Here is a 120,941-nt window from a genome sequence, read left to right on the forward strand (position 1 = left end):
TGGAGGAGGCCCATCCTCCCCCCAAGCCTCAGTTTCCCCATCTGTAAGATGGAGTGAGGCAGTCATGACTACTGTCCCAGAGGCCCGGTACTTGGCGTGAGACCCTCTACCATTCCCAGAAATGGTATCTTTGGTGCAGCATCCGCGCCCCCAGACGCTACACAAGCGCCCCGAAACCCGCAGAAGGAGAAAACTACAATCCCCACAGTGCCGCTGACCGCGCCTGCGCACGGCCGCCCGCCTGCGCCGCCGCGGGCGCCCTCTGGCGGCAAATCGCTGCAGCGCTCCCGGAGGGGAGGCGGGCAGCGGCGCAGGCAGTCGGAGCGCGCGGCTGCGGCGGCGGAGCCAGAGCCGGGAGCGGGAGCCGCGGCCGGATCGCAGCCCGCGGGGCCCGCCGCAGCCATGGGTAACCGTGGCATGGAAGATCTCATCCCGCTGGTCAACCGGCTGCAGGACGCCTTCTCCGCCATCGGCCAGAACGCTGACCTCGACCTGCCGCAGATCGCCGTGGTGGGCGGCCAGAGCGCGGGCAAGAGCTCGGTGCTGGAGAATTTCGTGGGCAGGTAGGAGCGGCGCGCCTCGGAGCGCGGACTCAGACACCTGAGTCCCCTGGACTTGCGCCCCCGTCCCTGACGGCGCCACGACCTCGAAGCCCCTGGCGCTGCACCCGCGGACCGCGCGCCCCCCACCTCCAGCCAGAGGGAGGCGGCCCTCACCCTCCGCGGGGGTCCCTCAGGGGAGGCAGCGCCCCCAGCTTGTCCGACCCGGCGTCAGCCCATCGCCGCGGTATCACGCCCCCTCCTCCGCCCATCCTTTAGGGAGGACCGCGCTCCGCCAGGAGACCCTTGCACAGGGCTGCCCCCCGCCTCCCATGGGCACTGAGGGGCCTGCATTACTCAGCGCCTCGCTTCCACTCCGGGAGTCCCTTGGAGGGGCAGTGCCCCCCACCCCTAGGCTCCATGGAGGACAGCTCCCTCCCACCATGGGGACTCCTGGGCTGGGGCAGGGGACACCCGTCACAGCCCCCTGGAGAGGACATAGCCCCGTGGGCATCGCGGACCAGGCACAGCCTCCCTCACACACACACACACACACACACACACACACACACACACACACACACACACACCTCTGCGGCTCCGGCCTCCATCCGTGCGCAGCATTGGTGGCGGCGGGGGGAGCGCGGGCTGCAGGAGGAGGAAGGGAAGGGGGTGGGGGGAAACCGCTTCTGATTCTTTCCTGACCAGCAGGGCCCTTGCTCACCGCCACCCCTGGGTGGAGGGCGCCGGTCAGTGTCGTTCTCCCCTTGGCCCGGCAGGGATGGTAATGGAGGGAGAAGGCGGAGGACAGAGATGACTAAGACAGGGAAGCAGGGTGCCGGGGAGGGGGGAGCCATTTGCAGAACCTAATCCCGCTCCTGCCTCTGATCCCAGGAGGCGCTGGGAGGGCCAGGTGGCTGGGAGTCCGGGGCCACCGCAAAGACAGAAGGTCCTGGGTTTGGAGGGGCGCAGGGTCATGACCCTAGACTCCCCCAAGAAGGAGGAGGCAGAGAGGGCTTTTGGGGGTGCTGAGAAGGAAAGAGAGAGGGTGACGCTCTCCCCAGTGCTGAAGAGCTGGATGTGGGGCTGGGCTCCCTGAGGGAGAAGGCACGAGAATCGATCTTGACCTCCCTCCCTCCCTCCCTCCCTCCCCTTCAGAAACCCAAGCTTCCTTCCAATGACCTTCATGGCCAAGGAAGAGATGGCCTGTGGGAGAGGGAGGCAGAGGCCCCTCCCTCCATCTGGGGAGAGACATCTTGGGTCCAAGCCAGGTTCTGCTGTGAAACCTCAGGCCAGTCACTTGCCCTCTCTGCGCCGGCCTCAGTTTTCCATCCCTAACGTGGCCAGTTGGACTGGATGTGGTTCCTTCCTCTCCTGTGAGTGACCTGGGAAGCGCAGTGCCCACTGTGAGGGACAGGGAGAAGGGCCCTGACCAGCGCAGTGTATCTGTGGGATGCTGGAGAGCCACCGTGGGGGTGGCTGGGCCCATCTGGTCAGCAGAGGGGGCGGCCGTCTGTCTCTTGGGGATCAGCTTCCCAAGAACCCTCCTCCTGCTCACGTGACCCTAAGAGCTGCAGAGACACAGGCAGGGGACACACAGATGGGCCTCTGCCCATGGCCAAGCAGTCAGAGTGGGGGGCCAGGGGAACCCTGAGACAATCAAGCCCTGAAGCCCTCCTGCACGAAATGGCACTCACGGATACCCAGCCCGTTGCAGTGTTCAAGCCGCATCCCTGCCTTCCATCCACTCAATGTTTGCCCTGCGCCTGCTCTGTGCCAGGCTGTGGGCTCTGGGCAGGGGCTATGGAGGGGAAGGGCTCAGCTCCCACCTACTCGCCCTTCCCATGTGCCCACCCCTGCTGCACAGGATGGCTCACACAGCCCCACGCGGCAGGTGCCATGGTGCCCGTTCTGCAGATGAAGAAACGGAGACCCTGAGGCTAGGTGCCTTGCCCAAGGTCACACCGCAGGAAGGACAGTGACCATTAGACTACAGAGCCCAGTTTCTAGTGTTGGCCCTGCACAGCCTCAGAGAGCCAAGCCCTGCACTGGGCACAGGCTGGGCAAGTGTGGGCCTCCGTTTTCCCCATCTGTAGGATGGGGACACTGACAGCTGCTCTGCCACCCACCTTCCTGAGATGGTGGCTGCGGGGCAGCAGTGAGTCCATGTGTGTAAAGGCCCTTTTGTAAACACATCAGAGTGGGGTGTTGATCCTCAGGTAGGTTTGGGTGCCTGTGTGCCAGGGCAGACCCATCTGCCACCCTCTCAGAGTTCACCGTCCAGCAGAGAGAGGTGCCAGCATTTGGCAGCACGCAGGCCAGCCTGGCTACCGCGGTTTACTGGTGCAGCGGGGGCCCCCTCGCTGCCCTCCGCGCCCCAGTGCCCTTTGAACGCGGTCCTGCCGGAGGATGCACAGGTGTTCAGATGCGGGCCCAGGTAGAGCAGATGGAAAACCGAGGTTCCGTGGAGCCCCCAGTCAGCCCGGCCTGCTCCCTCATGGGCTCCCTGCCTTTCCAGGGCTGGGTCCCCAGACCCGTCAGCATGGTAACAGCGGCTCTGCCTCCTGGGGCTCCCCAGGGGTCAACCCCCCACGGAGAGGAAGTGGAAAGCACATCAGAGGAAGCAGAGGCTCCTGGCAGGCGGAGGACCCTGCTGTCAGCTCTGTAATGGAGGTGGCCCGGCAGCCGCCCGGGACCCTGCTCGGACTTGTCTGGGTGTTTCTGTGCTATTTCTTCATCCCTTTTTACCGAAGGGAAAACTGAGGCTGATTTGCTCCGTCATGCAGCCGACATTCATGGAGTGTCCACACGGCTCCCTGCTGGGATCCTATGGCAGAAAAGACAAAAGTCTGCACTCCAGACAGGAAGCTGAAGTCGTGAGCACGGAAGCATGTCCGTGACAACTGGAGAATGTGGTCAACGCTGGGGGGGGAGGCAGGGCCGCTGTCCCCGGGGAATCGGACAAGGTCTCCAGGAGGGGATGGCATCTGGAATGTGCCCTGAGGGACGAGAAGCATGTGGCTAACCCCGGAGAAGCATTCTATGCTGAGGGAGCAGCACATGCAAAGGCCCTGAGCAGGAATACATGTGGTGTGTCTGAAGCACAGGAAGGAGCCAGGCTGGTGTTTGGTGAGCGCAGAGGACGGCCTCAGAGAGGAGGCGGGGGCTAGATTTCCGAGGCCCTTAGGCTGTGGCGAGGAGTTGGGTTTGTTTCCATTATTACCAGAAGCTTTTAAGTGGAGTAACTTGAGCTGATTCCAGCAAGTGTGTGACTTGGGGAGTGGGCAGCAGAGGGGCGGGAGACAGATGAGAAGGCTGCTGCAGTGGCAAGAGGTGCCGGGGCCTGGACCAGGCTTTGGCAGTGGAGAGGGGGAAGGTGGGGTTCAGGACATATCCTGATTATGGGTGGGATGTGGAGGGTGAGGAAAAGGGATCAAAGACGACTTCGGCGGCGTTGGCCCCGGGTGGGTGTTGGTGCCATGAACGGAGTACAGGGGGGGCAGGTTTGGGAGCGGGGTAAGAGCAGGAGTCTGGTTTTGAACATGTTGAGTCTGAGGTGTGGGGTAGGCAGTGTGGGAATGCAAGTCGGAGCTCGGGGGGGAGGGGGCTGGGAATATAAATTTGGAAGTCATTCTTGTCGAGTAGATGAGCTCATCTTGAGGATATTCAGACGGAGGAGTGTGCGTGGGCCCCCAGACACCCCAGCATTTCATGAACAGATGCCCGTGCAGCGCCAAGAGTGGGGTGTCCTGGACAGACTTCCAGGCTACAGCGCCCAGGTCTCTCTCACTCTGGTGCCCAGGCAGGTCGACAAATGGGTAGGACCCACCCTCCCTGCCCGCTTGGCCCCTGGGGAGACCAAGACCGTGGGAATGTGGCAGAAGGACCGGGGGCTCAGGCTCTGGAATCAGACCGGGGTTTGCAGCTCAGCTCTCCACTTGCAAGCTGAGCCCACTCAGCCGCTATGTTCTCATCTGTAAAATGGGGACAGTCTAGCAGCTCCCCCACGGGATTGTGGGGAGTGTTGGGATAGGGCCCAGGAAGTGCTCCAGGGAAGACCTGGCTGAGAGGAGGTGCCAGTTCTGTTCCTGCCTGGGCATAGGTGCAGGCAGAGGGGGGCCAGAGTGGGGGTGGGGATCTCCATCCAGGGTGTGTGGCAGGGGGCCTGGGGAGGGAGCCTCTGCCTGGAGCCCAAGCGGCAGCCTGGGAGGCAAGGTTTTGGGCTTCTGGTGACTCTGCCGGCCCTGCTCAGGTGCCGCCTCCTACCAATGCCCTTGCCCCTTCCTCCACATCTTCATCCCATTACAGCCCAGCACAGTCTCTGGCTTCTGAGAGCCCCTGTCTTGGTTAGCCCAGCCCTTCCCACTGGGGACAGCCCATCCTCACTACTTTGAAATAGACCTTAGTGGTCCCATTTCTCAGATTTGGAGACCGAGGCCAAAGAGAAATGGGGAGATAACTGAAACATTATAGGTAGATAGTCACTGACGGTAGGGGGCAGAGGGAACTGACGTCTCCTTGGCACTTGCAGCATGCCAGGCCCTCAGGGCACAGCTCTGAGCAAGCCCAACCATCCCTGCCCTCGGGGGCTCACAGCCAAGCAGGACAGACAAACCCTAAAGCACACGCGAGGAGCCTGGTATTGAGGGAGGGGAGTCATCAGGGGGCCAATGAAGGCATCTGACATTGAAGTCTGGGCCTCAGCAAAAATTAGGCCTTGGTTAGGAAAAGGAGTGACCACACCTGGGCAAAGGCCCCGGGAGCAGGCACCAGGAAGCCCCAGGGAGCCCCTGCTGCTGCCTGCGGGGCAGCCACGCTCGGCTCAGGCCTCTCCGTGCTCAGAGCATGCACCTGCCACATGCCGAGCCACGCCTAGAGCTGGACTCCTGTGCCAGCCCGGCCAGAGGACATCTCCCCCCTCCACCCCCACCCCAGTGGAGCTGGATGTGAAAGGTGACTCTGGCAGCCGCCATCAGCCTCTGCATCTGTTCCTGGCGCCAGGAGAATTCCCAGGCCTTGGCCAGGGTCAGAGGGTCAGAGCCTCAGGGGAGAGGACGCAGGCGAGCCGATGGGGACAGAGGGACAGGGCAGGAGTGGAGGAAGCGTCATGGACACGGTGTCGTCAGGAGTGGAACAAGAGCCGAAGCAGAGGCCCGCGGGCCACAGGTCTAAACATCCCAGTTATCAACCAAACTGTGCAGAACAATGCATTCCGCCCTCCAGCCTTGACCCGAACGCCTTCATCACAACCCACAGGCTGGTCTGAATTTAGAATTTAGACCCTCGGCGTTCCGGGACGGGCGATGGCGGCTGCTCCTGTCTCTTCCCCCTCCATCCTGTCCCACAAGGGGCCTCCTGGGCCCCGGGTGGACACCCAGCCCTCATATCCCAGCTCCATCCGTGGCCCCAGAGAGGATCCCCGCTTGGCCTCGGGACTGCCTCCCGGCAGTGAGGACAGCATACGGGCAGATGCTGCCATGGCCTGAGACTGCGAGAGAGGGGATGCCAGGGCTCTCGTGTGGCCTAGGAGGGGTGCAGGGGGTCCCCCTGGGGTCTCTTGCTCGGTGCCCTGTGCCCATTTCACTGATGGGGAGACTGAGGTTTGGAGCGGGGAAATATTTTAGTGGTGGAGCTAATGATAAGAAAACCCAGATGGAGCTCTGGGTTGAATGACGGGAAATGTCGTGATGGCTGCTACCTAAGTGTGGAGAGGAGCCCAGTGTGGGGGGGGCGGGTGAGGGGCCCCTGACTTTGTCTCTCTGAGCCTCAGTTTCTCCCCACTGAAGGCAGGGACCCTGGTTACACCAGCCTCTCACAGCCCTGCCAGCATCAGTCAAGAGGGTGCAGATTTCTTAAACAGCTTTACTGAGGTCGAACTCACATGCCAGGAAATTCACCCGTTTTAGTGCACAACTCAAGGGCTTTGAGTATCTTTACAGAGTTGTGCAACCATCATCACAATCTAATTTTAGACACTTCCATCACCCCAGGAAAAAACCTCGTGAGGATGTGGATTTGAAAGCCCCCGGCAGCATCCCTGGCCGGCAGTCAGCCACCCATCGGCGTTTGCCATGGCTGCTATCCGCAGTGATAACCTGCTTACAGTGGTGGCTCCGGGTGTGGGGGTGATGGTTGCTTAGTCATTTTGAAACATTTTTATATATTTTGTGAATATTTTTATTGACTTGATTGGGTGACATTGGCTAATAAGATGATATAGGTTCCAGGCACACAATCTATAACACATCATCTGTGTATTGTAGTGTGTGCTCACCACCCCAAGTCAAGTCTCCTCCCATCACCATTTATCTCCACTTCTGAGTATTTTTTTTAAAAATATCTTTTTATTGACTTCAGAGAGGAAGGGAGAGGGAGAGAGATAGAAACATCAATGATGAGAGACAATCATGGATCGGCTGCCTCCTGCACGCCCTACACTGAGCCCACAACCTGGGCATGTGCCCTGACCGGGAATCAAACCCTGACCTCCTGGTTCATAGGTTGACGCTCAACCGCTGAGCCACGCCGGCCGGCTGAGTATTTTTTAAAGGGAGAACATAAGATTTTTAAAAGGAGGGGCAAAAGAGAAATCTACTTCCATTTTGAAAATATAAAGTCATCAATACTTTGAAGGAAGGAAGGAAGGAAAGAAAGGCAATGAAGAAAGGCAGGAAGGATAGAAAGATAGAGTGGAAGGAAAGATCACAGATTTTCTTTAATAGAGAAAATGGTTGTTGCGGAGACAGCTCCGAACTTGGAGTCCAGAGCCCTGGGTCCCAGTCCTACCCTCTCACCACTTGCACTATGATCCTGGGCAACACTTTTCCCCCAGTTTTTTTTTTTAGTTTCAAGAAAAACGATTTTAAATATAATATAATAACGTTACATGCAATAAACCTTAATATTTCAAGAAAAACGATCTTAATATAATGTTACATGCAATAAACATTAATATCTCAAGAAAAATGACTTTAAATATGATAATGTTACATTCAAAAAACACCAATTATTCAAGAAAAATTATCTTACATATAATAATATTACAGGCAGTAAACATTAATATTTCCATTCTTTCCTTTCTGTGCCTCAGTTTCCACATCGTACAATGAGGGCGATGGTGGGAAAACTGGAGGAGCTCATCTTCAAATCATTCTTTCAGCCAACAGGGGTGCTGGGAGTGCCCGGGATATGCCAGGCTCCGTGCCGGGTGCTGGGGATATGTTGGCAGACAGGACCAGCCCCATCCCTGCTCTCAGGACAGCAGAACATCAGGGAACGCCAGAGCCAGGACTGCCCTGAAATGCTCAAGCCTCCGCTAGAAACCCAGGGCTGTGTGGTGTGGGCGCGCCCGCCCCGGAGCAGCAGGAACAGAGAGGGACTTGTTGCCCCCGAGGCAGCCCCACCTCCTCCCAACTGTATTTCTTGGCCCACCTCCACCCTGGCCTCCACCCTAGCTCCCTGCTTTAGAGGGCACCTCAGAGCCTGCTGGACCCCTTGTCTCCCACTCCCTGGGGCCAATTTGGCTGGAAATATCCGGGCCCACTCTTCCAGCCAGCCCCCAGGAGCCCCGCCTGCCAGCTCCCTCCGCCGCTCCATTTGGTGACCTGGTGGTGGGGTCCCAGCCTGTGTTCTCAGCAAGTTCTCATACTTTATAGTCCTAACAGCTCCCATTTATCAGGCATTATCTTACATAAGCCTCACAGCAACCCATTTTACTGATGCGGAAACCGAGGCTCAGAGAGGTATGGTCATTTAAACCACACAGCTCCTCAGTGGCAGCTCTGACATTCAATGCCAGGCCTGTCTGACATCAGAGCCCGGGAAACAGGAGACTTTCAGAATGACCGCCACTGGGTCCACGCCAGGCCAACCATGGTGCTCTCTGGCACAGTTTGCATTCAGCAGGATCTGAGAACCAGGGTCCCTGAGCTCTGGGCCCAGATCTCAGGCACCGGAGTAGGGGTACCTTTCGCACGCTTTCTCCAGACCCCTCTTAGATGGCGGTGCCGATTTAGAGGGAGCATGTGGCGTCTGGGGGTCCTGGGAGGGTTTATTTCATCCTCCCTCCAGGTGCTTCAGGTTTGAAGGCGCCGCTGCAGATGGCAAGGCGAGGCCTCCCTGGGAAACCACCATCTGCCCAGAATGAGCAGGGAGAGCTGGCATGCCACCCTCCGTCCCGCCCACACGGCCACGAGGCTGGTGGGCCCACACACTTTTCTCTGGGCACCTGTTCTGTCCTCCCTCAGGCGAACCAGGAGTCGGGTGGGAGGTGCAGGGGCGGCACTGGCTGGAGGCTGGATCAGGCCTGAGTCCCCAGGCAGGAGGCGATATATATTTTTATTGATCTTAGAGAAAGATAGAAACATCAATGATGAGAGAGAATCATTGATCGCTTGCCTCTGCACACCCTCCCCCGCACTCCAGGAATTGAGCCTGCAACCTGGGCATGTGCCCTGACCGGGAATCGAACTTGTGACCTCCTGGTTCACAGGTCGATGCTCAATCACTGAGCCACACCGGCCGGGTGTGATGGAGGACTCTTAAGCAGAGAGCTCAGGGGCAGTGTGTCCAGGTGAAAGTCTGGAGCTGAGGAGCTGCTGGGCCTCAGCTGTGCTGCCTCCTTCGCGTGTTGCCAGAGCACCTACTATGTGCTGAGCCTGGGCCTAGCGAGGGAATCCGGCAGGGAGCAAGGCACTCAGTCTAGACATGGGAGCCAGCAGGTGCTCTCCACTGCCCGTCGAGGTGGGGCTGAGAAACAGGCTTCTGGGGTCCCATCTTAGCCACTCATCTTACCCCCGCAGCCACGGGGGGTAGTGCACGACACCCGGTTTAGATAATACTGGTTCACAGCTGAGGACTTGAGATCCAGAGAGTGAAGCAACTTGCCCAGGCTCACCAGGCTCGGGAATGGCCAAGCGGAATTTAAACCCAGAGCTTCTGCCCGGCACTGGCCCCTAACCACTAAGCAAGCGATCCTTAACCTTGGAAGGGAGCATGAAAATCACATGGAGATTGTGTTTATTTGTGGGGGGGACCGTGTTTAAAATCCAGATTCTCTCCTCCCCTCCCCTGCACCCCGCCCCAGAAGATGCTAACCCAGCATGTCTAAGAAATGTGCATTTTAACAAGCTGCCCAGGGAATCCTGATACAGGCCTGGAGAGGGCCTCGCTTAGAGAGCCTGGCCCATGGCAGAGCTGGGGCCCTTCCGCACCCAGGCACCCCCATCCCCACCCGGCCCTGGAGATGCTGGTCAGAGGGGCTCAGCTCCCACACGCGGCCCTGCCCTCTAATCTCTCCCATAAGCTGCTTGTCCTCTAAGCAGCCCTGGGGAGCCAGTGACTTGGGCAGCCTGGCCCAGACCCCTGACCACCCCCTTCAGCCTAGCCCGGGGCTCCCTGCACCCTCTCTGTGGCTCTTCTCAGGCCCCCTACCCCTCAGGCCTGCCAGGGCTTACTGGGCCCATCTGTGTAGGGTGAGGCCTCTCAGGGAAGAGCTCCAGGGAAATTCCATGTCTCTGGGTGGGGGGTTCTCTGTGGGGAGTCCCATCCTTTCCAGCCCCTCCTGAAGTTTCCATGGCAACTACTGTTGCCATGGTATTGCTGGGTGCAGAGCTGGTGCAGAAGATGGTGGACCCCAGGCCCGCTACCTACCCTAAGCTCTGTAAAAATAGATGTCCTATCTTCACGACCCTGGGAGATCCCAAATACTAGGGGGTCACCCTCCCACAGGAGTCAGTAAGGGGAGGGAAAGATAGAGACAGGAAGCCCCCGCCCCCCCCCCCCACCCCAGTTAATCACCCCTTCTCTGTGCTGCCTGGCGCACCTTCGCTCCAGCACATATCACACTGCATTGCATTATCTGTTTACTCGTCTGTCTCTCCCACCACAGTGCGCGCTCCTTGGAGGAGGAACTGTCTGACTCATCATCTCCCATCCCCAGGGCCCAGCACAGGGCCTGGCACAGAGCAGCTGCTCTCAAATATGTCCGAGATGGAACCGAATTGAATTACATAAAAAGCCAAGCCTGGCTCCTCGAGTTCAGTGAGCAACCGGGTTTGAGAGGGAAGCTCCCAGGCTCTGGGGTCCAACAGACACTTGGGTTTGAATCCTAGCTCCGCCATCCCTACCTGGGTAACCTGGGACGAGTCACTCCACCTCTCTGAGCCTCAGTTGTTTCATCTGCAAAATGATAATTTCCTGCCCAGCCAGTGTGGCTCAGTGGTTGAGCGTTGACCTATGAACCTGGAAGTCGCCGTTAGGTTACCTGTCAGGGCACATGCCTGGGATGCAGGCTCCATCCCCAGTAGGGGGCGTGCAGGAGGCAACCGATTGATGATTCTCTCATCATTGATGTTTCTATCTCTCCCTCTCCCTTTCTCTATGAAATCAATAAAAAAATATTTTTTTAAATGATAATTTCCATATCAGAGCACTGTTTTGGGGACTTGCAGTTTCAGTCAATATGAAGAGCCTCCTTGTGCTAAGCCTGTCCTGGGCACTGGGGTACAGTGTGCAACGAAGCGTGCAAGCCCTGCCCTCTGAAGCTCAGGTTTGCAAAAGTGAAAAGTACTTGCCTGGCACCTAGAAATGATGAATAAGTGCAGGATTTCTCATCCTTCTTCTTCCTCATTAAAGTGGCTGATTCCTCCCCAGTAGCTTTTAATCTCCCCAGAGGAGGGGCAGGGTGAGGACAGGCCCTCCCCAGGGCTCCAAGAAGAGGCCTTGAACCCAGGAGCCTGGGCCTACTTTGTTTTCCCCAGAACTCTCTGCCCCAACCCTGGGGTGCAGGAAGCTGGGTGAATCTAGGTCAGGCTCTGGGTTGGGGGGGCAGGATACTGGGGTTCTTTCTCTGGCTCTGCCCCAGCCCTGTATGACCTTGAGTGTGTCTTTTCCCCTTCCTGGGCCTCTATGTGCCTCTCCATGAATGTGGGGGCTGAACATAGTCCCTCAGGTTCCAGGCTGTTACCCCCTTTTGGGGGCCCTGGGGGTGCCATGACTATGGGTTCCAACAGCCTGATCCCTGAGAGGCCTCCACCCTCATGCTTGTGCCAGCCTGGGTGGGGCCATGGGGTGGAGAGGGCAGGGATGAGAAGAGCTGACCGGACAGAGTGAATTTGCACCCATGAGACTAAGCGGAAAGGACTGTGGAGATTGACATGCGCACAGGCAGGTGCCTGTGGTACAGACATCCGGTCTGGGGGCAGGGGGTGATTTGGGGTCCCCTCAGTCCAGTTCTTCTCGGGAGCTGGGTCTTCCTGGGACTGAAGGGCAGGGAGCTTCCACTGCAGACCTGGGTCCAGGGTCTGCTCTGTTAGATACGAGCTGTGCGACCTGAACATCTCTGAGCCTCAGTTTCCTCATCTGAAAATGGGAATAATAAGAACACCAAACTCACAGGGCTATTGTGTGGAGTCCATGAGAGATTGCCCACAAAAAGCCTGGCATGCAGTAGGCATTAAGAAGCATGAGTTCTCCTTGCCTCCTACTTCCTCCCATCCCCCTCGCCCTCAGCCCAGCCAGATAGGGCCCGGGAAGGGGAAGTGAGACGCTGCCCATCCCCACGGCGGAAGGGAAGGGAGAAGGTGTGGCTCCGTTTCCTTGGGATCCACTCTGTGGCCGCTGGGCACTTATGCACGCGGGCATCCTGTGCCTCCGTTTCTCTGGCTTGAATGGCAGTAGCTGGGTGGGGCTGACCTGCGACAGGCCTGGGGACTTGTTGGTCTTGTCTCCTGGCAGCTCAGATGCATAAATTCTGTGGCCCGGGGAACTTGGGGAGCTCTGTTTGTCCCAAATAGCTTCTATTTCTTATATATTTAAGGCCCGTCACCTATGTCGAGGTGCGGGGGGTTCCCATATAGGTGCTGCTCCTAAGTGGGACGTGCACAGGTGATCTGGACCATCCGCTTGAGGCTTGCGCCAGTACCTTCTGGTCAGACACGTTCACAGAGACAGCACCGAGATCTGAGCCGAGCCGGAGCAATTACACACAGACGAACAGGTTAGATGCAAGCACACAGGGCTTTATTTACCAGTTCCTGATGGACCTCAGACGCTGGGAAGGATCCACCCGGCGATGCTCGCTGACACACACACAGGGGTAGACGGCGCCGTTGGCTGCTGGCTCTTTCCTCGATCGACAGTTAATTGGGCAGAGTTTCGTGCTGGAAACCGAGACGTGAGCACTCACAGGCCCTCACGCTCTGGTGACAGGAGAGCTATGTGCTGGGTCCATCAGACTGTCTGGTGATAAACCCCTCTGTAGGCGTGGTCTTTGTTGGTGTGTGTGTTATCAGCGGCTGCCATGTGTGGCTCCACCTGGGGTCTGCTAGTCTATGGGTGTGTACAGGCTTTGGGCGTTCCCATCAGAGAGGTTGTTTACCAGGACTAGTGGGGTTACCAGGGTGCATTCTTGGTCTCACACAGTACTCCTATACCTAACATTAATTACTGTAACAGTCCACGCAGGGTTACATGCTTTAAGCCTTACATTCTAAGGTCCTAATATTAAGTACCATAATGATTACTATAACGCGGTTCCACCTTCCTCAGCTGCCATCTGCCCTTAGCGACCTGAGGCCCTTGGGCTAAGGTGCGGTAGGGAGCGCTAGGGGATGTCTGGAGCTCCGAGGGGCAGGACAGGTGACCCTCCTCTCACCTCTAATTCACTGCAGAGACTTCCTGCCCCGAGGATCTGGCATTGTCACCAGACGCCCGCTGGTCCTGCAGCTGGTCAATGCCTCCACAGGTAGGTGCCCTCCTCAGCCAGGCTGGCCTCTCCAGCCCCCACCCCCTCCCCAAGGAGAGGCCCAGCATCACCACTGGACTAGCTTGCCCGGGGACTGTGGGCAGGGCCCCCCTCTTGGAGCCTCAGTTCCCCATCTGGACAGTGGGGTTGACCATGCATAATGGGCAGGAGGCGTTGTTATGCGGAGGGAGGAGCAGGCCGTGTTTGGGTTGGGGTTCTATTCCAGGTGGGAGGTGGGACCCGGGTGGGTTCCGAGCTATGATGCTCAATCCCGCTCCCTCTCCAACACCTCCACCCCCTGCCTTTGGAGCAGAATATGCCGAGTTCCTGCACTGCAAGGGGAAGAAATTCACCGACTTCGAGGAGGTGCGCCTGGAGATCGAGGCTGAGACCGACCGGGTCACCGGCACCAACAAAGGCATCTCGCCGGTGCCCATTAACCTCCGAGTCTACTCGCCGCATGGTGAGAAGGCCTGCGGGTCGGCCTCTGGGGTTCCCTGGCTCAGCCTCGCCCCTGAGGACCATTTCTTGGCCCCACCCCTTTGCTGGCTACGCCCCTCCGCAGACTCCGCCCCCACAGCTGGCCTCTGAGCAGCCTACCCCAAGCCCCGCCCAGCCGTGGCCCCGCCCACCCGGCCACACCTTCCCGGACCCGCGCTTCCGCCCAGCACCTTCCCTAACCCCGCCCACCCCGGCCACGCGCCCCTGGGGGTCCTCTCCGGCCTGGCCCTGTTCCTGCATCGGCCCCCCAACGGCCCAGCCACTCGCCCTGAGCCCGCGCTCTAACCGCCCTGTCCAGTGCTGAACCTGACCCTGGTGGACCTGCCCGGAATGACCAAGGTCCCGGTGGGGGACCAACCTGCAGACATCGAGTTCCAGATCCGGGACATGCTCATGCAGTTCGTCACCAAGGAGAACTGCCTCATCCTGGCCGTGTCCCCGGCCAACTCTGACCTGGCCAACTCAGATGCCCTCAAGATCGCCAAGGAGGTGGACCCCCAGGGTAGGTGCCCACCCACAGCCAGCGCAGGCGCAAGGCCTGGGCGGGGGTGGGGGGTGGGGCTCTGAATTACCCCTTTAAACATTATGTTGGCCACTCTGTGGAGAATAAATGGGGCAGGCAGTGGGCGATGGAGGGAGTGGGGTCATGGAGGGCAAGTGCCGGTGCAGACAACCCTCTCATCGCTGCCCTCCAGGTCAGCGCACCATCGGGGTCATCACCAAGCTGGACCTGATGGACGAGGGCACAGACGCCCGCGATGTGCTGGAGAACAAGCTGCTCCCGCTGCGCAGAGGTAGTCCGCCCACACCCCTGCTCATCTCACCGCCCTCCCCCGTCGCCCCCCACCCCCCACCCCCGCCTGCCCTATAAGGCTGGTTGGCCCTGACCGTGGCCCCACCCACAGGCTACATTGGGGTGGTGAACCGGAGCCAGAAGGACATTGATGGCAAGAAGGACATCACGGCTGCCTTGGCCGCCGAACGCAAGTTCTTCCTCTCCCACCCATCCTACCGCCACTTGGCTGACCGCATGGGCACGCCCTACCTGCAGAAAGTCCTCAACCAGGTAGGGGCTCAGGCCAGAATGAGACGGGGAAAGCAGCCTGAGAACAGAGTCATTTAAGTGTGCTTGCCGAGGGTGACAGCAGAGGCTAGCATCCCCATTATGCAGAGAAACACACTGAGACCCAGAAAGCAAAGGAGCCTGCCCACAGTCTCACAGTGAGGTGGCAACAGAGCTTTACTGACCTTTCCCTGTCTGGGGCCTGGGAGGGGAGCCCTGGAACCCCCAGGATGGAGAGAAGACCAAGATCTTGTGTGGAGGGTGGCACTGGCCAGGGCTTGGGTTGGGAGCCAGGATTGGCATGGACTCGAGCTGAAGAGCTTGGTTTTTTCTGAAACGGGGAGAGGCTGGTCTGGAGATGGGGGTGGCGATCCCAGGGGCTCCTAGGATGTTTCGCCATCTGGACTGGGACTTCAGGAGCTGAAGCGTGTGTGTGTGTTGACAGGAGGAAGGCAGTGGGGAATGCAGGGTGGCCTGGGGCAGGATTTGGGAGTCTGGAGGCCACAGACCTGGGTTCCAATCCCAGCTTTGTCACCCATCCACCGAGACTCTGTCCAGCTCTCTGAGCCCCTATCCTGCATCTGTACATGGTGTCATGGTGATCAGACCCTGTCTCACCGCGTCACTGTGCAGGCTCAGGGAGGTGTGTGTGTGAGGACCTAGCCAGAGCAAGCCCCAGGCCTTGAGAAGGGGCAGCCTGCCAGTCATCCCTGCCCCTGCTGCATTTTTCAAAAATCCTCACCTGAGGATATGCTTTCATTGATTTTTTTAAAATATGTTTTTATTGATTTTTAGAGAGAGAGAGGGAGAGGGATAATAGAAACATCACTGATCAGCTGCCTCCTGCACACTCCCTACTTGGGATGGAGCCCACAACCTTGACATGTGCCCCGACCGGGAATCAAACCAGTGACCTCTTGGTTCATGGGTTGATACTCAACCACTGAGCCACACAGGCCAGTTGTTTTCATTGATTTGAGAGAGGGAGAGGGAGAGGGAGAAAGAGAGAGAAAAAACCTGGATGTGAGAGAAAAACACCGATCGCTTGCCCCATGTAACCACCCCGACTAGGGATTGAACCCAAGACCCTTCTGTGTGCTGAGCTGGCACGGCCATGAGCAAACCTGAGAGGGGGCGGTGACGGATGGAGATGACAGACAGGAGAATAAAGCTGGGGCTGGGTGGGACGTTGCCCTCTGATGGAGAGGCAGCGCCACGGCCTGCAAGCCCAGTCTTTATTTTTATAGCGAGATTCCACAGGCAAAGTAAGGGCGTGATCAAGATGTTTACATCCTTCTTGTGGGTTTCCAATCTACTCAGTTACATGCACCTGATCAAGCTTTGTTTACTTGCTGCACCTCCCCACGTGGGACCACAGGTTCGGACCATAAGGTCAAGCTTACAACTCAGCCTCTGCCTATAATTGTGCTGGGACTTGCACGTGGCTTTGCCACGAGAGGATCGTGCCCTCTCATTAGTCCCAGGCTTGAACCTGTCCAAACGCCGTAGCCGCTCTCCACACTCCTGTATATGAGGCAATGCTCCAGTCAACGGAGCCACCCAGCCAGGGCGCCCCTAATACATTTTATGTGGCCCTTGTGGTATCTAAAAATATTAAATTAGTCAAGCCTGGTTGTTGTGGCTCAGCAGTTGGGTGTTGACCTATGAACCAGGAGGTTGAGGTTCGATTCCCAATCAGGACACATGCCTGGGTTGCGGGCTCAATAGATCCTTAGTGGATGATTCAATAAAAATATTTTTTTAAATAAAAATATTAAATTAGTCAAAAAGCAGGTACTCTCAAATAAAAATCTAGATTTCTGCTTCTTTGAAAATTGAGTCACTCACTCATTAATTCAATGAACACACCTCTGTGAGGACTGCTGTGTGCCAGGCCCTGCCCTCGGACAGCCTTTGTTCTGCTGGGCAGGGCCATGGCCCCTCGTGAGCCCTCCACCTCACCACATCTACAGCCCCCCTTGGCATTCCGGCGCCTGCCTGGCCCTGTGGATATTTGGGGTTTGTGACTTGGGACCTTGGCCTTAACCCTTGTCTCATCCCCTCCCCCAGCAACTGACGAACCACATCCGAGACACGCTGCCCGGGCTGCGCAACAAGCTGCAGAGCCAGCTGCTGTCCATCGAGAAGGAGGTGGACGAGTACAAGAACTTCCGTCCTGACGACCCAGCGCGCAAGACCAAGGCCCTGCTGCAGTGAGGGTCTCCCCAGCTCTCGACTCCCCATCCCTGAGTGCGCCTCCCCCCAGCCTCTCCTCTCCTGGGGCTCCCTCCACTGCACCCCCTCAGGCCACACCACTCTCCCCCCAGGATGGTCCAGCAGTTCGCCGTGGACTTTGAGAAGCGTATTGAGGGCTCAGGGGACCAGATCGACACCTATGAGCTGTCGGGGGGAGCTCGCATCAACCGCATCTTCCACGAGCGCTTCCCCTTTGAGCTGGTCAAGGTAGGACGGGCTCCCCGGGGGAAGGGTGGGGGGCTCAGGCCTCTCCCATGGATACCTGGGTCCTGGTGCCCAGCCCTGGGAGTGGGGCGGGCCCCATCTTGACCTCCCAGGTGTTGGGACAGGCCCTGACGGGCCATCTCTCAATCTCCTACACAGATGGAGTTTGACGAGAAGGAACTCCGAAGGGAGATCAGCTATGCCATCAAGAATATCCATGGCATTAGGCACGTATTGGGACCAGGGAGGGGGGCCGAACCCCAGAAGGCAGGGGGTCTAGTGCAGAGGCACTGGGAGTGATGAATGAGCCTCCCTCAGGAAAGACCAAGAGCCCGGGTCCCCTCTCCCCTCAACCTCGACTTTCTGGCTCCCAGTTCTGACAGGCTCTGGGCGGGGGAGGTGGATGGGAGGCCTGGGCCACCTGCTCCCTGCAGCCTGCTGCCCTCCTTTGCTGTCCCTGGGAGCAGGGCCTGGAGGCTGGACGAGCTGGGCGGAGCACCCTCTGGGCCTGGGCTCCCTGCCCATCGCTAGGGTGAGGCAGCACCCCAGTTCTCTCCAGGCGGCTGCACAAAGCTGCCCAGCAGTGGGTAGGCCCTGGGGCGGAGCATCCCGGTACTGGCCCGTGTCCTTTTAGGAGGGAAGGGGGCCTCTCACCCTCCAGTTCCTCCATAGTCCTCGGATCCCCACGTGGGTCCCATTCTACCCCACTTCTCACCTTCTCGCCTTCTAGCGAACCCCAAGGCCTGTGGAGCCGGAAGGGGGCCTGGGAAATAGACTTCCTTTAAGGCTTAGACCCCCTTCGGGGACCCAGATCTACACAAGGTCACTGGAAGCACCTGCTATGTGCCAGGCAGTGAGAGGCCAAGATGCCCCTGCTTTCAAGCAGGTTCAATTCCAGGTTTGGCAGGTGATGCACAGACTGACACTAGTAACTGCACTGGCCGGGGCACAGAAAAAAGAAATCTCTCCTAGTCCCAAAATAAAACGCCCTATTCCTGGAAAGGCTCTTTAAGAGAACTCAGTTCAGCAGTTTCCAAACGGCTCCCGGCCACAGAACCTGTGTATGAACTGATTCTTAAGAGGAAGCAAGGCACGAAGGCAGATACGGCAGACCTTGTCTTGTCCCAGAGAGCATCGGTTGCAAGTCCCTCCTTAGCATCCCTCCTGCCCATTTTGCAGATGGGGACACTGAGGCCCAGAGAGGGGTCGGGGGACCCGAGGGCAGAGCTCAGGGGTGTGGGGCCCTCCTGGCAGGAGCTGGCCTGTGACACTGCCCTTCTCCCGCTCCGGGCGCTCAGAACGGGGCTCTTTACCCCAGACATGGCCTTTGAGACCATTGTGAAAAAGCAGGTGAAGAAGATCCGAGAACCGTGTCTCAAGTGTGTGGACATGGTTATCTCGGAGCTAATCAACACCGTTAGACAGTGCACCAAGAAGGTAACCAGCAGCCCGCCAGCCCCGCCTCTGCCCCGTCCTGCACTGCTGACAGGCGCCCCTCCCCACGCCCCCACCGCCTCCTTGGTAGCATGTCCAGACCTCGGCGGGGGGAGAAAGGCAGGCCACCAGAGACCAGGACGCGGGGGGGGGGCTTTCTGAGGGGGCCTCACCCACCCTCCTGGCCCCCGGGCCCAGGACACCAAGGGATTAGACGCTGTGAGATGACAGTGATCGTGGCTATTGACCCTGAGAGCCACCAAGAGCTCCCAGCTCAGGAGAATAGGGCTTGAGGGGACCCTGAGCCCCCTCTGCCCTCAGAGGTGGGCCATCTTTGGGGGCTCCAGGGAGGGTCTTGGGGAAGCCTGGGCCCTGGAGACAGTTGAGGGACAGGACCTTCCTGGGTGCTGCTCTAGGGGCCTGGTCAGCCAGAGAGGTGCGGTGGACCTGGGTCTAGCCGGTACCCCGACTCCCACTGTCCTTCAGCCTCCCCTCCCTCCCCGCCCTCACGCAGGACCCCACTCAGGACCTTTGCCTTCCCCTCCATCACATCTCCTTCCAGAGACAGCGCCCCCTTCCATCTGCTATGCCATCTGAGCCTCGAAGAACCACCCAAGGAGGGCAGGGCAGGGAGGACGGCACCCATTTCACAACAGGAAAACTGAGGCTCAGGAGATCCAGGCCATGTTAGCTAGGAGGTGGCAGAGCTATTACTGTAAGCCAGGGCTTTGGACCCCAAGTCCAGTGCTCATTCGATTCCACCCCCCAACCTCCCTTCCCTTCCTCCCCCCACTGCCGCCCTGGCCCCTCTCTATCACCACCTCCACTCTTTCTGTCTTTCCTCTTCTCTTTCTGTTTCTCGGAGCTCCCCAGGCCCTTTGGAGGAAAGGCAAAGGGTGCCCCTGGAGGAGAAAGGGGAGGGCTGGAGCAGAGCAGGGAGCTGAGCGTGGAGGTCAGGCAGCTACACTGCAACTCCAGGGGGCACCGTCTGCACCTTGGCCATGGCCATGCACGTGGAGCCCCCTGGAGTTGTGCAGGGCACAGCCTGGGCAGCCGGCTGCAGCACCCCTGGTGGAAGTAGAGGGTCGTGCTGGGCTCTGGAGTCAAGGTGGAGTGAATGCAGGAGGTGCTGGGAAACCTGGAATTGAACAGAATGGGTGGGCATGTTCTCGCCTTGGTCAGCCCCTTAGGAGGACCCTAGGCTGTGACCAAGACGGCACTGAAAAGAGAGAGGGGGCAGGCTCAGGGCAGCTGAGGAGCGAGGGACCCAGGGGCCTTGTACAGAGCAGGGGGGTTGGTCCTTCAGAAGCACCCCCCCCTCCTGAGCCTGGGGGATGCTGGCAGCACTTGGGAGGCGCCAACCGGGTGGCGGTAGGGAGGGCCGGGTCCCACGCTCACATTGTCTTCTGTTCTCTCTCTCTCTCTCTGTGTCGGTGTCTCTCTCTCTTCCCCATGCCTGTGCCATCCTCCACCCTGACCCTGGTCCTGCTTGGCTTTCACGCCCCTCCTTCTCCCTTCCCCCCACCCCCGCCCACCTGTGGCTGCTCCTCCCCTTCCCCCCTCCTCCTCCCTGGGTGCAGGACGGGCCTCTTCACACCTGACCTCGCTTTTGAAGCCACAGTGAAAAAGCAGGTGCAGAAGCTCAAAGAGCCCAGTATCAAGTGTGTGGACATGGTAGTCAGTGAGCTCACGTCCACCATCAGAAAGTGTAGTGAAAAGGTACGCGGCCACCTGGGCGGGGCGGGGCCTGGCCCCCCTTCCTCACCGCTACGGCCTCCCGTGGGCAGAACCATCTGCTGGGCAGGCCTGGCTGCCTCTCAGCCGCCCACGTGGATGCCCACGCTGGCCAGGTGATTCTGGCCTGGGGACCCGTGCCAGTTTATAACCCTGGGTCTACGTGCGCTCACAATCCCTTCAGGCCTCCATCTCGCCCAGAAGACTTCGCTCCAACCCAAGCATCCCCAGTGCAGTGGCCTCTCCCACCAATAAGAGTAACAGTAACGTTGATGATAAGGAACAGGCTGCTATTTATTGAGCAATTGCTATGTGCCAAGCACGAGGCTAAGAGCTTGCCTGTTACCTGACTTAATCCTCTCAGCAACCCTAAGATGTGGTAGTGTTCTCCCCACTTTACAGATGGTGACACTGAGTCTCCGTAAGGAAAAGCAGAGGGGGGTTCAGATTTGGGAGGCGGAGGGAAGAGATCTGGGATCAGGGCATCCTGGGGTAAGGGAGCTGTCCCGGTCCCTCAAAACCAATTTGCCTTAAAGCCTATCGGATGACTCATTGTACGTTCACCCATACGCATCTGGCAGGGTCAGCCTCTTTGGAGTCCCCTGTGACCTTTTAGATGCCTTTTTCCCATTTGTCTGCTTTTAAGCCTTTTGAGGACTTTTAGCCAGAGTGTCTGAAGCAGTGCTTCCCAGGGGAGTGCCTGGGCATCCGCTGTCCGGGGGGGCCTTTCTAGAACACACATGCTGCCCCCTCCAAGCAGGCTGGGCCGGAATCCCTGCCGAAGAGCCCAGCTTGGCCTGTATTTGAAAAACTCCCTACGCTGGGGAGGTGGGGCCATCTGCCTTAACTTCCCTTTTCAAATAGGCATCACAGTTTTCGTGGCTTACACGCAATTAGTCACGTGCACTCCTTTCACAAACCCCGTCTCCTTTTAGCCCGCTTTTGAGTCAAATAGGGATAGACTAAGCAAATTAGCATCTTTTCAGTGCCCGGTGCAGGTGGAACAAAAGCTGGACTGGGCTCTGCCATTCCGTAATATTGTGACATCTAGGTCACAAGCCCAGAGCATCGCGAGTCCCAGGCAACACCATCTTTTGTCAAACGTTGAAAACGCTGCCTCAAATCCCTTTACACAAGAAGTCAAGACATAACTAAAGTTTTTAAAATAATTTTTATTTTTCAATTACAGCTGACGTACCGTATTATTTTAGTTTCAGGTGTACACCCTAGTGATTCGACATGTATGTAACTTATGAAGCGATCACCCCGATAAATCTAGTACCCATCGGACACCAAACATAGTCATCCCAATATTACTGACTGTGTTCCCTGCGCTGTACAGTACATCCCCGTGATGGTTCTGTAACTACCACTTTGTACTTATTAATCCCCAATATGTTTTTTTAAAGTTGATTGCTTTTAGAGAAAGAGAGAGAGGGAGGGAGGGAGGGAGAGAGAGAGAGAGAGAGAGAGAGAGAGAGAGAATCATCAATTTGTTGTTCCAATGCATTCATTGGTCGATTCTTGTATGTGCCCTGTCCGGGGATGGAACCCATAACCTTGGTGTATCAGGATGATGCTCTACCCGACTGAGCTGCCTGGCCAGGGCCTACATAAACATTTTTAATGACAGTATCATATTCCATTGAATAGATTTAGCACCGTTTGCTTAACCATTTTCCGATTGGTGAACATTTAAATTGCCTCCAGTTTTTCAGTATTATAAAATAACCTGGCAAGGAACATCTTTGTTATAAAGAATTTTATGTTTTTCTCTAGAATTATTTCCTTAGGATAGATTCCTAGAAGACCGATTGCTGGATATAAACATTTAAAAACCAGGGCACTCTTTGCTGAATTGAATTCCAAAAGAGAAAGTAATTACTGTAAATGCTAACATTTTGGAAACAACCCAAAAGTCCATCCAGGGGAGACTGACTGCATAAAGCATCACACAGACAAAGACGATACAGTCCTACCTTGGAGATGCTGGGAGTTTGGTTCCAGACCTCTGCCAGTAAAGGAAATACCGCAATAAAGCGAGTCACGCGCCTTTTTTTGGTTTCCCGGTGCATATAACAGTTCTGTTTACACTATACTGTAGTCTGTTAAGTATGCAATAGCATTCTGTCAAAAAAAGCAATGTACATACCTTAACATTATTGCCCTAGCTGGTTTGGCTCAGTGGATAGAGCATCGGCCTGCAGACTGAGGGGTCCCAGGTTTGATTCTGGTCAAGGGCACATGCCAGGGTTGCAGGCTCTATCCCCAGTAGGGGGCGTGCAGGAGGCAGTTGATCAATGATTCTCTCATCATTGATGTTTCTCTCTCTCCCTCTCTGAAATTAAAAATTTTTTTTAAAAAAATACTTAATTGCTAAAAAATGCTAATCATCATCTAGCCATCAGAGAGCCATAATCTTTTTGCTGGTGGAGGGTTTTACTTTCAATTTGTAAAAAATGCAGCATCTGCAAAGTGCAATAGAACAAGGTATGCCTACAGCTGCTTAAAGGGCAATGCATACTTATTTCCTTTCACATGTTCCCTCCACAACTACTGTGGGGAGGAGGGGGGAGAAGTTTCAGAAAAGAATGTATAGTATTTAGGGGAGCAATATATATGAATGACAAAGTTCCAAAGATATATCCACCAAATTGCTAGCTATCACTTTAAGAGAGGGCAAGAACGTAGGAATTTTTCCATTTTCACTGCACACATTTTAATCACTTTCAAATTTCTTACAGTGAGTCTATGATTTTTGTGAGCAGAAAGAAATGATCAACAAATTTACAAAGGAAAGCTTTTGTATTACTTTAAAAAAGAGTTTTCCCTTTTGGTTTATTTCACGGATAATAATTCTTTTTTCTCTACGTGGCAAAATTCACCCTTTTTTTTTCTTTCTGCCCTCCCCAAATGTCCCAGCGTCCAAACTCCTGGCAGAGACTTGAAAAATAGTCAACTGTCATTATCCCCAGCCCTGCGGGGATCAGCTCTCCTCCCCGGATGAAATCTAGAGTGAGTGTGAGGCATGCAGGCCAAAACCCTCACAAATTAGAAAAAAAATTTAAGGGAAGGCGCCATCTCCCACCCTTCACCCAGCAGACATAGAGGCTGTCTGCCGAGGAGTGCCAGCAGGGCAGGGGCTGGCTTTGAACCCAGAGCCGTGTAGCTCCCGGGCCTGTGCCCCTCACCACCCACGGGTGGGCTCCAGCTGACCACCCTGCTCAGCCAGGGTCTGAGAGAGAAAAGCTCCGTTTTTAAAAACTGGCTAAAAGTTCGGGGAAGGCGCAGAGGCAGGGGAACGGAAAAAGATGCTCAAAGGGAAGAGAGAACTCCAGGGGCTGAGGCTGCCCCGCCGTGTGTGACACGTGGAAAACTTGACGCACGTAACATCCAGGCGGTTAGAGGGAGGACTGGTCATGCTCTTTGGCAAATTGCTCCCTCCTCCTCCCTCCTCGCCCACCCTCCCCCACTCCCCCGCACCCCACCCGGGAAGGGAGCCCTGGGGACCACCTCAGAGGAGGCCTGCGGGTGTGGTGACTCAGTCCCCAATCCCTGCTCCAACTTGGAGAAGGAGTGGGAACCACCCCTGGAGCCTCTCAGGGCAGCAGGGTCCAATGGCCTCTCCAGGAGTTTGTTTTTAAGCCCCTGGTTTACGGCTGCCCCTCCCCCACGTCCCCTGGGCTTGGCCACATCAGTCACACCCTTGGCACAGCCCCTGGACAGTGGGGTGGGGGTGAGGGTGGGAGGATGTGACAGCTCACATCTGCCTCCCTGGGCTGGCATCCAGGGCGCTGCTTCCTTCCCCATCCTCCTGCCTCTCCAATGCCGCACCCCCCTCCCCCCCCCCACCCCACCCCCGCCATCTCCTTGACCTCCATCTCGCCCTCAGAGTCACCACCCGGGACCTAGTCATGCTAACGTCCAGCTCTCTTCCCACATAGGGGGCCCCACCTGAGTGCCCTGACCCAGGGACAACAAGTGGCTCTAGCTCTGCCTACTTGGCCCATGTGGCCCTGAGTGGGGAGGGCCACTGAGCAGAACTGGAGGTCCCTGTGGGTGAGCCCCCACCGTCAGCAGCTCAGAGAGTCTCCCTCCCCGAGGCGGCGCAGGGTCAGAGTCAGAGGGCAGAGGAGCCGTGTCCCTGCGCCTTGGCAAGGAGGGCAGCAGTCCATCCTTCCTTCATCCCCTCATTCCTTCATGTGCCCTCTCCCAGCGCTGGAGGTGCGCCTGCCCGCCCCCGCCTTCAGGGCGGTTAGAATACTGTTTGACGAGGAGAGATGACAGGGAGACCCCCAATCCAGCTCGGGGTGGCCGGGCAGGCTTTTGATGGAGGGGACATCCAACAGTGTCCTGAGGAGAGTGAGTCACCCTGGGCTTGGTCCAGAGCCCAGCTAAGCTGAGGGCAGAGTTCACGGGCAGAGGGGCAGGCTTGGAGCAACTTTCCCTTCAGCCTCCGTTGATAAAAACTGGGAGGAAGTGGTGCTGCTGAGCTCCTAACCCCAAAGGGGAGGGTAGAGACAGGTTGTCCGGCCAGCTCGGAGCCAGACAGACGTGGCTGGGGATGTCGGTGCCAGTCGGGAGCATGCAGAGAGGGGCACACCGGGTGGGTTCTACCAGGAGGGCCAGGGGCCCAGCCAGGCCCCCGCGGGGTACTGCTCATGCTGCTGCCCCCCTCCGCATGCCCCCCACGTCCTCGCATGTCCGTGCCTGTGGCTCCCGCATGTGTGACCGCTGGTTCCCCGCCTCCCGGCTCTGACAAGGCGCATGGCCCGTCCCCAGCCTGACTCCGGAGGCACCGTGGGCCCTGTCCTCCCCAGCTCCTTCCTGGATAGCGCTTCCCTGCCTGGTACCCCTCCTCGCTGTCCCTCCACACCTTCGAGAGAGGGGCAGCCCCGAGGGCCAGTGAAAGCTCTGGGAGCTCACAGTCCCCCAGGCAAAGGCCCCAGCGGCCCATGTCTGTTTCCAAGATGGGGCCAGGGAGCGAGCTGACTCCCACGGCATTTCCGCCCCTGGAAAGGCCCTCCCATCCGAGGGCCTCGGTAGGACAGGGGTGAAGGCCTGGAGCCAGGGAGACCCTGGAATTGCCACTTGGAACCCGCACCCGGAGGAAAGGGGTGGCCGTGGCTTGGTGCCATGGGCTGCCTGGGCCCCAGGTCTCTCCCCACCCCTCCCCCCCACGCCCGGGCCCCTGGACTCTGGTGGGCTGGGGTGTTTCCTGCCGTGCCCCCTGTGTACCGGCTCTCTCCCCCCGCCCTCCCCCAGCTCCAGCAGTACCCCCGGCTGCGCGAGGAGATGGAGCGCATCGTGACCACCCATATCCGTGAGCGCGAGGGGCGCACCAAGGAGCAGGTGAGCCACAGCGCCTCTTCCCTCGCCTTTCACCCTGGCCCTCGGCTGTCTCTTCTGTGTCAGCCTTCCGCCTGCTTCCTGTCCTCAGACCAAACCTCTGCCTCTTATTGCGGGAATGTCTATATGAATTTACTACTTCAGTGTGCAGTTCTGTGGGATGCAATCCATTCACGTTGCTGTGCAAGCATCACCATCATCCATTCCCAGAACTTTTCATCTTCCCCAAATGAAACTCTGTCCCCACAAATACTAGCTCCCATCCCTCTCCCCTTCCCCTCAGCCCCTGGCACCCACCACTCTACTTCCTGTTTCTAGGAATTTGACAACTCGAGGGTCCTCGCATAAGTGAGGGCGTACGACATTTGTCCTTTTGTGTCTGGCTGATGTCACTTAGCATAATGTTTTCAGGTTTACCCATGTTGTCGTAGCACGCGTCAGCATTGCCTTTCGGAGGCTGAATGACGTGCCATTGTGGGTATGCACCGCATTTGGCTCATCCGTTTGGGTAAACCAAGCTGGGTTGTTTCCAGCTTTGGGCCATTGCAAGTAGTTCTTCTAGGAACATAGGTGTACACGTATCTCTTGGAGACACTGCTTTCAATTCTTATGGGCAGATACCTGGAAATGGAATTGCTGGATCAGATGGTAATTCTGTATAATTCTATGTATGATCATTTTTTGAGGAACCACCATACTGATTCCCAAAGCAGCTGTACCATTTTACATCCCCCTCCAGCTCACACACACACACCCCAACACCTGCTTCGCAACTTCCTGGCAGTCTGTCCTCTGGCCGTCTCTCTCTGGGCCCCTCTCTCCATTTGCGGTTTCTCTGGGTCACCCATACCTGTCCCAGCCACCTCTCCTCCTCTCATGTGGTCATTAATCAAACATTCATTCAACCATTTACTCACACACGTGTTACTGAATGCGTCGCTGAGCAGAGAGGAGCAGGCCCTCCTCGGGGCCCTCAGGAACCTCCCAGGCGAGCCCTCTCTCCTTGTCCCTCTCGCATCCTCCTGCCCAAGCCCGCCTCTGCCTCCCGTTTCCCAGCCTCTATCCTCGCACCTCCCTTTTCCTGTCCTCACCCCCTCCCATTTTTGTTTTTGATGTCGTTTATGAATTCTTATTGGTCTCTTTAATTACAAGAGTGATAAACACTCAAGGAAAAATAGATGTGATTAGTTACAAGTAAGTGTCCCTCCATCACTCTTCCCTGCTCCCAGCTTCTCCCACAGAATAACCACTATTTTTTAAAATATATTTTATTGATTTTTTACAGAGAGGAAGGGAGAGGGATAGAGAGTCAAAAACATCGATGAGAGAGAAACATCGATCAGCTGCCTCCTGCACACCCCCTACTGGGGATGTGCCCGAAACCAAGGTACATGCCCTTGACCGGAATCGAACCTGGGACCCTTGAGTCCGCAGGCTGACGCTCCATCCACTGAGCCAAACCGGTCAGGGCAGAATAACCACTATCACCAGCGTGGTGTGTCCCCTCCCAGCATTCTTCCTTGGCACACTCAGATTCCGGGTTCCATCCGACTCTAAGAGAACCACAGTCGGTTGAACACCTACTACATGTCAGACATGTCACCGGCCTCATCTCATGGCGTCTTCCCCGCTCCTACGAAGCGGAAACAATTCCTTTGTGGAACTTGAGGCTCGGCGAGGACAGGCTCCAGGCTCGCAGGAGGCAGCAGGTGCATCAGCAATGACACTCTCATCGCGACCCAGCTGGGAATCCATCAGTCTCCGTCATTTACAAAGAGGATCTTCCGAAGCCGGAGCCTAGACACTGTCCTCATCCTTTGAACAGCTTTATTGTTTAGAGGGTACCATCATCTATTTCACCTTTTTTTTTAATACAGAGAGGAACGTAGAGAGAGAAACATCAAAGATAAGAGAGTATCATTGATCGGCTGTCTCCTGCACGCCCCCTACTGGGATGGAGCCCTCAACCTGGGCACCTCCTGGTCGATGATCAACCACTGAGCCACACTGGCCAGGCTATTTCACCTTCTGATGGCCATTGGCCTGTTCCCAATTTTTTTCTACTGCAAACCACACCACACTGAACACCCTGGTGCATGTATCTTTGCCCACTTGATGAGTTTATCTATGAGATGTAGTTCTAGAAGTGAATCTGTACATTTTAGTGTTAAATATTACCCGATTGCCCTCCAAGAATTCGATCCTAATTTACACTTCCACCAATAGTTGATGGGAGAATCTATCTTTTCACAATTATGCCCACACTGGTCATTATCAATATTTAGCACTAAACTGATAGGCTTAAAGGGGCCTCGTGGTTTTAGCTTGCATTTCTTTATTACTGGGGGTATCCTTATTGGCTATCTGTATTTCTTCTCTGAGTTACCCATTCCCATTCTTGACCATTTTGATTTGTGCTTCTTGTGTAGGAACGCTTCATTTATTACGGGTGCTGTTATGTGTGTATGTATTCACTCGTTATAGACTGTGGATGTATTTATTGTGGACCCTGTAGTGCTGTGAGGATGTCATGCATTTTAACACTTTGTGGTGTCTTTCCCACCTGCCTCCTGCCCGGTGTGTCCTGGAAGGTCATGCTCCTCATCGACATTGAGCTGGCTTACATGAACACCAACCATGAGGACTTCATCGGCTTTGCCAAGTGAGTGCTCCCTGGGCAGAGAAGGTGACTCTGTGTGTGTGTGTGTGTGCGTGTGTGTGTGTGTGTGTGTGTGTGTGTGTGTGTGTGTGTGTGAGAGAGAGAGAGAGAGAGAGAGAGAGAGAGAGAGAGAGAGAGAGAGAGAGAGACATCCAGGCCTTCTGGGTTAACGCTCTGTGTTTGGCGCCCACTGAGCAGTGGCAGTGGAGCTGGGCCTCTTGGAAGGAGAAGTTCAGAGATGAGACTCTTCCCTCTCTCCCCTTCAGTGCTCAGCAGAGGAGCAGCCAGATGAACAAGAAGAAGGCTTCAGGGAACCAGGTGAGTGAGCCCCAGGGCCCCAGCCCGAGGGATGGAGGGTGCCGGATGGACGCCAAGCTCTGAGAGTCCCCTCCCCCAGGGGAAGGGTCCCACGGGGCCAGGGAGCCTGTCAGCTGCCAGCCACAAGCCTCCCGCTCTGCCTCAGTAACCCTCTCTCCTCTCTCCCGATGCTTCTCACGGTTGATATGGTTACCTCTTTGCAGGATGAGATTCTGGTGAGTACCAGGACTGGGGCTCTTGGCTTGTGTGGCGAGGGGGAGGAAGGGGCCTACTGCAGTGGGGATGGGCGAGCGGGGACCCTTTGGCTTGAGCGGCTTGCACACACCAGCACAGTTGCCCACACATGCTCTCAGGCCAGAGGCCAGGCCTCGCCACACACAGGGTCCCAGCAACCTGTCCGTCAATGCACGTGAGCTAAGTGCTACTTCAGGCAGAGGCAGACCATGTGGGCTGGGGTGGGGGCAAATGCCTGGCAGGGGCCTGGCACTTAGTAGGTGCTGCTTAAATGTCTGTTGGATGGACGGACGGATGGGAAAGAAGCATGCTAGCCACCTCTACCAGGAAATAAAGCGATGAGTGACATGTCATGAGACACGTCCCTCCTCATCTGGTGTGTCCTTCAGATCTCGGTGGACACATCACTTCTCTACCCCAGTTGTACACACGAGCCAGAGTCCCGGGCTGCTCCAGAGGCTGGAGTTTCTTTGTAATAATCGAGGTGTTTATGTGATTATTTCCCTCCCAAACCCAGCAGGGGAAGGGCTGGGTCTGTCCTGTTCATCGGTAAATCCTCAGTGCCCAGCCCTGTGCCTGGCACACGATAGGTGCTCAGTAGAATAAGTAATTAATGAATGGGTTATCCCAGGGCAGTTCGGTTCAGCGAACACTCACTGGGGCCTACATTGTGCTGGCCCCTGGACAGGAGGCAGACCCTGGCCCTGCACCTCGGAGACCCGGCCTGCAGGCAGGGCCCCGGCAGGGTGGGAGTCGGGAGTATGGGCGGTCCTGGTGTGGGGGCTCTGGAGAGGGGTTTGGGTGAGCAGGGAGGAGGGCAGGGCTGGGGGTGGCGAGGGAGGACCAAGACTGCAAGCGAGGGCACGGAGCCAGGCGACAAAGCCTGCTGGTCAGATGCTGAGATCCACAATGCCAGGGTGTGGCATTTGGACTCAACTCCGAAGGCAGCGACAAGACACTGAGTGGATCTTCACTGGACGGGGACCGGGTGGGAGAGGAGTCACAGGGCACCTGGCTGCCATGTCCTTGTTAATGGCTCAGGCCGTTACTCAGCTGCTGATCCGCCATGTGACTTGGGTTCTCTTCGAGACTCTTGGGGAAGCCGGAGAGGGTAAGGAGGGCTTCGAGGGTCTCAGAAGTGGGCCTGCCCGAGGACTTTCCCACCGGCCCCAGGATCCTGGGAGCTTCTGTGGATGCTCAGAAGAGAAGCCAGGGAGGGAGAAGCAGCTCCCTGTCCTCTCAGTCTGGGCCTCCACCAGGGTCTGGGCCGTGGCTCTGCCCTTGGAGTCCAATCCAGGGGTCCCGGTCTGTGCCGATGGCTCAGGACTGCTGCCTCCTGCTGTGGAAGGAGACCTTTGCCTGCAACCCCGAGCTGCCCCCAGGGAGAAGGGGCCTGGGCATCTCATGCTCAGCCCCTTCCCCCTCCCCCACTCCCTACCACCCCAACCTGTGTCTGGGGACTGGGGCCAAAGACCCTTAGGGCCCTACTATTGTAGCACTCAGGCCACGTGTATTCATTCATCACTTATTGTCTGTTGAGCACTCTGCAAGGTGCTGGGATACAATGATCGAGAGAATTGACAGCTCAGCAAGAGAGGCTGACATCAACGGATACACACACACACACACACACACACACACACACGTTAATTCAAGGTCCCAGTTATTGTCATAGTAGAAGAGTTAAGAGAGTGATAAAAGATTATAATGGGGGTCCTGACTTTTACTGGGCGGGGGGGGATAGAGGGCCTGCCTGAGAATGAATGTGACTTCTGAGCCGATACACAGAGGGGGAGTAGGCATTTGCCAGGCACACAGGAGGGGAGGTGCTCTCTAGGTAGAGGCAAGAGCAGCACGTGCAAAGTCCCTGAGGTCGGAAACAAGCCTTAGAATAAATCGGATCTTAAGCTGAAAAGGCACTCAGCGTTGTCTTGCCCAGTCGGCCGCCTAAGCTCGGCTTGTGCACTGTCAGTGGTGGGGGCTCCTCTCCTCCCCGGCCAGCAGGGCCCGGCGCACGTGGCTCTGATGGTCAGAAGGCTCTTTACCCTGAGCTCGGCCTCCCTCTGTCCTCCAACCTGGTCACTGGGGGTTCAAACCAGGCCAGGTCTGGCCCCCACCCTCCCGGACCGGCCAGGCCTCCACGAGCTGGGGGAGGGGTGGGCTTTCGAGTGCCTCTCTTTGCCTGCCCCCACCTCCCCGGGGAAGCCTGGACTCTGCCCACTGACCTCCTGCCCCCTCACCCTGCAGGTCATCCGGAAGGGCTGGCTGACCATTAACAATATTGGCATCATGAAGGGGGGCTCCAAGGAGTATTGGTTTGTGCTGACGGCCGAGAATCTATCCTGGTACAAGGATGATGAGGTGAGCAACGGGGTTGGACTGGCGGCCAAAACAGGCTCAGAGCCTACCCCTGGCTTGGCCAGGACTGGACTGCCCAGCAGGGGGGTTTACAAATCCCATCAAAGACCCTTGGGTGGAGCTGGGCCTCAAGGATCAGGGGCAGGCAATCCTGGGGGCTCACTGGGGCTGGGCAGAGGTGGCGTGGCAGGACTGGGGAGCCTGGGCTGAGCACCCTAAAGAGGGTAGGTGAGGGTGTTAGGCACCCCCCTAACCCCAAGCCCCGGCCCTGCAGCCGTCCTGTTCTCCTGTTCCAGGGCGCGCCACCTCTTCTGTGGCCCCCACAGACCCATGACACACAGAGTCCAGCTGCCAGCCACCCTGTTAACCCCTGCATCCCAGTCCCCCAGGCCCCAGTGTCCAAGGGACATGCCCAGAGCGCCTCCAGGCTGAGGGGTCAGGAGTGATGGGGTCCCACAGAGGCGCCCCTCAAAACCCCTCCCTGCCCAGTGGGGCACACAGACCACCCCCACCAGCCACCGCCCTCCCCCGCTGCTGGTTTCCTTTAAGAATGAGCCTATTTGGCTTCCACATCTGGATTCCAGAGGTGACCAGAGAGAGCGGGGAGGGCTGGGGGGGGCTTGTGGTAATGAACTCCAGCTGGCTGCAGTGTGGGGGAGGGGACCCTCTTCTTCCTGAGGGGCCGTTGGAGAAGGGGGCGCCCTCCACTCTCAGTGGGGTAGCAGGGCTCAAAGGGGGTGATTTTGGTCTCCCAGTCCCCCCCCTTGCTCTCTGCCCCCTTCAAGTCGCCCTGGACAGGCCCCATCCCCACCTTGGGAGGGACCCTCTGTCGTCACTCGCAGGGGCGCCAAGCCATCTGGACCTCATTACCTCAAGCCTGGCCTCTCCCCGAGCACAGGGGCCAGGGAAGGGATGGAGTGTGAGGTGGCGTGGCAGGCGGGTGTGGGGGCGTTGCTTCCTGCTCTGTGGCCCAGGCCGGCTCCCATGGGCTGGGGGCGCCCACTGCAGGCCCCGCGCCTGACAATGTGACCTGGGGCTGACCGGCTGCATGCGGGTGAAGGGAGTGTACCGGGGGCCCTGTCCTCATACCTGCGTATAAAGGGGTCTTTCTTGGGCTCTGTGTGGACATTTGAGTTGAGCTGTGTGGGAGCGGGCCCTGCGTGTACATGGGGGGGAGGGGGAGAAGGGGGAGGGGGAGTGGTGGGAGGGGGAGGGGAGGCTGTGGCTGTTGTGTGCGGGCGTTTTGTGGGAGGGAGTTTGGGGTGTAAGCATCTATGTTTGGTATATGAGGGTCTCATGTGTATCTAGGGGCAGACTGTGTGTGCCTGAAGCATGACTCGGGAGTGTGTGCTGTGTTGTTTGTGTCAGTGTAAGTGTGTGTGTGGGGGGGGGCTTGAGGAGGGAGGGGGTGTGTGTGCAGTGTCTGAGAATATGTATGTGTTTGGGATGTAAGATGGGAGAGGACCAGTGTTCCGTTGGGTGTGTGTGTATGTGTGTGTGTGCCTCACCCGTGTGTGTGTGCGTGTGTGCGTGTGTGTGTGTGCCCTCACCCATGTGTGTGCGCTTGCAATGTGCTTGGGGCATGGATGTGTGATTTAAAGTGTGGGGGTGTGTGTGCCCTCACCTGTGTATGTGTGTGTCCTCACCTGTGTGTGTGTGTATGCGTGTGCCCTCACCCGTGTGTGTGTGCCCTCACCCGTGTGTGTGTGTGTGTGTGTGTGTGTGTGTGTGCTTGCACTGTGCTTGGGGCATGGATGTGTGATTTAAAGTGTGGGTGTGTGTGTGCCCTCACCTCTGTGTGTGTGTGTCCTCACCCGTGTGTGTGTGTATGCGTGTGTCCTCACCCGTGTGTGTGTGTGTGTGTGTGTGTGTGTGTGTGTGTGCTTGCACTGTGCTTGGGGCATGGATGTGTGATTTAAAGTGCGGGGGTGTGGGGGTGCCTGAGATGGGGGGTGCATGTGTTGGATGTGAGTGGAGTTTTGCACTAGAACATCTGGGGACATGGAGGTGGTCCCGCTGAGGGAAAGGGATCTGTCCCCCTTCTCCCCCAGCCGCCGGCCCTCGGGTCTTTGGGATTTGGGTGACCCTCAGGGCAGACAGCCACCCACATCCCCAGCCCTCCTCAACTCCCCCATCTTCTCAGACTCCCTTCACCCCCCCTCAGCACCCCCACCCCATCCCACAGCAGGATGGCACCCCCTCCCTCTGCGCCTCCCCCCAGCCCAGCCTCTGCCCCCCACGCCCCCGGCCCCAGCTCCAAGCCCGGCTCTGGGATGGCGGTCGGTCCAGGTCTCCAGCGGCGCCGAGGGTCTAACCCAGCCAGCCTAACCAATGTGCAGACTACTGTACAATTTGCGAGTCCTGAACAGATAGTCTAAACACTGGGTAGACGGAGTGGTCCATCCAGGCGGCGGCGGCTGTCGTCGGGTGGGAGCTTCGGCCCGGCTCCTGGAGATCCAAGACCCCCAGCCCCAGCCCAGCCAGCCCAGGTCCCCTCTCTGCTCTCGGCTCCCCTTCTGCCTCCTTTGACGTGGCAGGGGTGAGCAGGCGCTGTGGCTGGGGAGGAGGGGCCTGGGGAGGGGGCCGGCCAGCAGGAAGGGAGGGGTGGGGGGAGGCGGCCACTCCTGCCTAGTGTCCAACCCCAGAGCTCAGGGCTGTGGCGGCGGGGCCTCCCTCGAATGCTTCCAGATGTTCCCTGGCCTCATGTGCCACTTCCTCCTCTCCTCCCCCAGCCGCCCTCTGGGGCTCCCGGCCGCCGGGCCACTCGCCTGGCATAAAGAGGGCTTTATGTGGCTGGACAGGCCAGGCGGGTGCAGGGGCAGAGCGAGGTGGGCAGGATGAGGCCAGGACAGGGAGCAAGGTTCTCCTGAACCCAGCCCCCACCTGAGATCGTGGCTGAGGCCCCTGCCCAAGTCCTGAGTCCCCAAGACCCACGCAGACCTCCTCCCCCTCCCCAGCGTGGGTCCTGTGGCGGTGGGTGGGCAAGTGGGTTACACACGACAGAGACCGCTCCTCCCAGAGCCCATCCCCGAGTCCCCCCTCCAGAAATCTCTGGGCCCCTCCCCTTAATGCAGCATCCCCCAGACATGTCGGCCCCCACCAGACTCACACACGTGTGCATGTGGGCCTGGGACTCACATGCCCATCCACGGATACGTGTAACTCCTCCCAGACGACTACAGATAAACTAGGCACGTCCAGCCCACTACACAAGCTGTGTGCACAGGAACACATGAACGCACACCCGTGTCCTACAGTCACGTTCATGCCAACACATAGACACTGACACTTGCCACACACATCTATGTAAATGTGCACACATCCTCACGGGCACACACACATGCTCACATGGACACGCGGCTGTGCTGGGCACCTCCTCAGACACACAGCTCTGCAGCGCAGACTCGTGGGCACGCCCACGGTGGTGAGAGGAGATGTGTGTGCACACAGACTCGCCATCTCCAGCCCGCGCTGTGTGCTGATTGCTAACACATGGGCGTCTGCGGGGAGGGGGCTGAGCCAGCCCTTTGAAGCCGAGGGGCTGGTGGCCCCCCTTCCTGTCTCTACAGTCAGGAAATGAAGTCAGAGGCTTATCCAAAGCAGGCCCAGCAGCCAGGCCGGGGGCGAAAGAGGCTCCAGGGTGGGGGTGGAGGGTAGGGTGTGTGTGTGTGTGGGGGGGGTGTCCCTGGCTGGGGCTGGCCTGGCCTGCCTCCAGGGCTTTCTTGGGGAGGGATTTGGGAGCCACCCTCAGCCTTGCCACCCTGGGCGCTTGGGCTCTGGCAGGTATGCAGAGGTGGTGGGCATGGCTTGAATGCCATTAGGAGCAGGGCTGCCAGCAAGCCCAGGGCACTTGGGTCAGACAGCACCTGAGCAGTGTGAGGGGGCTGGAGGCAGAAGCCAGGGCACCCCCAGCGTAGAGCTGTCTCAGGGAGTGAGGCGTAGCAGAGAGGGTGCCAGCCTCACCCCTGGCTCTCCCCGCAGGAGAAAGAGAAGAAGTACATGCTGTCCGTGGACAACCTGAAGCTGCGGGACGTGGAGAAGGGCTTCATGTCGAGCAAGCATATCTTCGCCCTCTTCAACACGGAGCAGAGGTGCCTGCCTGCGCCCACCAGGGCTGCGGGGCCCCGGACCCGGCAAGCCCCAAACCACCCCCACTGAGGAGAAGCGGGGGCCACAGATACAAAAAGGAGAGGGACCTGCCCAAGCCCCACAGCAAGTCATTCATTTGACAGATATTTATGGAGCCCCTACTCTGTGCTGGGCATTTTGTCAAGATCTTCCCACCCGCCACCCCCTCCTCTCTCCCCTCCTCCCTTCCGCTCCCCCTCCTCCCCCTGTCCTCACACACTCACTCTGTCAGTGCCTGCTCTGCATGAGACACTCTGCTAGGCACTGGGACAAAAGGGAGCCCCAGTCATGCCTTCTCCTGTTGGTAAGTGTCCCGGCCTCTCACCTCCTAATGGGCTCTGTGCTACTCAGAGACAAGGGCTCAGTATAGCTGCCATCGGGGAGTCCCCGAGAGTCAGAGAGGGAGCCAGTGGGGCTGAGACCCACAGGAGGGGCTGCACTGTCACCGATGTCCTTAGGGAGGGCTCGGTCCCTTTCTAACTGAACATACCAGCGCTCATTTCACTGAAGCCTCGCGTTAACCCAGGAGGCAGGAATCTTTGTTCACCTGCCTTCCTGATGAGGAAACCGAGGCTTGGAGGGAAGAAGGGACTTGCCCAGGGTCACCCAGCTGGGAAACGAGGAAGCGGGACTGGGCCCCAGGCGTGAGGACCTCAGCCCATGCAAGCCACGAACCGCCGGGGCGAATGGGCCTCGCCCGTCCCCTCACCGCCCGCCCCGTCTTGCAGGAATGTCTACAAAGATTATCGGCAGCTGGAACTGGCCTGCGAGACACAGGAGGAGGTGGATAGCTGGAAGGCCTCCTTCCTGAGGGCTGGCGTGTACCCCGAGCGTGTTGGGGTGAGTGGCAGGGCAGGGCGGGGAGGGGCAAGCTGCTTATAATGGGGAGTCCGGGGCCCCATCCTCAGTGACGCCATGTTCCCGAGCCCTCGCTGAGCTAAAACATAACAGGCATCGCTCCGCTACCTGCCGCCCTCCTCCAATAGCGGGTTTGTGTGTCCCCTCCTCGGCCACAGTCCTGCAACCCCGTCACGTGGTAGTGGTTTCTTGTGATTGCCTTCCCTTCCCCCCTCTTTCACTGTGGCAGTGTCTCCAGTTGCCTTAGAGTTGGGGTACAGTGCCCTGGGCTCACTCAGTCCTTCCCCCTTTCCTCTGTGCGTCTGTCTCGGCTGTGCTCGCTGGCGGTGGCAATGCTGGTGTGGTGACCTCTATGGTTTTGGTGTGGGCCTCCCAGGACAAGGAGAAAGTGAGTGTGCCCCTCCCTCCCCTTCTGCCATGTGTCTCCCGCCTGGCATGACCTCTGGCCAGGTCTTTAGAATCACCAAAGGACCTTAGAGATGTCCTTTCCCAGTTTATGGACTGGGAAACGGAGGCAAATTCTAAGCTCTAGAGCAGGGGTGGGCAAACTTTTTGACTCAAGGGCCACAATGGGTTCTTAAACTGGACCGGAGGGCCGGAACAAAAGCATGGATGGAGTGTTTGTGTGAACTAATATAAATTCAAAGTAAACATCATTACATAAAAGGGTACGGTCTTTTTTTTTTTTTTTTAGTTTTATTCAAGGGCCGTAGTTTGCCCACGGCTGCTCTAGAGTCAGAGAGATAAGGTTAAACGAGGGTCTGGGGTCCTGAGGGGCTTTGGGATGGGCAGAGCCCAGGGACCCAGAGCATGTGGGGGAGCTAGTGTCCATGTGTCCAGGCCAATTGCTTCTCTCTGTGCCTCAGTGTTCCAGGTACCATTGGAGGGGAGGGGCTGAGACCTTGGGGAGCCTGGAACCTGGCTTTGAGGGTCCAGCCACCCTGATGCCCTCTGTTCCCAATGGTAGGCCAACGAGACGGAGGAGAATGGCTCAGACAACTTCATGCACTCCATGGACCCCCAGCTGGAGCGGCAGGTGGAGACCATCCGGAACCTGGTGGACTCGTACATGGCCATCGTCAACAAGACCGTGCGCGACCTTATGCCGAAGACCATCATGCACCTCATGATTAACAATGTGGGTGCACGCCCCCACCTGTGGGGGGCGGGTGCTCTTGTGAGACCAGGGAGGCTGGCAGCCAGGTTAGCCTGAGAAGGGAGGGTTAGGTCCACACCAGAACCATCTAGTGGAAAACCGTGTAATGTGATTCACATACCTAAGTTGTTCCAAACATGCTTGAAAGCTTTTCAGGAGGGGCTAGGAATCTGCATCTTTTGAGAACACCCAGACCATGTTTTAAAATACACACTCCATAGAACCACTACCACCTGTGGCTCGGTGAAAAAGCGTAGACCCTGGAGAATTAGAACTGTGTTTGAATCCTGCCACAGATTTGCTGTGTGACTTTGAGCAATTGAACTACCCTCTCTGAACCTGTTTCTTTATATGTAAAACTAGAGGCCCAGTGCATGAATTCGTGCATGGGTAGGGGCCGATCTGGCCCGGGTGTGGGAGTTTGGCCAGCCCCGCCCCCTGGTCGAACTGGTGGAACTCCCAGTGGAGGGGACAATTTGCATATTAGCTTTTTATTGTATAGAATATGGATAATAATAGAGTTGAGAAGTAAATTAATATAAAGTGCATAGCAACACAGTGCCTGGCATGTAGGAGCTGTTCAACATATATTTGAATAACAAGACACAGGCCTATGATGTAAAAAAACTCAGCATCTCTCCATGAATATCTCAGAGCCTAGGCCAGGTACCCTTTCCCTACACACCGGGACTCACCTCTCCCCCAGTCCAAACACATTTATACCTGTTACTCCAGGGCTCAGAAAATTTAAAACTATCTTCCTTATTTTGGTCCAGTGGAGCATGAAAGTCCTTGGAAAGGATTTAACCAGCACATTTTACAGATGAGGAAAGTGGGACTGAAAAGTGCTGTGAAAGGGTTTTCCTAGCTGCATGATGGTCCCTGAGTGTCCTCCCAGATCTGTGATCTTGAACAGGTCACTTTTCCTCTCTTGATCATCTGTGAAAAGGGCAAGGGACCAGGGCTGGGGGGAAGGGGGAACTGGGGAGATCTCAGAGTTTAGGCAGAGACCTCCACCCCAAAACCTCCAGTCCAGGGTACGGTCATAGCAGGGCCCCACGGGCAGAGAAGGCGTCAGGTCCCACCCCTCTCCTCTCTTCGCCTGCCTGCACACAGACCAAGGAATTCATCTTCTCGGAGCTGTTGGCCAACCTGTACTCATGCGGGGACCAGAACACACTGATGGAGGAGTCAGCCGAGCAAGCTCAGCGGCGGGATGAGATGCTGCGCATGTACCACGCACTGAAGGAGGCGCTCAGCATCATCGGCGACATCAACACGACCACTGTCAGCACGCCCATGCCGCCGCCCGTGGACGACTCCTGGCTGCAGGTGCAGAGTGTACCGGCTGGACGCAGGTACCAGGGCCGGCCCCCACGGCCCCAAAGCCCCCCAGCCCGGGGCCCGCGGGAGGAGGGCCGGGACCGGGCAGTGGCGCGCCCGCGTCACCGGGGCGGCTCCCACTGGAGCGAGGGGCGGGTCTTAGAGAGGGAGGGGCTTGTCGCGGGGCGGGGCTTGCCGTGGAGCGCTGGCTGCGGGGCGGGTCGGAGCTGGAACGTGGGAGCCCCTGGGGGCGGGGCTGACGCTCCAGCGACCACCGGGGGCGGGGCTTGCGTGCATGGGCGGGGCCTGCACGGGCTGGGGCGGGGCTTCGGGTGGGGCGGAGCCGCTCATCTCTCGCCTCTTGTCCTCGGCTCCCTTTCGCCCGCAGGTCACCCACGTCCAGCCCCACGCCACAGCGCCGAGCCCCCGCCGTGCCCCCAGCCCGGCCCGGGTCGCGGGGCCCTGCTCCTGGGCCTCCGCCTGCTGGGTCCGCCCTGGGGGCGGCGCCCCCCGTGCCCTCCAGGCCGGGGGCTTCCCCTGACCCCTTCGGTCCTCCCCCCCAGGTGCCCTCGCGCCCCAACCGTGCCCCGCCCGGGGTCCCCAGGTGAGTAGGGGTTGAAAGCCGCGGAAGAGACCGCCGGGCGGGCGTGGCCGGGAGGGAGATGTGGCTGGATTCTGCAGCGTCCGCCCTGGCCGCCAGAGCCCGCCCTCGAGGGTGCCAGAGCCCGGAGGTGTGGCCCGGCCGAGGGCTGGCGGAGCCTGCCCCCTAGGGAGCGCTGAGTCCCGGAGGTGGTCGTTTCTGGGGAGGGGGCGGTGGGGCTCCTCCCACCTGCCCCCTTCTTTCCAGCACTTGCATGGCGCTTCCCTCCTTTTCCACTCTATCTGTCACATATTGCATTCCTCCTTCCTCCCCTTCTCCATTTGTCCTCCACTTCTCTCACCCAGTCCCTAGTGAGCCTGCCTCAGGTCTGAGGATCTGAACCCAGGACGTCCTGGAATGTGTTGATGTTGTTCACTTACACGCAGGGCTACCCTGATGTCCCCACCTCCCAGTCCTGACTCTTTTGAGCTGTCCCAGGAGGGTGTCCCGCCTCTGACTCACAGGAGAGAGGCCAGGCTGTGACTGTGACCAGCGAGGTGTGTGATGTTTGTGTGGGCGTGCACACGGGTGTGAGAGTGTGAGAATGGCACCCAGGCCAGGGGTAGGACATGGAGCAGCTGGGAAAGGGCCTGGGAGCCATGGGACAATCTGATGGCTTTCTTCCTTTCCCCTGCCTCTGGCCCTGCCTGTCCTGGGCCAACATGGTGAGTGTGGGACAGGAGTGGGTGAAGGCTGACCCTTTCCCAGAGGTTTTCAGGGAAAAGGATTCTACTTCATCCCTTGGCTTTGCTTCTCGATCCATGACCCTCTTTTAAGGAAGCTCACTCTGATAGCTAACCGTCTGCCCTGTTCCCACTGGACATGTCTGAGGAAGCACAAATCAGACCAACAGCGTCTATTTATGTTTCCAGATGGCTGGAGGGTAGGGTCATGGGTCCAGCCTTCCTGAGCCCGAAATGCTTGCTCTGTGGTGACCTGTGGTCAAAGCAGATGGGGCAAAGCAGGCAGCACGGTACCGATCAAGAGCAGTTCAGTTCACTCTGGCCTGTAGGCAAGTCGTTTTCCCTTCCCAGGCCTCAGTCTCCCTTCGACCAAGTGAGAATTAACATTCTGCCTTTTCCCCAGGGTTGGTGTGGGGCTCAAGGGAGACAGTGGCTAGAGGGATGCCTCCTTAACCACAAAGGTGGTTCTACGAGCACTTGGCTAACTTCCAACGTGAGTTCAGATTCTTCAGGGTATTTGACATGCCCAGGTCTGTGCTGAGGTCTGACATACGGGAACTTGAAGATTTGGTACCTGCTCTAACTCCCATTTTGCTAACACGCAGGAAACATTTGGCAGATCACGGTCCTGCCTCAGGGACGAGAGCAGTCTCAGGGCGTCTCAGGGCAGCTTGACCTCAGTGAGGTCACGGTGCTGACTGAGATAAGACTCGGGTCATCAGGGTTGGGAGGCATTTGGGTAGGGAGCGGCAGTGTGGGCAAAGGCTTGGTGTGGGGCGCATTGAGGAGAGCCGCTGGCCGGAGCAGAGTGCAGATAGAATGAGGAAGAATAAGCAAGGTTGCCCTGGGCACAACGGGGCAGCTTGAAGAACCCTCAGAGTCCACAGAAAAGTTGGACTTGTTAGGACTCAACACGGTGGGCAACAGGGAGCCATGGAAGGCTCTTGAGCAGAGAAATGACAACTGGATCCTCAGAAAGCAAAACCTGTTCCTATGGAGCATTGCAGACGGCCCTCTGAGCACGCCAGGCATGAGTGTGCAGGGAGCTGGTGCAAATGCCTCCTGTATGCGGGCGAGCTTCTGTGTTGTGACTCGGGCCACCGCGTGCTTCAGTGTGCCAAGTGGCTGCATGCCCTGGATCCATGCTGCACGTGCCAGCCAGCGCGGGTGCTGGGCAGTGGGAGGTGGGAGAGGTGGATGCGTGTTGTTTGTGGGCATGTGTGTCAGCGTGTGCATGCGGGGCTGTGGGGCCTCACAGCATTGTGTGCACGCCCGTGCGTGTGTGTGAGCGTGTCCGCCACCCCCAGGCCTGCCCTGTCCGTGCGTGTGAACTGCCATGTTGATTTCGTGCTGTCTTTCAGAATCACTATCAGTGACCCCTGAGGAGCGTCAGCCACGGTAGGTACATGCCTCTTGGCCTGCTGCATGAGTGGTGTGTCTGCCCCTGCTGCACCAGCTCCACACGGGGGGCACACCTAGGACTGCAGGGCCCGGCTCCCGCCCTCTCCCTTCTGCAGCTCCAGACTTATTCTTTCCTCCTTCTGTCCTCACTGCCAGCTGCTCTCTCACCTCCCTTCTCAGCGAGCCTCGGGACTCAGTGCCACTGGCCAGGATCTCCGTGGCTGAGCCTGGGGGGGCTCTTGGGACAGGCTCCGCACCCGAGCTGGCAGACATGGGTGTTCTCCAGCACGGCCAGAGGGCAGAGAGCTCGTGGCTTAGGGTGTAGGGGCAGGGAGCTTGGGCTCAGGCAGCCTTGGAACTTCACCCTGGGGGGCCATACTCGCTCCCCAGCTCCCCAGTCTGAGCCGTGCTCGGGCAGGACGGCCAGCTCGCAGCCGTGGAGCAACAGGACCCGAATCCACCAGAGGGCAGAGTCCCACCTCTACTGTGCAGTGATCTGGGGAGAAGGCTCTGGCTGGTGGATGATTTCTGAAAGCCTCGGGGTCCTCTCCACACCATCAGCCCAGAACACACCTCACAGGCGAGGCAGGCTCCCGCAGCCCCTTCCCCCGCCTCCTTGGTGTTGTCACGCCTGGGAGTGCACGACTGAAGGCAGCGTTCTCAGCCCCAGGGCTCACAGACCTGGGCCTGTTGCTCCTAGAGGCGGCCCACACCTTCCAGCCAGGGGGACGGCAGTGTCTGCTGACCTGGGCAGGCCAGCCTCTCTGAGTTCCATCCCGGCTGGGCCGCAGAACTCGCCCAGCGAACCCGCCTGCCACTCTGTCCCTGCCGCTGACTCTCATTCTTCTGCTTTTCCCCAGCAGGAAGGGCCCAGCCTCACCTACGCGACCTGCGGTCCCCCGACCACCTGAGGCTCCCCTCTTAGACTTATAAGCCTGTGGCCACTGGCATCCAGCTGCCTGTCCTCCACTCCCCAGGGTCCCTTCAGAGGACTCCTGAGCTTTCTGCCCACCCAGAGGCCTCCAGGGCTCCCTCCAGCCATCCTTTTAGCTTTGCCCTCCTGGTTGAAACAGTGTTCTTTCTCCTGTCTTTTCCATCAGGCCTGGTGGCTGTTGCCTGGGGCTCAGAGCCCCATCCTCCCTGAGGCTAGTGGTGGCCTGGGCCAGTGGGTTGAGGATAGGGAACCACAGAAGAAGGAAGCCAGAGGGGGCTGAGCATGTGTCTGGAGCTATGGGTGCACTGCCTGGTGGTGTGTGAGAGACCAGCGTGCGTGGCGGGGGAGGGCCACCCCAGCCTCCAGCCCAGACCCCACAAAGCTCTGGCCCCGCCCATCTCCAGCTCCTCCCTTCCACCTTCCCTTTCTTGTCTCTCCCCTCTCTTCCAGAATCCTTGCCCACACCTTCGCCTGCATCTTCTTCCCCTGCCCTCCCCTCACACGCCTGTGGGCTCAGCTGCCCTTGCCTTACCAGCTCTCTCCCTCCTCTCTCCTGTTCTGTTTCCTCTCCAACTGCCAGCCGATCGGGTCAGGCAAGTCCATCCCGTCCTGAGAGCCCCAGGCCCCCCTTCGACCTCTAACCAGATCCCTCTATTCCTCGGAGACTTCTCTTTCCAAGCCTTCCTGGACGGCTGTTCTGTGACTTGACAGTGGCTCCCCAGCCCCAAAGCCTCCCCCTTCATCTGTGACTTAGTCTGTTGTAGCGGTGAGCTGACACACCCAGCGTGACGTTGGTGAAACTTGTGCCCCTCTGTGGTATTTCTCCTGCTCCGTTCTATAAATAACTATAAATAACCATATATTATACATATATATATACATGCACACAGACATGGCTGCCACAGTCTCACCTCTAGTGCTGGGAACTACCGTGCTGTCCTTGAGGAGTCTTGTGACCCAACTATAAGGGAACACAGTCACCCTGACATCCTCCTCCAAAGCGTGCCACCTCCGATGAGCTTCCCTGTCATGCCCACCCAGCCTGTGACAGCCAGCCCCCTCTGCTGCCACCCCACCCCTCCCTCCTCCTGCGCAGGGGTGCTGTATTGGCAGCTGCGTGATTCTCTGACTGCTACCAGTCTTACTGTCTCTTGGCTGAGAATAAATAAAACCCATTTCTGGACAATGGGGAAAAGTGTGTCCTCTGCTGGCTTGTGTTTGTGGCACTGAAAGAGGTGAGGGTTTAACATTGGGGTGCAGGGGTGGGAAGGACCCAGCCATTGCTAGGGTGCTGTCAGGAATGCTAAAAACCAGGCCCCACGCCGAAACCGGTTTGGCTCAGTGGATAGAGCGTCAGCCTGCAGACTGAAAGGTCCCAGGTTTGATTCCGGTCAAGGGCATGTACCTGGGTTGCAGGCACATCCCCAGTAGGAGGTGTGCAGGAGGCAGCTGATCGATGTTTCTCTCTCATCAATGTTTCTAGCTCTCTATCTCTCTCCCTTCCTCTCTGTAAAAAATCAATAAAATATATTTTTCAAAAAACGAAAACAAAACCCAGGCCCCACACTTTCCACGGCTACTGGGAAAGCACCTGGATATTTGCAGGTCCTCATCCTGTGAATCCTGCTCTGACCACTAGGGGGCAGGAGCACCATCAGCCTGGAGGGAGGATGTGGGGTGTGGGCCGGCAGGGTGGAGGGACTGAACAAACAGGCCACGGGAGGGCAGGATCATGGATTGGAAAGCAGCTGGCCTGGAAGTCGGCTCTCTCGGGTGCTGGGATGCTGCTTTCCCTCCTCAGGGTTAGATCAGTCTTCGGAGTCTGGCAGCCATTCAGGCCCCTTAGAGCCCTGTGGCTGACCCCGGGGGTCCCCCAGGCTGTGACAGGTCCAGATCTCTAACATCCCCACTGGACATGCTCAGACACCCTGGGGCTCCACACAACGCAGAAGCCTGCCCTCTGCTAGCAGGCCCCACTTCCTGTTCGGTACCCAGGCACAGAACCAACCAGTGGCCGGAAACAGAAACACACAAGGCACCTGGCTGGCGTGGCTCAGTGATTGAGTGCTGACTTATGAACCAGGTCATGGTTCGATTCCTGGTCAGGCCCAGGTGTGGGCTCCGTGCCCAGTGTGGGGCATGCAGGAGGCAGTCAATCAGTGTTTTTCTCTCATTGATGTTTCTCTCTCCCTCTCCCTCCCTCTCTCTGAAATCAGTAAGAACATATTTTAAAAATAAACACACAAGGCAGTATGGCTAAATCCATTTATTCCGAAATAAAACAAATAGAGTCGAATCAACCCCATCCCCACCTCCTTCCTCTGTCATATGTTATCAATAAATAAGTTTATTCTTGCATTATAATAATAATAGGAGCAGCAGGGATGGGGTGCAGGGACTGGGTGGGCTCTCCCCACGCAGTCCCTGCACCCCATCCCTGCCGCCCCTATTATAATTCTCCGGGGGTAGTGTCAAGTTATCAGATCACCATGATCTTCACGCCAGCATCGCTATCGGCCCGGTAGAAGAAGGGGATGCAGGGATTCCTGCTCAAGCCTGGGTACTCCTGGGGGCTCTGCAGCTCACACAGCAGCTGCATGATCTGCTGTGCGGTGGAGTTCTCAAGTGCAGCGGGGCCCGGCTCCACACCGTCCGCGAGGCTCACCTCGTGAAGATCTTTTGAGAAGGGCAGGGTTCTGAGTGTTGTGAGAGCTCCCCCCCCCCCGCCCCCCCACCTGCCCACTCACCCTCTCCGAGAGCTCTACTCACCACCTTGGCTATGAGCAGCTCCAGTTGCCTGGGGGGCTGGGGGCGCTGTCGTGGGCTCCCCAGCAGGGTTCTGGGCAGCCCCCAGGAACCTGCCATACCACTCATTCCGCTCACCAACCAGGCGCACCACCAGCTCCTGCAGCTCCAGTAGCTTCACCTGGAGAGAGAGGCACTCAGCAGCCACACCGGCCCTGGCCCCGCCCACAGAGGTGGTCAGGGGCCTACCTTCATTTCCTCCTTGTCCTTAGCCAGCCGGCTTATGTACTCCTCCTTCTCCCGGTGGCGCTCCTTCAGCACTGCCCTCTGGTTCTGATACAGGGTGATGTAGTCTCCTGCGAAGAGCGGGGAGGGCTCAGCTGCTGGGGATCCCCGCCCGCCATACCGCGCTCCCTGCCCTGGGCCCTGGCCTTCCGCTCACCAATAGTATCTGTTTCTCCGGACAGTTGAATGCAGCGATGCTCCAGCTCCTCAACCCGCTCCTTCAGATCCACGTTCTCCTGCATGACCTCTGTAAAGCGGCTCTGCAACCACAAAGCAGGGTCAGGGCTCAGCAGCCGCCTGCCCTGCCCATCCCCACCCTCCCTGGCCCTGGCCAGGGGACACTCACTCACCTGCAGCTGGTCCATGGCCACCTGGAGGGCCTGGTGGGTGTCCGTAGGCACGCTGTCCCCCTCGGGGCTCGGGGCTGGGGTCTCCGCCTCTAGCTTGCGCTGGGATGGGGCTGCCAGCTGTGCCAGGTGCCGGCAGTGTAGCTTTTGCTTCTTCAGCTCCCTGCGCAGCTGTGCCCGTTCTTCCTCAGCACTGGCTAAGGCCGTGTTAAAAAATTCCACCTGCGGGCAAGAGGTGTGTGTGTGCTTTTGCGGGGGAATGCTCAGGACAAGCGGGAGGCACAAAGGCAGAGAGGACCGTCCCATCACAGGGCCTCTATGGACACACATCTGTGGTTCAGGGATGGGGTGGTGTCTGACCACTGGCTCCCAGGGGAGGTTGGGAATCAAGAGAAGTTAGAGGGTAGAAACCAAGAGGTGACGAGGGTGTCCGGGAGGGACCTCAGAGGGAAGCAGGAAGGTGGGACAGGAAAGGGCAGGGAGGTCAGCTCACCATGGCCTCTCGGCTACCTAGGTCCTCCGGGATGCTCAGCTTTGGCCGCGGAGCCTCCTCCTCCATCTCCTCTCCATCCAGTCCATCGCCTGTTGGGGGCAGCCAAAGGGGCCTCAGACAACCCCAAAGGGAGGTGGAGCAGCCCAAGAAGACAGCTTGGGACCCAGCTCTGCCCCGCTGTCCTAAAGGTCGCTTCTAACTCAGCTCTTTGCTGCTAAAAGTCCCCTCCCCCTCGGGCTCTGGCTTCTCCCTCTGGGCGGTTCCAATTACCTTCTCCAGGCAGAGCCATGAGGCTCAGCTGGGCCTGTAGCTGCTGGTTCTGTTGGCTGACAGCTTCCAGGAGCCCCTAAGGGGCCAGGAAAGAGCGTGAGAAGGGACACAAGTTGCAGGCCTTCCCACTCAGGGCTGAGGGGCCCAGCACTCCAACTCCCTCACCTGGGTCTCCTGCAACTCTTGGCGGGCCTTCTTGGCCTCCTCCTGGCCCTGAACTTCCTCTTGCTGCTGCTGCTCCATGAGCTGGGAGTGCACCAGGACCTGCTTCTGCAGGGCCTCCTTGTCCGTGGCCAGCTGCTGGTAGGCGGCCACGTACTGCTGCAGGTAGCTCAGGTACTGGTCCCGCTGCTGCTGCAGACCCTGGGCCTCTTGGCTCTTCAGCTCCACCTGCGGGAAGATCCTGGGTGTGAGGGCAAGTGGTGGCTTGCTTCTGAGATCGGCACAGACCTCCTGCCCAGGCCTCTGCCCAGGCCTCTGCCCAGGCCCCTGGCTTCCTCCCTCCAGGGCCTCAGTGACTGCCTCCCTTGTCCAGAGTCCCATGCCGCCTTCACCAGGCTCATACCTCATAACAACCTGCTTTCTATTTTCACTTTAGGCCACAGGCTCGTGGAAAAGCACAGAGCGCCAACCAGTATCTGCTAAGCTGCACACTACAGGCCTGATACTCTACATGCACGATTCTCATTTAATCCTCAGACCCCCATGAGGAAAGTGCTAATCTCCCTTTAAAGTTAAGGAAGCTGAGCTTAGAGATGGGACGTGAATAGGGACTGGGGGGCTGAGGTTAGAAGCCAGGGCTGACTGCAAAGAGCCACCCACCATATACCACGTCTCTTCCCCTCTAAGCGAGCTCCATGCCTCCACTGGAGATGATGACCTACAGCACAGGGCTACGCACCTGTACAGGTCAGAGGGCAGCGGGCAGGGGGCAATGCAGTCACAGGCTCTGAAGAACAGCTCATCCTTGCCCAATGCCTCCCGCCCCAGAGGCCAGTGCCCGACTCTGAGCCCTTCTCAGCTGGGCAGCGTTACCGTCTCCTTCAGCTCCCCCAGCTTCTCCTGCAGCTGGCCCAACTTCTTGGCCAGCTCCTTCTTGACATACTGCTCCGTCTGAAGCGTGCTGGTGATCTCCATATTCTCGTTGGTCTGGACAGAGAGAAGCAATCTGCGGCCACCCAATGCAGCTGGAGACACCAGAATTTGATGTCCACGCCCCCTCCCCACCCAGCTCAGAAGACGGTAGAAGCAGGGAGGGAATCCCCCAACTCCCCGCTTCCCCACATTCATCCACATGGGCTCCCCGGGTCACAGGATGCCTTCATAGGCTCCATTTCACGTAAGGACCACACCACCCCATTTTAAAGGTGGGACAACAAAGGCCCAGAGGGGTTGAGCGTCTTGCCCGGCAGGGGAGGGGGCAGGCTGGGCAAGCAGGGCTGCGCACCAGCCTGACGAAGCTGTCCTGCAGCTCAGCCAGCTGCTCCTTGAGCTCGCGGTTCTGGGAGAGCGCGCGGCTGATGGTGGTGCGGTCGCTCTGCATGTCCTCCAGGATCTGCTTGCGCATCTCCGCCTGCTCACCCCAGCGCTCGGCCTCCTGCTCCAGCTCCAGCAGCCGCTGCCCCTGCTCCTGATTCAGGTGACTCAGACTTTCATTGTCCTGAATCTGGGCCCGCAGCTGCCCTGTCAGGACCTCCAGTTCCTGCTGTAGCTGTTCCGCTTTGGCTTGTAGCCGCTGTTCTTCCTCCGAGGGCCCTGCCGGGGGCTCCTGGGGTGGGGGGGCAGCTGAGGAGGCAAGCAGACGATAAGGGCCTCTCGCCTCTTGGTCCACAGCTAATTCGGGTTCCTCACCCCAAATCTTGGCTTCCTGCTACTAATCCCCACTCCTATGATGTTCAATCTTTCAAGACACTTTGAGTAGAGTTCTCTACATTTTCATGCTCAAGACAACTCTGGGCTGACAGTGGGCACTCCACCCCTTTTTTCAGATGGAAACACTGAGGCTCAGAGAGATTGCAAGACTCGGCAGCTCCTGGTACACACCTCTTCCCCTTTGCACAATGTCCTTCCATCTGCCCCCCTCCTCGGGGGCATTCCAGCCAGCCTCTCCAGCTCCCCGACATGAGTCCTGCTCCCAGGTCACCAGCCTCAGCTTACCTATCTGATTCCTCAGTTCGGCCAAGCTGGTCTCCAGCTCCTGCACCTGACCCATGCTCTGCTCCTTCTCCTCCCTCAGCTTGCACACCTGCCCAAAGCACGGAGAGTATGGAGGGAGGGGATGGAGCCATGGCCACGCGACCATCTCCCTCTCTGCCCCCACCTACAAACACACACGCCCAGCCCTGGCTGGTGGCTCAGTTGGGCAGAGCATTGTCCCTATGAGACAAGGTTGTGGGTTCTATCCCCGGTCAGGGCACATATAAGAATCAACCAATGGTGCCTAAATAAGTGGAAATCAATGTTTCTCTCTCTCTCTCAAATTAATAAAATTTTTAAAAATTAAAAAAAGAACACGTTACACATCTCCCTGCACACACAGGTGGTATGATTCCCATTCCACAGATGCCCAGAAAGAGCAAGTGACCTCAGGTGGGGGCCGAGGTCACAGCTCACCTGCTCTGACATCTGCTGCATCTTCTGCTGCCAGATGGCATTCTCTTCTTTCAGATTCTCTGCATACTGGTCTCTCTCCATCTGCAGCTGCTTCAGCAACTCCTTCAGCTGGAAGAGCGGGCGCAGAGTCAGCCGGGTCACCTGGAGCCGTTCTCCTCACCCCTCCCTCTGCAAAGCCTCACCTGCTCCACGTGTGCCTCCAGCTGCGCCCGCTCTTCCAGCGCCTGCTGTAACTGCTCCTTCCTGTCGGGGGTTTCAGACTGACTGGAAAACTGGACGGTGGGAAATGAGGTTAGATCGGCGGAGCCCCGGCGGTTCCACAGAATGCTCCCCAAAGGGTCTGAACAACTCAGGGTCCGTAAAGGACTCTAGCCTCACTTTATTAGTACCACGTCCACAGGTTTATATTTACTCAATTCTCATTGTCAGCGATTCAGTGAGCGTTCCAAGTCCTCCCAACCTTCCCGCCAGATTCAGTCCTCCCAGTCTCGGGTGCCTGTTACAGCTGTGTTGTCTTGGGGTTCAGTCACATATGGTTCTGCAACTTATTTCACTTTGCTGCATACAAGATATATTTAATTGTGTAATGGCTGCACAGTAGTCGAATATATGAATACAGCATACATTCGTCGTACCCTTCCTGGGGGCCTTTCAGATGGCTGTAGCAAGTGAGATTACACACCGGTGCTGGCCTTCAAAATGGAGTGGTTGGGTGAAAAGTAGGAGCAGCCACCTGAACCAGAGCACCCTGAGGCTCTGACGTCTCCTATCCCCAGCCGGCCACTTGTCAGCTGCCTATCTCGGGAACGGCAGTCTGCTTGCTGCCCAGGCCGGACCAAATTTGGAGACTGGTGTTTCACTCTGGGGTCCCTGACAACCAGGTCACATCCAGGACACAGCAATCAGGAGGGTGTATAGCTCAGAAAAGATCTGAGGAAAGACGGGGATTCACACACACCCCCTTTCAAAGTGTCTGCAGGTCTGTCTTGGCAAAGAGTTGAGGCTTTTCCTGTGTTGCTCCGGAGGGCAGACAGACCCAGGGGAAGGACGTTAGCTCCATGAAGGCGGAGTATTGCTCAGTGTGGAGAAACTGAAGAGGAGGCGCTCTCTGACCGGGCACCCTGACTACCTGGTGGCTCGGTCCCCCAAGAGGGAGAAAACAGACTCGGGGCAGCCTGATCAATATCATCTATAAAACAATGGTTTTCAAACAGGATGCTTTTAAAACAAAAACGAAACATCCCTAAACCTTAGATTCTGATTCCACAGTTCAGGGCAGGGCCCCGAGTTGTAGATTGTTATCAAAATCTACAGGATTCTCTGGCAGGACCAGAGCAAGGATCCAAGTTTTCCAGCTCCCGGCTGGGGTCACCCACAAGGACCGCAGAGGCCCCAGCTGGAGGGGGCGGGGACTCCCTGGGCCCAGCCCCTCACTTGTTGCAGCAGCAGCTCTGACATCTCCAGCTTCTTTTGCAGCTCCTCCACCCTGAGCTGCGAGGCCTCTTTGTCGGTCACCAAGACCCGAAGCTTCTCCTGCAGTTCCGAGTTCTCCTGCTTCAGGTCTTCATTCGTTTTGCTGTGGCCAGAGGCAGTGGAGAAAGGCATGAATAAAGAACAGCAAGGGTCACTGTGGCAATCAACCCACCACCGCCCTCACCACAGGACCACAGACTAGTGGCATGGGAAGGGACCCCAGGATCCAAAGTCACAATGACCGGCCAGAGAGAAGGACATGAGCTGCATGAGGTTAAGCACTGAGTCAGCAAAGCAGGGACTAGAGCAGGCTGCCCGTGTCCAACCTGGACAGCCTCCTCGCGGTGCTGCGTGTCCCTCCCGCTTCCCAGCACACCACCCGGCCCAGGCCCCCGGCACGCCCCCAGCACCCCCCGCCCCGCGCCCCATCCTACTTGTTCTTGTATAACTCCAGCTTTAGGGCATCACGGTTTTTGGTGAGTTCTTTGTTGTGCTGCAAACAATAGAAAGGTGAGGTCAGGTGGGCTGGCAGACGAAGAGTAACAGCAACTTTCTCACATGGAGTCGCACTCCATTTCTCCAAAGCTCTTCCAAGCCCATGTTCTCATTTGCTTAGTGAGACCTTGGTGAGGGTGGAAGAGGCAGGCAGAGCGTCACAGCTGGCTGACAGGCCCGGAGAGCGGGTAGTGCTGCCAGTACTACTACCAGCCTCGCCACGCTGAACCCTCCTGAGCACTTTACCCAGCGCTGTGCTAAACTCTGAATCCTCACAATCACCATAGAAACAGTTACTATTATTGTTCACATTTTACAGGCGAGCAACACGGAGCATTAGAGGTTAATCCACTTGCCTAAAATCACTTAGAATGATGGCTGAACACTCAGGTCTGGGGTGGGGGCACATTATGGGGGGGGGGGTTAAATTTTTATTGTAATCTTTCATATTTTTAATGGATGATACTGACTCAGCCCCAAACTCAAAAGGCACAGAAGTGACATGTCTCCCAGCCACCCTGTACCTCTCCCCCTGGGATTGTATGAGTCCTTTCAGATATGACGTACATCACACACACACTTCTCCCCTTTCTACACACAGGATAACATATTAAAAATACTGTTCTGTGCCTAGGACTTGGCCAAGGCCCACTGCCAGTTAAGGGCAGGGCTGGCACGTAGGCTCTGGGCTCCAAATCCAGTGCTCGCTCTGGACAGTACACGCCCAACAACCACAGCAACCAACTCATCCACAGGCTGCTTCTAACAGCCCACACAACTTGAAAGCAGTGGGGAAACGACCCAGCTGCCTGCGGACAGCACCCTCCATGCTACAGAATGGGCCTTGGGCCCTCGCCAGTGTGGCTCAGTTGGCTGGAACGCAGTCCTGTGCACAGAGGGTTGCGGGCTTGATTCCTGGTCAGGACACATACCCAGGTTGCAGGTTTGATCCCTTAGTCGGGCACATACATAGAAGGCAACCAATCAATGTTCCTCTCCCTCTCCCTTCCTCTCTCTCTAAAATAAATTAGAAAACATATCCTTTGGTGAGGACTAAAAGAAAAGAAAAAAAAGAACATTTTTTTAAAAAAGGGAACTGGAGGCTCACTCCCACCCCGGAGAAGCTGCGCCCCCAGTGGCTGGGTGGGCGGCCGGGCTCACCCTGTCCGCCTGCTTCTGCTGCGTGGAGACGGCACACAGCGTCCGCTCCAGGTCTCCGACGCGCTGCTGGGAAGACTGCAGGAGACCAGCAAGATCCTCCGCCTCTCCTGGAAGGACAGACACCGAGTCCGAAGAAGGATGGCCCCTCGAGGCCTGCCCGTGTGCCGGGCTGAAGCAGGAAGCAGGGCAGGGCGAGGATTCCCACCTGTTTTTTGCCTGGCTGCCTGCTGAGTATGGGCCAGCGCGGTCTGTAATTCTGTCTTCTCGGACACTAGGATCCCTATGGTCTGGATGTGAACCTTTGGAAGAAAAGCCAAACCAGTGCTAAGAGGGACACACACACCTAGGGAGCATGGGGGACACGCTCCGCCTGGCTCACCTGCAGCTGCTCTCTCAGGGCCCCTTGTTCCTTCGCAAGCTTTTGCTTATATTCCTGCTTCTCCTGCGGTGAGAGAGGAAACACCTCTGACTGGGAGGAGGAGGAATGAAACAGCAGAGAACCTGCCCCAGGTGCCACCGATGGCCCAGGACAAGCCCACCAATGAGGCCAGGCTGGCAGGGGGCAGGAGTGGGGGAGGAAGGGGAGGGTCTGGGGCGGGAGGGGTGGGCCCTTTATTTTTCCAGGCTGAGTCCTCCTCCGAGCCCCTCAGCCGTGTAATGAGCAGACAAAGAAATCACATTACTTTTTCTAGTTGATCTGCAATTTCCTGGTTCTGCCGTTTCTGTGGAAAGAATCAAAGGAAGGTGACCAGGGTTGTCCCTTTTACTATGCTCCCCGGACCGAGGAGGGATGACAGGGACCAGGAATGGCTTTTAAAGGGAGACTTGGAGTCTAGGTGGTTTGCTCCCTGGGTCCCTGAGGACACTGACATAAAGCTCTAGCCACGGGCTTTGAGAGGGAAAGACCCCCTGCCAGCTCGTGGTGTGGCCGGGCACTCACTCACTCACGCACCGAATATTCCGGAGCACAGCCCACGGGACAGGCTCCGTCAATAGCAGATACAGGAATGACAAGCACCTTTCCATCTTGGGTGTTCTGAGCTAAAGGGGACTTTAGAAACCCTCTACTTCTACACCCTCAGGACACTGAAGTCCAGAGAGAAGTGACTTGTTCCAGGTCAAAGACAGAGCAAATTAGGGGCAGAGTCAGGGCCAGGACACAACAGCCAAGCTAGTTCTTTCCCTGAACAGTGTCCCCAGGGCAAGTGTGGAGAAGGCCTGACAAGCAGGGGTGTACGGAGGACAGAGAGCAGGCAAAGAGGGCAGCCACAGAGCGAGCCATGCCACATGCTCCGCACCCTGGGGTCCCTCCAGCTGAGGCCTAGGCCCCCCCGCACCCCATTCTCCTTGGCACTAGGGCTCCCGGCCCCTTTCTTCAGAGCCCCAGATTGGCAGCGTGGAATCAGGGGACCCCACTGGACTCTTACCAATTCCTCTATCTCGCTACTGAGTTGTTTGTTTGTTAGATTGCTGGAATCCAGGGCTAGAGATAGTTCTTGGTACCGGCTCTGAGGCGCATGCAGAGAGGAGGAGTTGGAGGAGGGTGGGGGGAGAGGTAGAGAGAGCAATCGTTAGGGCTGGGGGTGTCCGGGCGGTCTCAGCTGGCAGCAGGGCACCCGGCCCCCTCCGCTGGGGTCCGGAGGCTGGCCTGCAGGGTCACTGGGCCACAGTCCAGGGCCACTCACCTCTAGAGCCTTTATATTAGCAGAAGATGCTAGTCCCTCCCCATTGACGAAGGATGCAGACTAGGAGAGATGAAAGAGCTCACATAGAGATGCTCTCTGTCCCGCTCCACGCCTAAGCCTCCGACTTCCTGTCTTCCCCAGCAACTGGCAAAATTTTATTTTCTGCCTCCTAAGCTTGCCCCCTCCTCCCATAACCCCTTTGTGCCAACCTCTCCTGGTTCTTCTCTCCCCCTCAACCCACCCCTCCCAAGCAGCTCTCATCCTGTGCCTCCTGCAGCAGGATGAAAGGAGGTAACTGATCTCGTGGTCCAACTCCTTCATCTGCAGAGCTTCAAAGAAGAGGCCCAGCGAAGGAACGACTAGCTCAACCTCACCGGCCGAGTGCCTGCTCCCAGCATCTCCCCTCCCTCCTGGGAACCTCTGCCTCAATTTCTATCAGTTTCTCCTCCCCATCCAGATCCCTCTGGGCTCCCGGTTCTGGGGTACCTCACATACGAGACCGTTGAGCTGCTGGGAAAGCTGACGCAGGCTCTCGGTAGAAGAGAATCTGGGGGTGAACACAGGAGTCAGGGGTGCAGGAGGCTCGATGGGAAAGAAGGGGTCATGGGCAGTGGCCTGCCCCGACTCCCTCCGCCTAGCAACTGCTGCCCCCACAGGAGACACTCACGTGCTTTCAGACAGGACAAAAGGAACATTTTCAGGATCATAATTCTGTTCGGGAAGAAACGCATGAGGTGAGAACAAGCCAGGGGTGCGGTGAGCCAGCTCATTCTGACAACCTTCCAGCTCCCCAAACTGAGGGAAAACCTGGCCTTGGCCGCCCCCACCCTAGTCCTCAGGAAGGGCGCTTGGCTCCTGGAACGAAGCCGCCTGAAGAAAGGAGGGAATCCACGAGGGCCAGTCCTCTGGGAAGGAAAGGGGTGAAGGCAGAGGGGCAGCGGGCAGAGGGGGAAGGGGCACAAACCTGAGCAGATGAAGCAGCGCTGGGGGAAAGGACACCGCCAGGCGACACGGTGTCATCAGGAGGCAGGGCCGCAGGGGCCGGGTGGTCTTTGGGCGCCTATCACAGGAAAGAGCAGGGGGTTAGGGGGCATGCGGGAAAGGCTTCTCGCTGCCATGGATGCAGGGGTGCGGAGCAGGTAGGACAGGTGTAGCTGCAATGGAGTGACAGTCACACATGCTGGGAGCCACTCTGGGGTGTGGCCAGGGCTCCCCCAGGGCTCGGGCCACTCTGCAGCCTTCTGGCCGGCCAGAGCTCAAAGCAGGACTGCAAGACGTTCAAGAACACAGAGGCCTTGTTCCCCGGAGCGCAGCAAGACAGTACCAGGCTCCGACCTGTGGCAGCCACAGCAGGTGGAAGGAAGGCGTGCCCTTCAGGGAGGAGGGAAGGCTGCCTGTGCCTCAGTGACCCCCACCCTGGGTCCTTGCTGGGCAGAGGGCACAGTGATGGAGCAGCGGATCAACAGCTGGTCAACACCGCTTTCCTCTCACTCTCCTCCCCGCCCTCCCCTCCTCCCACCAGCCACTGGCTGCGTTCGCCCGACTCAGGTCTTTTCTGGGAATGAAGCTTTCCAGCTAGAGGCCTCTCCCTGTTCCTGGGGGTAGAAAGTAAACCCACCCCAACCTCCTAGCTCCAACACAACTACCCAACCAAGAAGCCACCTGAGAAAGCAGAGGAAAGATATCCACCCGCGGGCGGGCTTCCTGGACAGCAACCCTGGACTGACCAGGAGCCATGGAGAAGCCGCTCTCTCTCCCCAGCTGGCCCCACCTGCCTGGCCAGAGCCCCACCTGCCTCTCTCCGGGCTCAGGCCCGACACTTGGTCCAAGACTCTGGCTCTAGAGAGCTAAGAGGCCAGATGGGCAAAGAGACAGGAAGATGGGTGACAAGCTGAAGCTTGAGGAAGGACAGTGCTAGGGAGCCATGAGCTGTCCCGCCAAGCTGGGTCCCAGAGGAAGACGCTGCACCGCTTGGGGGCGGGGGGGGGGGGGGCGGGGGGAGCTGTGCCTGCTCTCTGGACACCTCAGCTCTGGCCTCTGAAAGTCCCAACCTGCCACCCTCCTTAGAGCAAGTGCTGCAGAACCTGGAGGAGCTGTGGTGGAGTCCAGTTATTTGCATTACTGTCCACTCTGTGACCTTTGGCCCTGGAACATGGTGTTGCCTTGCCAACCTATACAACTGACTCTAATATGTAAGAACAGGGGTTCTGAGCTGACCGGACAGAAGGCTTTGGGGGAGGTGGGCACCCTCCCAGCCATGGGCCCCAGCGAGGTCTAGGTCCCCCCTGGCATCTTGGATTCCCACTCACCCCTAGCATTAGACACAAAAAAGCTCAGAGGAGAAAAGGTACTTTTCTAAAGACTTAAATATATACAACTGGACTATTTGTGAGCCACCAAGTTATCTCACAATTTTAAGTCTTATAGCTAAGTATGGAGATATAAGTCCATATAAAGAATATGCTCAGTTGGTTGGGCATCGTCCCATGCACTGAAGGGTTGTGGGTTTGATTCCGGGTCAGGGCACATGCCCGGGTTTTGGGCTCGATCTCCAGTGTGGGGCATGCAGGAGGCAGCCGATGGGTATTTGGCTCTCACGTAGATGTTTTTCTCTCTCCCCCACCCTTCTTCTGTCTAAAATCAATTTTAAAAAAAGAAAACAAAACATTATCTACTCCCCTCAAACGTCCCATTCCATTAAAAACATTTTTTTTTAATTCTCCATTATTCCCCATTTCTGGAAATGCTGTATTTCTGCCCGGATACTGCAATCACAGGCCTGCATTACTGCAGTAGAAAACTTAAGTGGGAAACAGTAATTGATAAAGAGAGGATTTAAAAACAAGAAGCCCCAGCTGGTTTGGCTCAGTGGATAGAGCGTTGGCCTATGGACTGAAGAGATTCCGGTCAAGGGCACATGCCCGGGTTTCGGGCTCGATACCTATTAGGGGGCATGCAGGAGGCAGCTGATCAATGATTCTCTTTCATCATCGATGTTTCTATCTATCTTTCTCTCCCTTCCTTTCTGAAATCAATAAAAATATTTTAAAAAACACACACCAAAAAAAAGCAAGAAGGGACTATGGGAATCTGCATCCTCATTTCCAGAAGGACAGAAGGATGTGGGCACAGGTCATGTGAATCCCAGCTTCAGGATTCCTTTAGGCCTGTGTGCCCTCCCCATGCCACTCGAGCTGACAAGGTGAGTCACAGCACCTGGAGAGACCTGACCAACTGGGCGTGAGTAGTCCTGATGACTGAAATACTCTACCACCCGCCAGCAGGGCGAGTCCCAGCCCTCCACCCCATGCTCCCTCCAACAGGACCTGGCCCCATTTCAGCCCTGCTCCTCTGGCCTGGCAGAGTCCCCCAAGGAAGTCAATTAAGGAGGAAGTGCCAGCATCACACCCGGAGGACGTCACCTCCTGGCCCGGTACACACCAGGCTCCCCGCCTTTCTGGAATGTGCTCTGTGCGCTCATAATCCTGGCCGTTACCTGTACCACACCCTTGGCCGGGAACTTCCATTTCCCTTCTCCATATGGATGGATGTGACCCACCTCAGGATCTTCAAACCAGACCCAAATGCCACCCCCTCCAGCCTCAAGTCCATTTAAAACCAACTTCTTCTCAGCTGAGCATGTGGAATGTTGCCACATTCTCGCCTGCCCCTTTCAGCACAGCCTGCCTCCCTCAGCGGGCATTCTACCTGGTTCCTCCCCTCTCTTCCTCGGGGCCCACTGAATATGGTTGTGTCCATATTTGATTTTTACTCCCTTTCTCTTAACCCTAGATAGCTGACTCTCAAACCAAAATTAATCAACTTGAAAAATTACAAACTGCTCTGCCGTCTATTGCTCTTTTGGGAACAGAGGCCCACAGGGCAAGACCTGAAGGTTTGGTTTTATTTAACCTCTTAGTCTGAGAGCACCACTGGTCATTCAAAAACTTGGAAGGTCAAAAAACTCAAAACCCACACACCTGTTCTGGAAGCTATTCCCAAATTACCTTTAACCTTCAAGGTGCATCTCACCTGCTCCAAGGTGATAGAAGAGGTGGGGGAAGAAAACAAACCCAGTCAACCCAGCAGGTGGAAAAGCAGACACGGACAGGCCGAGGGTTAATGAGAGCAACAGAGAGTGAAGAACCCCCCAAACCAGAGAAGCCTCGGGCACATGCACAGCTGGGAGGGAACACGCCAGAGCGGGGCTCAGCACTGCCTCACCTTCCAATCGTCCAATGGGGAGAGCGCTACCCCATTGGAATGGTTAAGGTCGCACACCAACACCTTCAGAATATCCTGAATCTACAGGAAGCGAAAAGGCAAAAACAAGGGCGGGGGACAAAGAGAAAAGTGGCTTAGAGAGAGGCAAGAGAGTCAGGGAAGGAAGAAGAGATGGGTTCGGGGAAATTAAATGCTACAGAAAGAGAAGGGGATCAATACCATGGCCGGCGCCATCTTTCCAGACAGACACTTGCTGCCTTGCCACAGGCAGAAATCAACGCACATGAACAACAGCCCCCTGAGCGAGGCAGTCACATAGAGTGGAGTCACCCGACTAGTGCAGCTCTGAATACGCCCATCACACCCTCTCCTCAGGCCCAGGATGCCAGGGACGAATCTGGCAGGGCTCCAGACCCCCACCTCCACTTTAAAAACCAGGCTTCCGAGTAAAGGGTTGATTGAACAAAAGGGATTACAGCTAAAAATAAGTTTGAAAGACACTAATCTGATCCAATAATATCATCTCACAAATGAGGAAACTGAGGCCAGGTGGAGGAAGTGATTTTCCTGAGGCCGCCCAGAGATAGGCTCAAGACTCCGAATCCAGCGCCTGGGGCTCCTGACTGTACCCTGGGGCTCCTCACCGTACCCTGGGGCTCTCCTCACTGTACCCTGGGGCTCTCCTCACTGTACCCTGGGGCTCCTCACTGTACCCTGGGGCTCCTCACTGTACCCTGGGGCTCCTCACCGTACCCTGGGGCTCTCCTCACTGTACCCTGGGGCTCCTCACCGTACCCTGGGGCTCCTGACTGTACCCTGGGGCTCTCCTCACCGTACCCTGGGGCTCTCCTCACCGTACCCTGGGGCTCTCCTCACCGTACCCTGGGGCTCTCCTCACCGTACCCTGGGGCTCCTCACTGTACCCTGGGGCTCCTCACCGTATCCTGGGGCTCCTCACTGTACCCTGGGGCTCTCCTCACTGTACCCTGGGGCTCCTCACCGTACCCTGGGGCTCTCCTCACTGTACCCTGTGGCTCCTCACTGTACCCTGGGGCTCCTCACTGTACCCTGGGGCTCTCCTCACTGTACCCTGGGGCTCCTCACTGTACCCTGGGGCTCCTCACTGTACCCTGGGGCTCTCCTCACTGTACCCTGGGGCTCCTCACTGTACCCTGGGGCTCTCCTCACCGTACCCTGGGGCTCCTCACTGTACCCTGGGGCTCCTCACTGTACCCTGGGGCTCTTTTGCTGGCTGTTCTCACAGCCTGGCTTCCCCTGGAGACTGGGGATGAGAAAAACCACCAGATAAGCAGGACCAGTAGCAACTACCCTTTACTGGATCTTTACCCCACACCAGGCCCTATATTAAGGGATTAATATAAAAAAAACAATGTCATTTAAGCTTCATAAATGTAAGACAATATTACCCTGATTTTACTGATGTGGAAACACAGGCCCAAATAGCTTAAACAATTTGCCCCAAACCATATTCCTAGCAGAAGGAGGGGGAGAATTAAGAATTCAAGCCCGGCCATAGTGGCTCAGTTGGTTGAGCATCATCCTGTGCAATGGAAGCTTGCAAGTTCCATTCCTGGTCAGGACATATACCTGGGTTGCAGGTTCAATCCCTGATTGGGGCACATACAGAAGGCAACCAACAGATGTTTTTTTCTCTCTCTCCTTTCCTCGCTCTAAGCATGTCCTCGGGTGAAAATTTTTAAAAAGGGGGGACAAAGGGGAGAAAATGGGGGACATCTGTAATACCCTCAACAATAAAAATTAATTTAAAAATAAAAAGAATTCAAACTCAGAATTCTTAACCAGTACTAGATACTCCTTCCACAATCTTAAACCTCTACCCTCTACTGCCCTCTGAGCACCCTACCCCCGGAAGCCAAGACTCACATCCTCAGGCGAGTGACCATCAGCAGTGGTTGTCTCGGGGCTACTGCCATTTTTAACCTTCTTTTTCTTCTTAGCTCCTGACGGAGCACCAATGCCTCGCTGCTGCTGGAATTCTCTCAACTGCAAAAAGGAAAAGCGGTGAGACTCATGACAGCTACAAACCCCTGGATTTACATCTCACAGTTTAAAAAAATACTCATATCCACCATCTGATTTAATGCCACAACCACCCTACAAGGTGTTGCAATTCTTCCCTAATGACTGAAGAAATGGACTGATAATAAAGCTTTTTTTTTTTTTTTTTTAAAGGCAGTAATAGCATTTAAACTAAGTCTTCTGACTCTGAGTTCAGGGGGTTACGCCATAAATCAGTAGCTGCCAGGGGACAAAACCAGAGGTAGAAGGGGTTATCGTTTAAGTGATCAGACATAAGGGCCCTTCTTCATGCATCTGTTGGAGATGTGCACCACTGCTTCTCAAACTTTTGCACCAGTGTAGCTTAATGGCAGGAGGCAGTGAAGGCGCGCCCCTAGAGAATCTGGGATGGTAACAGAAATAAGACAACCCAAGCACCATTTCAGAGAAGTCTATTATAATCTTACAAATCTACGTAAATGTCATCCCTAAGTATTCTATATATATAAAAGCCAAAGCAACCGAACAAACCAGTCGACCAGTCACTGTGACGCACACTGACCACCAGGGGGAAGACACTTCATGCAGGAGCTGCCCCCTGGTAGTCAGTGGCTCCCACAGCCAACCTCCCACGGTCCCTCCCCCCACAGGCCGGCCAACCTCCCATAACCCCGATTGGCCCTGATTGGCGGCCAGACTGAGGGACCCCATGCGTGCACGAATTCGTGCACTGGGCTTCTAGTATTAAAAGGCTTTTCCTCTCTCAAGAGAATCCAGCAAAACTGGTGCTATTTCTCCTGCGGCACTCAGAGCACTCCATGTTGAGATGAGGCTTGGGAAAGATTCCCAGCTGGGAAGTGCAGGGCTCCACAGAGGATAAGCAGATCTCACTCCGAAGAGCACTGACTGCGGGCCAATCTGATTCCAGAATCATAGGGAATTAGAACATGAGTTACGAGAATTCAGATTAAAAATTTCAAAGTCTCTCTGGAGAGTTAGAAACCTGGGAGAAAACCAAACTAAACAAAAGACATTCTCCCCATCGACACCCAGAGATGTCAACGTTTCAAGCTCACCAGTGCAATGCAGGCTTTTCACGCTATCAGTGTCTACGGATGACGTACAGTCTGGAGTCAGGGAGCCTGAAACCTCTCTGACCTAATAAGTCCCATAGTCCCGAGTCCCCTTGAAGCTGGAAATTTGGGCCGTGACCAGAGAACCGGAAAGGGGATGAAAACACTAGGAGACTGGGTCGTCACATCAAACACGGGGCTTAGGGCGATAATGACAGTTTCCAGGGGGATTGTGACATAACTACATTCCACTCCTCCCAACCGACGCGCCCGAGTCGCCGCTCCGCGCTGGGGGAAGGGAGCGCCGGGCCCGGATCCGGGTCCCTGGAGATAGCAAGCCCTGGGAGCCCAGGGAGCCCAGGAGGTCCGGTTCTGGGCGGCAGGAGGCGAGGGCCGAGCCTGGAGCCGGGAACCTCGGGGGTCACCAGCCCAAAGTCACCCGGGGCGGACAAGCGAGGGCGGGAGCTGGGCTGCGGGGGTGGGGGGGCGGGGCTGGTGAGAAGACTTTCGGGGGGGACGCCTAGGGGCGCCCGGGGTCTGGCCCCGTGTGCCTCTAGAGGCAGCACAGACCCTGACCACGGTCCGGCCGTCAAGGGACCTTGGGCTAAGTCGGGGAGCCGCGACTCGGCGCCTTTTACCTTTTTCCTGGCCTCCGCCAATTTTTTCTGTCGGACTTCTTCCGACATCTCGGGAAGGGGAGGGAGACGGGGGGGCCACATCACCGCGATCCCGGAAACCACCTCGGAATTGCTTCCGGCAGCCACCGCGCATCTTGGCGATAGAAGCTGAAAAGGAGGGATCAGAGCGATTATAGGCAGCAGCTGCGTGGGCGTGGCCTTAGTGCTTCAATATCACTGGTCTATGAGAAAGATGAAAGCGAAGGGGGCGTGGCCAGGCCGCCTCCGGCCGGGAGGAACAGGCGGAGTCACAATGAAAGCTGTCTCCGCCCACCTCGGGGGGCGGGGCCCGACCTCGCCGGCTGCGCGCGCAGCTCGCTGTGTGGCGGTTCCGGGTCTCCATCGTAGGATTTTGCTTACCTGGCGGACCTGAGAGGCCGCTCTCCCGCCCCCGACCTGGACCCTCCTGCACTGCAGACCCCCCCGCAACGGGGGCCCCGGACCCCAGGACTCAGGAGGTGGGCTAGGAGCGGATAGCAGGGGATAAGCTCATCCCTTCACATCCCTTTCCCGACTCCCCACTTTCCAGAGACCCCCACCAGCCCCTCCGCACCCGCCATCCTCTCGGGATCTCCCCTTCCTCGGGGATCTCTCCTCTGACCCCGGGAGCATATCTGCCCCCTCCCCGACTGCCCCGTCGCTCCTCCCACACGCCACAGTACCCCTTCTTCCCGGAGCGCATCCTTGTTCCAATCAGCCATGTCTCCCTCGGATTCCTCTCCAGGACGCAGCCAGGACTTTCCAAAAGTTGCCGCGGGGCCTTCCGATCCCCTGTGAGTATGCCTGAGCCCCGTCCCCACACTCTCGCCCTCCGCCCGGTAAGGCCCTGCTCTCCCGGCCCCCTGGAAGGCCTCCCCCCAGCCCGCTGGTTCTGCGAAGAAACTCCAGGTCATCTCCCGGTCCTTCCCCTTTCCCTCGTGCCCTCCAAGCTGCAGACAAGAGGCATGTGCTGTCCTTGTCAGGGGCACCCAAGTGGGCTCTGTCTCTCCCCGCCCCTGACACAGCCGGATGGATGGGGGCTCCTTTTCCACACCACCGTCCCCTCCCCCACCCACACGTAAGCCACTCGGGTCCCTCACACGGGCGGGCTCTCCTGTCTCAGGGCATTTGGATGGCCTGTCCTCCGTCTGGGATGCTCTTCTTCCAGCTTTTTGCCAAGCTGATGCCTACACATCCTTGACAATTGAATTTCCCCAGAGCAGCCTCACCCCCCACTTCTGGCTCAATCCAGTGGCCCTGTTGGACATCCCCTTAGCACACTGTACTTCAGCTTCCACGCACTTTCCCACCTTGTGGTTAGTTGATTACTAATTTGTCATTCGCTCGTTCATTTGGCCAATGGTATGGCGTGCCTACTATGTGCCAGGTACAGTTGTTGTAGACGCAGTGCAGTCGGCAGTAAGCATAACCAAGTCCTTGCCCTCGTGGCGTTTACACTCCAGTGATGTAAGGCCAACAGTGAAAATAATCTATACACTAAAAGCCTAAGCGACTATTGCTGCGGAATGACCAGAACAACCGGTCGCTATGATGCGCACTGACCACCAGGGGGCAGACGCTCAGTGCAGGAGCTGCTCCCTGGTGGTCAGTGCACTCCCACAGGGGGTGCACCGCTCAGCCAGAAGCCGGGCCAAGGGCTGGTGAGCGCAGTGGTGGTGGCCGGAGCCTCTCTCCTGCCTCTGAGGCAGAGCTAAGGAGCAGCGAGCTGAGCAATAAGGAGCAGTGAGCAGGCGGACGGTAAGGAGAGAGAGCTCCCAGACAGCGAGAGGGCACAGGCTGGGCTGAGGGACCCTCCCTCCAGTGCACGAATTTTGTGTACCGGACCTCTAGTATTATCAATGAAAGGCATGACATGTCAGATGTCATAAAACATCAGGACAAAGGGATAGTGAGTGGTTGAGGAGAGGCCATTTATTTATTTATTTATTTATTTAAATATATTTTATTGATTTTTTACAGAGAGGAAGGGAGAGAAAGAGAGAGAGTTAGAAACATCGATGAGAGAGAAACATCGATCAGCCGCCTCCTGCACACCCCCCACTGGGGATGTGCCCGCAACCCAGGTATTTTTTTTTTAAATATATTTTATTGATTTTTTACAGAGAGGAAGGGAGAGGGATAGAGAATTAGAAACATCGATCAGCTGCCTCCTGCACACCTTCTACTGGGGATGTGCCTGCAAACAAGGTACATGCCCTTGACTGGAATCGAACCTGGGACCTTTCCGTCCACAGGCCGACGCTCTATCAACTGAGCCAAACCGGTTAGGGCTCGGCTATTTTATAAGATATATTTTTATTGATTTCAGAGAGGAAGAGAGAGATAGAAACATTAATGATGAGACAGAATCATTGATCAGTTGCCTCCGGCACACCCCCTCCTGGGGATCGAGCCTGCAACCCGGCCATGTGCCCTGACTGGGAATCGAACCGTGACCTCCTGGGTCATAAGTTGACGCTCAACCACTGAGCCACACCAGTCAGGCGAGGAGAGACCGTTGAAATGGGTGGTGAGAGAAGCCCTTTCTGATGAAGCGTGACCTGTGAGTAGGGCTTTGAGTGAAGATCTCTGGAGGAAGAGCTAATGGTTGGGAGTTTTCTGTTTGGGACAAGGCTATCCATTCCATGAAAGCAGAGGGTCAGACTTGCTGTCTTCTCCATCGCTGAACCCCGGGAGCTTTGCCAGTGCCTGGAAGATGGTGCCTACTCACTCTTTGGTGACTGCCCGTCCTAAGAATAGGAACCACATCTTCCTTGGTCTCTTTCTGCATCATGTGTAGACCATTGATCCAACACCCGTTTCCTGGAGATAAGCAGTGCACCAGGCACTGGCCTGTGCAGCCTTTGGAAGCAGAAAGGCAAAGATGCACTACAGCCACAGTCTGTAGACTCTGTTATCTAAGAGATTATAAACCCAGCGACTTCACCAACTGGAGAGAAGAATCCACATAGACCTGAGGCGGAATCTCTGGGTTCAGACTGGGGGCCAGGATAGGCCCTTTGGTTAGAATTGGGTTTGGCTGGGAGTGAAAGAAAACCCAAAATAGTGGTGGCTTAAACAGTCTTCAGGGACCCAGGCCTCTGTCTTATTCCACCACATCTTCAACGTGGCTTCTACCTCATCATCCAAGATGCTGTTCACGCCATGTTACTTCCACATTCAGCTGGCAGGAAGGAGGAAGGCCAGTTCCCAGGCGTAGCATACACCTTTTCTGATTAAGTTCCACTTACCAGACTAAGTTATAGGGCCACATCTACTTGCAAGGGAAGCTGGGAAATGTGGTCATCTTTGGGGTTGGGTCGTGGCTATTACCAAGCAGAAGCAGGGAGTGGCTGCTGGGGGACAACTTCTGGTGCTGAATGTGGAAACGGCCAGTCCAGCTAATGGCTATTTGTGCCACTCAGCGGCCATCTTCCAAGGGTGGCCAGGCTGATGGGGCCCGCGAGGATTCTCCGCACCTTGACATTCAGAAGCTGAAGGAGAAGAGGGACGTGCTGGACAAGGAGATCTCCCAGTTAATATCTGAGTAAGTCTAGTTGGGTTCCTCAGTGTACTGAACTTGCCCAGTGACTGCAGCCCAGTCATTCCTGCTCAGCATAAAGCCAGAACTGCACCGCTAGATTCAGGCTGTCTCAGCAGCCTCTCTCAGGGCCCACATTATCTGCCTCCTGCTTTCCTCCCTGCAAGCGGGGTTTTCAGCGCCCGGGGGAAGCTGGTTCTTCCGCAGCTCCTGGGTTTCCCAGCCCCTTGCTCCAGCCGCACGGCGCAGGCTGAGCAGCTGTTGAATGTGCGCTTCACACTGGAGGGGTTTCTGACTAGCACCCATGTGCCCATCGGTGAATCCCTCAGCCGTGGCCAGGGTCACACAGGACCAGTGTGGTTGGTACAGGGAGCCTTTGCCAGGGACGCATCCCGTTACTGTCAGCTTTAGTGGGCAGGGTCTATCCTGCCTTCTCTCTGTCGCAGTGCTGAGCACCTGGTAGGCCCTTTGTGAACATTTGTTAAATAGATGTTACTCCCTGAACCTTGGGTCCTCATCAGCTTTCTCTTTCTCCATCCCTCCCCCCAGAGGCTACAGTGTGGATGAGCTGGAGGACCACATCTCCCAGCTCCACGAGTATAACGACATCAAAGATGTGGGCCAGATGCTGCTGGGCAAACTAGGTGAGCGGCGGGACTCCAGGGAGCAAACAGGCTTAGAAGGAGTCCCTGCTCCCCATCGGTGGTTGGATTTTCCTCCTGGGCTACTGTTTGTTTGTTTTTTTCTTTTAAAATTTTTATTGATTGACTGATTGATTTGAGAGAGAGAAAGCGGGGGGAAGGGCGGGGAGGAGAAAAAAATAAATCGATTTGTTGTTCCATTTATTTACGTATTCATGGGTGATTCTTGTATGTTCCCTGAGCTGGGATCAAACCTGCAACCTTGGCGTTATCAGGGCAACACTTAACCAACTGAGCTACCTGGCCATTGCCATCTCCTGGGCATTCTAACTTGCCAACCCTCCCATCCTTCTCAGCTGCCCCACTCCCTGAATGCCCCTGCCCCAGGGAGGGCTTCTCTGTTTCAGTCAGGAATGGGTCCCAAACGAGGGGAAAGAGAAGACAGGATGAGGGAATTATCGATGGTGAAGAGGAGGATGAGCAGGGCAGGGAGAAAGCAATGCAAGGTGACTGTGCCTAGTGGTTAGGACATGTGCTTGCTAGATAGACCCCAGCTTGAGGCCTGTCCTTTAGGTCCCAGGAGCTCGAGCAGGTGTCCGCTGTCACTTGCTCAGTGAGTGTTTACTGAGCACCTGCCCTGTGCTGCTCTACAGGCATGGGGACACTTTGGAGAAGTGCACACGTGAAAGGCTCTGTTTTCACGTGACTTCCGTGTCCGTCCATGTTGGTGGGGAGGAGAATGGTCACTGACTAAGGAACACAAAGGAATTATAAAACGTGTTAGTGCCATGAAGGAATGAATCAAAGGGCAGAGATGGAGAGGCAGGAACAGGCGGCAAGTGGGGGCGAGGGGAGGTCAGGGGAGGCCTCTGAGGGTGAGCCCATCCCATGGGAGGAAAGAGGGCCTTTGAGGGAGCAGGAGGAATGTCACCAAATGGCCAGGGCAGGCAGCGGGGCCAGGCTAAGGAGGCCGGGTTTGCAGCAGGCGGGTTTGCAGCAGGCGCTGCATAGACGCAAATGTGCATTTCCATTCTCAGCAGATGGCTCCAGCTGCTCTGGGTGGAGAAAAGATTGGAGGGGAACTTTGTTTGGCTCCTCTGCAAAGTGGGGTAAGGGTTCAGTGAGCCTAGTTTGGGATGGCCAGGCAAGGGGTTATCTTGGCAACTGGGGGAGCAGGAAGAAGGTGCAGGAGTGGGGGCTGGGTGGTCAGGGATGTGGCCATTCTCCCACTGGACATTCATTCTTCCTTTCAGCCGTGATCCGAGGTGTTGCCACCAAAGAGTTGTATCCAGAATTTGGCCTGGACATGAGTGACTGAGCGCAGGCTCCCAGCGCCTTGTCCACGGCCACTGGGTCGGGCGATGTGGCCATGAGAAGTGTGAGAGCCCAAGCAGCGCACCTCCAGGCTTTCCAGCAAGCACGTGTCAGCAGCCCTTTTCCCGTGAGCCCGCCCGAGGCAGGAGGGAGCCCGGGGAAGCAGAAGGTGTGTTTCCAGCTCCAGGACTCCCGAGTGGCCCAGTGACACCTGTGCATGTATGTACGTTGTCCTCTTTGTAAATAAACATGTAGATAATCTTGATGTGAATCTGGATGCTGACCCCCTCCTCTGATAGCCCATCTCACCTGGGAGCCAGCCTGCCTTTGTTAGAACAATCTTATGTGAGCTGGGCACTGTGTAAGTGCTTTACATCCATTATCTCAAATGCTAAAACCCATCCTATGAGGATTTAGTTTTGCTGTCCCCACTTTTCAGATGAGGAAATTGAGGCAAAGTGACTTGCCCAAGGTCACACAGCCAGTGAGTAGCAGAACAGAGATTCGAGCCCAAGTCTAACTCTGAAGCTGTTGTTTTGCAATGCTGCCTTTCTGGGTTGGGGACAAGCAAGTAAGAGCTGAGAGTGAAATAGCAACATTGAGAAGATTTCTTACCTTGTAAGCTGATCTGCAGAATGAGGGTTCCGATCCCTAACTGTAACCTCTGCCAAGTGAGGGTGAGCTGTCACTTCCTCACTGGGTGTCGCTTACCGTGACCAGCTATCCCTGGCAGGGTGAAACTGGAGTGTCGCAAGTGCTCCGTGCAATCCAGAACGACAGGCTTTCACACCAGACCTGCTCAGAGTTCTGACTGTTCCAACTGCCGCTCTGGCCCTGTCCTCTGGACATTCACATAAGAGTTCAGATGTAACAGCAGCCCTTGGGGACAGGCTGGCATGAACTGAAGTAAGAATAGTTTCTAAAAACCAACCAATCAAGAAAAATATATTTAAAAAAAAAATTTCAAATCAGTACCAGGAGCAGGGAGCCACGGTCTCTCGTTCTCTGCTCACCTGCCAGCAAGAGGTCAGGGAACTAAGAAACAATGACATGTTTGATAAAAGGGGTTCCGGGAGCACATTTGAGTGGCACCCAACCTGGGACATGGAGAAACTTCCCGGGAGAAGAGACATCAATGCCTGCTGTTAGAAGGAGGCAGCCAGACAGGGATGCAGGAGGGCATTCCAGGGGGGACGTGGCATTTGCAAAGGCCCGGAAGCAGAGAACTTGGGTCCAGGGCACGAAAGGACTGAGTGCAGGGGGAGAGTGATTAGAAAAGGAGCCCAAACACAATCCAGCGCAGCTCTGCGTTGTGAGCAATAGGGAGTGGGTGCAGTTTCATTTCCTGCAACTCACATGCTGGATGATTTAACTCTTAGGATGTAGAAAGTCCAGTAAAGAGCCCGGGCAGGTAGCTCAGGTGGGTAGAGCATTGTCCCAACACGCCAAGGTTTGGGGTTCCATCCCCGGTCAGAGCACATACAGGAAGCAACCAATGATGCATAAATAAGTGAAACATCTTCTCTCTTTCCAAATCAATCAATAAATAAACATTTTAATCCAATAAAGACATGTAGGAAAAAGTAACGGAGGGAAATGCACCAAAATAGTAATCATGCTTATTTAAGTAGCAGGATTATTGACTTTTTTTCTTTTTCCCCCATATTTCCATGCAGCACTCAAAGTCACCATTCTGTTGGCAATACAGAAGCTGTGGGACCCACGTCTCCACACCCCCACCACAGCACCTCTTAACTCACTGAGTTCTCAGCCTAGCTTAATTAGTCCTGGCCTCCCTGTAACTGATGCTTTCTTTCTTTATTTCTTCCATCCCCTTTTTGGCATCAAACTTTACATCGATCTTTCTCTCTCTCTCTCTCTCTCTCTCTCTCTCTCTCTCTCTCTCTCTCTCTCCCTCTCTCTCCCCCCCCCCTTCCACTCTCTCTAAAAATCAATGGGAAAATATCCTCAAGTGAGGATTAACCAAATAAAAATAAAAACTTATAGCAAGATACCTCTCCTCCTGTCCCTTAACTCTATACCAGTTATTTTGCTTAACTCTAATCTTACCCTCAACCCTAATTCCACATGCTACTAGAAAGCAAGGGCACTTGTCACTTGTTCCCTAAGCCCCTCGCGTCTTTACAAATTAGATGAGCTGGAGTCCCCCTCTTGTTGCTGTGGCCTTGCTTTCCGGCAGTCGCCTGAGTTGCATTTCTTCTGGAAGGCAGCAAAGGCACTTGGGTAGATTCCAGCTTCTGAAGCGAGAACGAATACACTGCCAGTGCTCCAAAGACTTTTGCATTAGGAGCCAATTTTAATATTTTTTAAATATATTGTTATTGATTTCAGAGAGGAATGGAGAGGGAGAGATAGAAACATCAATGGTGAGAGAGAATCATTGATTGGCTGCCTCCTGCATACCCCACACTGGGGATCAAGCCCGCAACCCGGGAATATGCCCTTGACTGGAATCGAACCCAGGAGCCTTCAGTCCACAGACCGACACTCTATCTGCTGAGCCAAACCAGCCAGGTCAGGGTCCATTTTAAGGCACTGAATAGGACGCTTGGAAGGAAAGCATCATCTGGGACCATTTCCTTCTTTTGCGATTCCCTTCTCCCTGATGTCATGGTGAGAGGCTGCCCCAAGGGGGCAGTGTCCACTCAGAGATGAGCCCAGCGGCTAGGAGGCTACCCCTGGAGGGCCTCGCTGGGAAGTCAGAGGCCACAGAGTAGATTCTCCCAGCGCCCCTTAGAGAAGAGAGTGTTTTCTCTGGCAGCAATCCTCTCAGGAGTATGGAGTGAGACCCCTCCTCCCCCAAGTCAGTAAGAAGCCAGCTGGTTGTGAGATGTGGATACAGAGTGATATTTCTCAGGGCCTGCGGAAAGCAGGCCGCCCGGGGTAACTCTGACCTTGTAGTGTGCAGTCTGTTTGATCACATCCAGGGCCAAGTTCCCTGAAAATATTTATCACCTGGCAAGACACAAGTTCAAAACCGCCTGCATTCTCATCCCTGGGAACCGAAGGGGTCATTTCAGGGCAGCCTGACCTCACCGAGGGAGTGTCACCACTTGGCACCTCACATTATTTATTTATTTTTTTTAAAGGTGTTTTTACAGTAACATGAGGATATGTTTATTGCTTTTGAGAGAGAGAAGAGAGAGAGAGAGAGAGAAACATCAATCAGTTCCTTTTATACACACCCTAACTAGAGATGGAACCCACTACAGCCTGGCCAGCACCCCACTTTAGCTTTGCTCAGAAGAAGGGGACATGCCCTAACCAGTTTGGCCCAGTGGATAGAGCGTCGGCCTGCGGACTGAAGGGTCCCGGGTTCGATTCTGGTCAAGGGCATGTACCTTGGTTGCGGGCACATCCCCAGTGGGGGTGTGCAGGAGGCGGCTGATCGATGTTTCTCTCTCATCGATGTTTCTAACTCTCCCTCTCCCTTCCTCTCTGTAAAAAATCAATAAAATATATTTAAAAAAAAAAAAAGAAGAAGAAGGGGACACCTTGGGAAGGGAGAAAGAGGAGGAAGGCCAGGTAAGGGGCCCAGCTACGAGCAAAGGTTTCCCTGAGAAGGTTTGGGTGGTAGTACAACCAACATTAGGAAACACTGCGGGTCAGTGTGGCTAGGTGAGGTTCTCCCATGTATCCCAGTTCAGTGTCCCCAAACTGAAGCTCGGGGAGGAGCTTTCTGCTCAAGGTCACAGGTCTAAACCTCAGAGCCTGGCTGCCATGTGCTGTTCTACACGCCTGGCAGAGACTCATCCTCTCTTGAGTATCTTACCCAAGGTCATGCATTAATAAAAGGAGTCAGAACTTGAACCCAGAACTCTCTGAGTTAAGCCCAAGGTCTTAACCACAAATCTCTGCTGCGCTTCTTACAAGTTGTATCTGCACATGGCCCTGACCTAGCAGCCAGGCCAGCGTTCAGAAATGAACAGCCTCAGCTTTGACCTTGGGCTTGGCCTTGGCCCCTCTCTCCTAATTTCTCTGAGTAGGAGGCTTTGTTCTCTTCTCAGTGAGCCCCTCATTCCCAACATTGGGAACTCTGAACAGGAGCCGATCCTCTCCTGACCTCTGCCTCTCTCAGTTTCTTGTTCCATCCCAGAATCCCAAAGGATCTCAGCTGCAATGAAAATCCGGGCAGCTAACACGCTGAGCACGTGCTCTGTGCCAGGCCCCAAACCTAGTGCTCAGTGTGGTTATTGCATGTATGCCTAATGGTTATCCCCATTTTCCAGATGAAGCAAATAAAGCTCCGAGAGGTTAAATCACTTTCCCAAAGAAACACAGGTAAATAGTGGACTCAGAGATTGAGGGCTCCAAGGACATGCTCTTTTAAAGACCTGGGAATAATTTCTAAACCTCTGAGCATCACAAGTATCCGAGAGGGCTTTTTAAAATAAAATTTGGGCCTTGGTCAGTGGTTGGAAAGTCGTCCTGTGAACTGAAGGATCAAGAGTATGATTCCCAGTCAAGGGCCTGGGTTGCAGGTTCGATCCCCTGCCCCGGTTGGAGTGTGTACCAGAGGCAACCAATCGATCAATGTGTCTCCCTCACATCGATGTTCCCTTCTCTCCCCAGCCCCTTCTACTCTCTCTAAATGTCAATGAGAAAAAATGTCCTCAGGTGAGGATTAACAAAAAAATAATAAAATAAGTTAGTAACAATTCGAGGCCCTAGCCCCTCCCGAGGGATTCTGATTTTGCAGGCCTGAGGCAGACTTATATATTTTTTAATGAGCAACCCAGGTGTCTTGGTACCTGGCCTCTCCGGTGAGTGTTCCTTAACAATTGACAAATTGCTTTTAATAACTTTTAATAACAAGTAATAACGTCTGATCAAATCCTGCCTCCAAACCAGCTGTCTCTAAACCCACCTCCAGAGCCACGGGCCCCAGAGCCAGCTCTAGGCCAAACCCAGAGCCCCCCGAGACCCAGGCATTTGTCAGCTCTGTCCCTGGGCTGGAGTTTGCCTGCTGCTCCACCCTCCACCCTGGCACCAGCAGACCTGCCCGGCTGGTTTGCCAGGGAGGAGCCAGTCCTGCTTGCCTTCTTAGGGCTCTTCTAGGTCCTGGCTTACTAGGGGCTCAGATAGGACCTGGAGAGGTTGGGAGTGGGGACCACATGGAGAAGAGTTCTGGTCACGGAGTCACTTTGAGCACAGGCTTCTCTGCTGATCACAGGGGCTCTGGAAGCCCCAGGACAGCCCACCACTCCTCCAACCACACCTGAGCCGCCCGCCTGGTGCTTGTCTCTTAATCAACCTGCACCACCCCCAGCAGCATCCTGAGCCCAGGCTCACCCACGCAGGAACTTCTTTGTGTGACTAATATCAGTCCCTCCTGTTATCCAGCCCATCTCCAGATGAGTCCCACGTCTCCAGCGGAGGGAGGTGCTCAAAGGAGGGGCTGACGGGATATGCAGGGGAGATAATACGGTGGTGGATATGGCTTTTTGTCTGTTTTTTATCCTGTGGCCACACAGAGAAAGCTCAGCGTGGTGTGCCACGTATAGACAGATCCAGGAGGCTGGGCTCCTCCTCTCCAGGCCTCAGTTTCCACATCTATAAAGTAGGTAAAATAATACCCACTGTGGCCACTTCACAAGTGATCATAGATATAAAGGCTGGTTTAATGATCACAGAGACAAATGTCAGCTCATTATATGATGAGATGCTTGTGTGTTCTAAGCATATTTCTGGTCCCTGGTGAATGCAAGGTCCTTTTGGCTTAAAGTGGAGCCTTAATGAGCCAATCTTCTGGGTGCAGTGGTCTCTGGGGAGGGGTGGAGAGAGGAGGGCTGGGAAGGAATAAGAGAGAGGGCATGTAGAGGGGGGAGAGGGGAGTAGGCTGGGAGTGTATGAAGAGAAAACTTTTGCCTTGAAAGCTGTAGTATTTGGGCATGGATGCTCATTCATTTATTCGGGCATTCATTCATTCATCCAACAAGTATTTTTCCAGGCACTGCTCTAACCTATGAGGACGCAATAGTAAGGAAAACAGACAAACATCCCTGTCCTTGTGGAGCTTACATTCTAAGGAGGGGAGACAGACAATAAAACAGTTGCCAGGCAGGCAACTGGCAAATGTGGGAGCCTGTGGGTTTGTTAATGAAGTTGCTAGTGTTTTTGAGAGCACATTTCGTATACAGAATTATTTGCACTATATTTGGCTTTTAAAAGTCTTTCTTGAAATAAATCAACCCAATAGTTTAACTTAAAATTTAAAGCTCAACTTACAAATCTCAAGTTGCTTACACATTTGGCACAATTTAGCAATCATTGTTCGTTTCTAACCTTTCAGGGTTAAAAACACCTACTAAGGAAAACATTTTACCATCCCAAGGGATTTGGGGTGGTTTTTCCCTGCAGACTGAGGCTGCATGTTGACCAAATATTTGGGCATGACTCAGGGGTACCCCCGCCCCCCACAATCCTGAGATCAAGATAAGCCACTCTGACCTCTTTTATAATCTCTGTGTCAATAAGGACTCCACATGAGGTGATGTTGTTACCGGAAAGGAGACCTGGCCCTTAGTGAGTCCGCCTAGAGCCGGCTGGTAGGGTGTGGGTTCTTGACTTTGTGTAGAAAAAACTTTCACAATACAAGCCCAGGTGAATTTTAGAGGGTATTTATTAAAGCTGGGGACAGTGAAACAGGAAACGGCTGGGGAAATAAGCCTAGTTTGATCTGCTTTGGCTCACCAAGAAGTCAGAGAAAAGGGGACCTTGGGGACAGGGTGTGGGGGGGGGGTGTTGCCACTGCCCATTGCTCCCCTGGTTTCAAGGCTGAGATGCATACCAATGGGGGAAGGTGGGAGGGGGAGGAAGGCGAGGGCTTGCTCACCCTATGACCTTGGTTTTGAGGAGTTTTTAAGGCTGGACATTTAGGGGAATTCTTTGGGGGGGCGGGGGCGGGCATATGGCACTAATTGGATTTCCCGGAGTAGGGTGATTTAAGCCATTTACCCTCTGGTTGGGGAGAAGTGCAAACGATTTACTCTCAAGTGTCCTTGGTCTAGGGAAGATAGGATTACTGGACAGCTGCAAACTGCTGTTTAACTTTCTGCCTCAGTTGCCCTATGCCTAGCTTACTAGCCTGTCTCAGTGTGACCGCCTATGTCGCCTGCGTTCCAGTTACCTATTGAGATTTGCCAATCCCCTCTGCCCACCGAGTTTCCCCTCCTTTGGATTGGATTCCACTAATCCAAGTATTGTCTGATTTTATTCTGAATTGTCTACGTGCAGAAATATATATTCCCATGTTTCCTATCTAACAAGGCCACCACTTTAAGACAGGATTTGATTATGCATATCACCCCTGGCTCCAAGGTCTCAATAGGAAAATCTCACTAGGGACACAACTCAGGGCTGGCCTAGGTCCCACCAAGGTCAAGATAGGGAGGTCATGGTGAAGAGAGATTAAGAGCATGGGCTCTGGAGCCAGAGTACCCAGTTCAAACCTACCCTTGACTGGCTGTGAGGCCCAGGCAAGTATTACCTTCTTAGGCTCAGTTTCCCCATCTGTAAAATGGGGATTAAATTCCCTGGGGATTCTGGTCTGAGGGAGGGCTGGTGTAAGAGGGAGGGGGTGGTAATCGGATGTCTGGAGATGCTAAACAAGAGGAAGGGGTGGCCGTGAATATGGCTCGAGTAAGCGCAGGTGGAGGTACCTGCTCATGGCTCAGCCTCGCCACGGTTAGGGTGACCCTGAAGAGGGGAAGACAGGTCTGAAATCACTCTGGGCAGAGATTCAGGAGGCATGCCGGTTAAACTGACGTCCAGCAGCTTGGTCAGAAATCATGGAGGGGCAAGTCCTATGCAGACGAAGGTGCCCTCTGCTAGGCAGGATGTGGCTTCCGAGCAGCTTTCCTTACGCATACAAGGGGGATAATCGTTAGTTTCCTGTCAGGTGGTCGTGGGAGCAGCTGAGACCTTGAATGTAAAGCTCTTAGCACAGAGCCGGCACACCAGAAGTCCTCAGTAAATGACAGCTGCTGTCATTCATATCACTGCCATCATCTTCCCTTCAGGCCACCTGGCCTGCTGCCCACCACACCTGCCAGGCTCCGGGCCAGGCCCTGGGCCCTGGGAGCCATCTGCAGCGATGGCCTCAGTCTAGCCTCTCAGGAAAAGAGTGTGGCAGCTCATTTCTGCCTTCGCTTGAAGTTATCCCCGTAAGTGTCAGAGAGGCCAAGGGCTAAGGGCCTTCCGCAGGAACAAACACCGAACACCCTGTCTCTTAACCCCGAGAGGGTAAATAAGGTGACAGAACCCAGCGTGAGCTCTTCACCAGAGTCCTGGCTCCGGTGGCAGCTGGGCATTCCTCAGAGAGCCTGTGAGCTGGCCACCCCCACAGGGTCTGCAGGAAGGAGCCAGACCTGCCGGGCAGACGGAGAAATGGCCACGCTCTGTTGTTCAAGGAGAGAAGCCACTTGTCACACACTGGGTATTATTCCACTTTGCTGAAGAAAATTAACCATTTGGGTTCATTCCACACACACGTGCTAAACCCATACACAGGAGAAGGAAAACTGTGTCCTCTGCACGCAGTACTTCCGACACCGGGCACGTGGGGTTCCCACACCAAGCGACTCTGCAGCTCTCATTGGGCCCAGACAGGTGTCCTACAGTTTAACTCAAATCTGACACTGCCTGGAGCCAACAGACTGCACAGCTTAGGGTTCAGATGCTAATCATGAGTCCAGGCGGTCACCCGTACTGCTGACCGACGGGCTGTATAAATCAGGAGTTCCCACAACCCCCTCATGTTTGATATTTGCTTGAACAGCTCACAGATCTCCAAGACACACTTATGTTTACCATTTTATTATAAAGGGTACAGTGAGGAACAGGCGAATGGACGCGACGCACAGGGCAGGGTGGGAGAAGGGGTGAGGGGCGCTCTCCGGGTGTGCCCCCCTCAGCGCCAAGGTATGTTCACTAACCTGGAGCTCTCTGAGCCCCGCCACGAGGGCTCCACTCCAGACCTACCGAATCAGAACCCAAGAGTTTGGGTTAGAACCTGGATTCTCAAAGATCTCTCCAGACAATGTTTGTGTGTTTTTTAATTGACTTTTTTAGTAAGTTGTTTGCAGAAAACTTGAGAGTATAGAGCATTCCCATATACTCGGCAGTTTCCCATAGTATTAACATCTCACATGAGTTTGATATATTTGTTGTGGGTTATTGGGAGGAAGCCCTCCAATGTAAAGGGCCATTTTCATCCCATCCCATCCCATCACATCAAGAGGCCTGGCCAGTGTAGCCCAGTAGGTTGAGCTTTGTCTCATGCACCAGGAGGTAGCCGGTTCCATTCTCGGTCAAGGCACATGCCCGGGTTACGGGCTTGATCCCCAGTGTGGGGCGTGCAGGAGGCAGCCAATCAATGATTCTCTCTCATCATTGATGTTTCTATCTCTCTCTCCCTCCCCCTTCCTCTCTGAAATTAATATATATATTATTTTTAAAGTTGAGCAGCTTTTTAAAAATTTTATTGATTTTTTTACAGAGAGGAAGGGAAAGGGATAGAGAGTTAGAAACATCAGTGAAACATTGATCAGCTGCCTCCTGCACACCCCCTACTGGGGATGTGCATGCAATTAAGGTACATGCCCTTGACCAGAACGGAATCTGGGACCCTTCAGTCCGCAGGCCGACGCTCTATCCACTGAGCCAAACCAGTTAGGGCTATATATATTTTTTAAAAGAGTACATACTAGCAACATGACTTATCACTGTTGATGTTGACCTTTAATCACCTGGCTGAGGTCATGTTTGCCCATTTTCCAACTGATTTTTATACCAGAGAAACAATGTAAGGGAGGGAAGGTCTCCGATTCTACCTGTGACAACCCTTTAAGGTCACTGTTCAGAAGTGTAGCCACAGCAAGCAGACAGCTCACATACAGAGAGAATCATACGTGCCAGGCCTGTGACAAGCACCCGACCATGATTTCTTTTGTCCCCACCACAATCCCCAGGGGTGGGGAGGCGGGCGAAATCATTCTGCTCATGCTACGGAGAAGGGAGCTTTTGAGGCCTCACAGCCAGGAGCCCACATCTGCTCAGCACTGCTCTGAGCTGCGGGTGCCCGGAGTGAAGGTGAGGAGCCCTGGTGACGGGGCCTCCGCTCCCGAGAAGACAGCAGAGACCAGAGACAAGCAATGCTTCCCCTCAGGGCCCAAACCGGAGCTCTAGCCAGAGGCCAACTCACTTGAGTCTGAGTGTTCTCAGTGGCAAATACCCACATGCCTACAGGTTAAAACCACCAGGCCAAACAGAGAGAGTGCACCGGGGCAATGTATCCAAAGCCGAGAGAAATAAAATTGGCAAGAAAATGGCTAGAAAAATGGGGGAGGGGTCATTTTCTTGACGGTATCAGATCTTTGGATCCTGTATATGCTGTACTTAAGCAGTTCCTTACTGATGGATGGTGATCATGTTTCCCACTTGTAACTACAGTGGGGCCTTGACTTACGAGTGTCCTGACTAATGAGTTTTTCAAGATACGAGCCGTCTCTCGGCCGATCTTTTGCTTTGAGTTGCGAGCTAAAATTCGGGTTACGAGCCAGCTTCAGATACCCCACCGCTAGTTGGCGCAGCGAACGTCACAGTGAATGCCACAACATCAGCCCAGCACCACGTGTCTCACTCATTCACTTTTTGATTTGACATACGAGTAATTTGAGTTACGAGCTCCATCACGGAACGAATTAAACTCGTAAGTCAAGGCCCCACTGTATTACAATGTAGTTATGACATCTATGTATCTATAACTTTCTACAACCAATGTTAGTAGATTCCTGAAACTAAGTCATAAGGTAGTAGTTTAAATCTGATACACACGACCAGATCCCTCCTAAAAGCTTATAGCTGTATATTTCCACTAACAGTACAGATCACCCATCTTCTCAGGTCATCATTGCCGGATGTCATCTTTTTATGACTTTTTTCTTTTTTTTTTTAAATGAGAAAGTTTATTCTATATATATAAATTGACTCGTGCATGTGCGATACATATAAAGCTCTCACTGGCGCCAATTGCATGCGTGTCTTGATCTGTCATTGTTGATTGTGAATCTGGTTGACACTCCTATTATAGAGAAAGGGCGAATAGTGATATTAAAATATTTATTCTAATTAACTTCCTTTCAATGTGCACGAATCTGTGCACTGGGCCACTAGTGTGTGTGTGTGTGTGTGTGTGTGTGTGTATTTTTTTAAAAAAAAAAAAAGGAAGAAAAATAAACATCAACAAAGAATCATTGAATCATTGATGGGCTGTCTCCTGCATGTCCCACATGTGCCCTGACCGGGAATCGAACTGTGACCTCCTAGTTCACAGGTTGATGCTCAACCACTGAGCCATGCCGGCCAGGCTAGATTTATTTATTTATTTATTTATTTATTTTTAAATATATACATATGATTCATGTCATTTGCCCAATTTTCTTGTTTTATAAGAGCTCCTTCTATATTATGGATATCAGTTCTTCATTAAGCATTGCAAATATTTTTATCAGTCTGTCATGCATGTATCATCTTTTTCTCCATATAAAAGTTTTTCCTTTTCAGTTGGGTCAAGTGTTTTCTCCTACAGCTTCAAAGTCTCACATCTCATGTAATAAAACTTCCCCTACTCTCTCTGCAGTCGTCCGTCCCAGCTCATGAACAACTCTGATCTTTACCCACCCACTGTCCAGCTTTCCAAGGCAGGGCTTGGCCTCTCGTTGTCCCCATTCCAGCCTGGACCATGGAGCTGCTGGGTGCCCAGCCCCAGCCTCAAGTTCTTCTCCAGCTCAGCTGCCACCCGGGGGGCTGCGACCTGGATGGCATCCTGGATGCTGTGCAGGTCCCACTGGGTCCTCAGGAGGGCATCCTCCAGGGTGAAGAAGCCATCTCGCGTGCGCCGCACGTGGGAGCAGACAGCGGTGGTCTTCAGCTCCAGGCCGATTTCATGCACCAGTCTCCGCAGCTGCTTCTGCGTCTCATGCATGCACTGCACCTCTGCCAGCAACATGCAAAGACAGACACGGGGGTCAGGAGCACAGTCTCGGGTGTCCGCTGATCTAGATCCACACCCCCTGGTATCTCCTGGCTGTGAAATAACCTTAGCAAAACACCTTAGTTCTCCAGGGCTCTGCTATTCAAAGTGTTGCCTAAGGACCACCCTGTAGGGAAAGATTGTTAGACAAAATCTCAGGCCCTACCCAGACCTGCTGAGTCAGAATGTACCTTGTAAGAAGACCCCCAGGTGATGTGTGGGCAGGTCGAAGCGCTGCTCTAAGGCTTGGTTTGCTCATCTATAAAATGGGTGGCTATGAGGAGTCCAAGGGATAATTGAAACTATCAGGTGCTTAGCATGATGAAAGCCTTGGTTAGTGCCCAAGAAATGGAGCCCTCGTTAATATGACCAGTGGAGAAGAAAGCACTGAGTGTGGGGGGGTGGGGAGGGGGGAGCTGGGTGGGACAGGGGAAGTGAGAATGCTGTCTGATGGCCCACATCTCCTTGAAGCAGTGGGTGGCTCTGGAAGTGAGCCGCTAAACGTAACAGTTGCTTGTTAAGTTCTGGCTTCAAAGGGTGACTTGGCAGAAGATAGGACAATATTTGTTCTGTGTGCCTATGATCGGCCAAGTCCAGCCCATTGCTGGGCAGGACATCAGTCCTTGCTGCCTTGGCCAGCAGAGTTCAGGGCTGGCATGTGCCAGCCTCTGCAAGGGCATTCCGTGGAGTCCCATCTCCCTGCTCCAACTTCCTGGGGCAACTTACCTAAGAGGAATTCTGGAGGCGCAAAGTGGAGGCATCGGATGCCAGTTATCAGCATCGGGGACTTGTTCATGGGCCGGATCAAGCCTTTCACGGCCATCTCGTAGGCCTCCTGGGTCTGCAGATCGAGGTTGGAGTACCTGGGATCAGGAGGTGGACAGACTTGGGTGGCTGGCGTGGGCTGGGGAACTGTGTTGATGCTTAGCCTGGCCCTGCCCACTCCTGAAGCTCTTCATGCCTCTCCATCTCCCCTTCCCCTCCAGGGGCCCCTCCAGCAGCTGTTTTCTGTCCTTCCAATCTGCAAATGTAGCCTGGCCTCGTCTGCACACTCTGCCGACTTCAGCATCACACGAGTGCTGCCTGCTCCCGCCCCCTGGCTCTGTGCCATGATGCAGGCTCCTGGCTGCCTCTTCATTAGATCACACGCTCTCTAGGAGAGCAGCTGGTGTCTCATTCCCCTCGGTTTCCCCAAGGCCTGGCCTATGACCCAACCCAGAAGCACTTCTGCATGCTGTGGAAGGAGTGAATGGTTCATGTCTGGTTTCAGGCTCTGAAAAGATCCATGGAATCTGCCCCTGGGTTGGGCAGAGGCTAAGGGAGCCCTGTGGGCATTCAACTCTTGCTCTTCTGGCACCTCCTAGAGGGCCGTTTCAGGGAGGCGTGGGTGGAGCCCCACTTACGTCACCAGGGCCTTCTGATGGGAGCCTTGGATCACCGCCAGGATTCGATCCAGTTTTTCTCTGGTCACGTGGTCTGAAAAAGACAGGGATGGTTAGCACACAGGTGGGCAACAGCAACCTGACCAACTCCCTCCCCGAAACCAGCCACAGAATTTGAAGGGGATCCCAGAGCATCCTCTGGTCCATTTGGGGGTTGAGAGGCCTTTGAGAATCTTATGAAAGTGTGGGCCCCTCTTCTCAGAAAGATACACATGAACTCAGCATGTTAAGGACACATTCATGGAGCTGTGAGACTCTAGATTACTAACATTTTCTTCTGGAAATGAAGCTCAAAGATATAATCTGATTTTTGCCTAGTATTCAGGGATGGTGCCATCTGTCCAAACGCAGAAACAAGTGGCAAAAGTGGGAGTAGCTCTGCCTGCTGGTCACCAAGTAACTATGGGGCAGGCCGCAGCAAAGCCCGGGGACACTCACAAACTCTGCTGGCAGGCTGATCCTGTGGCCCAGCTGGGGCCAGTGCCAAAGGTTAGGGAGCAGCTGTAGTAGCCGAAGGCTTGCCAGCTTGGAAGGGCCTAGGCCTCTCATCCCTTCTGCCTGGCTTCTTTCATGCTGTTGTCTTACCTGGAATGCCCCTGCCTCCTCCTCTCATTCATAGCCAACTCAAATGCTGCCTCCTCCAGGAAGTCCTCCTGGAGTATGTGGCTTTTTCTTCCTGGCTTCTGCAATCTGCAACTGGGTCTCTTTCCCACCATTTAATTTTATTTGGTTTTTACATTATTTTTTAATTATGTAATTGATATATGAATCTTCTTTAAGAAATTTAAATCTGTGTCCTGACCAATGTGGGTCAGTTAGTTGGGTATTATCCCGTGCACTGAAAGGTTGCCAGTTTGATTCTGGTTAGGGCACATGCCTGGGTTGTGGGCTCAAATCCCAGTAGGAGGTATGCAGGAGGCAGCTGATGGACAATTCCCTCCCACATTGATGCTTCTCTCTCTCCCTCTCCCTTCCTCTCCTTCTAAAAAAAAAAAATCAAAAAAAAAATCTTAAAAAAAACAAAAAAGAAATTCAGATCCGCATCAACATCTCTATCACTGTTACCATCTCTACCATCGTCCACCCTCTATTCTCCAAATTCTGGCTTCCTTTTTCCCAGAAGTGTCACATTGGTAGTTGTCTTTAGATGCGTTTTGGATGCTGACGCACACCTACGCATGCACAGTGTTGTCTTGTCAGGCCTTAATCTGCCCTAGAAAGTGTAGGTGTGTCTGCTCTCCTGTTAAGACTGAGTTCACTGTAGCTGGAGACCCATTTAATTTACTGTATGTCCTCCCAGTGCCTAGAACATGGCTGGTGCTCAAAAACATATGCCAAATAAACAAATGCAATGATTTTTTTTTTTTTTTTTGACAGGAAAGGAGAGGGAGAGAGAAACACCGATTTGTGGTTCCTCTTATACATGTATCCATTGGTTGATTTTGAATGTGCACTGACCAGGGATCAAACCCACAACCTAAGCATATCAGGATGACGCTCTAACCAGCTAAGCTCTCTGGCCAGAACAAACACGATAAATTATAGAGAGTGCTAGAACATGGTGAGAGTAAGTGAAGAATGGGCCATCCACACCCCACCCAACCATTCATTCATCCATCTGTCCCTACCTATGCACCATCCCCCATCCCCCATCCAACAAGCACCTCCCACGTCCCAGACCCTGAGCTGTGTGTGACCACAGGAGTGAAATTAGTTTCTACTCTCGTGGGTATCAATCTGGTGGGGAGATGGGTTTTAAACACCTAGTAATCACTAGTTAATCACTGTTCGGAGAGTCCATCTAGTCCACGTATAAGGGCTAGAAAAGCTTCCCTGGGGAGGTGACATTTAAACCAGGTGAAGGGGCACAAGGGAACACAGGGCACTCCTGACAGAACCACGTGTCCAAAGCCCCCCCAATAGCAGCCCGAGCTTGGTGGGTCTACGAGACTGGAGAGGGGGGAGGAATCAAGGGAAAGCAAAGGCGGAGGCAGCCTCAGCGGCTCCTCCACGCGCCCTGGGCTCCCAGGGGCTCTCACCATACGTGGTCTTCTCCACCAGCCGCCCGTCCTCGCGGAAGTCATCCGTGGCTTTGCCCAGGAGGCCGCGAACCGTGTAATCCTGCGAGGACGGAGGGGAGGACCCAGTTGTGTCCCTGCTCAGAGCCTCAGCACTGAGGGAGGTGCTGGGCTGAGACTGGGGGTGGGGCCATTAGGTCCTCAGGGAGCTCGGACGCTCAGTCCCTGCCTGGCTGCCCACTGCCCCAGGGGAACGATGCGGGACTTTCCTACGACAGTCAGGACGGGCAGCCACAAAGGGCACTGAAGGACACTCCACGCCTCTCCACGCCAGCAACCTGACGATCTGTCACGCCGGCCCCCTGCTAGCACGCCCTGTGGGCTTCCTTCCACCCCCCCGAAGTATGACCCACGCAGCTGAATGCCTCTGCCACAACTGGGAGTAATGACGACAACAATGGTAGAGACGGTGACAACAGTGACACTGCTGGGCATTTACCATGGGCTACGTGGCATGTGGGCACTAACCTCACCTTCAAAGTGACCCCAATGCAGAAGAGGAACTATTATCGTTCCCATTTAAGAGATGAGGAGCGGAGGCGTACAGATGTGAATAACCCACCCAAGGACCCATAGCTGGCACAGGGAGAAGCTGGTTTTGGCTCCAGAGTTTGTGCTCTGAACCATTAAAAACATGGACCTTCTAACATGACACCTACTGCACACGCTCGTGGTGCCAGATCGCCCTGAGGCCTAGACAGTGACATCCACTTCTGGTCTTGGGGAGAGAATGAAGTGGTGTCCGGATCCGGATCCGGTGTCGGACAGATCCTGGTTCAAACTCCAGCTCTGTCCCTTTCAGGCTACACGACCTGAGCAAGTGACATCCTCTCTCTGAGTTCTCTCGTCTGTAAAACGGGTTAACCACAGATCCCACTTTGCACGGAAGCAGTGAGGCGCTCACAAGGGAGTCCACGTACAGTGCTCAGCACAGAGCAGCCAGCATGCAATAGTGCCAGCTGTCACTGTTACGTTGCTGTTAGTCTTCCATAGCACGTGGCCATAAAAACATGCTTACTTATGGCCTAGATGTTCCCAATGGAATCCTCTCAGCTTCAGAATCCTGCCAGTGCCCCCAGGGAAAGGACCAGAGGACACGCAGGCTGTCCCCAGCCCCGGTACCTTGGTGAGGTGTGCGTTGTACATGTCGGTGAGGAGACTGCGTCCCTGTCCCACGCCGAGCACTGAAAGGAACCCAGGCTGATCTCACACCTGCCTCCCCCACCCCCTTCCCGTTTCCCTGGGACCCCATCCCCCACAACCGCCATCAGAATATTCCCGCCTCCAATGCTGCTGAAGCCAGCAGGGGGCAAGGACAGCTTCTTCTACAGGAAGCAAGTGAGCTCCTCTGGGTACAAATGCCAATGTGGATTTCTGGGTCCCACCATGTGCACTGCTCTGACTTGTGGTGGGGAGGGGCCTAGGATGCTTAGCCAGCTCTCTAGGGGTTTCTTTTCTTTTCTTTTTTTAAGGGTTTTAAATTGATCGAGAGAGAGAGAGAGAGAGAGAGAGAGAGAGAGAGAGAGAGAGAGAGAGAGAGAAACATGGATATGAGAGGAAAACATTGATAGGCTGCCTCCCGCATGCCCTACTGGGATCAAGCCTGCAACCTGGGCATGTGCCCTGACCAGGAATTGAACATGCAACCTTTTGGTGTACCAATGACAACCAACCAACCGAGCCAGGGCTTTCTGATGCCTCAAAAGTACGAGACCGCTGGCCCAGTCACAGGGACCTGCACTTAGGAGACCGCTGGCCCAGTCACAGGGACCTGCACTTAGGAGACCGCTGGCCCAGTCACAGAGACCTGCACTTACAAGACCGCTGGCCCAGTCACAGAGACCTGCACTTACGAGACCGCTGGCCCAGTCACAGAGACCTGCACTTACGAGACCGCTGGCCCAGTCACAGGGACCTGCACTGAAGTCAGGAGCGGCCCCGTCAGGGACCTGCACTGAAGTCAGGAGCGGCCCTAAGCATGTCCTTAGCCTCCTTGTGCTTCAGGCTCTTCATCAGTAAAGTGGGGAGAAAATCACTGCCCGGCCCCTGTCATGAAGACGGAGGCCACGCACAGGAAGCAGTCAGCACAAAGGAAGGGCCCCATAAATGAGGGCATTGTGGCCACTCCCTGCCTTTCCCCGCTGTTTCTCCGTCTGGCTGGAGAGAATGGTCCTCCATTCACTCCTAGACAGGGAGGGGGCATGAGATCATGTCTGCCTGCCAGTGCCCCGGGAAGCAAGACAAGGGGACTGTGACTGTCGCGTGTGGATGCAGACACCGCCTGACCCTGGGGACACAGATGGCTCATGACTCAGGGCTTTGTGTGTCCAGACCCTCGCTGGTGAGGCCAGAGTCACATGCTTGGCGACCCCACGAAAGCAATGATGGTTTCCCCTCTCTGAACGGAGGGCATGTGACCGAGGACAAGTCACCTAAGCTGTGGGACCTTACTTGCTTCATTCATAAAATCATACATCATCTACCTAGTAAGGCTGCTGTGGTGAATGGCTTTGTACCACATCACATGCAGAGATCACTTGATAAAAGGTGGGCGATTGTGACTCCCCCTCCCCACTTCCACCAGCTGATCGGATTTGGGGCGAGAATCAGGGGAGAACAGTGGTGAGAAATGGATGTCAGGTTAAAAGTGGGCTGGGCTTCTGGTATCTCCCAATCCTCCCACAAGCCTATATCACTGCACCCCCCCACCTACCAAGCACCCCAGATGCCTGGGCATCCAGCCGGTGTCCCACGCCAATCTTCAGGCTGGTGAATGCTGGTCCACGTACTAGAAAGAAACAGACGAGGTACCTTTCCTCAACAAATACGGATGGCTCCGGGCTGTGTGAAGACCTCATTCCTAGCATGTAGCCTTATCGCTACAGGTTGGGCCTCATAGGATTGTGGTGAAGTTTCAATGAGATGGTATTTGGAAAAAGCTTACCACAGTATCTAGTATAAAGAAGATCCTTATTATACCATACTTGTGATTGTTATACGGTAGAGTCACTGAATATCACTGCTGAAGAGGTTTAGAGGTTCCCCTTGGTCATCCTATAGCCTCCCAACATCTTCTACCTCCTTAGGACTTCCACCCAAGGGTCTCAATTCCTACCTGGAGTCTGGGAACAGTAAAGGGGCCAGCAAACTACAGTCCACAGGACAAATCCTCAAGCCTGTTTTTATAATAGCCCATGAGTTAAATTTTTCCCCCCATTTTTTACAGATTCAAAAAAAAAAAAAATCAAGTGAATACTAGTTTGTGACATATGAAAATTATGTGAAATTCAAAGGTCAGTGTCCATAAATAAAGTTTGATTGAAATACAGCCAGGCTCACGGCTTCACATACTGCCTACAGCTGCTTTTGCACTACGACGGCGGAATTGAACCTGCAAAGCCTGAAGCATTTCTTATCTGGAAAATTTGCATATTCTTTGCCAAACACTTCAACCCCACTGCGGCCCTCCGAAGGTCTGGGACAGGAGTCTGAGTACTGACTCCGGACAGAGATTTCCTGCGAAGGGACCCGGACCCTAGCCCCTGCCTGAATGCGCCTTACCCAGCGGATGGTTGGTGAGGGTGGGCACACTGGTGGCTGTGAGGGTCAGCTCCTTCTCTTCGCTGCCTTCCACAGGACCCAGCAGAAAGCGAACACGCTGCTCAGGGGCAGGCGGCTTCCCAGCATTGAGACCTGTGCATACACAGGTAGAGGACATCGTGTCAATTCTGTCCCAACGCCTGGGGAGGAGGAGCAGGAAAGTACGGAGATGCGGGAGACGGACGAGGACCCAGGGCGCGCACCAGCGAACAGAACAGTTAGGAAACAGACGAGTTCAAATCCCAACCCTATGACTTATTTACTGTTTACCCATGTGAACACAAGGGAGGTGAGGCGTAACCCATGATTAGAAAAGCGCTCTCCCAGGCGACTAGATCACATGACTTCATTTTGCTAGATCAGAAGCGGGAAAGGATTCCCGGGAGAAAGGGCGCGCAATCGGGAGTCCGGCTAGAGGCACTCACCCTTCAGAAGCTGCAGCTCCACCGTATCCCGCAGGTGCTTCCAGTGCAGCCCGGGGGGCTTGTAGGTCGCAAAGAGCCCGTGCAGCCGGGCCACGCCGGCGGCCCCCATGTCCGCGCCGGCGGCGCAGGTTCCGGGCGAAGCTGGACGGGCGGAAGTGCCGTACGGTCCCGCACCAAATAGAGTCCGTACAATGGGCGCCGTCAGGTTTCGCAGCCGGAAGTGGTTCTCCCCCTAACATCCTCGGGGGAACGGTGTGCGGAAAAGGAAGTGTGTTCCGTCGCCGGAGCCCTGTGCTAGCGGGTCGGACGGGGACACCCTTCCCGGGGGTGAAGTGAAATGGGGAGTTTTCATCCGTAGAGGAGGTGGCAGACAGCTCGCCTGGGTTCACTTCCCATATTTAGCGATAGGGCCCTTTCCTCGGCCCCATTTCCCCGCCTCCCAAAGGCCCTACTCAGAGGAATAGGGCTCGAGTTCTGACCTTCAGGCGCTCGGTCGCCAGGGAAGTTTGGAGCAGCCGCCCTGCCCCGCCGGGCCTCCCGCGACCTTCGGGCAGCGCGTGCTGTCATGGTGACGCTGCTGCGCGGGACCCTGAGTCCCCTCCGTCTGTTCCAAGCTCTCCCTGGCCCTGCTGCAGGCAAGTGGCGGAGACGGAGGGAAGTCTTGGGGTCCCCCCCCCCCCACCCTTTTGACTCCGGCCTTCTTCTTGCCCCTCAGATGTGCCGCTCCGAGCCGCGAGCCAGGGCACCGGCCTGCTCTACCCCGAACACATCCCCACGTCCCTGCTGCAGAAGGTGCTGTTGACCGCCGGCTCTGCGGGCATGGCCCTCTACAACCCGTATCGCCACGGTAAGGCCGCCCATGCCCCGCGCTCCCCGGCAGGCCCCGGCTTCTGTCAAAATTTCCGTTTCCTACGGGTCACTGGGGAATAGACTAGGTCTGGGTACCCAAGGCGGAGGCTGTACCTCATAATCACCCGGTACATTCGTAAAAATGCAGATGCCTGGGTTCCGTATCTGTCAGGCGTGGAGAGGGCAGGGGGAAGGGGCCTGGAATCTGAGCCTCTCTCCCCTTTGAAACGACTTCCCCGGATATTCTGTCACCCAGCCACAGTGACAACCTCTGGACTAAATAGGTGATTTATAAGCACCAGAAATTAAACTTTATAAGATTCGGGACCATGACTGCCCTTTTCCCACAGCACCGGCAGCATTGTGGATGGTGCCTGGCCCATAATAAATGCTCGATACATGTTTGCTGGATGTATAACTAGAGCATCCTAAGACCCTGCCATGCCTTCCTCATCCCTTAAGTCTGGAGAGTACTATTACTCCTGCTAATAAAAACGATAATGCTGACTGCTCAACTGAGCACATCTGGCTGCTCACTGTGCTAAGTGCTTTATTATGCATGATGCTTTTGATTTCTACATTAACCCTATTAGAAAGCTGTTACCTGCACAAACTAGGACACTGGGGCTTGGAAATGGGAAGCCGTTTATACAAGATCACCTAGATAGTGACTGCACCTGGACTCAAACCCACCACTCTGATACCAAAGCTTGTGCCTGTCAATGGAGACATTATGTTGTGTTGTGATCGTGGGTGTGAAAGTGATCTGGAAAGCACTGTGCTAACTGTGCTTATTAATCTCATCCCAGCAGATTAATAACAGCAATACTAATAAGTGTAGCTGTATTAAGCCCTACCTCTGTGCAGGATGATTGCTAAGTGTTTAACATGAATCCTCATAACTAAGAGGTAGATCTTTATCAGTTAGGAAATTGAGACTCAGACCAGGTCAGGTAACTTACCTAATCAGATCCTGTATTTGTCCCAATTTCCTTTCAGACATGGTTGCAGTTCTAGGGGAAACCACAGGGTGCCGTGCCCTGAGGGTCCTCAGGGACCAGATGAAGAGGGATTCAGAGGGTGCCCAGATCCTGCAGTAGGTTCCAGCTCTGCCTGGGGGTGTCGGTTGGGAATATTCTGTGGGGATCTCGAGTCCCATTGTGTCAGTCCTGTTCCTCTAGGGAGCTCTCCATATCCTGGCTGTGGATGGCTGCACAGACTGGGCACTGCTTAACTCCAGGGATGCAATTCATATAGACACTACGATGACCCCTGGGTAGTGCCATCTGGTGGCCTCGGCCCAGTTCCAGCCACAGGGCTCTATACCCTCTCTAAGCTTCCGTAACACGTGCTAACTGTACCCTCACCCCTTCCTGCAGTGCCCGTGGTGAGTACCCTGATCACCTGTGAGGTCTGCCTGCTAGACTGTGCCCCTGTAGGCAGGAAGCACGACCTCTCCTCAGTCCCTGCCACCTCGAAGAAGCTCCCTCGGGACTTGTGTCCCCATTGATGCTCTGCCCTTTCCCCTCTCTCAGCCTTGTTCCAGCGGAACCTTTTACCTGCCTTTGCTGGTGCCCTCCCAAACCTAGGTCCTGCCTCTGCCTTGCAGGGAGCGTCCCCGGATCTCTCTGTCCACCCTTGACCTGGACAAGCTCCGGAGCCTGCCTGAGGGCTCCCTCGGCCGCGAGTATCTCCGTTTCCTGGATGTGAATGTGAGTGTCCAGGTTCTGTGCCTTTGGCCCTCACCAGGAAGGTCAGATGAGAGGCATGGGAGTGGCGTCCCAAGAAAGGAGGAACCCTAAGTTGCCACCATGGGCAGGAGAGCTTTTCAGTCTCTTGTGCCAAGCCTTTGCCATTTTCTCTGGGACAGGTAAATGGGCCAGTAACATCACTCCAACCGAGAATTCTGGCTAGCATTTATTAACCTCTACTACATTCCAGATGCCAGGCTCACATGATCTTGCTGAATCCTCCCAATAATGCCGTCAAGTATGTTTTATTATGCCCTTTGAATAGATGAAACTGAGGCTCAGAGGAGTTAAGCTAACTTGCTGGTTTCATACAGCCAGTGTTAATGGAAGCAGTATACACACCCAGATCACGCTGTTAACTGCTGCCCTGTGTCCCCCTGTTCCAGACACTATGCTTCCCTAGGGTATGGCAAGTCGTGGCACTCTCCAGCCCCAGGTGGCGGCGGGGGGGTGGGGGTGTCCCAGTTACTGAGGAACTCATTCATTTGTTTAGCATCTGGCATGTGTCATCACATTGTTCCAGGTCCTGGGGACATAATAGTGAACTAGCCAGGCAAGATCTCTGCCCTCATGGACCTAATATTCTGGTTGGGGAGGTAAATAAAACAGTAAAAGAAAGAAAGAGTCATATAAAAATTCATGTAAAATATTTATTGAGTACTTAGAACTTACCAGGCACCGTTCATAGTAATTGGGATGCAGCCGAGAGCCTACCTGTGGAGCTCGCATTCTAGCAGATGGTGCTATGAGGACAGCAATCATCGAGACAGGACAAGGGTGGGCGTGGGGTTGGCCGCTTCGATACGGTGGTCCTGGGAGACTAAGAAGAGGAGGAGGAGCCAGCCCCGAGGAAACACAGGAGGACCATCCCAAGGGATTGGCAAGTGGGAGGCTCTGTGAGTTTCAGGAGAGGGAGACCCACCCACGTGGCCACAGAGGAGAGAGTCGGGGGAGGCAGCCATGGGCGGGAGATCAGCCGGGCCAGGCCCTGCCAGCCATGGGAAGGAGTCTGCATTTTGTAATAGGAGCAATAGGAAGCCCCTGAGGGTTTCAAGCAGGAGAGTAACATCTGATTTATAAAAGCACCTTAGGATACCGCCCCTGCCCCTCCCCCCACCCGCCAACATGTACACATCCCCACAAAGGACCTCTGAAGTGCTGCCCAGCCCAGCACAGGAACCAACCAGGCTGGGGGCGGTGACAGAGTGAGTGAAGGTTCCTTTGGAATTGGGTTTCTCAACCTTGGCACTATTGACTTTTTGGGCTGGATAATTCATTGTTGTGGGGCTGTGCTGTGCATTGTAGAATGTTAAGCAGCCTCCCTGGCCTCTGCCCACCAGATGACAGTAGCACCTCCCTAAGTCCTAACTACCACAAATGTCTCCAGACTTTGCAAATGTCCCCCGGTGGACAGTCGAGAATCACTGCTTAGGTTATTATCCTTGAAAAAAATAACCTGCCCCCATACATTCCTGGCACCTGCCCCCACCCCAGTTTAGACCCTCTCTCTCACACTTCACCAGGATGCAAATTATTTCATCAATGGGAAATGCACCAAGGTAACCTGCCCCTAGTGTCAGCCAGGGAGGGACAGCCTTCTGAAGTCCCCCCAGAGCCTTTTGTCCTATTACTGAGGAGGGGAGGGGACTGCAGGGCCTCCCTGGCACCTCGCCCAGTCACAGCCCCAGCTGTGCTAACAGCCCGAGCAGTTGTGACACTTCCAGAGGATGGGAACCAGCAGCCACAAAAGGTGAAGTAACACCTTTGTACCAGCAGAGATTTAGATCAAGGTTCAGAGTGAAGTCACCCACCCTGAGTGGACCTTGGTAAGGAATGTGGTCAGTCGTCCTTGCGGCATCAAGATTGTGAGGCATGAGCTTTGGAGTGAAGAGTAGGCTGAGCTAGAATCCTGCCTCTCCTCCCAGCTTTAGGGCCTGGGCGAGTCATGTGGCCTTTCTGAGGCTCAGATTCCTTATCTGAGGAAAAGGATCTAATGTTTATCTTCCAGGGCACTAATACGGCTTATCAATAATGGATGTTAAAGCTGTTGGCCTTGGAATCCAGCAAACTTTGTTTCAAATCCTGGCTCAGCCATTTGATTAGTTGTGTGATCTTGGGCAAGTTACTTTATCTCTCTGAGCCTCATTTTTCTTTTTCTTTTAATTTTTTTTTGTATTGATTTCAGAGAGGAAGGGAGAGAGATAGAAACATCAATGATGAGAGAGAACCATGGATTGGCTGCCTCCAGCACACCCTTCCCTCCTGGGGGGTCGAGCCAGCAACCCTGGAATCGAACCATGATCTCCTGGTTCATAGGTCCACGCTCAACCTCTGAGCCACACCAGCCGGGCCCATTTTTCTTACCTGTATCTGAGGCTCATAACAGTATCCACCCCCTAGATGGTCATGAAGATGAAGTATGGTCATATATGTAAAGGACGTCATCCAGTGCAGGCACACAGTAGGGACTCAGGAAGTCTAGCTGCTATTACTGTGATCACCTTCAGCTTCACACAAGCAGAATGCCGCAGAAGCAAGTAGGACCCAGTGAGGGCCACACATAGAGCATGGCACTGAACCAGCAGCCCCAGCTGCAAAGACACAAACCTCTCAACCTCTGGACAGGCTGAGGCCACACGTGGGGACAGGAAGACCAGACCGCTGCAGCGCTCTTCACAGAACTAGAATGCAAGCCACATAGGAAATTTAAATCTGCTGCTAGCTACATTAGTGAAGCCAAAAAAAACCAGGTGGAATTAATTTTAATAGCATTTTGTTTAATCCAGTGTATCTAAAATACGTTTCAGCATGTAGTCAATGTTTTTTAATTACTGAGACTTGACACTACTCTCATACTAAGTCTTTGAAATCCAGTGTGTGATTTTCATGGATAGCTGTCTCAGCTGGAACTTGTCTCATGTCAAGGCCCAGTGGCCACATGTGGCAAGTGGTGGGACAGCCAGATCCAGAAAGGAGACATTAACAAGCACGTGCATTAAACAGGATGCAGTCACGTCAGGTGCCATAGGGAGGTGCAGCATGCTACAGGAGACCCTGCTGTGGGCCTGATCAGTCTGCAGGTGACACTTAAGCGGGGTCATAAAGGATGAGCAGGAATGACCAAGGTGAAGATGAGGGCAGTGGGAGAGAACACGCTAGGATCCTTATCTCATGCTAAGGATCTTTTTTTTACCCTCAACTTCTAATTGTGGTAAAAAACAAACAAAACAAAAAAAACACATAACATTTCCCATCTTTCCTGGCCAGATAGCTCATTTGGTACTTAGAGTGTGCCCTGATATGCCAGGGTTTCAGGTTTGATCCCCGGTCAGGGTACATGCAAGAGTCAGCCAATAAATGCATCAATACGTGAACAACAAGTCATGTTTCCCATTCATCAATCATTAATCAATAAAGAAAAATTTTTAAATTTTCTTATCCATCTCTAAATGGATAGTCAGTAGTGTTAAGTATACTCACATTGCCCTGACCGGTTTGGCTCAGTGGATAGAGCATCGGCCTGCGGACTCAAGGGTCCCAGGTTCGATTCCGGTCAAGGGCATGTACCTTGGTTGCAGGCACATCCCCAGTGGGGGGTGTGCAGGAGGCAGCTGATCGATCTCTCTCATCGATGTTTCTAACTCTCTGTCCCTCTCCCTTCTTCTCTGTAAAAAATCAATAAAATATATATTTTTTTAAAAAAGTATACTCACATGTTAGAAACCAGCTTCCAGAGCTCTTTTATCTGTCCAACTGAAATTCTATCCCCATTAGAATCCTGCTTCCCCCTCCCCCGGGGCCTTTGTACCGTATATTCCAACTGATTACATACGTTATGTGTGAGTTGGCGTGGGTTGAGGGGTTGCCAGTATCACGAAGGATTCCCCTGTCAGCTGGTATAGGCAGAAGCAAAGTCCCCGGAATGTCTTAAGAGTATGAGTTTGGTGGGAGTGGTTGACAGATCAAGGAGAGGCTGGCAGTTGAGCCTTGGGAACTGTGGGAAAGGGGTCTAGGGGCGGTTCATGGTTGTCAGAGGGTCTCCCCAGATACCCGGGCACCCACCCGATTCGTGGACGATGAGGAGCTAGCGTACGTGATCCAGCGGTACCGGGAGGTGCACGACATGCTCCACACCTTGCTGGGGATGCCCACCAACATCCTGGGTGAGTGCCAGCTGCCTTGAGCGTGGGGGTTGGGCAGAGCAGGGCGCTCCAGCAAGCTGTCCACCAGGCCAGGGCAGGGCGCTCCAGCAAGCTGTCCACCAGGCCAGGGCGCTCCAGCAAGCTGTCCACCAGGGCAGGGCCGGGCTCGCCTCTCTGCCCCCCGCCAATGAGCTGACATAGCGCCTCATTTTCTGCTTTATCGGAACATCTCAGTAGCATCTGTGCCAGCCCCAGTACCTCTCAGGCTCCGACACAGATGAGAAGCATCCAAGCAGCAGGCTCCCTCTCTGACACCCTCGGGAACTCCCGAAGGCTTGTAGGAACTAGCCTGGCTGTCAAGTCTTCTGCATTCTGACCCCAAACTTCCTCTCCAGCCCTTCTTTCCTCTGGCTCTTTCTTGGGCCCTCTCCTCCCCACCAAGCCAAGTGCCTGGGCACAGCACAGACCAGACTGAGCATGGCTGACCCCTTTAGAGAAGAGACACCTTAGAGAGGAGCAGACACCTCACGGTTCCCTGCCATGAGCATCCCTGGCCTCTCTTCCTGGCCCCTCCTCACCTCCCACCTCCATCTCTACCCTGTCCCGCAGGGGAGATCGTGGTGAAGTGGTTTGAGGCTGTCCAGACCGGCTTGCCCATGTGCATCCTGGGCGCACTCTTTGGACCAATCCGACTCAGTGCCCAGTAAGTTCTCAAGGGGTGGGGGTGAGGGGTCAAAGGAAATGTCAAAAGGGCCAAGGCTCCAGGAAAAGGAAGAGCATGCAGCCCTCCTAAGCAGCCTCAGTGGTCCTCCAGGAAGCCAGGGTGGAAGGAACAGGGCGGAGAGGTGAAACTGGCTTGGCCCAGGGCCTCCAGGCCAATAACTGAAGCCTGGACAGTTCATGGGACCCTCGAGTCTCTTGGGCCAGGCCTCGGTGCCAGGGCAGAATGATGCAGGTGCGGCTGGGGGCAATCTACTTTAGTTCCTGGAGTGAGATAGCCCTCAATTTAAACCTGGGCGTGGCGCGGTCAAGATGGGTGGCTTTGGGCATGGGATTCTAACCTCGCTGAGTTTCTGCATCCTCATTTAAAAATTGGTGATAATAACCCCTTTGTCTTGGGTCTGTGTGAGGATCAACTGAGAAAATGCACGTGGACCGCTGGGCACACAGTGTGCCGGCTCTCAGGACCCTCTGTTTTCTCCCTCTGCTGCCCCATAGGCACCTGCAAGTGCTGGTCTCGGAGCTGGTCCCGTGGGCAGTTCAGAACGGGCGCAGGGCCCCGTGTGTCCTCAATCTGTACTACGAGCGGCGCTGGGAACAGCCCCTGAAGGCTCTGCGGGAGGAGTTGGGCATCACGGACCCCCCCATGCACATCAAGGTCTAGGCCCTCCTCACCCTCACCCCACCCACTTCCCCTGGAGGCAGAAGGCTCCATGGCCACTACCTTTGTTCCTTTTCTTTGAACATTGACCTTTGGATATCACTTATCAGAATTTGTCGTAACAGTGCTGAGTGGCTCTGAGGGCCAACCCAGGCGGGAGCAGGCAGTGCAGCTCCCAGGGGAGCCTGGAGCTGCCCAGAGAACCACACGTGGACAGGAACCAGCCATCTGGACTCGCACTGGTCCACACCTGCTCTAGGGCTTTCTGGGTGCCAGGCTGAGCGTCTTCCCAGGCTGAGCGTCTTCCCAGGAGTGAGGATGCGATCCAACCCCAAAGGCCGGAGAAGAGGGAGGCAGAGGGGAATGGAGTCTCCGCCATCCGAAGAAAGGCTCCCTCAGGTTGAGGGCCTGCTTCCCTGCCTTCGCCCAGTGCTGGCTGACGCAGCCTTGGGCCTTTGAGCCCCGAGAGGAAACACCCCCTCCAGTCTGCGCTTCAGCCGCTTGGCCCACCTCGGGCCTGCAGTTGGCCCTACAGATTCAAGCTCCTAACTCTAGGGTTTTCTAGCAGAGGGCCCGGGGCAGTCCCTCCCCTCGGCCCATTTCATCGCTAAAGGGAATGAGAACAGCACCTCTGGTTATTGCGGAGGCTTCATGCGGCGATGCTCTCTGAAGGACCAAGGGGCAGGAGCGATTGCGTTACTGTGTGCGCAGGTGGAGGAGCAGCTGCGAGACTACAGGGTCATCTTAGAGCAGCAACCAGGCATTTTCCTTGGGTCAGAGCCAAGGAGTGGGGACAGACAAGTAAAGGGGACCGTGGAAGAGTAGGTGGCCCTGGCTGTGGATTTAGAACCAGATACTCTGCGAGAATGGCAGAGCCTTTAAAGTTTTCAGGGACTAGTTCCTCGTTGTGTGGCGAGGGCAACAAAGGCCCAGGATGGGCAAGGACTTGGCTGGAGTAACTAGAACACAGGTTGAAAGGCCTCCTGCTTAGTTTTCTTGTGCCTCAGTTTCCCTACGGATAATAACAGTTACAGTGTAGTTATAACTACTGTGTGCTAAGCAGTGCCAAACACTTCTGTTTGTTATCACATTGACACCAACAGTCATGGGGGGAGGTGGTGCTACTTATTGAATTTTCCTAAAGAGGCAACAGGAACAGAGCTGGGGCTGGACCTGCTCAGCACTGCCATGCCCGTGTGTCGGCCTTGTGCCCGCCACATCTCAGTCTAGGGCTCCCAGTGGCAGAGGGAGGACGTGGGAGGCTGGAGGCTGACCTCGGAGCCATCGCCTTTTCAAGAGGGAAGCCTTTTCCTGAGCTGAGTTTCTGCAGAAAGAGGAGGAGGTTGGAGTGGGCTCCTCATACCTCATCGATCTTTGCAGTATAGGCCTTTCCAGACCTGCCCGCCATTTCCGTGGCTTCCCAGGATCCCAGGCACTGTTCCTAGAGCAGTAAAAGTCAACAGTGCCAAGATCAGGGGCGAAAGGTCAGACTCGAGATGGCCTCTGCCCAGCCTGGTAGCTCACCTGCTCCAACCTCTTGGTGCCTGCGCAACCCTGGGCCTCTACAGCAGGCAAGAGATGGGCACTGGGTATTGGGATTAGCGGGGGTGGCCGGTAGAGTCCTGCTTCCAGATCAAGGGGTGGCATTTTTGTCACCAGCTGGAGGACAATTATACTGGCTGTAGCTACCGCATACTGAGTTCTTACCGCAGGCCATGAGGCCCTGTCAACTTCTGCCTAGAAACTTACATTCATCTTAATAAACCATGTTGACCTTTTTCCTGTCTGTTCCCAAGTCATTACATAGTCAGCTTCTTGTTATTCACATCTGTGCTCAAATGTCACCTCATTAGGGGCCTGCCCTGACCGCGCCATCTGAGACGGCCCCCTCCCCTTTACTCCACATCACCTGTTAGAGTGCTTACCACTCATAAATGATCTTTTTAAACTTTTTATTTACTTTTATTTTCCAGAGAGAGCGAGAGAGAGGAAGGGAAACACTGATTTGTCATTCCACTTATTTATGCATCCATTGGTTGCTTCTTGTATGTGTCCTGACCAGAGATCAAACCTGCAACCTTGATGAACGGGGACGATGCTCTAACCAACTGAGCTACCGGGCCAGAGCACTCCGAAATTATTTTATTTCTTTACTTACAAGTTCCATGTCTGCTCCAGGAGGGCAGGGACCCTATTCTTTCACTGCTGGGAACAGTGCTTGGCACACAGCAGGGGCTTACTGCTTCGTTGCTGAAGGAATGGATGTCAAGCCCCACGCTGAGCACCCCACATGCAAGATCTTACTCAGCCCCCACCACAGCCTCACTTCATGGTGAAGACCCTGGGTCTCGGGTTCAGAAAGTGCCCCGGGTCCCACAGCTCGGGGGGGGGGCGGGGGAGGGGCTTGTCTCAGGACGCACAAGGGAAGCTCCCTTTCCCTCTGCCCCACAAAAGCCACATGTAGCTGATCCCAGAGCTCTAAGGGCAGACCTGGCCCGCACTGACCAGCTCTGCCCCCTTGCGCTCGTCAGGGCACCCCTTCGAGCCTCTGTTTTCCTCTCTGTAAAATAGGGAGAGTATATGCCTGTCCCACAACAGGGCCATGTGCCCGTGCAGTTTGCACATAGTAAACACTTAGGAAATGGAAGCTGTCCCTTGCCAGGAAGGCCCTTGGGGGCCTCTGAAGTCATCATGGACAAATCAACCAGAGTGTTTATTTTGCACACACCCAGAGTGGGTGGACTTACACAACTCGGAGGTCACTGACACCGTCCAACTGAATATCTATGGGGTAAGTGCCTACTGTGTGCCAGGGATCAAACCACTCCACTCTGGAGAGGTTTAATTCAAGTGAGTCCAAATGTGAGGCTCTGGTAAAGCTGGAGAGTTAAGTGCTGATGTTCCCTAATGCGGGGCAGATGGGGGTCATGTCCATGGAAAGGAGCCCACGGTGAGGTCAGCCTAGGCTGAGACTGTCCCACCAATGACAGCATCCAGCTCCTGCCCTTCCTAAGAACCTGCAATGCCTCTTCACTGCACCAGGACAAAACTCAACCTGGCACACAAAGGCCTTTCCAATCCCTTCCCACCACACGGCCTTCCCTGCCCATGGAAGGGACTAGTGTCTTCCAAATGTTTGCTGGTTGCTGGGGGTTCTCAGTGCTCAAGACAGCTGCATCCCCACCCTCTTGGATGAGCAACTTTACGGCAGCTGAGGCCTCCCATGTGCCAGCCCTGCGCTGACAGCTTGACATGCTCATCTCGTTTAATCAATGCCCAGCCCCACGAAGCAGGGGCCATGATGGCTGGATTTCCATTCGACAGATAAGGACACTGAGGCTCCATCGGGAGAGGTGATTTGCCCAGTGACTCACGGTTGGGGATGGAAGTGCAACCCAGATGCATCTGACTACAAAGCAAAGACATCACAATAATGTGTGGTGGGTATTACAGAAGCGCAGTGAGCAACCTTGTCTAGTGATCTAATCTCCACCCGCCCTCACTATAAGCAACTTGAAGGCAGACTGCCTTGTTGCCTCTGTGTCCCCTTGCACCTACCCCTCAGGCCTGGCCCCCTGGCTGTGGACTTACTGCTTTGGCTTCACCAATGTGACCTGCCTGGGTGGAGGAGAACAGGGGGGCTGGTCACCACCACCCTACTTCAAATTCTCACTTGCCTTATTTGCATATCACCTCCGCAGTTGATGTGGAAATCATCGTAATTATTTCCCTGGATCCTGGTGTGGATAAGGTCAGTGCTTCCAATTCACTCTCCCTGTCAAACATTTATCAAGCTTCTGTTATTTGCTAAGCTCTGTGGATACAATCAGAGATAACCTTCATGACTAGATTTTGTAGGAGCTTTGTGGTCAATGAGCCTGTAAACTACAATAACAAGTATGTCAAGTGCTAATTCAAAAGCTCCCCATGAATCTCCACCCAAACCCTGTGAGATAATCACTATTGGTATGTTCTCATCTATACTAATAAAAGGGTAATATGTTAATTAGGGTGGACGTCCATCCAGACAAAGCCACAGCAGCTGCGAGTCCAGGCCTCACGGCAGCTGTGGGCTCAGACAGCCGTGAGCCCCAGTGGCTGCGAGGCCCAGGGCTCAGGCCTCACAGCCGCAGTGGCTGGCAGTGGCAGCAGCAGCAGAGTGATGGGGGTGGCGCATTCCCCTGATCAGCCCGGTCGCCTCCCGCAGAGGGAGGCCAGACTGTGGCTTCTGGCCACAGTCTGGCCATCAGTAGGACATCCCCTGAGGGCTCCTGGACTGTGTGAGGGGGCAGGCCAGGCTGAGGGGCCCCTCCCGCCCAGCCCAAACCCCAGAGTGCACAAAATTTCTTGCACCAGGCCTCTAGTTTTTACATAGAAGAAGAAATGGAGACTTTGAGTTGACCCATGTCTGTTGGATGTCCACACCCATAAGCACCCAGTGCAACACTGCCTCCTGACTGTAACACCCATGGGGAAGGAGTTGCTTTAATTTACCTAGCTCCCCCAAAAGGAGGCACCCTATACACTGGAAGAAATAGGTCCAAATACTTATCAGACCAAATTTTCATTTTTTTTAATATATTTTTATTGATTTCTCACAGAGAGGAAGGGAGAGAGATAGAGAGTTAGAAACATCGATGAGAGAGAAACATCGATCAGCTGCCTCCTGCACATCCCCCACTGGGGATGTGCCCGCAACCCAGGTACATGCCCTTGACCGGAATCGAACCTGGGACCCTTCAGTCCGCAAGCCGATGCTCTATCCACTGAGCCAAACCGGTTTCGGCCAAATTTTCATTTTTAATCCCTATGAATAGACCCTGAAAACTGTCCCTCCCCCTTTTTTAAGGACTTCTGCTAGACTAAGGGATTCAGGGATCTATTCAAAGACAGGTGGCAACCGTGGATGACCAATATGTTTTGATTATCAAGGAACCGAGTTTTCAGAGGCCCAGAGCTGCACAGGGCTGGGAAGTCGGCCAATGGCCCAGGGCTTAGCAGGTGGCATGACAACTATGGTCACTGACTTGGAGGTTAATTTCCTGCAGGGTTCGGTGATTAGAAGTCAAAGTTAGGTCTCCAGATCCGTGCCCTTTGTACCATCAGGTGTGCCAGATTGCTTACAAGATACTACCATGAATGAGAAAGGATTCCTACTCAGTAATCCGGGCACCAAGTTTACTGCCCCAGAAGCGGAGGTGAGAGGTGCTCAAATCTGCAGGTCTTCTGAACCTTCTAAAGGTACTATGTCCATAAAAAAAAAACACCCAGGGAGAGATCAACCAAAGGACTTGTATGCATGCATATAAGCATAACCAATGGACACAGACACTAGGGGGCTGAGGGCACGAGGTGGGGGGGGGGTAATGGGGAGATAAGGACACATATGTAATACCTTAATCAATAAAGAAAAAATAATTATAGAACATAAAAAAATGGAATTGAGGGAGGACCTCGAACCCAAAACTTTAGAATAACCATGCCAAATTCCAATAAAAGTCCAATGCGCTAGCCATTGTGCCACAGAACCAGTTACTGAACTTAATCCTTGCGAACCTTTCTGTCTGAAACCACACTTCTAGCTCTCTCCTAGGTGTGGTGCTGGGCCTTTGCCGAATGGTGCCGGGTCTAAACGCGGACTCCGATTATCCGCCAATGTGGCAGGTGGGGGGTGCTCTCCCATAGAACCGAATGCCGGAGGATTGGGAGTTCGGGGCCCAGGCAGAGCCCGCCAGTCTCTTACCGGTCCTGGGTGCGGGGCAGGGGAGGGGGGGGGGGCGGGGGGGCGAGAGATAAGACAGCACGGGTCTCTGCGGCACGGACTACAACTCCCAGAATGCCACGGGAGACGTCACTTCGGACCGTCGCGCGCGCAGGGCGGGCTGGGCCAGGTGGCGTGGAGCGCGCTGGGACTGCCCTGCGCCTCTCGCTCTGCGGCTCGCGTTGTTGCCGGCCGGCGCAGCCGGTTTGGGCTGCTGGAGGCAGGACGGGGGAGGAGCGCCGCGGGCGGGCGGTGCTGAGCGGCGGGAGGGACTGTCCGGCCATGCAGGGCGCAGAGCTGGCGAAGGGATCTTGAGACCCGGCTCTGCGCGCTCAGGGGCGGCTGACGCCCCCCGCGCTCCCCACTCCGCTGCCGCTGCCGGGCCGCATCTGGACGGGGCGCCGCGCGGCGGGGCCGACGCTGGGTGAGCATAGACCAGGCGAGTGGGTCCCTGGGCGGGGGAATGTGCCCGGCCCGTCGGAGGCAGGTGTGACGGTGCCGGCCTCGGGTGAGGGGCGCGCCCTGCTGCTGCCTCCTTGCCGGCCGCTCTGCTGCTACCCTGGCTCTTTAAGGGCCGGGGCTGTATGCAGTGACCGACCTGGGGTAGGGGCCCGAGGCACTAGGCAGCCCCTTCTCTCCACATTCCATCTCCAGCCTTCCGGGACGGGCTCCTACCCTTGGCTCCGGCGGCTCTGGAAGGCCAGAGTCTGAGGACCTTGGAGATAGATCCTGGCTTTGGAGTTGGGGTCGCTAGTTCGGTACTACCGGCTTTTTCTTTCCGCGTGAAGGAGCGGGAGGTGGTCTGTAAGAGCTCCCTGTGGTCCAGACCATGGCCTCATTCCGGCTCGGAGGCTCTCCGGCTACATTACAGCCGTGACCTTCACCCCCTCCCCAGGAATGGGACCTGAAGGAAAACTCAGCCCTACCTGCCGCCCTCTTGAGCAGATCCGTGAAGAGCCAGGAATAGAACCCAAGCGCGCTAATCTCAGCCCAGCCAGGTTTCCCCCTCCCCCTGAGCCCAGCCCCCCAGTATTCATCCGAGTGGCTTGCTGAGTGTGTGTGTGTGGCGGTGCCTTCAAGGCCCTCTTCCTCTCAATCTTATCTTTTCCTTTTGGGCGATCACCTCTCAGGCACCTCCGGACTCTACCCCGTTTGCTCTGTCGCCCCCTATGGGCCAGCAGAGGCGAGGCGCTGCCTGAGCCTCTGGGCAGGGACGGGGCTAGGGCCCCTTCCCAGGAAGCTGCCCCTCTGGGTGTCGTGGCTTGGCCTGGTCATCCACACACCTGCCTAGGTCTTTGGGTATGGAGTCGAGCCAGAGGTGTTTACGTTAGTACCCCTCTCCAAGCCATTTTGGTTAGGGACCCTAGATGGAGAGTGGACTGTCCTATTTTGGCGGGAAAGGTTTTTGAGGGCAGGTCCCACTACACCCATTGCACAGAGGGGGAAACTAAGTCCTAAAGTAGGAAAGGGACTTGCCCAAGGTCACTCGGAGAATTATGGGCAGAGATGGGACAAGGGTGCTAGCACCTAGCCTCCTGCCTGTCACTTCTGGAACGCCTCACCTCTCCTCCAATGCCTCTAGCCTGCCCCTTCCAGGCAGCCCTCTCACTCGGTATTGCCAAGACACACTACAGGTTGACCCGTGGGATCATAGTGGCCTGGCTGACCGGGCCAGGAAGTGGAGAACTTGGACATTTGAATCCACTGACTACCCTGTGCTCACAGGCCACAATGCTGCTCGGGGCGTCTCTCCTGGGAGTGTTGCTATTCTCCAAGCTGGTGCTGAAACTGCCCTGGACGCAGGTGGCGTTTTCCCTGCTGCTCCTCTATCTGGGGTCTGGCGGCTGGCGCTTCGTCCGGATCTTCATCAAGACCATCAGGCGCGATGTTTTGTGAGTACCCGGTTTAGCCCTTCCTGGAGTCCCCCACGCCTCTCTGGGCTCCTCGTCCACAAAATTTCCGCAGAACAGACCCGGGGCCTCTACCAGCACAGGGTGGCTGGGCCCCAAAGCAGCAGCCTCTTCTCCACACTCTTTCCCTGGCACTACTACCTCCGTCTCCAAGGTCACAGTCTCCTCCTGGGGAACCTCCATAACTTGGTGCTCCTTAGCCTGGGCCAACTTGGGGGCCCGGGGCATAGCATGGAACACTAAGTTAGGGAGAGGTGTTGAGGAGACGTCTGAAAGGGGTCTGTCGTTTGTAACAGGAACCCGGTGGGAAAGGTCCTGTCCTTGGGTTGGCATGAGTCTGAGAGGGCCCTGCGTCAGATATCGGGGAAACCTGCTCCCCTGAGAATGTCAGCTGTGCTCCATAGGGATGTCCTGGGCCAGAAACACCTGCTGTTGCCTCCTCTGTGCCAGGTGCGAGGCTCTGGAGCCCAGAGAGGAGCAAGGCAGACCCAGTCCCGGGCCACGCTTGGACTGGTCTGAGAGAGACTTAGGGGACACAGTAAATCCCTAAGCTGGCAGAGACCCTGGCAGTCTTACTCACAGTAGTGTCCCAGTGCCCAACACAGTGACTCACACCCAGAACAGGCAGCTCAGCATTTGTCAGTCTGAGTTGATTTCAAAAGGAAATATAGAGTGGCCACTGCAGGAAGGGTGGTAGCAGCGGAGAGCTGTGGGAGCGGGGCCGAGAGAGATGGCTTAGGCCAGGGCCTCAGGGAATCAGAGAAGGCCTTCTGGAGGCAAAGTAGTTCTTTCCTTTTTGGAAAAATTTATTTTTATTGATTTCAGAGAGGCAGGGAGAGGGAGAGGGAGATAGAAACATCAATGAGGAAAGAGAATCATTGATTGACTGCTTCCAGCATGCCCCCCACTGGGGATCCAAGCATGTACCCTTAACCGGAATCAAACCTGGGACCCTTCAGTCCGCAGGCTGATGCTCTATCCACTGAGCCAAACTGGCTAGGGCCAAAGTAGTTGTTCTTGAGAGATACCTCAAGGTGGTGAGATCAAGGGATTCCAGCCAGAGGGTAGAGCATCAGCAAGGGCATAGAGGCTGGGAAGCTGGGACAGATCAGGGGCAGAGGTGGCAGGGCCAGGGCAGGAGAGCGGGGTGTGGCCAGCGATTCCACAAACACCTGCTGAACATCTCTGTGCAGGGCCCTGAGCAGGGCCCAGAGGACAAGGTGGTGACTAGGCTGGAGCCCTCCCCTTGCTGGGCTCACAGAGAGGAAGACTGGACAGATCGCAAACTCATCCTTTATTGGGCAATGTGGGGGGAGGTAGGATATGGCCTTGTGGGAGGCCCCGAAAGAGATCTTCCCTTGGGCCCTGGAGGCCAGAATGCGCTGACGGAGCAGCAGACTCAGAGTAGACGGGGAGGGCAAGTAGGGGTTGAACTCTGTAGCCAGAGAGACTGGGCTTCAAATCTCCACCTATGAAGCCAGGGCAAGCCATCTGCTGGCAGAGCCTCAGTTTCACCCTCCGTACAGGGGAGGGAGTAATTGCCCTGGTCCCTGTACGACATAAGCAGGCTGGTGTGTGTAACGGTGCCCAGCATACAGGGGCTGGACAGGGGGAGTGTTGCAAGTGATGGGGCTCAGGAGCCTTAGGTCCATGGGGCAGCACCCTGGGGCGGGGTGCAGGGACCCCCACTCCCAGCCTCAGCAGTCACAGCCCCCTCGCTGGCTCCCACACAGTGGCGGCCTGGTGCTCCTGAAGGTGAAGGCGAAGGTCCGGCGGTACCTGCGGCAGCGGCGGACAGTGCCCATCTTGTTTGCCTCTACGGTGCAGCGCCACCCTAACAAGACAGCCCTGATCTTTGAGGGCACAGACACACACTGGACCTTCCGCCAGCTGGATGACTACTCGAGCAGTGTGGCCAACTTCCTGCAAGCCCGGGGCCTGGCCTCCGGCGACGTGGCTGCCCTCTTCATGGAGAACCGCAATGAGTTCGTGGGCCTGTGGCTGGGCATGGCCAAGCTGGGCGTGGAGGCCGCCCTGATCAACACCAACCTGCGGCGGGACGCCCTGCGCCACTGCCTGACCACCTCCCGGGCCCGGGCCCTCATCTTTGGCAGCGAGATGGCCCCAGGTGAGCCCCGAAGAGGCAGGGACGGGCAGGAAGTCTCATGGGACTTGCACAGACCTCTTCCAGCCCTGGGGGAAGCTGTGTAGCTCAGAGGTGGAGAGCATGAGCCTTAGAATCAGACGGCCTGGGCTCTGCCACTGGTAAGCTGGTGATCCTGAGTAAGAGACCAGAATTCTCTGTGCCTCCGTTTCCTCACTGTAGTACCAACTCATACTGTTTTCAAGGTAATACTTCACCTGAAGCACTAACAAAGTGGTTGGTGGTAGGTGAGTCCTCAGATTTAATTGGTAACCATTCTTGTGACTATTAGGCCTCATTTCTTCATCTGTAAAATGGGAACAAGAGTCCATTCTCTGCTGTCCTGGTATGTTAACTGGGTGCTGAGCATGGTACTTTATAAGAGCAGCTCTAGTCTTCACAAACCTGCTGAGGAAGGGACTGCATCAGCTTGGTAGATGAGGAGACTGAGGTTCATAGTGGTGTGAGGAACTCATGCAACTGGTAAGTGGTGGAACCCAGATTTGATCTGGGCTTGGCCACAGTGTTCCTGTTCTTTCTCCCCACGCTGCTGTGGTTTGTGGAGTAATGGACAGGGAAGGTTATTGAGAAGTTGAAAGGGGAAGAGGACAGATTCAGCAGGGAGAGTGGAGATGTTTGGACAAAAAAAGAGGAAGCCAGAGGAAATGGGGCCAAGTGGGCCAGACCTGGCCCATGCCGAGGGCGGGTGGACATCTATCTGTAATGCTGGGGGAGCCTGAGAGAAGGCTGTCTGAAGAGGCTGGAGGGCTACTAGCCTCTGAGCCCCACTCCTCCCTTCTAACCAGAACCCCACGGACTAGTAAACCTTCATGTGAGATAGAGCTGGCTTCGATTCTAGCTGTGAGCAAGTCCCTCATTCTCAGAGCCTCAATTTCCTCATCTGTAAAATGGGCTGATATTGGTACCTACGTCCTAGGTTGTCTGAGCAGGAGAATGCATATAAAGAGCCCACTGTGTACTTAGCCAGCAGCTAATAGGAGCTGTTGCTCCTATCAGCATCTTTCTTATTATGAGGTCCCGGGTGCTTCTCTCTCCGCCTACCCAGCCAGCCTCCCCGGACAACCTGCCCAGCCCTGACATGAGCACAGTTCCTGGGAACACGGTTTCCTCGCCAGCCTGCTGATCTGCCCTGTCTCCTCCGCAGCTGTCTTTGAGATCCATGCCAACTTGGACCCTTCAGTCAGCCTCTTCTGCTCTGGTCCGTGGGATCCCCGCCTAGTGCCTGCCAGCACGGAGCACCTGGACCCCTTGCTGGAAGAGGCCCCCAAGCACCTGCCCAGTCGCCCTGACAAGGGCTTCACAGGTGAGTCCCCCACGCCCCACAGAGGGACCCTAAGGTGGCCAAGGACAGATCGCGGGCCTCATGGCCAGAGCCTGTGTTCTGCATACTTGCTGTGTGACCTGGAGTGAGTTGTGTCACCTCCCTTTTCCATCTGGGAAAATGGGCACAGTAACTCGGGTTACTGTGCAGGTTCAGTGAGCTGGTAGGTAGGAAAGTGCTAGGCATGGTGTTGAGTACACAGGAGCTCACAGAATCTGATTCTGATTTGTCGAACAAGCCTTCTTGGATGCCTAACATGTGCAGGGTCATGCGGAGCCCAGGAACCTGCTGTTTCTGAGTTTTGTTTGGAGTTGGGCCCGGGGCCCTTTAAATATTCATCCAGCACCTGTTCAGTGCAGGCCCCTGTTGAGCTGTGATCCTCCCCTGTACTGGGCTGCCTGTCTCCACCTCCCCTCCTCCAGGCAGCCCCCCAGACCCTCTTGCCTCTCTCTTCTATACTGCCTTGTGGAGCCCAGAGCTTGCTATATCTCCTGGTGGCTCAGAGCTTGGACTAGTTCATATTCTGGCTCTGTTGCTTCCCTTGTGTGACCCTGAACACCTGAGCTGCCCCTCTGAGCCTTGGGTTCCTACAGCCATAAAATTGGGGGTGGTAACAGAACCTATTTTGTGTAGTGACTAAGGATTGACAGAGATGCACTGGGAGGTTAGGGTGTGACAGGAAGGGCTCAGTAACAGGTCATTGTCCTCATTATAGTCATGTAAGCTGCCATACACAGATCTTATCTCCTGGTGCTTTTGTAAGCCACTTGAGGGCAGGGACTCAGACTGGTTCGGCCTGTTGCCCTCATGGTGTGCAGCCTAGGCTGGCATTCAGCAGGCACACACGAGCAGGAGATGGTCGACAAGGAACAGGCAGCCACCCCCTGTTGTTCCGGACCTCCTGGAGCCTCCAGCCTGGGGGGCTGAGCCTCATACAGAAACCGTAATGTGGCAGTCCCTGGACTGGGCTGCAGGGTGGGAAAAAGAAATGGCCAGTGATTCAGGAGTGACCTCAGCACCCTGCTTCCTGCAGCTCATGCCTCCCCACGCTCTAAGGCCTCCCCGCGCTCTAAGACCTCCCCTCGCTCTAAGACCTCCCCGTGCTCTAAGACCTCCCCGCGCTCTGAGGCCTCCCTGCACTCTGAGGTGGGCATCACCTCCTTTGGGAAGCCCTCCCTGTTGCCGCCTCCCCTCCCTGAAGCCTGGGTCAGGTGCTGCCACTGGGCTTCGACAGGCCCTGTGCTCGCCTTTGTGCTCAGTGTTGGAATGCCTGTCTGCACCTGCCTGTCTCACATGGCTGCACCCTCCACCAGGCAGAGCCTGTACTCTTCTTGGTCACGGATGTCTCCCTGGGCCTGGCACAGAATGAGGGCCCAGAAAGCGTTTGTCGATGGAACAGATGCAGGCATTAGAGCAGAGAGTGGTGCCTGGGGTCATCAGAGCCGCCTCTGGAGGAGGTGTGATGGGCGTGGGCACTGAGTGATGCACACACACGGGTGTCCGTCTGACGCCGCACTCAGCCCTGTGCTACCTCCTCCTACAGATGCTTATGTGTCTGTTTTCTTCAGATAAGCTCTTCTACATCTACACATCGGGCACCACGGGGCTGCCCAAAGCTGCCATCGTGGTGCACAGCAGGTAAGGGACAGGTGCCTGGGGGGGAGCCGGGGTGACAGGGCCCAGGAGTCTCCCCTTCTGCCTTCCCAGGGGCCCACTGAGCTCTCCGCCCTCTGCCCTCCCAGGTATTACCGCATGGCTGCCCTGGTGTATTACGGATTTCGCATGCGGCCCGACGACATTGTCTACGACTGCCTCCCACTCTACCACTCCGCAGGTAACGTGGGCCTCTCCCCCGTCCCAGAACCCCTAGGGCAGTGATGGCGAACCTTTTGAGCTTGGCGTGTCAGCATTTTGAAAAACCCTAACTTAACTCTGGTGCCGTGTCACATATAGAAATTTTTTGATATTTGCAACCATAGTAAAACAAAGACTTACATTTTTGATATTTATTTCATATATTTAAATGCCATTTAACAAAGAAAAATCAAAATCAACCAAAAAAATGAGTTCGCGTGTCACCTCTAACACGCGTGTCATAGGTTCGCCATCACTGCCCTAGGGCCTCAGAAACACTCCCTCTTGGCAGGCAGCGTGTTGCAGTTGAAACACATGAGCTTTCGAGTTAAATCAGGGTTCAAATCCAGGTGTGGCCATTGACTGGAGCTCTGAACAAGGATGGCCAAAAACTAAAATAAAAAACAACAACAGTAACAAAAACGAGATGGCCACACCAGTCTGATTGCTTGTATGGCCTTGTCCACAGGGCACCTGGGCTGATCTGACTGTTCAGTTTGTTCCCGTGGATATACATGGCCTTGCTGCTTGGTCTTAAGAACTTAAGGGAAGACAGAGATGGGATATAGTTCCTGTCCTCAAGGTGCTTAGAGTTGGGTGTGTGTTTGGGACAGGATGAATGATGGGAGCACACCTTCCATGATACAAGAAATAGCGTGGTGAGTACGGGAGGGCCAGGGAACAGGAGCTCAGCTCAAGGGAAGAGCTTGGTCTGGCCAGGAAGGCTTCTTGGAAGAGGTGTACTCAATGCAGGCAGATGTGAGGTGCAGAAGCCAGGCGGGCTAGCTCGGCCCCCCACCCCCAGTTGAAGGGCATCATTACGGTTATAGGAACGGGAACTTAGGGCCAGCTCTGCAGGCTCTGGGGGATGTGTAATTGACGCAGTAGGCACAGGGAAGCATGGAAGATGTCTGACTAGGGGAGTGATTGTCATTAGTGTTGGAGGGAGAGGACAGGAAAGAGAGAGACCAAAGGTCTGGGTAAGACGAGGCTCTGGAGGGAAGGGTGTCCCACCTCACTGACCTCCAGGGCTCACTCTGCCTTCAGGAAACATCGTGGGAATCGGGCAGTGCCTGCTCCACGGCATGACAGTGGTTATCCGGAAGAAATTCTCAGCCTCTCGGTTCTGGGATGATTGTATCAAGTACAACTGCACAGTGAGTGAGAGGGAAGGAGATGAGCCATCCCCGTCCCCTCGTGACCCTCCCACCAGCCCCACTTGGGGACGCCTGTCTTACAGCTGAGGCAGCCAGTTGTCCATTGGCAGATGCAGAGATTGAGGCCCAGAGGGAAAGAATTGCCGGTGGGAGGGACAGAGCTAGTAGGGGTAGGGGCCTGAGGGGCTGGGAGGCGGGGAGTGAGAGCAACCTCAGAGACCCAGACTCACCCAAGTCCACCTCCAGATTGTGCAGTACATCGGCGAGCTGTGCCGCTACCTCCTGAACCAGCCGCCGCGGGAGGTGGAGAAGCGGCACCAGGTGCGCATGGCGCTGGGCAACGGCCTCCGACAGTCCATATGGACCGAATTTTCTGGTCGCTTCAACATCCCCCAGGTGGCCGAGTTCTACGGGGCCACTGAGTGCAACTGCAGCCTGGGCAACTTCGACAGCCAGGTACCACTCAGGCTGGGGACGTGGATGATCACGGAGGCACTGGCAGCAGAAGGGAGGGCAGAGTTCCAGCGAGGGAGTGGGTGCTGGAGTGTCCCCCACCCACATGGCCCAGTTTTGGGCGCATGGGGAGAGCCCAGGCCCAAGTCTTGGCCTTTGCAGGTGGGAGCCTGTGGCTTCAACAGCCGCATCCTGTCCTTCGTGTACCCCATCCGGCTGGTACGTGTCAACGAGGACACCATGGAGCTGATCCGGGGGCCCAATGGTGTCTGCCTTCCCTGCCAGCCAGGTCTGCCCTGGGGTTGGAATTGGGGGTCAGAGGGGAGGGATTGGCCCAGGAGGAAGACAGGACAGGTGGGTGGGCGGTAACCCTGTTCTGACCAGTGGCCGTCAGTCAGTTCTCTTAGTCGTTTATTCCCTCAGTTCATCTATTCTCTTCAGTGTTGAGGACCCTGGGTCCAGGCCGCCTGGGATGATCCTAGCTCAGCCCCTTAGCTCTGGGCCCGAGACCCCCACCTTGGAATGGGGCCGATGGCAGCACTGCCTCACGGGGTGGCCCGGAGGATCGTGTGGTGCAGAACATGCAGCTCTTTGAGCTGAGCCAGGAGCCCAGGGAAGGCTGCTTTGGCCAGACTGACTGAGTAAGGTTCAGCCACCCTTTCATCTATTTGTTCATGTTTCCATTGGCTCAGGTGACCAGACATCACCGAGTGCCTACATGTGTCAGGCCTGCCAAGAGAAGCTCCCTGCCCTGGGGGGATAGACTTGGGGGGCGGGGGGATGGAATTTCTTTGGGAAGCAGTGTGACCAGAGGTCAGATCAGCATGTAGGGTGCATTTGGGGGTGGGGGAGCCCAGTGGAAGAGGCACCGTGGCAAATCTGGCCCCGCCTTCCCGCCCCCAGGTGAGCCAGGCCAGCTGGTGGGCCGCATCATCCAGCAGGACCCCCTGCGGCGCTTCGATGGCTACCTCAACCAGGGCGCCAACAATAAGAAGATCGCCAAAGATGTCTTCAGCAAGGGGGACCAGGCTTACCTCACCGGTGAGTGGCCCCTCTCCCTAGCCCTTCGCAGCCCCATCAGAGGGTAGGGATGGAGAGATGAAGGGGTCTTTCCCACCTTTAGAGGACACCTCCCCAGGACTCCCCCAATCCCATCCCCTACAGCCAAGCAAATCCTTGGGATCCAGCGAGGACTCCCTGGCCTAAGCCGTATCTCACACCCCCTTCTAGGTGATGTACTGGTGATGGATGAGCTGGGCTACCTGTATTTCCGAGACCGCACGGGGGACACGTTCCGCTGGAAAGGCGAGAATGTGTCCACCACGGAGGTGGAGGGCACACTTAGCCGCCTGCTAGACATGGCCGATGTGGCAGTATATGGGGTCGAGGTGCCAGGTATCTTTGTACGGGCTGGTGGGAGATACCAGGTATGTGTGGGGAGGTGCCACCAGGGGGCACTGCCAGCCGCTCACGGTTGACTCCACTACCCCCAGGAACCGAGGGCCGAGCCGGAATGGCTGCTGTGGCTAACCCCACTGGCACCTGCGACCTGGAGCACTTTGCACAGCTGCTGGAGAAAGAGCTGCCCCTCTATGCCCGTCCCATCTTCCTGCGCCTCATGCCCGAGCTTCACAAAACAGGTCTGTCTCCTCCCCTGTCCGACGTGCAGTTAGCAGGCCTGGGCTCCTTCCGGTTCCTTCTTGAGAGACCTGGGTGGCTGTCACTTGAACTTCACCCATAGCTTAGCCAGGTAGTTGATAAACTGACCTCCCTGTGTACAAGTGAGTAGATGGAGTCTTCAGAGAGAGAAGGTTCATTCGTTCACTAATGGAAGAAATGTTAATTGAGCACCAACTATGTGCCAGGCACTGTGCTAGGCCTTGGGGGGATAGGTAGTGATTTCTGACAGGACCTGTGCTTTCTTGGAGCGTCTAGGGCAACCGTGGGCAAACTACGGCCCACGGGCCGGATCCGGCCCATTTGAAATGAATAAAACTAAAAAAAAAAAAAAAAAAAGACCGTACCCTTTTATGTAATGATGTTTACTTTGAATTTATATTAGTTCACACAAACACTCCATCCATGCTTTTGTTCCGGCCCTCCGGTCCAGTTTAAGAACCCATTGTGGCCCTCGAGTCAAAAAGTTTGCCCACCCCTGTTCTAGGGCAATAACGGAGACAGCCTTAGGACAAGGAATTCCAAGATTAAGAATGGAATTCAGATCAAACTGACAGAAAAGTGAATGAAGGGGTTTCGGAGGACTAGGAAGCTTCCCTGAGGAGGCGACGTTTAAGCTGAGACCTGAATGAGAGGGAGGACTGTATGAGTGTGGGAGGCATTCTGGGCTCTGGGAACAGCAAGTGTGAAGCCTGAGGCAGGAAGACCTTGGACACTAACGGAGTATAAGGAGGCCCCCAAAGTTGGAGTCAGTGAGAGGGGTGGGCAGTGGCATGAGGCGGGGAAGAGAGGCTAGCAGGGCTGGGGTGGGGGCAGGAGGGAGCCACAGAATTGGTTGAGCAGGGTAGTAGCTGGTCAGATTCGTGTTCTTCAAAGCCCTCTTGCTGCTGTATGGAGAGTGGGAGGGTAGCAGGCAGCCAGGGCGGGGCGTGGGGAAATGAGTGCATGGTCATCATCCAGGGAAGAGATGAGTGTGGGTCTACCGTCACGTGACAGGGTGGTGCCATTCTTCTGTCGTTGGTACCCTGACGACTCAGGAGTTACCTGGTGGGCAGGAAGTCCATGGCCAGACCCCCACCCTGCTCTCCTCGGCCCCTGCTGCCGTGCCCTGACTCTCCCCACTTCTCGGCCCTTCCCTGGCTGCTCAGCCTCCGGTCTCACTTGCCTGGTCACCTCCCACGTAATCATCATGTCAACCCTGCTTGATACTCGTAAAAAGGCTGCTGCCACTTCCACTATTTCAGAGATGTTACAATCTGAAACGTGCATCTTAGAATCCACAGACTTCGGATGGACACTCGGGTTGATGAGCAGATTAAATGCCATTGCACTGTACCTGGGAGGTGCTCAGCTCAAAGGAGCCATCACAGAGACCCAAGTTCTGCTCCCTCTCCGTCACTCAGTATGTGGCTGTGGACAGATAGCTTCCCTATTTGGGTCTCAGTTTCCCCTTTTGTAAGAAGGGGGTGGGTGATGCAGGGCTGCTCTGAGAAACAGGACATAACGGAGCGGATGGAGCCTTCTCTGCAAACTCTAGCCTGGGTATAACTCCAGCGATGGGGCCAAGGGCATTGCTGACTCCGTAGCCCCAGTAAGACTGCTCCGGGGAGCTTTGCTGAGCTCTGCTGGAGCTGGTTAGGCAACCCGGCTCTGCCTGGGCAGGGCCTGCAAACCCCTGGGGAAACGCACCCCAGGAAAGGGGAACAGAATGAGCCAAGGCCTGGAGGTGGGACCCTTTCCTATGTGCCCTTTCCTATGTCTCCGGTCTTCCTCTGTGCATCTTCAACTCTGGTGGGTGGGTTCCCGGGAGCTCAGCCCCTGCCTGCACCCTCTGACTCTCTTTCCCCGTCATCTGCTCCCTCAGGGACGTTTAAGTTACAGAAGACAGAGCTGCGGAAGGAGGGCTTTGACCCTGCCACCGTGAAAGACCCGCTGTTCTACCTGGATGCCCGGAAGGGCCGCTATCTACCGCTGGACCAAGAGGCCTACACCCGAATCCAGGCTGGCGTGGAGAAGCTGTGATTTGCCCTGAGTCCCTCTCAGGGCCAGCAGATACTGGATCCAGAGCCCCAGCTCACACCCCAGAGGGGTCCTGGGTTACGCCAGACCAAAGCAAGCAGGGCCCAGCACCTCAACTGTGAGGTGCTGGCCACCTCCCCCTTCAAACTGCCAAGTGACTCACTGCCGCCTCCCCCTCCCCCAGGCTTTCTGTGAAAGCCTCATGCCCCTGTATGTCTTCGAGGCCGGGCAGGGCTCCAGGCTGAGACTGACGGCCCCTCAGGATGATGTCTTGGTCAGGTCAGGGGGAGGGGAGGGTCGCCAAGCGCTCCTCAGAGAGCCAGGGAGTTTGTAAATGGGACCAGGGCATAAGCCCCCAGACTCAGGAAGCCAGTAGAATGGGCAGAGGCAGAAGTGCCCGTTGATCAGCTGGTTGAAGAGGATCCTGCCCCGCTGCGGCTCTAGTGTGAGACTCCGCTCTGCCTGCACCTCCAGGAGGACGGGAGAGGACCCCGACCTGCAGCAGGCCGCCCGACTGCACATCCTCCCTCCTACCCTCTCCCTGGTGGGTGGCTGCCTGGCTGTCCCTCAGGCAGGGCCTTTCTGTCTGGGTCTATCCATGTCACCTCCATCTCAGTCCTGGCCTGGCTTTGAGAGGAGGGATGGGGGCACTCAAGGGCCAATAAACTCTGCCTTGACTCCCCCCAGCCTGTGTGCATGCCACCTGAGCTCACCCCAGCCTACTCAGGCCCCCCCTGCTGCCCCTCTGGCCCCTTCTCTCAATCACCCATCTATTCACTCATTTGGACTTAGGGCAGGTGAGATGCTACAGCCCCACATTTCAGCGCCCACCTGAGTCTTGGGCAAGTGACTCAGTCTTATCAGTGAAATGGAATAAGGAGGATTCAGAGAACTGAAGGTACCCATTATGAGGCAAGGGCTGCTCAGCCTTGGAAAGAGAAAACCTAACCCAGAGCAGGGTCCCACCTCCAGGCCTTGGCTCATTCTGTTCCCTTTTCCTGGGGTGCGTTTCCCCAGGGGTTTGCAGGCCCTGCCCAGGCAGAGCAGGGTTGCCTAACCAGCTCCAGCAGAGCTCAGCAAAGCTCCCCGGAGCAGTCTTACTGGGGCTAGGGAGTCAGCAATGCCCTTGGCCCCATCGCTGGAGTTACACCCAGGCTAGAAACGCAAGGCCGGATGGGAAAGGAGTCCGACCCAGCCCAGGGCATTAGGCGCTGCATCCCTGGTTTTTGTCTTCACGGTGTCACTTGGCTGAGGCCACATAGCCAGTAGTGGGGGCTGGAATGTAAACCACAGGCCAGGGGGCCCTTCCCACTGCTCCACCCACCTCCGGGTGCAGAAGACAACAGGGAAGCCAGAGCACTCCCATTCCACACATGCCTGCGGAGCCGGCTGTGGGCCACACCCTAGGCCAGCAGCTGACAGTGCAGGGGGAGGGTGGCCAGGAGAATATGGGGTGCCTCCTGGGGAAGTGACCTTTGAAGAGGAGTCTGGTGCTTCTCTTGGGGGCAAATGGTGGGGGCCGTGTGGCAGTTGGCCCCTTGGAAAGCGATGCTAAGTGGTGTTGGGCAGGGGGAGGGGGCGTGCGGGCTATGGCAGGCATGGCTGCAGTGCCCCAGTCTGACCAGCAGGGGGCGTGCAGAGACTGCAGAATCCCTCCAGGCCCTCAGCCCAGACAAGTAGGAAGCAGGGATTGAGTCCTCTCCTCATCCCACCCCCCAACCCATCACCCCACCCCACCCCACCCCGGCAAGTACCCATCCCAGAAGCCCCTGCGGTGGGCTTTTGAGGCTTCTAAGGGGCTGGGCTTGCCTGAGAGCACGGCCTTGTATCTTCTTTTCTTTTCATATATATGTATATATATTTATTTTTTTTAATATATATTTTATTGATTTTTTATAGAGAGGAAGGGAAAGGGAGAGGGATAGAGTGTTTGAAACATCAATGAGAGGAACATCAATCAGCTGCCTTCTGCACATCCCCCACTGGGGATGTGCCCGCAATCAAGGTACCTGCCCTTGACCAGAATCGAACCTGGGACCCTTCAGTCCCCAGGCCGACGCTCTATCCACTGAGCCAAACCGGTTAGGGCTGTATATTTATTTTTTTTATTGATTTGAAAGAAACATCCATTGGTTGCCTCTCATACGTACCCCAATCGGGTCAAACCCACAACCTGGTATATGCCCTGATGGGGAATCGAACCCGAAACCTTTCAGTGTACAGGACTATATGGCCTTGTATCTTTAACCCTCAGCAATGCGTGCTCTCCAATGGGAAGGAGCTTAAGCCTTTCTCCAGATTGAACACAGCCACCAAAGGCAGCTCCAGCTCGGAGGTCAGACAGGCCTACATTCAAGTCTAGTCCGTTAGTCAGGCTCAGCCTCAGTTTCCTCTCCTGTAGGAATCTACATTGCTGTCTTTGTGAACATGCATGGAAATCTCTTAGCACGGGGTCTGGTGCTGATAGCTGCTCAGTATATGATAGTTAAAAAGGGATATAGCCGAAACCGGTTTGGCTCAGTGGATAGAGCGTCGGCCTGTGGACTGAAGGGTCCCAGGTTCGATTCCGGTCAAGGGCATATCCCCAGTGGGATATGTGCAGGAGGCCGCTGATCGATGTTTCTCTCTCATCGATGTTTCTAACTCTCTATCTCTCTCCCTTCCTCTCTGTAAAAAATCAATAAAATATATTTAAAAAAAAAAAAGGGATATACACTGAGTGGCCAGATTATTATGACCACCTGACATTTGTAGGTAAATTAGCTATAATTTTGTGCTGAAGTTGCTAGAGGGCCAGACCATTATAAATAGGGAAGCAGGTTGTTTACCACGATAGTAGAAGTGATTTTTTTTCTGAATATATGGGCAAATAACGTGATTTAACAGCCTTTGAATGTAGGATATATATATATCCCCATCAGCACTTCGTTGGGCCACCTTTTGCCTTCAACACTGCGGCGATTCTTCTTAGCGTTGACTCCACGAGATGTTGAAAGGTGATGCGAGGAATCTGACACCATGCCTGATGAATAGCACTGTCCGGTTCTGTGAGATTTGATGGTTGTGGAACCAGCTGCTTGATGGCTCTTTTAACTTCGTCCCACAAATGCTCAATTGGATTGAGATCTGGTGATTGTGGGGACCACCTAAGCAAGGTAAAGTCTCCCTCATGTTCTTGAAACCACTCCTGCACAATACAGCACCGTGGCATGGCGCATTGTCTTGTTGGAAGAAGCCATCTCCATTGGGATACGCCATCAACATGATAGGATGAACTTGATCAGCAGCAATACTCAGGTATGTTGTGCTATTCAGAGGTTGTTCCACACGAATTAAAGGGCCCAAATCATGCCAGGAAAACATGCCCCAAACCATAACACTGCCCCCACCAGCTTGAAGGGTTGTACTCATGCATGTGGGGTGCATGCTTTCATGCTGTTTCTGCCAAATTCTCACTCTGCATCTGCATGATGCAACTGGAAACGTGATTCATCAGACCACATTCATCGCTCGACTGTCCAATCCTTGTGTTCCTGTGCGAATTGGAGACGTTTTATCTTGGTAACTGCAGACAGCAAAGGTGTTCGAACAGGCCTTCGGCTTCCATCTCCCATACAATGCAGTGTACGACTGATTTGCCTACAAACGTCAGGTGGTCATAATAATCTGGCCACTCAGTGTATGATCAGGTGTTAAGACCCCAGACTAGGCCTAAATTTCCCACTTCCATATCAGCCCCTCCATGAAGGGGTGGGACTGGTGGGCCTCTGGGCCTTGCAGCCTCATGCACACATGGCTGTGTGAGATGTCTCTGTGCACACAGTATGTGCTTGTGAAGTTAATGATAGTGTCTATTGGGCATTTCCTGACATTTATATAGTGCTTCACCGTTTACAGAGCACCAAGTAATTTCATCTATGGAGCAGATTCTAAAGGAGTTTGTGCAGAGGGTCGGGTGGGGGTGAGGGAGCCCAGGGTGAGCAAGATAGAGACCCAGGCCCAGGCAAGGCAGAGGAGGCTGGCAGTAAAGCAGCAAAGGGTATGTGCTTAGCTGACCTAATCTGGCTTCCTGACAGCACAAGAGTGGGGCGGGGGGGGGGGGGGGGGGGGGGGGTGTAGGCGGGGGCGTGTTTCCAGGTCAGGGAGACTTTTCAAAAAAGAGCTCCATGCCGTAACCGGTTTGGCTCAGTGGATAGAGCGTCGGCCTGTGGACTGAAAGGTCCCAGGTTCGATTCCGGTCAAGGGCATGTACCTTGGTTGCGGGCACATCTCCAGTAGGGAGTGTGCAGGAGGCAGCTGATCAATGTTTCTCTCTCATCGATGTTTCTAACTCTCTATCCCTTTCCCTTCCTCTCTGTAAAAAATCAATAAAATATATATTTAAAAAAAAAAAAGAGCTCCAAGAATCAGAGGGGAAGTGTGTTCTGAACAGAAGAGCAGCAAAATGTAAAGGCCTGGAGTGAAGTGCAGTTTGGCTACGGGGGATGAAGGGGGTAAAGTTGAGGCAAGATCTGAAAATGAGTGCCTTGTGGGCACTAGTAATGGCACACCTCCAGCGCCTGGGAGCCCACAGGAGGTGCTGGTAGCAGTCAAACCCCTTCCTTAGGCTGATAGCCACCGCATGGGGAACTCTCCCTGTGTGCCAGGAATTGTGCAAAGCGCTTCCTGCGCGTTACTTCATTAAACCCATTACAAAGCAGCTGCTATTTTGATGCTCAGAGAGTCCAAGTCTCTCCATTAACTACGGAGCCTGTGAAGGGTGGCGCCGGGAGGCAAGGCCCCATTCTGGGAGCCTCAGTGTCCCCATCTGCAGCCTGCGCCCGGGAGGCCTGCCTCCAGCGACCCCGGAGGTCCTACCGCCCTCGGGACAGGCAAGTGGCCGCCCAAGCCAGTGCGTGGCCTCTCACTTTCAATTCCTGGGAAGAAGGTTAAATACCTCCGAGGGGCCCATTGAGGCGGCGGCAAAGGAGGGGGCGACCGAGTGACTTTCAAAGGGATCTGAATGAACGGCTGCCCCTCACCCCGAGGAGGGGCCCAGCTTCCTCCCCGACTAATGATATTCTGGGCTCAGCCCGGGTCTTTGGCGGCAGTTTAACCCGAGCCGGGGTGGATTTCTTTCTCACTGATCTCAGCTTGACACCCAATTAGCACAAGAATGGGAGGAGGAAGCCGGCGAGAGGCGCCTCCCAGCCTCCCCGGTCGCACGAGGGGAGCAGGCGGGAAGACAAAGGGCAGCGGGCAGGGGGGCACCCGCGCCCTCGCCTCCCCCGCAGACCCCGCCATTGTCTCCCTAGCAGCTTCTGAAGGGATGGAGGCCGACGCCCGGGCTGGCCGGCTTGCTGGAGAGGACCGGGGATGGGGCCCTGGGGGAGCTGGGCCCAACCAGAGAGAGGTTCAGGGAGGAGGGGCAGGGATCCTGAAGCACAGCAGCCTGGGGTGAGGCCTGACATTTAGGGGTCCCAGGGGCAAGCCAGTGGTTCTGAGCCTCAGCTTTTCTCATTTGAAAAAGGGGGATTGCCCTGGCCAGTTAGGGCATCGTCCGGATACGCCAGGGGTTTGGGTTTGATCTCCCATCAAGGCACATGCAGGAATCAAACTAACGAAGGCATCAGTAAGTGGAACAACAAATCAACGTGTTTCCTCCTTCCTCTCTTTAAAATCAATAATTTTTTTTCCCCGAAAATGGGGGTAATAGTCCCTGTGAGGAATCAACCTGGTAATTCATGCCCCTGGCAGGTGCAAAGTGGGCACGGAGTGGAGTCAGCTCAGGAGCAGAGTGAGTCCCAGGCGTTCACAGAATGGCTGCTTTACCCAGAAGGTAGCTCCCAGTCTCTCTGTGAGGAGAAACTGGCGGACCCCTGCCTGCTGGGGGGGAAGGATTCCCACTCCTCCTGGAGGGAGGGAATGCCTCTGGCTTTCCCATGCACCTACTCCCTCCCCACCCCCACCCCCACCTCCCACCACTCCTTTGGATTTGGGTTTAGAAGTGACCTCCAGGGCTGGATTAGGGGCCTCCTCCTGCTCCTACAGTGTCCCCCCTACCTCGTGTTCCCCCTTCATAACACTGATTGCACTGTGTGGTCCATTTCTGGTTTTTAAAAATATATTTTTATTGACTTCAGAGAGGAAGGGAAAGGAAAGAGAGATAGAAACATCAATGATGAGAATCATTGATCAACTGCCTCCTGTATGTCCCCCACTGGGAATCGAGCCTGCAACCCAGGCATGTTCCCCAATGACCAGAATCGAACCGTGACCTCCTGGTTCATAGGTTGATGCTCAACCACTGAGTCTGATTTTTTTTTTTAAATCCTCACCTGAGGATATTTTTTCCATTGATTTTGAATCTAGATAGAGTGGAAGGGAGGGAGGAGTGGGAGAAAGAGAGAAACATCGAAGTGAGAGTGACAAATGAATTGGTTGCCTCCTGCACATGTCCATACGGGGACTGGGGAAACTGTAACTGAAGTACATGCCCTTGACCCTTTGGTCCCTGGGCCGGTGCTCTAACCACTGAGCAACCAGCCAGGGCCGTTTTATACGTTTTTCCATCGTGTCTCCTAGAACAGTGGTTGACAACCTTCCAGACCTCACGAACCATGAGTAATCTGCGGACCACTGATTGGCAACCGCTGTCCTAGAACATCAGCCCTTGAAGGCAGGGACCCCATTAGTTTCGTTCACCATTGTATTCCCAGCACCAGCACTGGGCCTGGCACTTAATAGGTGCTCAGTGAACGTTTGAGAAATGGATGAAGCTCTTCAAATGCTCCTCAGCTCTCCGGTGCAGGAGATGGGAGTTCCTAGGGTCAGAGGATATTCAACTCAGAGGTAGGCTGGGATCAGAGGGCTCTTGAATGATTTATGGGAAGGCCCTTGTCTTGTTAGTAAAGAGAAGCCCATTAAATGATTTTGAGCAGGGGAGTGATATGTGTTCATTCATTCATTTATTCATTCAGCAAGCACTTACCAGACCCCAACAATGTGCAGTATCAATACCATGAGCTAGGGATCAAAGATGAATCAGGCAAGGTTTGTAACCTGGGGCAGCTGGGTCCAGTGAAATAATCTTAGAAGAATATTTTTGTTGAAGGGACCTTAAGATCCTTTGGCCCTAAACCTTTTTTACAGATTGGGGAAACTGAGTTCCAGAGAGGAGAAGTGACCTATCCAGCATGATGAATGTGGGGCCTCTCTGTTTACCACAGGATTCCTTTGCACTGTTTGAGAACCAGGGCTGTGTCTCATTTGTCCAGATTTGGTGACTGGGTGTAGGAGAGGATTAAGAACAATGTCCAAGGTTTCTTGTTTGAGTGTTTCAATGGGTCG

General features: G+C 55.3%; 6 protein-coding genes across 35 annotated transcripts; 4 read left to right on the plus strand and 2 right to left on the minus strand.

The window, feature by feature from the left end:
* The first annotated feature begins 286 nt into the window (after window positions 1-286).
* Window positions 287-43,715, plus strand: DNM1 (dynamin 1). Of its 23 annotated transcripts, none has more exons than XR_009447739.1 (23): window positions 287-563; window positions 13,211-13,284; window positions 13,598-13,747; window positions 14,084-14,287; window positions 14,481-14,579; window positions 14,691-14,851; window positions 16,919-17,061; window positions 17,176-17,311; window positions 17,468-17,535; window positions 18,607-18,745; window positions 25,742-25,828; window positions 28,417-28,487; window positions 28,751-28,802; window positions 29,006-29,017; window positions 31,284-31,397; window positions 35,376-35,485; window positions 36,251-36,362; window positions 36,757-36,768; window positions 37,348-37,518; window positions 38,653-38,868; window positions 39,248-39,463; window positions 41,544-41,580; window positions 42,444-43,715. XR_009447739.1 is itself a non-coding variant. In XM_059658186.1 (23 exons), exons 1-22 carry the CDS (start codon window positions 403-405, stop codon window positions 41,563-41,565), a joined length of 2,556 nt encoding a protein of 851 aa, XP_059514169.1. In that variant the 5' UTR covers window positions 287-402; the 3' UTR covers window positions 41,566-41,580; window positions 42,444-43,715. The 23 variants fall into 23 exon arrangements, 16 of the variants coding, with proteins under 16 accessions (XP_059514169.1, XP_059514173.1, XP_059514158.1 ...); XR_009447740.1 differs by having other exon boundaries at window positions 42,447-43,715; XR_009447743.1 differs by having other exon boundaries at window positions 43,098-43,715.
* A 1,053-nt stretch (window positions 43,716-44,768) lies between these two features.
* On the minus strand, window positions 44,769-62,193 carry GOLGA2 (golgin A2). 6 transcript variants are annotated; one of them, XM_059658192.1, is made up of 27 exons: window positions 62,060-62,193; window positions 60,214-60,333; window positions 58,309-58,389; window positions 55,049-55,144; window positions 54,752-54,795; window positions 54,571-54,631; window positions 54,085-54,144; window positions 53,827-53,907; window positions 53,083-53,121; window positions 52,779-52,841; window positions 52,605-52,698; window positions 52,400-52,506; window positions 51,178-51,236; window positions 50,705-50,846; window positions 49,453-49,542; window positions 49,271-49,378; window positions 48,815-48,902; window positions 48,105-48,442; window positions 47,693-47,806; window positions 46,823-47,047; window positions 46,658-46,733; window positions 46,388-46,476; window positions 45,898-46,116; window positions 45,705-45,807; window positions 45,512-45,618; window positions 45,287-45,443; window positions 44,769-45,193 (listed from the first exon to the last, which is right to left on the minus strand). In XM_059658192.1, exons 1-27 carry the CDS (start codon window positions 62,138-62,140, stop codon window positions 44,997-44,999), a joined length of 3,039 nt encoding a protein of 1,012 aa, XP_059514175.1. In that variant the 5' UTR covers window positions 62,141-62,193; the 3' UTR covers window positions 44,769-44,996. The 6 variants fall into 6 exon arrangements, with proteins under 6 accessions (XP_059514175.1, XP_059514176.1, XP_059514179.1 ...); XM_059658193.1 differs by having other exon boundaries at window positions 54,580-54,631; window positions 62,060-62,178; XM_059658196.1 differs by lacking the exon at window positions 53,827-53,907 and having other exon boundaries at window positions 54,580-54,631; window positions 62,060-62,178.
* Window positions 62,194-62,351: 158 nt separating this feature from the next.
* SWI5 (SWI5 homologous recombination repair protein) lies at window positions 62,352-67,838 on the plus strand. Its single transcript, XM_059656239.1, has 6 exons — window positions 62,352-62,360; window positions 62,447-62,556; window positions 62,823-62,871; window positions 65,503-65,624; window positions 66,168-66,262; window positions 67,513-67,838. The coding sequence occupies exons 1-6, from the start codon at window positions 62,352-62,354 to the stop codon at window positions 67,575-67,577; spliced, it is 450 nt and encodes a 149-aa protein (XP_059512222.1). The 3' UTR covers window positions 67,578-67,838.
* Window positions 67,839-76,415: 8,577 nt separating this feature from the next.
* On the minus strand, window positions 76,416-87,350 carry TRUB2 (TruB pseudouridine synthase family member 2). Of its 2 annotated transcripts, XM_059658198.1 has the most exons (8): window positions 87,174-87,346; window positions 86,710-86,841; window positions 85,862-85,936; window positions 84,271-84,332; window positions 83,110-83,191; window positions 81,032-81,104; window positions 80,355-80,491; window positions 76,416-79,591 (listed from the first exon to the last, which is right to left on the minus strand). In XM_059658198.1, the coding sequence occupies exons 1-8, from the start codon at window positions 87,280-87,282 to the stop codon at window positions 79,269-79,271; spliced, it is 993 nt and encodes a 330-aa protein (XP_059514181.1). In that variant the 5' UTR covers window positions 87,283-87,346; the 3' UTR covers window positions 76,416-79,268. The 2 variants fall into 2 exon arrangements, with proteins under 2 accessions (XP_059514181.1, XP_059514182.1); XM_059658199.1 differs by lacking the exon at window positions 85,862-85,936 and having other exon boundaries at window positions 87,174-87,350.
* Window positions 87,351-87,450: 100 nt separating this feature from the next.
* On the plus strand, window positions 87,451-97,074 carry COQ4 (coenzyme Q4). Its single transcript, XM_059658200.1, has 7 exons — window positions 87,451-87,808; window positions 87,889-88,020; window positions 89,022-89,118; window positions 89,632-89,734; window positions 93,807-93,936; window positions 94,525-94,618; window positions 95,134-97,074. Exons 1-7 carry the CDS (start codon window positions 87,739-87,741, stop codon window positions 95,297-95,299), a joined length of 792 nt encoding a protein of 263 aa, XP_059514183.1. The 5' UTR covers window positions 87,451-87,738; the 3' UTR covers window positions 95,300-97,074.
* Window positions 97,075-100,892: 3,818 nt separating this feature from the next.
* Window positions 100,893-114,298, plus strand: SLC27A4 (solute carrier family 27 member 4). Of its 2 annotated transcripts, none has more exons than XM_059658201.1 (13): window positions 100,893-100,960; window positions 102,783-102,949; window positions 104,701-105,095; window positions 106,276-106,434; window positions 108,021-108,090; window positions 108,195-108,286; window positions 109,354-109,463; window positions 109,710-109,919; window positions 110,079-110,205; window positions 110,820-110,957; window positions 111,147-111,311; window positions 111,410-111,556; window positions 113,458-114,298. In XM_059658201.1, exons 1-13 carry the CDS (start codon window positions 100,913-100,915, stop codon window positions 113,613-113,615), a joined length of 1,986 nt encoding a protein of 661 aa, XP_059514184.1. In that variant the 5' UTR covers window positions 100,893-100,912; the 3' UTR covers window positions 113,616-114,298. The 2 variants fall into 2 exon arrangements, with proteins under 2 accessions (XP_059514184.1, XP_059514185.1); XM_059658202.1 differs by lacking the exon at window positions 100,893-100,960 and adding an exon at window positions 101,213-101,481.
* Window positions 114,299-120,941: the final 6,643 nt, after the last annotated feature.

Source organism: Myotis daubentonii, chromosome 11 (assembly GCF_963259705.1).
Source record: "Myotis daubentonii chromosome 11, mMyoDau2.1, whole genome shotgun sequence".
In the NCBI taxonomy this organism is placed as follows: Eukaryota; Metazoa; Chordata; class Mammalia; order Chiroptera; family Vespertilionidae; genus Myotis; species Myotis daubentonii.

Bases quoted from the DNA above. Each gene is read 5' to 3' on its own strand.
- DNM1 (XM_059658175.1), top strand. From the start codon at position 403: ATGGGTAACCGTGGCATGGAAGATCTCATCCCGCTGGTCAACCGGCTG. The intron at 13,748-14,083 runs GTGAGAAGGCCT...CGCCCTGTCCAG, and splicing joins CCGAGTCTACTCGCCGCATG to TGCTGAACCTGACCCTGGTG. The intron at 37,519-38,652 runs GTGGGTGCACGC...GCCTGCACACAG, and splicing joins TGCACCTCATGATTAACAAT to ACCAAGGAATTCATCTTCTC.
- GOLGA2 (XM_059658192.1), bottom strand. From the start codon at position 62,140: ATGTGGCCCCCCCGTCTCCCTCCCCTTCCCGAGATGTCGGAAGAAGTC. The intron at 48,903-49,270 runs GTGAGCTGTGAC...TGCTTTGGGCAG, and splicing joins TGCAGCAGATGTCAGAGCAG to GTGTGCAAGCTGAGGGAGGA. The intron at 45,194-45,286 runs GTGAGTAGAGCT...CCTTCTCAAAAG, and splicing joins AGCTGCTCATAGCCAAGGTG to ATCTTCACGAGGTGAGCCTC.
- SWI5 (XM_059656239.1), top strand. The intron at 62,557-62,822 runs GTGGGCTAGGAG...ATTCCTCTCCAG, and splicing joins CGGACCCCAGGACTCAGGAG to GACGCAGCCAGGACTTTCCA. The intron at 65,625-66,167 runs GTAAGTCTAGTT...CCCTCCCCCCAG, and splicing joins ATCTCCCAGTTAATATCTGA to AGGCTACAGTGTGGATGAGC.
- TRUB2 (XM_059658198.1), bottom strand. From the start codon at position 87,282: ATGGGGGCCGCCGGCGTGGCCCGGCTGCACGGGCTCTTTGCGACCTAC. The intron at 86,842-87,173 runs GTGAGTGCCTCT...GTGTATGCACAG, and splicing joins GGAGCTGCAGCTTCTGAAGG to GTCTCAATGCTGGGAAGCCG. The intron at 80,492-81,031 runs GTAAGTGGGGCT...TCCTGATCCCAG, and splicing joins CATCAGAAGGCCCTGGTGAC to GTACTCCAACCTCGATCTGC.
- COQ4 (XM_059658200.1), top strand. From the start codon at position 87,739: ATGGTGACGCTGCTGCGCGGGACCCTGAGTCCCCTCCGTCTGTTCCAA. The intron at 87,809-87,888 runs GCAAGTGGCGGA...CTTGCCCCTCAG, and splicing joins TCTCCCTGGCCCTGCTGCAG to ATGTGCCGCTCCGAGCCGCG. The intron at 93,937-94,524 runs GTGAGTGCCAGC...CCTGTCCCGCAG, and splicing joins GATGCCCACCAACATCCTGG to GGGAGATCGTGGTGAAGTGG.
- SLC27A4 (XM_059658201.1), top strand. From the start codon at position 100,913: ATGGTGCCGGGTCTAAACGCGGACTCCGATTATCCGCCAATGTGGCAG. The intron at 102,950-104,700 runs GTGAGTACCCGG...GCTCCCACACAG, and splicing joins ACCATCAGGCGCGATGTTTT to TGGCGGCCTGGTGCTCCTGA. The intron at 111,557-113,457 runs GTCTGTCTCCTC...CTGCTCCCTCAG, and splicing joins GCCCGAGCTTCACAAAACAG to GGACGTTTAAGTTACAGAAG.